Below are 110,468 nucleotides of genomic sequence, written 5' to 3' on the forward strand. Positions count from 1 at the left end.
TGCCCAGGGCTGAAACCAAAGGAGGGCTTGGAAACTTCATTTCACCCTGTCTTTCTCTGGAAAACCAGCATTTGGCAGAACAACCCTTGCCCCCCGCCCCCCAGGATGCACATGGCACCGAGGGGCTCCTTTTCCATATTACTAGGATGACAATGATGACAAGTCTGTGACTTTGCACGGAGGAAAATGTGCAGGAGGCTCGGTTGTGAATCTCTTCCTGTCCTTGGAGGTAGCAAAGTCATCTGTGCCCTGGCGCCCGGGCCAAGCCTGACAATATCAATAATGCAACTTATTACATAATAACCCCTGATGCCAGCAAGGGCCAAACGTGTGTGTGCGTGTATGGTTGTGCGTTTTGTGTTTTTTTTTCTTTTCCCCCTTGCTGAAATTCCTGCTTTGCAACCAAATCACCCCCTCCCCAAACTGGTTTGCTGGAAAAGCCCGGCGGGGTTTGAGGTCGGGGGCCGGGGGGCGGCCGGGCGCTGCGGCAGCGCGCTCGCCGGGCTGCACAGACGTGTGCAGAGAAACGTCTCAGCAATTCTGGTGTGGAGCGGGAGGGGCGGGGGAGCAGGGGCATCTTGAAACCGCCGGCTGCCGCGCGCGGATTGGCGGAGCGCTGTCTCGGCGTTCCAGCCATGGAACGCTCCTCCCCGCTTTGTCCATCCCGGAAGGAATTTCCTTCGCCGCTGGGTCCATTGTTGTTGTCGCCGCGGCGCTGCGTGTTCGGTCCCCGCGCGTCCCCCGGCCTCGCTCCACGGCGCCCAGGGCCAAGGGGCTGGGGTCCCCCCCCAACCACCCCGCCTCCAGCCTGCTTTCAATTAACCCCACGCAGTGCAGGAGGCTGAGGGTTGGGGGGTGCATGCCCACGTGCATCCTCCTCGAGGATGAGCTGCGAAGTTCCGCCAAACTTCTCGCTTCTCGAAATGGGGCTCCGGCCCCAAAGCAGAGCGGTTTCCCCCCTCGCGCGTGTTTGATCCCGCTTCGCAGGGAGGCTCCCGACGGTCCGTTCCTTCTTGCAGCCCTGATCCGAATCCAGCCCCCGAAACCCGATGACTGTCGCGGCTGCGGAGAGGGCTGCGGCTGGGAGTCGATGTCGGCAGGGGAAGACTGTGGCTGTTCTAGCAGGGTATACAAAAATGAAACAATTAAAAATGGGAGGGGGTGAAATCAAGCGAAGGGGGTCCGCGCCGCTTGCTTTACACATCTGGGCTGCAAAAGGGAGGGAGGCAGGCAGGGGGAAACACGACTTTGCCCAAGTGGGGAAGAGATCCAGGGAGCGGCTGGGCTGGGTAATGGCCTGCCTGAGAGCCCCTGACATTTCGGTTCTGCAGTCCCGGCTGTCTCTTCCTCCCCAGGGCTTTTTGCAATGGCTAATTCCTCCTGAGGCTGACATTTGGCACTGGGGAGGGAGGAGAAAGGATGGAGAGAGCTGGAGGTGAAAAAACATCCTGCGAACAGGAGCCTTCCCCAGGCGAGGGGGGGGGACGAGCTGGGAAGCTCGGAGCAACACTGCCCCCTGCAGGCCTGCGTTGGCCACTGCAGCCCCGGCAGGTCCCTTGCCCAAAGGGAGCTCTTTCTCCTGGTTTTGGAAGGGCAGGTCGATGGGAGAGAGCCTGCAGCGCGAGGCATGATCACATCCAGCCGCCAGCCCTGACTCCAGTCTGGTTTTATGTGTAGAGGCATTTTTTAATGCATGTGGTTTTGTGTTAATTGGGCTCTCCCAGCAATCCCTTTGTCCCTCCACTGGGTTATATAAGCACCCGGGGACTGATGGGGAGGCGCATCCTGTGCTGAAGAATTTATTCTCTCTGGCACCGGGCTCTTGATGTGCGGCAGTGGTTTGAGGCCAGGGAGAGGCTCTGAGTTTGTTTAAATTTAAGAAGGGGGAGGGGTGAGACAAGGAGCCGGAGTTGCAGAAGCCCCAGGGTGGAGGGGTGGGCAGTGACTCACTGCTGCTGGGGAAGCGGTTTGCAATGTCCAGCACGACAGCGGACCGCAGAAAACCGGGGGTGGGGGCAAGAGGCCGCCGGCGGGGCTGGCATCCAAGTGTGAGGGGCTGGGAGGGCAGGTGGGGAGGCTCTCCAGGAAGCTAGCTGGAATGCAGATGCAGACGCGGAGTTTCCTCTTGGTTTTATTTTTAGTCTTCTCTCGTTTGTGTGAAACCAGCCCTTGGGCAGAGGCGATGCTGTTGCAGGAGCGGTGGCTTTGCAAACTCACCCAGTGCTGGGCCTCAGTCCAGACCTGGCTAGGGATAAGAGGCAATTTCGGGCTCGCCCGCCTGCCCCTGCTCCAGGGTCTGTGAGACAGCCCTGGAGACTGAGCTTTTCTTGTGCTCTCCAAAGAGCAGCACAACACGGGCACCCACGTTCTCTGGCTTCCCCTGTGATTCTCTCTCTGGGGTGGCTGCACTTTTTCCCAGAGGAAAGGATCGTCTTAGCTGCTCAGTCCCTGGTCCCCTTACTGGGACTCCTGAGAAATATGCCATGGTAGGGAAACTCATCCTCTAGGCAATGGGCTGTGGGCAGCCTACCCTGCCATGACTGCAGTTCATGTGGTCCTTCTTGTGGGGCTGTTTTCAGTGAGCTTGCTTAACCGCTGTTAGCTGTGTAGCCACAGCAGCATGGAGCTTGCTGTGAGCAAAACCCCCTGACCATCGACGCAGCATCTCAACAGCAGGCTCTGTTCATCTCTGCCCTGCTGTGGCCATGCTGTTAGCAGGAGCTAGAGCTAGCTGGCTTAAAGCCAGCATGGCTTTAGACCAACTCTAAGACTGCAAAATCATTTCCTATGTGCCATGAAACATCTATAGCACAGCCGCCTCCAGTCCCTATTAACATGAACTGCTCTGTGCCTGGAGGACTATGGTGGAAAACCCTCTTAAGATAATTAAGAAGATCTAGCTTTCCCTCAGGGCCCTTGTGGAGGTGGTCTCCCTTGCTTGGGACCTAGATGTTGCTGTTCATGTCATGGAGATCATCTTTTTCATATTCCAAGTGAAGTCCCAGGTGGTGAAAGATGCTATGTGAAAAGCCTTGCCTTATCACAGGACATGTCCTCTGCCAAAATGTCTCAACTTGATTGTCAGCCAAGCTCTGCTCAGCCCTGATTTTTGGAGTGGGGACTAGTAGGAGTAGAGGATCTCTTTTTCCCACCCATCTGGTTTTTAAACAGTCTTGCCAGATGTCTCTGGGATGGTGGGGTGGGCATTATACTTTTGCCTTGGACTGGATTTCTGTAGGATTATCCAAGTAACTTGCCCAGTATAATCTGAAGGCTTCCAGCCTGATCCTGAGGGGAAGTGGGACACCCACATCTGGCTGTGAAAGGAGGCAGAGCCTTTTGGAGTGGCGTGGAAACAGCACCTACCTTCAGAGAGCCTTCGTATCATGCCCAGAGCTCTCAGGGTGCCTGAGGTATTGCTGTGACCTCAGCGGCAGAAAAGCTCATGAGGCAGAAAAGCCTTCTAGGTACTATTCAAACAAACCTATTGCATGACCTCAGCATTTTCTCCCCCCACCACAAGAAGCAGCTTTGTAGCTGGAGGAGGGTTTCTTTAGCCTGGGGTGCGTCCAGTCCCAATGCTGGGCACAGATCTGCATGAACAGTCATTTCCTCCGCTTGCATTGGAGCCGTGGAAATACGTATCTCTTCTTCCCTTGTTTGGATTCGCCCAACCTTTTGCACCAGCTCATGCCATACGGTATCCTCTGTGTGTGAGAAGGGTCATGCATGCATCTCTCTCCAGGGAGGCTGGAGCATGGAGAGGCTTAACAGTTGTCCTGGAGCCAGCATAAGATGCTGACTTAAATTGGAAATTGGCCCCCCGATTTCCTAGTTGTCTCTCAGGTCCCTGCGGCGAGACCACTGGATATCCTGATTGAAAGCCATGGGCCCCCAGTTCCTGAGCTAGAGGAGAGTTTCTACCAGGGTTGGCAGTGTAGGACCTATGACATGCAGCCGAGCAGTTGTGGTCACACTCGAAAGGCAGTGCTAGGCAGCCCCTGGGTGATAACAAGAGTCATTCCCTCATCTTCCTTAAGAAGATGCCACCCCCCCGTTACTTTTCTATCCGAGCTCCTTTCAGAACTGCATCCTGGGAAGATGCAGAAGTGACAGGAACAGCTTTCCAAACGCTCTCGCAGTTCCTGACGCTTGTTTTAACTTGGTGGCAATGTTTAACCACAGGAAGCTTTGCTGCAGTTTCCTTGCCTGGCCTGCCCCCAGCCAGTGCAGCCCAGCTGTGGTGCTGGGGGCGAGGGAGGGGAAAACATTGCCTCCTTGGGCTGTGTGAGATCAGTCATCAACCACAAATAAGAAGGTGGAACTATCTTCAATACAGAAAGTTCTGTCTTGTCTCAAGCGTGCCTCCTTTCCCTCCGCACAAGAAAGGAGCCTGGATATTTATTCAATTTGGTGATGGAGAATGGCCCGCTGTTTTGATCCACGCTGCCCTGTGTTTTTATTCTAGGGCTGCAAACTGGGTTTTTGGTTTGTCACGGATGAAATGTCATTCGCTGATGTGTGTGTTCGAGCCAACCATGCTTTCCTCTGGTTTTTATTATATATGAACATATCCAAGCTCTGACTGCATGTTCAATGAATAGTTCCTCCCCACCACCCTTCCTCCTCACTACTTACTCCCCTTTTTGCAGGGCATGGTTTCTGGATTAGTAAATTAAGTAAATACCAATGGAGGAGTTGAAAAATAGGTTACCTTGTAATTGAATTTTTTCCCCTGCAGCTAAAGAAAAATTAGCCCCGCTGCTATCTTGTGCAGTCTGTGTTTTGAGAACTTATCCGTGTGTATAATAGCTTAAAGGGTAGCATGACAGTTATTTGGCCCAGACTTTTCAAGTTGTTCACTTTTTATTCCCCCCTGCGCCTTTCTTCCTCTGACACGTATATAGTGCCAAAAAACCCTCCAGGATTGACAGCCCCGTGGAGCCGGCTCCATCCTGAGAACAGGCCTTGCCAACAGTAATGCGCGGTGGCTTCAGCTCGTCAGCAAGGGGATCCTGACCCCACTGGAGGGATACTTGAGTCTTTCCAGCCAGGCTGAGTAAGGGATCTAATGGATCTTATTCTGCGTGCTGGGATTGCCCACGGTGGGGCAGATACAAGCGGGGGCCATTGTCAGTATGGGCCAGGTTCCAGTGCATGTGACATGCCCTTGTTTCCTGCTACAGAGGGGATGCGGGAGGATCTGAGGTCTGGGCTGCAAAGCCCTGACTGAGGAACCCTGGAGGCAGTGCATTCAAGCTGCAGGATGGATATCGATGTAGGACTGCTCCCTGCTTAAGACGGCCTGTTCTCTAAACTCTGTCTAGGCAAGGGCAATTTTTATTCTATAAGTGGTCGCTGCCCATACAGGGGCCATACACACTCACATCCCTTGTGAAGGTACTACTTTTTCCCCCCGTTCTCAGCCTTCCCTTTCCTAGAATACAGATTTTGCAGCCTGCAGGTGTACCACTTGTGCTTGACAGACCCACCTTCAAAATCCCCCCTTAATCCTCAGAGTCCAGTCCCAAGTGTTTGAAATCCTGAGCAAAATGGACAAAGATGTCTATTTGAGGGTGCAGTGCTCTGCGGTTACTGTTTTTTTCTTTTCTTTTCTCTTTTTTTGCTGCACAGGAAGGTAATGAGTTCTGTTGGGGCTTCTTGGCTGTCACTAGACGCAGACAGGTTGTGATGCACGGTGTCCCACCCATTGACCATCTTTCCAGCCTCCAAGAATTTTGGCCTGCATCACTGAATTAGCTGTAAAAAAACCCCAAAAAATGAAAAAACCCATTATGCTCATGCATTTTCCAGTGTCCAGTTTAGGTGTGCAAATACTGCTACCCAATCAGAAAGTGTGTATTCGTGCTTCCTTGTGGGTACCTGGGCAATTAGCTGGCTATTGCAACTGCTTGATTTGCATACAGAGTGACTACATGCAGGTAAGTCAGGCGTGAAAGTGTATGCGTGCGCGTGCACGGTTACATATGCAACGTGGCCAGTCTTGTTATGGAGAGGGGAGTAGCTGTCTCTTAAAATGTAACGGTTGCTTCATGCTGCCTGTGCTCTATAGCAAAAAGCAGCGGACTGTTTCTTAACAGCTCGGAACCCAAGATTGTATGGATGGAAATGAATGCATGCTTCTTGTCAGCAACGAAACGACAGTGTGAAGTGCAACCCGGGGAAGAATGGGCTCGTGTCTAATGCAGACCTGGCCGGCTGCTTGGCTGTGGAATCTTTCTGGGGCGCTCGGAGACACTTGAAGGATGGATCCGCTGAAATAGGGGTGGTTAAGAGTGGGCAGGTAGTGAAGGGCCCTGGCAAAAGAGGGCTGGACCCTTGTGTTTAGGGTTCTCACCTCCATCAGATTGGGAGCTGTCCCAGAAGCAAGCTACTGCAACAGAAAACACACCCTTTTGATTTATTTGTCTTGCATTTTTACGTTCCATAATGAGGGTTTTCCACTGAAAATGCCTGCTTTGAGCTATTCTGATTTTTTTTTTATGGTACATAGATGAAGTTGAAAGCTTGCAGGTGATCAAACTATGGTATTTTTCTGGGACAGGTGGGTTGAAGACTTTTCTTTAGAGACCATTTTTGCAGCTTGTGAGGGATGCTCATAAGCTTAAGGGAGATCAGGGGGATCTCTGGTGTCTGGGCTTGGCTCTGTATTTAATGCCACGTGATTGTTACCTTTTTAAAAACTCATGGTGATTGGGAAAGGTGCTGGATAACTGGAAAAGGGCAAATATAGTGCCCATCTTCAAGAAAGAGAAGAAGGAAGATCTGGGGAACTATAGACTGGTCAGCCTTACCTCAGTTCCTATAAAAATCATGGAGCAGGTTCTCAAGAAATCCACTTCTAAGCGCTCGGAGAAGGTGATTAGGAGCAGCCAGCATGGATTCACCAAGAGCAAGTCATGCCTGACCAACCTGATTCCTTCTATGGCGAGATGACTGGCTCTATGAATGTGGGGAGAGAAAAGGCGTGTTATACCTTGACTTGAGCAAGTCTTTTGATGCTATCTCCCACAACATTTTTGCAAGCAAGCTAAGGAAGTACAGGTTGGATGAATGGACTGTAAGGTGGATAGAAAACTGGCTTAGAGGATAGTAGTCAATGACTCAATGTCTAGATGGCAGCTGGTGTCAAGTGGAGTACCCAGGGGTCAGTCCTGGGGCTGGTTTTGTTCAATGTCTTCATCAGCAAGTTTGCAGATGGTGCCAAGCTCGGGGGAGTACTAGATACAGGTAGGCCTAGGATTCAGAGAGACCTCAACAATTGGAGGATTGGACCAAAAGAAATCTCGTGAATAGGGACTTACTTAAGTTGTGGTTTCATGGACTTTGCAGAAACTGTGAAATCTGGGATAGTCCGCAAAATCAACACAAAAAAACCCCACAGTAAAAATAAAATGTTGGCTCTCCAGAAGGGAAGGTCCTGGCTGGCAGATTGGCACAAAGAGCAGCAGACAAGATGGTAGCTGCCCCCTTGTCCCTCTTCCCCTGCTTGGGGCCCCTGCCAAACAGTGCCGGGGCAGCGGGGCACATGAAGGGCAGCCAGCAACCAAGGTGGCGGCTGCCTTCTTGTTCCTCTTCCCCTCCAGAGCCTCTCTGCCAACCAGTGCCAAGGGGTGGGGCCACTGTAACATGACCATGAAATTATAATTTTATGCGGTGAACAACCCACAAAAATTGGTAAGTCCTCCTACAATTTAGGTAGACCCCTATTCATGAAGTTCAGTAAGGACAAGTTCAAAGCTCTGCACTTAGGACAGAGCAATCCCATGCACTGGGACAGGCTGGGGCTGGCTGGCTGGGCAGCAGCTCTGCAGAAAAGGACCTGGGGGTGACAGGGGACAATAAGCTGAATATGGGCCAACAGTGTGCCCTTGTTGCTAAGAAGGCTAATGGCACACTGGGCTGCATTGGTAGAAGCGTTGCCAGCAGATTGAGGGAAGTGATGATTTCCCCTCTATTCTGCGCTGGTGAGGCCACATCTGGAGTCCTGTGTCCAATTTTGGGTCCCCATTACAGAAAGGATGTGGACAAATTGGGGAGAGCCCAGTGGAGAGCAGTGAAAATGGTGAGGGGGCTGGGGGACGTGACTTATAAGGAGAGGCTAAGGGAACTGGGCTTATTTAGTCTGGAGAAGAGAAGACTGAGGAGGGATTGAATTAGCAGCCTTCAACTACCTTCAGGGGGGTCCAAAGAGGATGGAGCTGAACTCTTCTCAGTGGTGGCAGATGACAGAACAAGGAGCAATGGGCTCAAATTGCTGCAAGGGAAGTTTAGGTTAGATATTAGGAAAAACTTTCTCACTAGGAGGGTAATAAAGCCTGGAACACATTACCCAGAGAGGTGGGGGAATCTACATCTTTGGAGATTTTTAAGACCCGGTAGACAAAGCCTTGCCTGGGATGATCTAGTTGGGGCTGGTCCTGCTTTGAGCAGGGGGTTAGAATAGACGTGACCTCCTGAGGTCCCTTCCAACCCTAATTTTCTATGATTCAATGATGAATTCAAAGGCAAGTATAATGGTGGAAGCCCTGCTACTTGAGGGATCTAAAACTAGACTTGGCAACACTGAGCTAAATGCCCATTTGGGAACCACCCTGAACTGAGAAATCAGTTGGATGACCAATAACGTCTCTTGGAGTTCCACCTCTTCTATGAGTTTCAAGACTGGGACACAATGTTATAGCGTCAGAACAGAAAGAGATCAGTCAGATGAGTATTGTTTGCATTGCAGTTGTACCTAGGAAGAGGGGTGTAACTAGCAGCTTTGGGATCCTCGGAAGAGATGTTGAGCACTGGAGCGAGAGCGGGAGTGCGTGTAGTGGGGACTGGTGGAGTAGCAGAGAACAAGTGTATGGAGTGCTGCTGGTGCCCTGCTCACTCCTCCCTAATCATTTAGGAGAGCCACTCTCAGACCAAACTCTCACTGAGTAAAGAGATGGTCCATGCTGCAGAAATATGATGGGGCAATTGAGGTATTAATACTTCCTCCACACATGAGTGACTTCACCTAGGAAAGCAACGTGGCTCAGTGGATTGGGCACTTGTCTGGGAGCTCTGCTTTCTACTCCAAATTCTGCATTAGGGATACCGTAAACTAAAGGGAAGTTACCCGCAGTGTGGCTTGGTTTTCCCTGTCTGTAAAATAGCTTTTCCTGGCTGTTGTTTGCATGTAATTCATGGAGCCTGGAGGATGTTAAAAAAAGTGACTGTTGCAGGAATCCTTCCTGTCCCTAGAGAAAGAGGGCAATGGCATGGCAAAACAACGAAGAGCACCAGAGGGCTCAAGGACTGCTGCAAGGGAGGTTGGGGGACCTTGGAGATGCAGTCATAGAAGGAGGATACTGCTTGAAAGATGGATTCTGCCCAAGTTCAGCCTTCTGGGACTGAGGCTGGCTGATGAGAAGAGTTTCAAACTGAGAAAAGAGGGAGTAGATTGAAAGGTGTGTGCAGACTTCACATGGGCGACTGGTGCTGCCTTAGGGGGGCCACATACCTGCCACATCTGACCAGTCCCATTGGCGGGGGGTGGTCCTCCTACAGCCTATCTCACTGCCCGGGCCGATTGTCCATCGGCAGCGATTGGCCTATTGCTGTGGCCGATTGCTGCAGCAGCTTCTGGGAGTGGCTGCAGCCGCTTTTGGGAGCAGCTGCAGCGATCGACCAGCGCTCCCACCTGTTCCCCCGCCCATCGCCTAAGCGGTGAGGGTGGCCAGTCAGGGGGTGCACCGGTGCTCTCAGGGGGTGCACGTGCACCCCCTATGCGTCACCACTGAGACTCCATGCCTGGCTTTTACTTGGTTATCCTCCTCCTGTGTACTGAGGAAATGGCAATGGGGTAAATAAATCGGTAGATAGAAGAACGAGTAGCAAGGAAAAGGAAGGTACGAGTATTTCTGAGAACAGTAGCCAGGTGGGTGATCCAGGTAATGACAGGACTCTGCCTGATCCAGGGGTGGGCAAAATGTGGCCCACGGGCCGGATGCGGCCTGCCAGGCCATTCTATCCAGCCCACGGGGCCCCTAAAAATTTAGAAAATTAATATTTATGTGCCCCTGGCTGCCTGTCATGCAGCCCTTGATGGCTTGCCAAAACTCAATAAGCAGCCCTCTGCCCAAAATAATTGACTGCCCCTGGCCTAATCCCATTAGATTTGGGGTGTGGGCAGAAAGTGACAGCTGAGATACTGGTGTACAAATGTTAAGAGTCTGGGCAAAAAAATAGAAGAATTCAAACTATAGGTGCAGGAGGTGAAACTAGGTATTGTATAGATGAACACAACATGACAGAAGAGCAATCATGGCTGGAAAGCATGTATTGGAGGCAAGTGGTGTTCAGGAATGATTAAAAATAGAGATAAAAATGGCTGATAGTGGGGTGTGCCAGGAAGTGTCCTGCGGGCCCACATTCCTGAGTTATGAGAGTTTCTCTATAACAAATTCTTCATTAGTAGTTCATGTGATTGTACACAGCAAGTTTTTTTTGCATTGGCTGTGATGCAGAACAGGCTAGTTGTAAAGATCAGACATGAACTCAGTATTTTGTGGCTACAGGAATAATCTGAATTGCCTGCAAATTCTGAAAGGAGAAGAACCCAGACCACAAACTTTTAGAAGCAGGCGTCGACAAGTTAAGCACCTAATGAAGGCCTTGTGTTCACAGGCAGGAGAAAGATGTGTTGAAACTCAAAGCAAAAATTGAAAAAAGACCAGACGGTTTACCTTGAAACGAGTCAGCCGGTCAGAGTTTAAGGTGAAGCTTCCTGAGTCTTTCAGTCTTAAACTTTGTCCTACAAACTTGTCTGAAGATTTCATAGACGTTAGGGCTGGAAGGGACCTCGTGAGATCATCCAGCCCCAGGGGCAGGAAGTCCGCTGGGGTCAGGTCAGCCCAGCAAGATAAGCCTCCAAGCATTTCTTACAGGTATCCAGAGTAGGTGCTTGCACCACTTCTGGGGTGGAGCCTGTTCCTGACTCTGCAATATGACGGACTGCTTTGTGTTCCCTTGCATTTTGCCTAAAGCGAGTTAGCTTGTGGTTGTGCTTTTTTTTGTTTGTTTTTTTGGCAAAGGATGAGCCCAGTGATGCCTGCTCTGCTCTCATTTTCCGGTGGAGTGTTTTGAACTTGAAGCAGCCAGGGTAGCTCTTGAACTGATGGGTTCCCTGCAAGATGAACACTTGCCATCTCCTGCAGATGTGGCCACTCAGGTGCCTAAATATGGAGCGAGTTCCCAGATCTCGGTATCCAAATGTGAATCTTTCTGGCCTGTGTTTGTCTGCGTGCTGCAATTCAGGAAAATCAGCTTTAAGTAACGAAGTAGAGTCCTTCTAGCCAATGCAGATTTTCTTTGATTCTAACTTTTATGCTGCCTCTCTCTATTAGCCCCATAGAATTGGATCTGCTGCTTCTAAACAATTGAGATGGGACTGGACGCGTGACTACTAGTGTCAGTGCTGGTGGACATCTGTTTTGTGCCCCCGTATAAATTACACAGGGGACTGAAGTGGTTAGATAACCAGCTAGCTTAGGCAGCTGCCTCAGTACTACAACACCTTGCCACTAGGTTGCAGGGCAGTCGTTAATAGCCTGTTTGCACTGAACAAAGACTACACCACAAGAACTGCAGCCATGCAATATGTGCCCCCATGTATTTTTTTGCTGGCTTTCCTGGGGTGACTCTTCAGCAGGTTCTAGGCACTTACGCCATTGTAGGGCTGTAAGTTGTGTATCTGGTCCCTATTTATCCTGGTGTACAGGCAGACTGCAGCAGGGTAAACACTGTGTGTGCCCTTAGCAGTTTAGCTTAAATAGAAACCAACACTTTTGGACTATGTTCCAGCCCTGGACTTGGCCCTGGTGGCTCAGGTTATGTATGCAAGTAAGTGGGGTGGTGTCTTTCATCAGTGGTCATTGTGGTTCTTGGCTAAGCAGAGTATGGAGAACGGGGAGAGAAACTCTACTTAATAGCTGAAAAATCTCAAATAACCTTCAGCTAAGATCCAAATGGCTGTACAACTATTTTCTCCTCTTCAAGTCATGTTCATTGGCTCAATATAAAAAAAGTTCTTGTTCAACATACTCCAAAAAGGGATGAAACTGCTAATAGGTCAGAGTCTTTGCTCAAAAGTAATTAACAATTTTAATCACTACTGTCATGACATCATTAAATTTCGATTTCTTTGCACGAGAAACCCACTGACGAATGATACCATGAAAAACCCAGCACATCTGGGAAGTAATGATCATTTTTCACCACGAGCGCAAAATCCAATAACTTGCTCTGTAGTTGCCTTGGCTCCATCTCTTGTGATGGAAGTTAATTTATGCATAATTATCAGCTTTAGTCATAAGTGACTTGGGAGTGCTGGGAGATCTTAACCTCTACTGGTATCCTTTAAATACAGCTGTTCAGCTGCCTCTTCCCTCTATGCAACAAGAGAGAAAGACAAGCTGTCTGCTATCATTAGTGTCCAGGCTCACGCCCATGGCCAGAGTGATGATGCCTTACCAGGTGCTTCAGACAAGGATGTGACATCTTTTTGAGGTGCTTCTCTAAGGATAATACTCCAGGAGTATTTGTGCCTGGCTGAAGCCGAAGTGTTCTGGGCAGAACCTTTGTTTTGTTGAGTACTTTATTTTGGGGCTGTCAAACTCCCTCTGGGCCCCAAGGCTGATCTGGATCACGGGCTCATCTGGGGCTGGATTTGTGGGTCCAGCAGCAATTGCATTGGGCCTGGGGTGGGGTGGGGTGGCAGCATGGAGCCATGTTCGGGTGGCAGCATGGGTCCAGGCAGTGCAGGGCGGTGGTGCAGGGTTGTGGCTGGGTAGCAGTGCAGGGGCTGCTGCTGATGGCTGGCCATCAAGATCCAGATATCCTGAATTCTGTGGCGGGCCAGATCACTTACCAGACTACCCGCGGGCTGGATGCTACTGTTCCATGGGCCACGTCCAGTCCACAGGCTGCATGTCTGACACCCCTGGTTTATCTTATTTGTCTTGCAAAGTGCCAGGAGCTTCTTGGTTTGTATTCCACTAGAAGGTAAGGGCTCTGGCTGAGATGAGGAGCTAGGTGCTTTCCATGCCGTTGTAATCGGAAGCTGGAACCGTTCACTAGCTAAAGAAGCAAAGGGGGAGAGGAAGGGATGCAGGATCACACAGCAGGTGAACTGGGAATATGACCTAGAACATCTTGACCAGGATTCTGTGCCAATTCCATGATGCTACACAGTCTTTCCCCCTTAACAGGCAGAAGAGAGACAGCAGTATGCATTTTCCCCAAATTACACCTTTTTATATAACTCGGGTCAATCCTATCGTCTGTGCCCTTTTCTCAGTGGTGACCACTATTTTGGTCTCTCTCGACTCCCAAAAGCTCCAGGGGCTGCTGGTTTGAGGAGCTGGCCTTGAGTATCTCATTTCAAGTCTGCCAGCTGATGGCAATAACCTTTGTTCTTGACTTTGACTCAGTCCAGTAGCTTTGTTGGAGAAGGCATTGCCCTGTCCTGAAGCCACCCATTCTCATAGTTTCATAGTTTGTAGGGTCAGAAGGGACCTGAGCAGATCATCAAGTCCAATCGCCTGCCATGGGCAGGAGAGAATACTGGGGTCAAATGACCCTGGCAAGGTGATTATCCAGCCTCCTTTTGAAGACCCCCAGGGTAGGAGCCAGCACCACTTCCCTTGAAAGTTGGTTCCAGATCCTAGCCGCCCTGACAGTGAAGTAGCGCCTCCTGATATCTAGCCTGAACCTACTGTCTGTCAACTTGTGGCCGCTATTCCTTGTTACTCCCAGTAGTGCTCAGGGGAGCAGGGACTCTCCCATTGCCTGCTGGTCCCCTGTGGCCAGTTTGTAGACGGCCACCAGATCCCCTCTCAGCCTTCGTTTGTGGAGGCTGAACAGGTTCAGGTCCCATAGCCTCCTCTCGTAGGGCCTGCCCTGCTGCCCCCTGATCGTGCGGGTGGCCCTTCTCTGGACCCTCTCGGTGCTGTCCATATCCCTCCTGAAGTGCGGTGCCCAGAACTGGACACAGTACTCCAACTGTGGCCTGAGCAGTGTTGCATAGAGGGGGAGGATCACCTCCATGGACCTGCTCGAGATGCATCTGTGGATGCATGACAAGGTACGGTTAGCCTTGCTGACCATGTCCCCACATTGGCCCATGTTCATTTTGAAGTCTATAATGACACTAAGATCCTTTTCTGCCTCTGCACTGATGAGAAGGGAGTTCCCCAGCCTGTAGGTCTGCTGCTGGTTCTTCCCCCCCAGGTGCAGCACCTTGCACTTGTCAGTGTTGAAACCCATCCTGTTCTCATCTGCCCACCCCTGTAACCTGTCTAGATCTAGTTGTAGCCTGTCCCTCTCTTCTAGCACGCCCACCTCCCCCCACATCTTAGTGTCATCTGTGAATTTGAACAAGGTGTTTTTCACCCCTTGGTCCAAGTTGCTGATGAAGATGTTTAGCAGTGCAGGCCCGAGGAACGAGCCCCGGGTGACCCCACTGCCCACTTCCCTCTAGGTCAAAAAAGACCCGTCCGCCACCACTCTCTGGGTGCGGCCCTAAAGCCAATTTGCAACCCATCTATCTGACTGTGTAGGCATCGACGCCACAGTCACCTAATTTTTTAATGAGACTGGGGTGAGAGACAGTGTTGAAGGCTGGTTCAACAAAGCTCTCTAAAATGGAGTACTTTGAGGGCTTCTCCAGCCTCATTGAACTGTGGCAATAAAAAGCTGATGCTGTCCACATCTGCCTTTCCCAACAGTGATTTGACAAAACCTGCTCAACAAGTGAAATGAGAAGCCACTTGTCAGCACTATTCTGGTGTCTAGCAAAGACATTAGCATTTAAGAAACCCCCAAATCAGCTTGTTTTCTATCAGAAGTATCCTGTCTCCCTCTCTTCTTTCCTGAGGGGCATGACATTTCCAGCATATGTCATGGCCTACTCTCTCATTTGGGGGCCTACAGAGCTGGTGTCCCGTTTTGCCTCCTGTGATGTTATGACCTTGACCATGGTCAAAGTCCCAGAGGCTGGGCCAGATGTAAGAAACCACCAGGCACTTTGTTAAAAAGGCAAACCACTCAGATTTCATCCTTGCAGATCCTAGAGGAATAGTAAAGAGCTTGTGCAAAAACTCTTTCTTTACAGGTCATATTTCCTGTCCCCTTCCCCACCTATTCTGCGGAAAGATCCTTTGGTGCATGAGATCCATCCCACTAGAGACAACGTTCCTGATTTTAGTCATTGATTAGAGACCATAATGCCTTTGGAAAGTGCCTCTCGTCTTTGCTCCACTGCCATGGATTAGGCACATGCCTTCCCATTGACAATGCAATGGAATCACAGTTTTCTAGCTTGGGAAGCCCGCAATCAAAGCAAGTTCTCATTACATCAAATAAATGTGGAATAAAATCCTGTCTTGGAATGGAGCGCCATCAGGTGAAGTCTGGAACACCTTCCCAAAGCAAATGGCTTTATTCTACATTTATCTGGCTTGGGACCAAGGACGATTTGGCCCATTTATGCCCTTGTGACTTCAACAACTTACAGATCATACAAGGGAATTTTTTACCATCTCATGTCCCAACCCTCCACGCGTAGCGATTCTGTCTGGAGTGCTCTGTGGAGTCCTGTTTGCTTTAATGCTTAGGAGCGTTCGGAGGAAGGAAAAGACAGCATTACTGTATGTGATTTATCTGAACATCATATTAGAGACTCCCTGTGGAAGAACATTATTGTCCTGGTCTAATAGAAAAACTTTAACCTTGTTGAGCATTAGCTGATCGGGTTTAGTATAAAATTTGTAATTCTTTGTTCCTTGTCTTTCAGGGCAAAGGAGGAAAAATCAATATTTTTTGATCTCCTAACGCATCCCCTTTAATGCATTAGAGTTAATTTTTCATACCAAGATGTGATTAACTTGTCCTGATACTTTCAAAAGGGGAATTTTTTTTACACTTTTCTCATGTCATCTTGAGCAGCAAATAGGCTTATTTCCTGATGAGCTGCTTCTCCTAGTGGCATGTTTCATGCTCTTGCCTTTAATTATGTAGACCTGCTGTGTTAAAACAAAGCACAACTTCAGCTTGTACCCTGCACGAGATGCTGCTACCTTCCCCAGTCCCCCTTCCTGCCTCTTCCTCCTCTACCTAACTTTACATTTCACTGGAATTAAGCTTTTCTGAGGGACTTATTTTCCCTTGTTAGGCTGTTTTTGTTTCTGAGCGACAAGTGATTATTTTCAAGAGGTTTGCTAAATGCAAAGGAAAATAATCTTTTTCCCTCTGTGTTGAAGGGAGCAGCACAATTAGAAACACTTTAGATGCTTGACCTATGCTGAAGTCTCCAAACAAAAGTTGCAAAGATAGGTTTGATGTTTTTCAGGCACAATTAGCATAATGCTGTAATTATGGTTTATAGCGGTTGTATTCCCCCAGCTATTACATTGACTAAATCCATTCATCTGGGGTGTTCTGGCATGCTAACTGAACATACACATGTCCCCCCAGCCTACTGAATGAATACACACACACACACACACATACACGCGCACTATATTCTTGTTTCCAATCTATCACCATATGCCTGTCTTTTACAGTTCTTTGGTGCATGATGCTCATAGAGTGGATAATTAGCTAAATGAATTAATTGACATTCATACTTGTAATTAGCAAATGGTTACAAGCAGCTATTCTCCTTGGGACAACTAAAATTTCTCAGGGACTAATGTTAAAATACTGTAAAATCATTAAGAGTAAATAATGAGGGCTGATTGTAATGCATGATTATGGAGCCTATTTTCTTTCCCCAGTCATAAAAGCTTCCACATTGTAAACAAGCCTGTGCAAAAGAAAAGCACGCTATAAAATGTTCTGGAAACGCCACCTCTCAGGAGATGCAGCGAGTCTGAAGGAGCTGCACTCCAGATACAATCGAAGCCAGATGGATGGCACGCAATAAATAGCATGTTGATAGCTGCTGCGAGCGCTTGTCTTCCTCTATTCTATGACAAAATAAGGGTAGTGCCAGCTCTTCCTAGCAGTCTTTTTTTTTCCCCCCTCAATATTTACTATAGAGCTCCAACAAATAAGAAACATGAAACAAGGCTAATCTCTGGGTGGCTGAAACCCCGGCTGGTGTGACTGCATTGAGGCTTGTTCCAAAAATTATATGCCAGGGATCGGGGGGACCTCTCTTGGTAGGGATCGACTTGCCTCCCGGGTATAACACACTGCATGAAGCAGATGCACTGTACAAGTGACACTTTGCCAGTTCCTCTCTGAGACGCTGCCCAAAGCCATGGTTACAATAAGGGGTTCTTGCAAAGATGTTGCACAGCACCACTTTCTGATGCTCTTTGCCTACTAGGAGATGGACTCAGCGCCTCTGGGGGCATTTGGGTTGAGGGAGGGTTCATCCCAGAGAAGGAAAGGGTGTTTGCACAGATTCTCTGGCCACCTCTCAGAGCCTCACTAGCAGAGATTGCTCAGTGCCTCTGGTATGCATCGCACCCATGGCTCCTTGCTTTGTGCTTGCCATGTGGCCTCTCGGACAAACTGGGTCTGCAAGGACCTGGGGCTGAGAGACCCTCTTCTAGGTGGGCTTGTGTGGCTGGAAACCCAGCCCAGCCTCCTGTACCTGTGTGAAAGGGTGCAACTCAGGACTTCTATCAAATAGAGGAAAGAACCACTACTCAAAAACAAAGGGCTCAATCATGGAGGAAGGGTGGAGTGGATGGCTACCTCTCTTGGACTGCAACTAGAAATGGTTTGAAAAACAGCCCAGAAAGCAAAGAAAAGAGCAGTCTGTATTTTTTTTTCTTCAACTTCTCCTAGCCTGCTTGGTGGTATTGAGTGGGGCTGCCTCTTGTGGTGGGGGAGGTGATAAATGGCTCTTGAGGCATGATTTGAGTCAGTTCAGTCCTGTAGGCACCAAGGCTGCCCTGGCAGATGGACAGCGGGGCTGACCTGCTGGACTCCCTGCCTGCTCCTTGCCAAGCTCTGCCTTGAACTTGTCTTCTTCCACACACTCATAAATGAGTGTTGCTTTGCCCTTGGTCTGCTGTGAGCATACAGTGTGCTAGGGAAGTACCAGAGCTGGGTCAGGGGTGAAGCTGAGGCAGTGCCGCATGAAAGGTTAGCTGCAAGGATTACTGGGATGAGCTGGGCATGGCCACCCCACCTCTGTGCTAGCCACTTAGGCAGTGGGCAGATTGTGGAAATACCCCTGGGCATTGCACAGAGGCAATGCAGGCCTGCCTGTTGTGTGCAGCACCACGTCAGAAGCTGTGCTTAGATTGTTCCTTGCTAGATAGCCCTAGTCTGCTGTAAGGGAACCCTATTTACACAGCCAAGGTTGACATGACTGACTGTGATGCTTACTCATGTCGGTAGCACGTACATGACTAATATTTTGGAGATCAATGGGGTGAGGCTGGCATGTGAGTAAGTGCTAATCCACATAAGAGATTCAGAATAATCCTCCGTGTGGCTTTAGAACTGGTTGGTGGGTGTCTGCAGAGGAGGTTTTTGAGAGTTGGTGGCTTCTTTGTGGTTTGAGAGTTCATAGGTGATGAGCGATCTAATGCATATTCCCTTCTCCCCCTTCGAGTCTCCCCTCTCCCCCTTTGAACTTGTCTGGAAATTCATATAAATAATGTCCTACCCTGCAAGCCGGTCTAGACTCTGACCCTCCCTAGGTCTGAAATGGAATAAAGGTGTGGCAAACAAACTTTATTTCTTTAATTGACCTCACCTCACCTGATTGCAGGCAAGGACTATCCTATTCTCCAGTCCGTTTCAAGGAGCGGAGCTCAGTTCTTCATTTCAGTGTCTGTAGCTAAAATTGGATTGGTAGACTGAGTCGTTATGTGAAAGATCTGCCCAAGTCGTATGGCCCTTGAGTTAGCCTGGTAAACGCTTGCTAGTCTCTGTAGCTGTTAGCCCACCTGCAGCACCTTTGTCTCCCTATACCAGTCATCCATTTTCAGGTTTTGGGTTGGTTTTTTTTTAAAGTCTGCTCAGAGGCATTGGGTGTTGACTGCACCCAAGGCTGGGGATTTTGACAGTGATCCTGCTGGGACTTAAACCCAAAGGTTCCTGGGTAGAGGTCTTGCCCCTCCACTCAGGGTCAGCCTGATGCCCGTGTTTGGGTCAGGAAGGAATTTTACCCTATGGTCAGATTGGTGCAGACTGTGGGTTGTTTGTCTTTCTCTGTAGTTGGGGGCCTGGCCCTCTACCTGGGGTCTCTTGAGAGTATTTTAACAACTTTTGCAGCAGGAGGACATTGGCTGCCATGGTGCCCTTGCTTTACCGGTGGCAGGTCAGGGTGTTATTTTATGTCTTGGGTGTTGTGTCATTGACTCTGTAGTTTTGCTAAGCGGTTAGACAGGGGGGTTGTATGGCATGGTGTGGATAAAGATGATCCTGCCTCAGGCAGGGGTGTTGGACTAGTTGACCTCTCGCGGTCCCTTCCAGCCCTGCTTCTCTAGGATTCGGATTTGCAGCTGCAGTCACGGGGAGCAGCCTTTGTCACTAGTCTGGAGCAAGACTTGAACTGTACCTTTTGGAGCCATAACAAGATGTCTTAACTGCTCTTTCGTTATGGGCTTGTTAGGCCTTAAGCCTAACCTTAAGCAACAGTCTGTGCCCTGAGCTACCTCCGCTCCTGAAGGAGTGCCATGTGAATACCACGTTACAGCCAAACATTGGTTTGGTCTGCGTTATTTTAAGGACGGGCTGCAGAAAGGGGACCATTCAGCATTGGCGACACGTAGGGGGTGCACACGGGTGCACGTGCACCCCCTGAGATGGGTGGTGCACCCCATGCAAAAGTGCCGCTGACACTGCCAGCAGTGCCTGCGGGCGGTTGTCGCTCGCCACCCCTCCTCCCCTACCACTGACACCACCACCGGTGGCATCGACAGGCAGTCCCCGATTGCTGTTGGCTGCCACCGATGCTGCTGGCAGCGTCTGCAGGTGGTCACGGACCGCTGGTCGGCGCTTGCCGCCCCTCACCCCCCACCACCGCTGACACTGTTGTGGCAGCCTGCGGGAGCTCCCTACTCACTGCCACCATGGCTCCGCCGCCAACACCACCGCTGCTGCTTGCAGGCAGTCGCCATGCCCCTCCAGCCTCCGGGGGTACACGTCATTCATGCCATTCAGCGTGGTGCTTAGTTCTCTGAATTACATGAAGATGACCTGCTAAGATGGCAGGCACTATGGACTGGGGCACTAAGTGGTTTCACCGAAGCAGTGCCCTTGGTGTCCACTCTGATGGAAGAGGGAGACAATCAGGCCTGATTCTCCATTCGTTTCTACCTTGTCTCATCACTGCTGTTATAATTTAGCAGTGGCTTCTTTGTGCCCATTTGGCACAGATACGCTACAAGGCGTGCGGTGGAGAACAGGGCCTGCAGTGAGACCGATCCAAATCACCTGCCGTCCTGGCCCTCCAGTAGAGCCAGGCCAGTGTTGCAAAGTGACACTGATTAGAATCAGTGCATCGATCCCGGGTGATGGATGCTTCTTATTTTGTTTCAAACATGGATTTTATTGAGTGTGTCTCTAATGGATACAGACATGCGGCAGCCTCTGCAAATAATGGCTTGTTCGGTAGGAGATTTCTTGTTGGCCAATGAATCAATGATACAAGCAGTCAAGAAGAGAAAACGGTGCCTCCCTGCTCCTTTCCCATGTTTGAGTGAACCAACTATCCAGTGAGACCTGTTGCCTCCTGTGATCTTACCTATGTGCTGTTTGCTGCCCAAGTTGCCTTTGCAGATTGCCAATAAAAGGGGGAAACAAGGGAAGGCCCCTCCCCTGCAAGTGAATCTTTGCAAGCAGAGACAACACCCGAGTTCATTGTTGTACCAGAAGATCGTGACACTGGGACTAGCTCAGAGCAAGGTTAGATGCTGTAGCGGGTTATTTCTTGTGACGTTGGTAAAATAACTGGTTGCTTTCTGCTAACGCTGAACAAAGAACTTTCATGTAGGCAGGATAACTAAAAACCATCTCTGCTCCTCTTCAGCTTGGGATCTGACTCTGCTCCATTCCTCCTTGGCTTGAAGAAACTGTGTACCTCCGCAGGGCAAAGTCTAGAAAACAATGTGGTAAAAGCTCTGGCAGGTGGTTCGGCACTTCAGTACTTCCAGTGCCTGCACGGAGCAGCAGAGATGCAGTGGCAGTGAGACCTGGCGGGGCTCTAGATAGCGACATTTTGTGCACCCGTTATTACCTTTTTGTTCCAACTAGGAATAGGAAGAACTGAGCCTGGCCTGCTGAAACCAGATCAGAGCACGTGATTTTTGTCTGAAGAAGCTAAGCCAGAGCACCTTGATAGCTACCACAGTGCTATAACCGGGTTGCCCAAGATGTGCTTAACCCCAGAAGGGTCAAAGTCTGATACAAAGCCAGTCCAAGTCAACTGGAGTCTCCAGCAGCTCCTGGATCAGGTGCTCACAGATTACAAAAGGTAAACAGCTTTCCAGTGTACTCTGTGCACGTAGCAGCACTTTAAATAGTTGCTTTTGTTATAGGCTTTTTTCCTTTAATCTTTCCTTTACAGACACCCAAAGAGTTAATTCTAAAAATAGCAGATTTAGCAAAAAATAAAATAAAATAACAAAATAACCCCCCAAAAGGTGGGAGCTGCTTGTTCTCTCTTTAAGAAGGGATAGCAGGGAAATGGCAAACAATGAACAATCGCCGTGGAGATTCTGCGGTTCTTGCTCACATTTCTTTGTAGAACTTTGTTTCGGTTTTTAAAGAGGTATCGGAGCATTTTCTTTAAGTCCTGGTAAAACGTGTGCAGTCAGGCAACACCCAGCAAAAGTCCCCAGGGCTCCAGAGTAAACAGCCAAGGTTAAAGGAAAGCCAACTCCAAACTGGTTTAAAAGTAACCATGCTGACAATGAAGACAAGTGAAACATCAGGGTTATTGCTCTGTTCAGCCTCCTTGGCCATGGAGAGAGCAGTCGTGAATTTTTAGCTGGGCACACCTCCCTCCCAAAGGTTGGAAAGGACCATTTAGATCATCTGGTCTTGTCCCTGGCATAACCCAAGCCACCAGCTCAACCAGTCCATGCAAGAACATCATATTTAGCCTCAAATCCTGCAAGCCTGTCATAGGTACTTTGTTATTACTGAGTTGTCCCAGTATTCACAGTAGGGTATTGTGGCATGCGTATAAGTGCATGCATGGCTATAGCTTTAAAGACATTCACTCTTGATTTAAAGCTTCCAAGTGACGGTGATTCCACCCTGGGAAGCTGGTCCGATGGGTAACTGCCTTTGCTGTTTTATGAACATGCATTTTCATTCCCAATTTGGCTTTGTCTACTGGTTGTTGGAGATGAAACAGTAGAACTGAAGCAGCAGACGTGTATAAATACATAGATCATAATTCTTTCCCTATGATTGCCTGGATTCCTTAAAAGATGAATAATACACAGAGCCCATGATCCCATGTAGAGCATGTTTTGACTCTTGGGGAGACTCTATAATGTATTAGAAGGGAAAGAGAGGAGACTGTTTTGTAGTTTTGTAGATTCTCTCTGTCTTGCAAGGAAATGCTGACAATAGCATTTCCTTTATCATTTTGCTTTCTATAATAATCAATACTGCATTGGGTTCAACAGTGGCTTGACCAGATCCTTTGCGGGTATAAACTGGACTAGCCCCAGTGCCATCAATGAGGCAGTGCTGATTTAAGACCTGAGGATCTGCCCCTTTGGGGGTGTCTGTGCATCAGTGATAACCTGGTCTGGCCAGTAAGCCTGTACTACGGCATCTTTCTGCTTGCATGCTCCATACCTGGAAATTCCCCCATGAACCACTCCAGGGCATCCCTTTGCAGTAGATCTCAGGTAAACCAGAGACCAGGATCCCAAGAGCAAACACAGAGTGACATCCCTGATCCAAGTTTGAAGCCTGTGAGTGGGACCAGGTAAGGGCGGGGGACAGCAGGGGTTGAGCTCTGCGGCATCCCAGCTGGGAAACACTGCTGCCACAGTGCTGGCACAAGAGTCCTGAAGCAAACATAAAATAGCTCAAAGCAAATTATGTGCAGGGTGCTTGCTCAAATCTGCCCCCATGCAAGCTCCCCACCTAAGGCGGAAGCATAAACTGCTGTTGTCTGATTGCCAGCCTTGAAGCAGGGCCATTGTTGGAAAAGCAGCTTCAAGAAGGGGCGAATAATGAACAACCTCACTGTATTTTTAAAGAATGAAGAGTTCACCAGAACCTGCTGGGGATGGAAGAAATAAACAGGGGTGAAAAATGAGCTGTATGGCAGATTTCCCATGCTGCGTGTCGATTGGTCTTGTACGCCTTAAACGGAGGGGAAAGAACACCCAGCAGAATTTGCAAATTAGCTGCTTTCTGGGAAAGATGAAGGTAAAATCAATGTCTGACATCCTGCTCAACCTTCTGTCTTACTGATTGTCCTCCTGTCACACGAAACGTGGCTGCATTAGATCTCTGAGACTCTGTCGTGCCTTCAGAGCTTCGGGTAGCATGTGGCACACTTCCCTTAATTTCCAACTGGTTTTTTTTTTTTGTTCCTTTTTTTTGCACCCGGTGCCAGTTTCTCCTGAACGCTGAGCTAAAAGAAGGTGAAGAGGAAGACAAAAGGTTGTGATAACTCATGATGCATGGCTGAGCTGGGCAGCAGAGATGTGCAGTCCAAGCATTGGCACATAAATGGGAAGGAAAGTGGTGACCGGCAAAGTAAAGATTTGTTTGGTGCCACCTTAAGAAAACTTAGTTGAGCATTTTTAAGGAAGTAAAGGGGTTTGCCGCTCCCTGTGCTCCTAAGGACAGTTCTGGCAGCCGATCTCTTTTTCCTCTCCGGGCCTTTCAGGCAGAACGGGAGAGAGCATGGGGGTGAAAAGTATAAGCAGGTGGTCTGCTATTTCTCCTTCACGGCAGGTCACTGCCTGAGCCTGTCCCGGCTGCTCTGGTCTCGCAGAGAACGCTGTTCTGGACAGTTCAGCAAGTGCACAACTCCTGCTGGCTAAGGTGAGATTAGGCGGATGAAAACCTCAAAGCAGCTGGTCGAGAAGCAAGGAACCCATGTAAAAAGTCGGGGGTGACGTGGGAAAGCAGCTGTTGGTCATGGAGGACATCTGGCTTGGGTGAGGCTGGTGCGGGAGGGCTGGCTGTGCAATGCATAAGTGTGCAGTGCTAAGCCCCTGCACTTGGGTGCAGCTGCCTTTTGCATTGAACTTTAGACAGTCGTCTCTCTCTCTTTTATTTGGATTGACTCTGTTTGTACAACTCTTCTCTGGGACAGAGGAAGGGAAGAGATTTCCTAAGCACAGAAGCGTTTTCAGGTGGTTTTTAACTCTGCTGAAAAGGAATAACTTTAGGGCACAGGCAGCGTCTGCGGGAGGGATGTGGAAGGGGACCTGCGGGATGCATCCCAGCACCTTTAGGACGGTGTGGATTGATAGATACTGTGCAGATCCACAGCAGGCTGCAGGAGGAGGCGTTGCCGTTTGGTCACGTTCATTTACCAGCGTCTGGCTGATTTGCGTGGGCATGAGATGCTGCTGCGAGACCCAGATGTTTGGCATTAGCTATTCAAGCAGGGTGTGTTGTGGCCTTGCTGAAGTGAATCAAATGAATGCGTCAGTGGGTGGAAATCTGGCCTGAATCTTAATCTTTTCCTTAACTGAGAACTGGATTTCTCTCCTCCATGTGATAGTCCCAGTGGGAGCTACTGGGTGCCGAATGCTATCCAAACCCTGGCCTTTACTGTGATGCCACAGTGAGAGTTGGGTTCTTCTGAAAATTTGGTCCCCAGTCGTAGGAGCTGAGCACTTGAGGCTATGGTCCTTACTTTCAGCCTGGTAGTTTCCTGGGGGCTATGAATGACCAAACCCTCCTAGTGAGCTTGGTGTCTGACAGCCTGGGAGTGTTTGCCATCAAAGACTCTGCTGCCTTTTGACCTCTGTAGAAAAGTTTTAATCGACTCCCATCTTAGGTACACCCCCTACCATATATATTATAGAGGAAGTATGAGGAATGGGATAGAGACCGGCTGTGTCGTGGTGTTGAGTAGGTATGGCCCATGTTCCATAATTCTTCCAGGCTCTCTTGAAAATAACCCTTTGCAGAAAGGACCTGACTTTTGGGAGAAGCGGGGTCTGGTGTGCTGCCTTTTATTCCAGGAGCAGTTTGGGTTCAGTTTTCATGAAAAATTGCCTAAAAACCCTCAGACTAATGGAGGTGTCAAGCATTAGCTTCCTGCTGTATAGCAGTCGTGCAGAGGGGTAGTATGAACCCTTGCTTTGCCTGGCCCAAGCAGTGATTGTGTGTCAGTCAAGCTGATAGAAGAGGTCACCCCAATACTTTGGACTCTTTGCGGACAAAGCAGAGACAGTATACTTCATAATACCACTGAGACTTTTTCAGGCCTCGTACAGAGTGCCTGAACCGCAACGTGCTCAGTAGGGACTTTGAGCTTCTCGGCAGGATGTTGTATAAGGCGCACCCTTTGATCTTTCCAACTCTGCATTACTTTTATCATTCTGAGGCTTTGCAAATTTCTGTAACATGCCTTGATGTATTGACTTTCATGGGGGTGTGGGGGTGGTATCCTTTTTGTTGCATTGTTTTAGGAAGTTTACTGAGCAGGACTGTATAGTGACAGTAATCAGGTGGAAACAAGTAAGTCACTTGATGGGCACTCTTAGGAGAAAGTGACGGTCATATACACATGCACAAGGCTACAGCTCCTGAAAGACACTGTGCACTGTTGACCCGATTTAAAGGTATTTGGTAGATTTAAAGTGGGTACCTGTGGGCTGTGTAGAAGGGACAGAGTGGGCTGGGACATGATGCTGAGACTAAGGTTAACTGGTGGCTAGGGCTCTCAATTTTAAATCGGCCATTCATTTCACCGTGTCACTCGAGTGTTCAGCCCAACTATAATAAGGCACTGTACACGGTCCCATGAAGAGCACATTCAAAATCCAGCCTGTCCAGAGCCAGATTGGATGCGTTGTTCCAGTCTCATGGCTTTTTTGTGTCTGTTTGGTTTGCATCCTCCTGATTACGTGGTTTAGCTTGTCTCTGTTAGCGGCTCCTGTGCCGCAGATTGATTGGGTCAGCATGCGATGCCTGGGCGAGCTGATCCTGGTAAAGCCTCCAGACAAAGCTCTGTCATCAGCATGGCGTTAAACAAGCACTGGAGTGTGGGGAAAGAAAAATGTGCTTGGGCGGGGGGAGGAGAGTCCGCAGAGAGTGAGCAAACCCAGCGCCTTTCTGAATTCTTCAGAACAAACCGTGCTGACTTAAGGGTCTGTTTCTTCTCTGCATGTGGCTGAAGCCACCGAAGATGCTGAAAATCCCCCAGATGTTCGACTGGGCTAATGCACTCAGCAGAGAGGTCCTCGAGAAAGAGGCAGAGGAAGGGTGTGGGGCTGCCTGCTGGGAGTCCCCTGCCAGGGTACAGCCTTCTGTGGCCCTCATGGGAGGGGGATAAGTCTGGGGTGGAGGACCATTCAGAGGGTGATGGGTCTTGGCGGGGACCTGGGACGACTTGCTTTCTTCTCAGGTAGGATGTCCTAGTGGCTAGCTATGGAACCCAGCACTTCACCATCGAGAGGGACCTGTTTCGCTCAGAGGACAGAAACCAGTAGATTTCTATCGCCTGGCCTCAACCTGTTAAGTGTGTTGTTATTCTCTTCTGCCTGTTTCCTCCTGGGATCTTTTGCGTGCTCTCGCATGCTCTTTTGTAGTCCAGGAATTACCTTTTTATTTTTACAGATCTAAACAAATCCTATCCCTCTTTCATGGGAAGGCTTCCTCAAATGATTGTGAATTGATTTAAAGCGGCGTGAACTGACGGCTGAGGTTCATCTGGAGTCACGAGCAATGCTTGCCCCCCTCCGCCACGCCGAGATGTTCGAGAACGGGCATGAAAACCCACAGCCGCCAGCCATGTGGTCCAAATCTGTGGAGTTTTTCATTTCTGCGGTAACCCCAGGCCACCAGTTCCCAATTTGTTTGAGAGCCATGACCCAGTTTCCAGCTGGCTGAGGCTGCTTGTAGCCACAAATCCAGATGGAGCCCATCTTTGGTCACTGAATTCGGTGGGGCCCACCGCATAAGTGTCATGTCCCCAACTAGGGCTGTGACTCCAATTTTGGGAACTGATGTTTCAGACAAGCTATGACTCAGCTTTCCTGCCCTTCCTTGTGGCTAGACATTACAATAACGATGTGACAGGAGAGAGATGCTCTCAGGCGTTTTTCTTCCTCCTGCAGTCCAGTTGCCCAACATCGGTGACCTCATTTTACCCAAATGTGTTGCAGTAAATTGGGCAGTTCCTTGGATAATGTCTGCGGAGCTGAAATGCACTGGAAAGAGCATTCATCCCTTCGGTGCTTGGGGCTCCTCCTAGGGTTTATTGGGATAATTTGTTCTTTGAAAAGCTCTTCTAAAATGTCGGTCCCTGTGCTTGGCTTTTGGGTCAAGCTGCCGGAGTGTGGTTGTACCGCAGGAGCTGGTGATGCCACAGCTCTCAATCCCCGGCCTGTGTGTAGAGCATCTGTTGATCTTGGTAGCGCCCTAGGGAGTTGTCTCCAAAAAGCTGTCCTGTGGTCATAGGGTGGCCGGGAGGGAGGTGATGTGCTTGGTAGGGGGAGAGGAAAGAAAGGAGAGAGACTTTTGGGGACCCATGCCTTTGGGGTGTATACACTTCTACCTTGTTCCGCTGTTACACAACTTACAGCTGTTGCACAACTCCTGCGTTTCATCCAATCTCATGTTGTGTTAGTGGCTTCATGACAGCATTGTACACTGCTTAATTTCTTTTTTATTGGCCGCACTCTAATCTGTACAAAGACAAACACTTATTAGGAGTCCTGACTTCTATTTGATACGATTTATTTACAGTGACTAATGCCCATTCCTTAAAACAGGGGTGGGCAAAATGTGGCCCAGGGGCCGGATGCAGCCCACCGGGCCATTCTATCCGGCCCACAGGGCCTCTAAAAAATTTAGAGAATTTATATTAATTTGCCTTTGGCTGCCTGTCATGCGGCCCTCGATGGCTTGTAGAAACTCAGTAAGCAGCCCTCTGCCCAAAATAATTACCTGCCCCTGCCTTAAAGGGTAGCTCCACCAGTTAAGTAAAACACAAGTTTGAAGGGATCAAGTAAGAAAACTCTTTGGGATGAGGTAGCCAGTGCACACTTGAAGTGTTGACACAGCATCCAGCACTTGGGGAGCCCAGCCTGGTTGATTTGTGAGATACTTCTGCTATCTACTTGTCCAACACCACCAAGGGATTATCAAACATGTGTTGTGACATGAAGTCTGAGAGTATGACGCCCCTGTGAATGTTATGATTGCTATTTGGCACAGAAGGAGTGTGGATACTAGAGAGACAGGTGCATGTAAAACCATAAGGCCACATCAAGAGTAGCATCTCTCAACCACTATAGGAGGCCAGTAAGCTGTATTGGCTGAGCAGTCCTTGCATGGGTGCAAGTTTAAGCTAGGTTACAGGCATTCAAAAAGCCCGAGGTGGAATTTGAGCGATGTGATTTTCTGCAAGCAGCATAGTTGAGATTGGTAGTGACCACAACACACATTTGCCCGGGGGGACAAGTCTGAGACTGGATTCTGCCATTTTTAAACCAGTTTGTGCACCGAACTTCTGTGCTGTTACAAGCACAGACCAGTTTTGTGTATCAAACTCCTGTTCTGTTACAGGTGTAGACCAATTTCCTATCACTTACCACACTTTTACCAGCATGTCTGTACCTGGCCTTAATGCTCAGCTACATTTTGCCCCGATGGAGTAAAACCACATCCTACAAGAGAATTGAGCTAGACCTGCAAGAGCCCCGTTTTGGTCTTAGAGCTGCTGGCTTCTGCTGGCAAAAACCATGTCACTCTACTTGCATTCTGGGTCTGTGATGTAGATGTGATGTGGTTTAAGACCGAGCCCTCGTTCTGTCTAGAGGAGTGGCCCCTTTAGGAAGGGAGAGACGTTTTGAAAGCTCTGAACGGCTGTGTGTCTCCTGACCTTGGATGCTACGTCAGCGGGATATGAAATGGTTTTCAGGTTTCCCATAGTGACACAGCCTTCAAACTTTTGCAATTTCATCTGCCTCGTGGCAAGGCTTCCTGAACCAGTCCTGAGTGTGTCCTTTGTTCTTGCAAGAAAACTGGCTGTTCTGTTTCTCTTCCCTCTGAGGAACCTCGTGATGTGACGGGCAAAATGTCAGGGATAATTAGGTGAACAAGACTCATGGAGCCACCACGATCCACTCCTCTTGCTGCCACTCTGCCATTGCCACAGAGAATTATTTATGGGTTTCTCTTCCTCAAAAGTGGCCCCTCGTTGGCATGGGTGAATTTCTGGTGAAACACGGTGCTTTGTTGTCCTGTCGAGACGGGAGCATCTCTCAAAGTAGGTCAAGTAATTTTTTTTTTTTTTTTTTAACACATGCAGATTTGCTTGTTACCATGGATATTGCTTAATTATACACCAATAATCCCCCACGAGAACTTCATTGTCGCTGCTCATTTTTCTGGTTTTAAATATTCCCAGGAACTGGTAGGGATGCTTCAAGGAAGCGGCACTAGGAATGACAGGCTGAGGCTGAGAGAAGGAAAATGTAGGTTAGACATCAGGGAAAAGGTGCAGATTTTGTAAGACGGTGGGAGAGGTCCCCAGTGGTAGCACCACACCCACACCATTGCCTGTCATTTAAAACCACGTTGCACCAAGTACTGGTGCCAGTTCTCCTGGTACCTCATTGTTCTCCTGGTACCAGGGCTTGACCGATGCTGGAAGAATAGGAAAGACGATTGTGAAGGTCTTTAATGCTTCCAATTTCCGTTTGTTTGGAGACTACAAGAGCAGAGCTTGTAGCCTATGTCTTTGGGTGCAGTTTTGCAATTTTCCTACTCTTCGACAAGGTCTGGGTGTAGCACCCCGTATCTACCAACCACTTGTTCCCAGGCAGACCCGACTAAATACTGCATCTCTTCCCTTCAGGAGCCTGCGACCAGTTTGCTAATAAGCAGCCGCCTTCTTAGATCAAGTAGGTTTAGGAGTAAATTGAACAAAACTTTGGACAAATTGACTTGCTAACTAACTGTCCACGTTCGTGCTTTACCTTGTGTAATCTCAAGCTTCGTTACAAACCAAGTTAGATGGGTTTCTGCATTGCGTTACAGGCAGAGAACTGACCCCATTCACATTCTCTTGGCAAGCCAGGGTACTTTTAGCCCTGAGCCTTGTCCCAGCTTCTTGGAGAGTTTTTGCCTCATCTTTGCCAAAAAATCAAACAAAAAATACATCTTTTTTGTAGTAATGACCAGGCTTGTGCATCTCTATTCTTCCCACTTCCTTTTCTCAGTGCCCCACCCTCTCCGTGTGCGTCTGAGCCAAACACCACACAATAGGTTTTGTAACAGGGCTTTTGTGTGAAGGATTACTTGTTTCTAGATAACTGGAAAAGGCCACCCATCTTCTTGAGAAAAAGGTCCACATGGGAAGATGCTAAAGGGTAACTACAGAGTAGGGCATCTCCACATAGCAAATTTACCAGGAAAATGACCCCACGTTGCTCCACTGTTTAGCAGTTGGATATTCAGGCTTCATTGCTTGTAATGCCAGGTTTTGTTTGGGAGTTGGGGTAGAGAAGAGCATGCCAAAATAGTCTGGCTTTCCAATATCCCACTTCAGAAACCACAGGATCTGGAGATGTCTGGAAATAGCCTTTCCTGCCACCTCCTTTTGATTTTAGGCGGTCTGTAGTAGTGCAACATCACCCCTGGTCTTCCCCCTTTTGGTCTTTGCCAGAAGCATTTAAAAGCCTACCTCTACCCTCTTCCTGAACTTCAGAGCAGCGCCTCCTCCCTTTTCTCCTGGCCTGCCTTTCTTGGCCAAGCCTGTACCCTTCTAGACTGGTATTGCCACCCTACGATGTGCCCCTCCAAGTGCCTTCCTGTGGAACAGCCGATTACTGCTTTCTCCTCCAGTGCTGCCATATGTCTTTCACAGCTCCTTCCATCCCAGGTGTCTCTAAACGAACCCTGTTGTTGAAGTCCTCGTGTTCCTGGACATTATGCATTCAACCCATCTCCTGTAGCAGACATCTGTTGCAGTGGGTGCTATCCCCAATCGTCTTTGGCAGAGGCGTGCAAATGATGTTCCTAGAAAGTCAAGACCAGGGGTTGGCAATCCCTGGCATGCATGCCAGAGCATGGCATGTGAAGCTATTTTGCTTGGCATGCCACAGCCCTGGGCAGGCCCCTGCCACTGGACACGGAGCCTGACCTGCTCTGAGCAGGTGGTGGGGAGGCTGCAAGCCCTGCTGCGAGCATCTTGGGCTCCGTGGTGGGTGGCAGGGGCCTGCCCAGAGCCCGGACTGCTTGTAGCAGGCGGTCGCAAGCGGCTGCACCAGGGTCTGGAGCTCCAGCCTGCCTTGTGGTCAGCAGCGTGCCTCAAGGAGCATGGCGGGGAAGGGGCCAGGGCTGCATTGTCACAAGGATTGGGCCCCTTGTGGGTCTCCTGCCGTCTACCCCTGGCATGCCAACATCTTTAAAGGGGGGCAGGGAGGGATTGGCACTCTGCCCAAAAGCATTACCAACCCCTGGTCAAGACCGTGACCGAATCCTATACATGAACTATGTTCTTGGGCCAACATTCATCACTGAATGCCCTGAAATGTGCCACATTTTATTTCTCTGTTCCCAACCTGCAGGTACCCCTTTCCAAGCAGGGACTTGACGAAGGTCATTACTTTGAACTGGGGTGCATGGAAAATGGGAAGGAGTGGACAGCCTCAAAATACATAGGGCAGTTTTTAGAAAACTCCCCACTTCTATACTGAACGCCCGCTATGGGGTAAGCTGGACAGTGGAGGGGCTGTGGCACTGCGAGTGTTGAAAAGGCGGTGGTGTTTTCAGATTCAAAGAAGCCACTCCTGCCCATTCAGCTCAGCCACCTTCTTGAACTGGAGAGGAGCCTCCAGGATAACTTGGCGTACAGCTGAGTGCTCAGCAAAGAGAGGCTCTCTGTTTTCTGGCCACATCCAACCCACCTGGCCTCCCGCTAACTCAAGGTATGAAATGAATCTGGCACTCACCCCTTGCAGAGAGATGCTGAGCCCCAGCCTTGTGGTATAGAAAGCAGGAATCTCAGTGACTTGTGCTATTTGACTACACCAGGGGTTAGCAGCTTTTTTGGGCAGGGTGCCAAGCCCCCCCTCGCAACTTCGACTTGTATGATGTTGCTGTACCGGGGTGGATGGTGGGGAAAGGCCTGGGGCTGCATTGCCGTGAGGATCAGCTGTCTGTCATCCGCTCCGAGGCATATGTACCAAGCAAAATGTCTTTGGATGTCGTACTCTGTCACGCATGTCGTGGGTTGCCTAGCCCTGGTTACCCCCTGGGGCGAAGCAGTAGCAGGCTGGTGATCTTCTGGTGAACCAGCCACAAGACTGGTGATAAAGGACTGCTCCCACCTGGGGTAGGAGACCCATCCAGCTGAGAATGTCCTCGAGCAGCGGTCCCCAGCCCTTGCTGGCCCAGAGACTCCAGTCCTGAGCGAGTCCGGTGCTAAGGGCAACACGCGGCTCTCCCTGTTAACCGGAAGAAAAAGGCATCTGTGGCCACAAGCAACATTGGAAGGTCTCTCAGGTAAGCTGCTGACTACCAACCAGCCCCTACTTGCACGCAGTCCCTACCAGCCAGCCCTTCCTTGCACGCAGTTCCTACCAGCCAGCCCTTCCTTGCACGCAGTCCCCACCAACCAGCCCCTACTTGCACACAGTCAACCCAGTTTTCTAAGCTCCCTATATATTCCAAGCATTAAACATGGGGTTTCTACCCTACCTCGGGGTTCGACTCAGGAGGATCAATGCAATCCCACCTCCCCTGCTAGAACCAGAGCGCCCCACTCTACCCCTCCAGGGCCAGTAGGTTGTCAAAGCAAACAGCTCACCATCTGACTTCTTTCTGAGGCCTGAGCTCACGTGATATTGTGTCTGCTTCCTGATTTGGACAACAGCCTTTTTCAAACAGAAAAATAATGAGCCAACATCTGCAGTGGATTTTCAGATGATTAATTGCTCAAGATTAAGCAGCTGGATTGGCAAATATCTTTGTGGATGTCCAACCTCCTGACTGATGGTCACAACTGATTTGATGCCTCACCCAGCTTCACTCTTATTTCTGAAAATATTCCTGTCTCTCTCTCTCTCTCTCCTCTTGTGGTTTGATCTTCCTGGCACTGTGTAGGCACCCTAGCTACTCATTTTGCCTTCAGCAGCACAGGAAATGAATATGGCAGGAGGCAAGAAAAATATTCCACTTGAAGGGTTTTTTGTTTTTTTTTTAAATGCAAACTTTTTTTTTTTTTGGTAGAACTGGGTCACTCAAGGGGTGACAGTGTAAGAGCATCATCACCTAGGTAATGTATCTTGTTGCTATGGTGACCTAAAGGCTGCATCAGTCAACAGCTTTAAAAATTTGACAGTTGAGTGAGACTGAAGATTTTAATGAGGACAGACACTTACTTGCTTGGTTTCAGTAACTGAATAGTCTAAAAATACCCTTCCAGCTTAATATTTCCGGGTCTCTAGAGTGTAAATTAATGCATATAACCTAGGCACTTCCCTTGCCAATTTTGACACCCTGGAATATTTTGTCAAAGCTGAATGCAACACCGCTGTTGAGATGGCAATGGTGCTGGACAGTTTTACCTTTGGATACAGCTGTTCTCAGTGGCCAAGAGATCCTTGAGGTCATAACTTATTTCCTTCCTTCATAGGGGAAACAGTCAGTGTTCACTTTTCCCATCCTTTTTAGTCCAGGACTATCAGAGCAAATAGGAACTTGCCCAAAGATCTCCATTGGCTCCATGCCTAATGGATCGCTCCATACCACTAGAGTATTTGCAACCACGAAAGCGAAGTAATTTGATATTGTGTGATTTCAGCTGTGGACCCATCCTCTTTTCCATTGCCCCGTGGCACTATTTATATTTTACAGTAGCCTCAAGAGGCCACTATTTAAAATCAGTGCCCTCTTGTGCTAGATGCTGTAAATATGGATGCAAAGAGCTCCCACCCCCAAAAGTTACTGATCTAAATAGACCATACAAAAAGCATAGGGGAAGAGGCATTGCCTGACCACCCGTTTTGCAAAAGGGGATCTGAGGCTCAGAGAAATGCAGTGGTTGCCCCGTGGTCATGCACAGGAGTGAAATGAGTATCTCCCAAGGCCCAGGCCCATTCATGCCACCATTTAAGCCCCGAGGTGAGGTTTTGGAGGGAGCTGTGTATTTAATGCAAGTGGATATAACTTGCTTACTGATGTAGGTGCAAGCGAATAGGAGAGGAGCCACTGAACAGGAAAGCATTGCCTTTTCTGCTACAGCCCTCTCTCTTCTAGCTCCTTGGGTATTTGAGTAGCTGTCCTGTGTTTGACCTCCGCGCTTCCAGGGCCAACTGCTCCCGGTGCCCGAGCTGCAGCATACCAATACCTTCACTGATGCGTAACTCGCTGCCCCTCGGGCACCCCCTCTGGATTCAGTCCAGAGCCTTTGTCTAGGATAAAACCAACTACAGGAGAAAACAGAACTCCCTTTCTAAAGAGCAGATTAACTCCTAACACTGGGCTCTTGTCTGCGTGCGTGTGTGCAAGATGCCGCGACTGAATTACAAGCCCCTAAAAGCAGAGAGCCTTAAACAAGGCACGGAGCTGATGGAGTGCCTGGGGTTTTAATAAGCCCGCTCAGGAGAGGAGCTTTGCAAAGCTGGGTGGGTATAGCTGGGGTTTGTTTGCGGACGGGGCGTGAAGCACCCCAGCTTAGCCTGCGCGCACGGCACAGCAACGCCGGCTTTGGGGATCGCTGACGGTCCACGAGGTGAAACTTCTGTTTCTACATAGTGGTTTTTCAGCCAGTGCCAAAATCTGGCAGCCGCTGGCTTTGAGGAAGAAGCAGAGAAACAGCTCACAGCAGCTGTTCCTGGCAAGGGTGGCACTCCTTCCCCTCCCTGCAGACATGCCAGTTTGCTAGTGCCCCCCCCCCCCCTTTTTTTTTTTGCATTGCTCCCAGTCCATGGTGGCTGGCCGCCCGAGGGGAGTTTCTGCGGTTGGGATTTGATAGGGGGTCCATACAAGCTGATGTCAGCTGTGCTCAGGGATGTGCATACTGTCTTTTGTGTCCCGCTGCCCCCCTTGCCCTGGTGCCTCCGTCAGGAGTCTCGGGGTTGACGGGGCTCAGAGTTCCTGCTGCCGGCTGACGTGGCAAACTGCTTGAAACTGGAGCAAGGAGGCACTTGTCTGGTTCCCCCTCGGACCCTGTCGTCTTTCTTCGCTCCCTCCCACCCACTTGGGTGCTTTCCAAAAGGTTAAACCCACTTTCTTCACGGAGTCTGCTCAGGAGACAGTAGAGCCACAGGTTGCATTCGCTTTTGAGCCCCCTCTTTTGTGGGACCGCCTCTGAAATGGGGCTCCCAAAGAAGGTGGAGCTGTGTGGAAAGTGGGCTGAGACTTCTGGTAGGGTCCCAAACCCACTGGTCCTGGGAGGGGAAGCTCCAATGCAAGACTGAAACATCTGGGATACCTGTGTCCCGTTGCAGTCAGCACCGCAGACTTGTGCCATAGCTGCTGCGCTCTCGCCCTGGGAGTTGCAGCTCCCTGTACAGGCCTTGATAGTAATGCTTCTGGCATCACTGGTGTCAGTGCTTTTTCCAGGGACTGAGCAGGCTGGCTCGGCCAGGCTGGAGACTGGTGAGTGAGCCGGTGGCAGTGCAGCTTGTTACCCAAGGCACATTGTAAAACGGTGACAATCCCTGCAGTGACACAGCTGTGCAGTGACTGTGCCGAGTGTGCATGGTGAATATTAAATTGGTCCCTCACGTGCCTGGGGCTGCTGGCCTGAAGCAGCACATGCTAGAAATTAGAGATGGAAAAGACCCTGTAGGTTAGTCCCTCCTCTCCTCTGCTACCGACACACAGCTCTTCCCTGCAGTCTTTGTCCGCTGGCTTTAAACGGTTCCTGGGCTGAGACATGCAGAACCTGTGCAAGGAGACTGCCACGGAGCCGGCCTGTATGTCAGTGTGTCCTTGGTCAAAAACTTCTGCTTCTTCTGATGAGACCTGCTGGTCCCCAACTGGATTGGGAAATTTTGGGAGCAAGGAAGTGCTGAAAGGCAGCGGACATATGTTATCTTTTAAGAATCAAACCCTTTCTAAAGCACGATCCCTGTAGGAGAAACCAACCCCAGTTCTCTTTTATGTGGCTAAATACATGAGGGAGAGGGCAATTTAGTAAGACTGCTGAGGGATGTCAAGTTTCTGTCTTCATTGCATTCAAAATATACTTTATTTTTCAGACTCGATTTCCAGTACTTAGACATTTTTGCTGTAGCTCTGGATTCCTTATTGCCTGAGGGTGGGGGGAGAAAATTAAGCCCACGCTACAGGCTGGGCCTTAATTATAGGGCTGGTCTAGTTAACTGCTTGTCACTTTTTCTTTCTCTTATTGTTCATATTGAATAGTCATTTATTAGTGTCATTAACTTTCCCTTCCTCAAGGGCAAGTAAACAAAAGGCTGTCTCTTGAAAACCAATCCAAACCTTGGCTGAAATTTAATTCTTAAATGGTGGGAAATGTGTGCGTGTATCTGTGTTTCTCCTAGGCTCTTTCTTTTGCTCAGAAGTGGCTTCATCCCTCCCCAAATTGCCTTGCCCGGCGGTTGCTTGCATAACCCGCCAACTACAATTTTCAGACAGCGAGGAGTGGTTTTGTGAGTGCCCCGTTGAACACCTACTGGAATCTGAGCTGGTGGGATATACGCTCGACTGGGATGGTTTGAACAGGGATGATCCTGCCTCTTGAGCAATGGGTTGACTCCTCTAATGCCCTGCGGTCCCTTCCAGGCCTGCATTTCTCTGGTTCCAAAAGGATCCGGTTTGTGCTCTTTCCCTTCCAGATGGCGTTGAGCACCTGCGCTCCCAACACCTGGCCCTTTGAAGGTGTTGGTTACCGCGCTATAGATTTTCTGGCTGAACTTACGTTCTGTCGGCAATACGGTGACCCGCGTCTGCACTCCTGGCTCCCTTGGGATGCCCCAGCCCACAGACAGCTGGTGCTTTCCAGGGTGTGCCCTCCCAGCACAGCTGCTATAGTGGAGTTGTGTGAGTTGGGATGCGTGTGAGAGGCATCCCTGGGGACGTCTGCTTGTAGAGCCTGTCCTAGGAGAGGGCTGGGAATGTAGACAAGCCCTACACATCAGTCATTTATGAAAATGTTGGCCCTTACTCCGATGGGTGAACTCCATTGAGAGAAGAAGGCAAACCATATTCCCCCACCCCCAAACTGCCTGGTAGAGAATCTGCTTCAAAGAAGATTAAACCAAACTCAGAAATGAAGCATCAAATGCCCCTTCCCTCAAGCCTCCCAAATCTACCAGGATGGGGACATTGGCCACATGGATACGTTTAAAGCCGGAGATGCCATTTTGCTAAATGAGAGGTGGTTTGAATTTGAGCCTCACAACCAGCTGGTTTTTGCCCCAGGCTGGTTTCCTTTCATAGATTCATAGATGTTAGGGTCGGAAGGGACCTCAAAAGATCATCGAGTCCGACCCCCTGCATAGGCAGGAAAGAGTGCTGGGTCTAGATGACCCCAGCTAGAGATGCCTAATGCTTTCCTGTTTGTACAGCACTCAACACAGTCTGGGTCAGGGTCAAGGTCTCTATCTGCTACTGCAGCACGCATACCTTAGTTTTAAATCCACCCCTAAAAGAATGAAGGTTGATGAGAAAAGGAGGTGAGGGCTAGATATGGCTCCTCCTTTCGCTCAAGCCAACCCATTTATTTAATTTGTAGGCTTCTTGGGGCAGGAACATTGCCATAGTTATTAGTAAACCTCTGAGCCATTCCAAGCATGCTGCCGATCTCGCCACGCTTCCTTTGGGGAAGGCTGAAAGGCCTGTTGTTATGTGCCCCTGAGGCTCAAGGTCAGACTTTTTTTTTCCCCACGTGTGATGTGGCTTTTATGTTTCTTGCCTAAATACTCTGACAAGGGGCGCTGGATACCTAGGTAGTGGAAATGCCTATTGCTGCCAGCTCTGCTTGGCTCAGGGCTCAGGCACCTTTGCAGGTCATATTTAGGACATGGGCTAAGAGGAGACTCTCTTTCATTTTGCTCCCAAAGAAAACAGTGCAGCACTCCTAGTTTTTCCTGCAGTTGGGCACAGGCAAGGGCTGATCCCTCTGAAGGCTCCTTTCATGCTGGGTTATTTCCACTTCCTTAGGATGCTCAGCAGACCGCAAACAGGCCTCTGAGTTTTTTCTGCCGTGATTCGGATCATGCCCTTCCTGGTAGACGCTGGCCCCAGGAGGTCAGCTCTCCGAGTTGGCCTAATGCTTGCATCATTCAGGAGCTCCGAGAAAGCTTGGATATTAGCTGAGGACTGGTGGTCTGGATTCCTCTAGTTCAAGGCCAGGCAATTACAGTCCTGCCTCCTGGGTCTCTTGTAGGTCAGAGGTGATGGAGAGGATGAAAATGTGTGAGCATAGACCCTGATGGACAATCAGTCTCTCTAATTGCTGTGCAGACTGGTAAGCCCCAGTGGCACCAGAACAGCCTTTGGAGAGTCCCAGCTTTGATTTCCCACCAAAAATAATGGGGCATTTTATGTGACTTTTCTTGCCTTTGAAGAAGTCCTATATTCTGTCCAATCATGTCCCCAGACAAGGATGAAATTCTTTGGTTTTGTTAAAAAAAATACTTCTGAAGGGCAAATATTTTGTGTTCTGGAGTGCATGAAATACCAAGCGCTTAAATGTTTCCCAGGGGAGATTTCCCCTCCCAGTCATCTTTACAAGGTCTTTGCCCCCTTTTGTTACACAGACGGGATGCGGTAAAACTAAGAATTCAGATTCTTCAGGCACGAAGAGCAAACCTTGCCAGTGAAATGCAGCTGAATGCAAATGAGTCCGGTAGTTTGGCCTTGTTCCTTGGTTACAGTTAGGAGAGAGCATTTCTGTTTTAAAGGAAACTATTCAGTAGATTGCTCCCCTCCCCACACCCTGAACTTCTGGAAACGGTCCAGGTATAATAAAGGTGTGGCGTGCACATACAGCACTGCTGTTTAAAGAGTTTGAACCCAGTTGCTTGCTATAGTGCAGCATTGTCAATGATTAAGCCCTTTGTCACGTGAGGTAGCGGATTTGGGGGGCACCTGAGTTTGAGTCTTTTCTCCAGGGGGTGGGGAGAGGTGATGCGAATATACAGGGGGGGAAGCAGCAATCTGTCTGACCTGTTAAAGAACAATATTGGCAATTTCTGATACGCCTGTCAAGGTCCTACATGCCATTAGAATTTCTCATGTCCTGAAATTATCTATTTTATTCCCCCTAGATTGATTTTAGGTAACTTTTTTAGTCGATCTGTGCAGGGGGTCTTAAAGTTGCCGTTCAGTGCCACCTGTGCTGTGGCCCAGTTTCACATCCACGGAACGGGATGCTGGTTCTTGATCAGGATCATCTCACAAAACCAGTTTGGGGTTATACTGTATAGCAGACAGGGGTCCAGCAGTTCCCCTGCTATTGTGGTTTAACTGGTATTTATCCGATCTCTGTTTACTTTCCTTCTAATCTCCATGGCTTTAGGGAGATTGCTCAGCCAATGCTTCACTTATGATTCATACAATGGTTTGCACATACTCTGCTTCATGTCTTTTACCACGGTTGCAGAGCAAGTTAAGACACATGGCCTGAGGATTTCCAGATTCGCTGCAGAAATGTTTGTGATTTGCAGCCAGACCATGGCCAGAATGGAACGAACATCCTCTCCCGAGTATTTTTGTGGCTGCAGAAGCTCGTTCTGGATTGCTGGCTAGGAGATCTTCAGCTCGGCTGAAGAAAAACAAATGAGCTGTAGGTGATATTTTTACTCAAATCGCCACGTCCCCTTTGTTTGCTTCCTGTTACAAACGTGAATGTTTTGGGGTGTAGTTCCACTTTTGGGGGGCATTGGTGGGTGCCTTTGGGGCTGCGAGGAACTCTGATATCCCATGGGAGAATGATACAATCTTTTCCCTTGTGCAAGTAATGCTGTCCTGATGAGCAGAAGACCCATAGTCTTACCATACAACTCTCGTGTTCAGTCCTTTGTCACGATGCTATTACTGTCGTGTTACGGGCTGGCTCTTCAGGTTGAACGACCGGCCGTTTTATAGTGGATTGTGTTGTGCTGTCAGTCCACTATCCGCTGGTCAGCGGGGCTCTTTCTGTTGGCTTTCATGGGATTTGCATCGGACGCAATCAGAAAAATAAAGCAGACGTGCCCTTGCATTGCGCTATTTTTTTTGTGGGGGTTGAATTTCTGGGTTGGTCAAGAGCTGTTGTAAAGAGCAGCCTGAGGGGAGGTAAAGCCCTAACTGCAGGGCTTTCTGGTGGCTCCTGTGCCCCGGACATCTGGTCAAGCTGGGTGAGGGCTGGAGGAATCCTTTTCCTTGCACTACAGCGCAGTCTATTAAGGCGGCATCCTGGTCAAGCTGGTGCCAAGTTGGTGGGGTGGCGGGCCAAGTAACTTCCCTGCACGTCCTCCTGTCTCCGTTTGTCATCACTTGTACAAAAAAAGTTGATGTTTTTTCTTGTTCTCTGCCAGTGGCCCACAATTTGATCTCCTAAAGATTAAAGTACTTTAGTTTAACTAAGTCTTTGGGCTCAGTGCTGGGGTCCCAGGTGAAAACGAGCAGTCTGCATTAGAGAAGCGGTCAGACTCTGTGCCCTAATGGTTGCTTCTGGCTTTAAGGTCAATGAAAAGATGTAATCGGCTCTCCGATTTCATTTTTGGCCACTCTCTCAGCCCTAATAAACCTTCCTTTTGGGGGAGAGAACACCACTATTTTATACAAAGGGAGGATTTTTTTTTTACTATTTTCTGGCTTTGTGTTAATAGTGTTTGTGTCGATGCTAGGGATGTTGGGGCCTGTGGGGGATGTGTTTGTGGGTTGTGTCTAATCAATGTAGTTGTGAATTGTAAAATAGGTTAAATGAAGGGACTATAGCAGGGGCGGGCAATTATTTCGGGCGGAGGGCCGCTTACTGAGTTTTGGCAAGCTATTGAAGGCCACGTGACAGCCATCCAGGGGCAGATAAATATTAATTTTCTAAATTTTTTTAGGGATCCCACAGGCCAGATAGAATGGCCTGGAGGGCTGCATCCAGCCTGTGAGCTGCATTTTGCCCGCCCATGGACTATAGGAAGGGTGTTGAGATAAATAGGCAGAAAGTGACCCTGATAGTCAGAAATCTCATTGCAAGCCATGGTGCAGGTGATATGCCTTGAATGATGCGTTCTGGGATATTTTCAGTGACACAGTAAAGAGGGAGGAAATGTGTATTTAAAAGCAAGCTATGCTGAATGTGCCCTGTGGATGGGCTGGTAGGATAATAATAGCACATGGAAATCTAGACTTGGCATAATGCCCTGCTGTGCTGTGCTGTGCATGTGTTGCTTATCCTATTTGGATACCCAGGTGGGCAAACTCTTTTGATCAAAGGGTCTCAGAAGTCATGCTCTGGAGCCAGGCAAAGTGTGGGTTATTTTGTGCCTGTTTTCCCCATTGTTTCACCGTGTCACTCCGGGCTTAGCTGAAGCTTGACTATCCTTCTACTAATGGACCTTCTCACCTGGTGAGACCTGATACCTGTGGGGCGGGCAGCGCACATCACATCTGCCCACTGTACTGCCCTTGTATGCAGAGGTACAGCTGGTGCAAATTTGTCCAAGGTGAAGGACTAATTCACTGGCCTGTCGTGCTAGCTCCTGCTACCCCTCCCCAGAACAGTTTCTTTCACTTGAGATGCAGAGCTTTCAGGTGATGGGTGATATTCATGGGCCTGCTTTTTCCTTCTGTTGTTCTAGCCAAATTTGACTCCCATTTTCCCTTGCCCATGGACTGCAGAGATTCTGCTGGAGGCTTTAGAAATATCAAGGCTTATCATGCAAGTCACAACTCCAGGCCTCTTGCATCCAAGGCTAAGACAACTCTTCTTTTTGCTCTCCTTGGCATAGCCAAAGCAGGGAGCCCTACTACGGAAAGTGCATCTCTCTTTCCAGGCACAGAGCTGGCAGAGGCTATGAAGTAAGAGGATGATGGAAAGCATCGGGAGGAGCTATGCATCTGACACAGGGGAGGACCCGGGGGACAGGAAAATGTTAAAAATGGGAGTAGATTAGAAACCATCATTGGTCACACGAACTTCTTTTTGGCTGGCAGAAGCTGAGTTGAGGTGAAAGGCTAAGGCAGGAGACTTTCATCTCCTGGGAACTCAACGTACGCTGCAGCAGTCACCTACTCGAAAGGCGGTGACACATGAGCCTGCTGATACAGAGGATTTTAAAAGGCAACTCCTGAGAGCTGGGGTAAGGGTTTGCTCCTTCTGTATGCTTCACCAGCAGGGATGTGCTCTGGTACGCCCTCTGACACTTTACTGCTCTTTCCCAGACCTGTTTTCTCATTCTCCCTCTGTCCTTCTTTGCTTGGCTCTCCCTAGTATGCTCGTGTCCTGTTCCGTCATGCACTTTTTATATCCCATGTGTCGGAGGTGAGTACGAGTGACAGACCAGTTGCATGCATCCTTCCTAGTGGAGTATGAATATGACACTGGGTCCTAGTCCAGCCATCTTTGCTGTGGTCTGGTGCCGCTGTTCCCTCCAAAACCTCTTCAGACTCCTTACTCCTGGAAGGAGCTGCTGCTGTGTAGTCATTTTGCTGCAATTCTTTTGCATCTACAGTTGCATGTTATAAATTAGGAATGTGCTGGTCTTGTGTGTTTGGCAATACATCTTGCAGGTTAGCTTCTTTAATTGGAGAGCAGCTTCATTCTTTAAATGGAAAACCTGGCTGGACAGGAGTTCTCATCTAGCACAGGGGAGATTATGGGAAGGTTTCCAGGTTCAGTGAAAGGTTAGCTAGGGTTTCAGTAGCTGGGAGGAGTATCCAGCCTCTAAATGAACAGAGCAGATCCCACTGGATCCATGTTAGTCTGAAAGGGCTCTGAAGTATGAAATAATCTTGCAGGAGATTTGTAGGAAAGAGGGGATTCTGGCTGCGTGTATGAATGTGTATGTATGTAGGCAAGGATTTCTTGGGGTGATGTCTTAGATCACATAGCTGGTCCGATAAAAGATATCACCCTAAGAAATCCCTGCCTCTCACATAATTCTTGAATCATCCTGTACAACATCACTCTTATAGATGTAACTACCGTATATATGTAGGGGAAGGGGAAGATTTCATAGGCATTAGGGCTAGAAGGGACTTCGCAAGAGGTCCAGGTGCTATATAATTATAGAATGAAGGTAGTTATTTTGAAAATCCTTATGCATCAGATGCTTAGAAAGGCTAGAAAACCACTCCTGGGCATAGCTTGCTTAAAGAATATCTTTTTGCTTAAGTCTAAGGCTGAGCATATCCAACCCCCCCACCCAAAATGCATCAGTAAATTAGCTAAAGCAGCAAACTGAATCCTACTTAAAGATCCTGGTCACCATATTGGAGCAAATGCAATTAGTGGGTGAACATAACAAGCATCAGTTCACTGATGAACCTACACATTAGCACCCCAAATCTTTGGTGTTGGGTAGCTACAGCTCAGGACCGGACTCTGTGTTTGGGCATGAATACGCATGCATTCAAGCTTTCAAGCTCAGGTCCCAAACTGCAATACAAGAGTAAGTGGCTTGATTTCTTTAGAAACACTGGGCAACTGCAACTTGCACTGATTTCAAGTGGAGCTGCAGGTGTTCAGTATCTCTGCAAATCAGGCCACTTATTCCAGGGCCTAACTTGAGGCACCTGAGTTAGAATAGCCTGACCTAGATTCTTTTCAAAAAAGCTCTTGGGTTTGGAGATATCATGTGATCAGTCTGGGTTGAGAGTCCCTGTGCTTCCTGCTTTCAGAAGGGCTAGAAAGAAAACAAGAACAGCCTTTCTCATGCTTTTTTGTGCCACTCTAGCTTCTTGGCACTGGGTGGCCTGCAAAAGTAGAGAACGATGGATGTGAGCTGGGGAGGGGGGAGCAGGGAGTTTATCTGGTGTCTCTCAAACCTTAGAGTTTGGTTTTGAGCATCCTTTTTTAATCCAGACAATTTTGCCTGTGCCCCGGTGTCATCAAAAAGTGGTGGATAAATACTGCAGCCACTGAGTTGATCTCCCACTCGGCTGGCAGTGGCATCCAGCTTCCTTTTTGCTGGACTCTGCTGCTTTGGTGTCTGCTAATAAGCCTTTGCCTGCGCAGTAAACATCACGCTGTAATTTAATCACTGGGATTCCTCTCTCCTGGCACAGCAGATAAATGCCATGTGATTGTAGATGGCTTATTTAAAATATCAGGATCATGGGCGTTGTTGAACAGAAGCAGACCATTGGCTCAAATCCTGGGTCCTGCCTCTGGCTATAACCAATACCAACAGTACAGACTTCCCCATCGTGCACCTGGCCAGTCCAATGCTGGATTGGGGTCCTGCAGATTAGGATACTTAATTCTTGGTCCCGATGGGCAATCAGCCTAGCTGAGTCCCTGAAGCCAGATACAGAAAACCAGAGACCCAACAGGGAGAGGCGCAGTGCAGACACACGCCGCTTGCTTTCCAGCAGAAGTCTTGGAGGATGATTGATTTGCCGGTTTGCAGCTATGACAGAGACAGACAGCTTCTAAAAATAGCTCTCCCCTTGCATACTGGGGATATTGGAAAACCATCAAGTGGGCTAGCAGGCTTCTGAAAAAAAGCTTCTGCCAAGAGTTGAAAGGCTGAAGTCTTCATGCCATCACACGTGTGGCTGGTGCCTTGTTGAGAGTGGTTCCCGTGCAGTTCTCTTGGGCTAATGCATGACCTGGATGCCATTTCACTGGGCGATGGGGTGATTTTAATATGATTTACTTGACACATGCATTGTAGTCGCTGCTAACCTGAGGTTCGTACCATTTCTGGAATGTCGTGTAACAGTAGCTATGGAAACGCAGCTCTCCTGTTAGCAAAGCGAGAGCAAAATGCTCTTCTGAGAAGCTGAGCAGAATTTGGCTGTGCTGAGCCGGGGACTGGGACATTTTCAACAGATTCAGTTTAATTTGGAGACTAAAACCATTTAAAATGCTGTTAGCTGACCAAAGGGAAGAGAAGTGGCTGCCATAAGGACCCTGCCATGAGTGTTATAAACAGGGATCCTGGTTTTCTCTGATTAAAAAAAAAAAATCCTCAATTTTTGGATTCAAGAAAGTAACCCCAAATCCACAGTTTTCCGTGTCAGTTTTCCATGAAAATGAAACGCCACTAAAACATACACATGCACGCACACGCGGGCACGCACATACACGCGTGCACTTTTTAATCTGAAATTTGTTTTTTTTCTTAAATCTGCTAAAACCAGGATCCCTGGTTATAAATAGGAGACACTGCTAGGTCAGAGAGGGTGTGTCTACACATGTATTAATGCCCAGTAGTTACTGTACATTTAGTTTAGTATTTGCTTAATGAAGTACTAACTAAATGCACAGTAAGTGCAGTTACTATGCAGCCGCGTATTAGCATGCTTTTTGACCGGCATGCAAATGTGCAGTATTAGGCTACAAGCAGTCCTCAGACTTACGACACAATTGGTTCCTGAAAACAGCATCTTAAGTCAAAACGTTGCAACTCGGAACCAATTTTCTCATAAGAAACAATGTTATAAATGGGGGATTGGTTCCTATTTTCACCAAAAATGGCCCAGAATTTTGTACTCGATCAATTATAGATGAGTAATATAGCTACATTAATATATGTATATTGTAAATAGCAATCATATTGGTTTGGAAAGACTTCCTTGCGGTGACTTTGCTGGACTTTTTGAAGGGCTCTTGGCTGGAGTCTTCCCAGGAGTCTTGGCTGCAGGTTTTTCTGGAGTCTCTTCACTTTCTTAAAGAAAGTGTCCAAGGAAGTTTGGACAGATGTTCTCCAGGGAGATGGGCAACGCAGCCAACTTGTTCGCTGGCGTGGCGTCACATCGGATCAAGCGTTGTAAGGGTGAAACTGGTGTCAGAAAGTTGAAACGGTGTCAATTTATAAACGTTGTAAGTGAAAACGTTGTAACTCGAAACGGTGTAAGTTGAGGACTGTCTATACTGCATAGTAAGTGTCTCGTGTAGATGCGCCTAGAGAGGAAGAAAGATTAGGAACCAAACGCAGATTAGAGTCCAGTGCTTGGTCGGGTACTTATTGGGGTCAGGTTCATCCCTGGTTGTAACTCTGCTGTCTAAAAGGGGCCTGGTCAACTTGAAATCTAACCAGCTTCAAAAAATGACTGACCCTGCTCCTAGCGTGTGCATGTGTCCACAGTCTCAATTGCCTATCTCTCTTTTTTTTTCACCAAACAGAACAGAGGGCAGGAAGCCTCAGGAAGAACTGGCTAGATGCATAAAGTACACTTAAAATGAGGCTTTTCCTCCCCCCGCCCTTACTAGAAAACTTCAGTGTCACCTGTAACAGGTAAATCGCTTTTAGAGAAATGGCCCATTTTTTAAAGGTTAGTATCCTTTAATTGGAATTACACCCAGGAACAAATTTGGCTTCAGAAGTCAAAAGCCTTTCAGTTTTCATAAAGTCAGTGCATACAGACAGGCAGGGAAAACAGGAAGGACTTTTATCTGTGGATAATTGAGCCAGTAAAATACCGAATTCTGAAAAGTGGGAGAATCGGAGAGAATAGCAACGCACTAATATTTACCAAAGGTGTGGAGTGTGCCACGCTTCAAAGAGTGGAGGGGGCTCGAGTACCGTACAGAGCAAGCATAAATATGTTTAATTCTTGGGCTGTGGCTGTCGCTGTCTAAATTTGGTTGGAGACAAGGAAGAGGCAACGTAGTGTCCTTATTTAATCCCTGACTGCTCTATCAGACTATCCTGCAAGCTGCCCAAGATCTGGAAAGCATGCCCTGCTCTTGCGGCCTTTCAGGTAGAGCGGCTCAAATATTCCCTATCAAAATATTTGTCCATTGAATTATTTTTGGACAAAAAAACAAACTTTATTTTTTTTGAGAAGTGTCTTCTTCCTGGAGGAAACATCCCTATGCTGGAAACCAAAATATGTTGGTCAAGCCGGGAGAGCAGTTCAGAGTGGTGCTGCGGTGCCTCGGAGCGGAGGACTTGTGGGATTCTGCCACAGTGTTTGCAGGGGCCATGGGGAGTGGGGACATATCTCATTGAGTCCATTCCCTGCCGTTTCTCATGGTCGTGGGCTGCAGTGACACATTGGCCTTTCTGGCCTCCCTGTAGCACACGGCAGTTTAGTCCCACAAAGAATAAAATGCAGTAGCTTAACCCACGCTACTGGGCTTAGCATGGGTGAAGTCTGTCTCGCAGGGCGTTATCAGATCAGATTGGAGGATCTAATGGCCCTTTAAGCCTGTGAAGCTGGTTGTGGGTGCTTTCCCCTTCCAGTGGCATTTGTGGACTGGGCTCCGAGGTGGGACCACAGCTGCCCTGAAGTGCCACTTGCTCTGCCCTTGGTGAGGAGAGGAGGAAAGCCACTGGAGTCCCTTGCTGTGCAGCGTCATGAAACGACTGCTGCCATGGGGCATCGGTGCCATTTTGAATAGAGGCATTTGGTGTTTTGTTTTGTCAAAATTCCCCCTGGGAGAAATGAAACGGTGTTTCTGGGCTGCTCTTCTGACTGGTAGCGACAGCTGGGCCAGGATCAACTCTCCCCTGGGCATCGCCTATTCCCAAACTCTGAGGATGCTGGAGTTCAGACCAAGCGATGCCTTCTGACTTTGACTCATCTCTAGGAGCCCTGAGGATCTGATGTGTGGGACTCGCCGGCGCCTGTCGGCTTGGACCCTGACAGCTTTGGGGTTGAGAACGGTTCAGTGCTGGACTCGGTTCTGTGCTGGGCGCTGTCCCCTTTCCTCGCTCGCCCAGACCTGCCCCTAAGCTGCTGTGCTTAGCCCCTGAAGTGGGGCTTTGCCCCAAACAGCCAGGGCACGAGGAGGATCCAGACATGGGCATGAAGGTCTCTACAGGGGCTGGGTGGCTGCACTGTGGGCGACTCCTCTTCAGTGGGACATGGGTGTCGGATGCCCTGAGTCTCCCCAAATCCCCCCTTTCTTCCCCCGTCTACTCTAGCTCAGCAGAGAGCTGCTTTATTCCCCCGCCAGGGGAATTTTCTTCTGCCCCAAGACTTGAGCAGGGGCAGAGCAGTGTCAGGGGTGTCCCCTGCCCAGCCCTGAGAGGAGGAAAGGAGAGGCTGCCCCTGGGCAGGGATTGTGTATGTTGTGGGAGGGGGAACAGCACATCCAAGGAGTTCAGCGCCTGGTCCCTAGTGCGAGGCTCATCCCTTCACTGTCCCGCCAGGCTGCTGTGCTGCGTTGCGGCCCGGACGGAGCAGGACCCCAGCGCATCATGCAGCGTGGGACGGAGACGCGCAACCCCACGGAGGTGCAGATGAGCCAGATGGTGCTGCCCTGCCACACCAACCACTGTGGCCATCTTGGTGTTGGGCAGCTGCTCAAGTGGATCGACACCGCAGCCTGCCTGTCTGGTAAGCCGGGCCAGGGGGAGAGGGTGAGGTGGGGTGTGAACATAGGCGACATGTAGGGAGGGCATGGGGGGGGCATGTGCCCCCCCTGAGAGTGTTGGTGCCCCGGTTATGCCCTGCTGGTGGCCCCCTAGACTCAGGAGGCACCAGTCGCCCATGGGCGTGAGGCTTTGAACCATAGCACCAGGGCTGGGATCACCGTGGGCCTTGGCTGCTGCTTTCCTGGGCTTTCCAAAAGCATCTGGCAAAAATGAGTCCCCTGCATCCCAGGTTTCATGATGCACCCTAATGCCCTGGGATGGGTTGGTGCAGAGGTGAAGCAGAGGCATGCTGCGGAGGGGCTATGTGTCTGCTTCCTTATTCTGGTTTTCCTGCACCCAGGGTTGTCCTTTGCTCTGTGCAAACCAGCTCCGCTGCTGCTTAGTGGGTTGGTGCTGTGACAGCACCTCCCGTGAGGGGCCTTGTGCCTACTCAGGTGACTGCAAGGTGTGTCTGCACCCTGAGATGCTTCAGTATTGTCTGTCCAGTGCCATGGGGCAGCCCTGTGCTATCCTACCTCTTGCCATGTGGGTCCCTAAACTGCAAGATCTTTCTCTGCCATTCTCCTCCTCCTTCCTGCCTATCTAATTCAAGTCAGCTCAACCCTTTCTGCAGTGAACCCAGGGTGTGACAGAGAAGGCACCGCTGAGAAGAGACATCCTTAACGATAGTCATGAAAGGCTAGTCCTTGTTAATACTTCAATAGATAAAACTCCTATAGCAGGGAGAGCTTCACCTGCGAAGGGAATCTGCAGACAGCGCTTGCAGAAACGAGCTGTCAGATTCATCCCTGCTATTAGAAAGCTCCAGTCCATCTCCTGGCTCGTACGGAGTCTTGCCGTACAGCGTGTCTTGCAGTACATGGTATAATCCAGCTCTAAACATTGCTAAGCTCTTGCGGAGGTCTCCGCGTAGGCGTTTCTGTTCTGTGTGGTTTTGATAGCATGTGGGGTAGCAGTTCCCAGGAAGAACTGATCTCAGCTCATTCTTTGCTCCCATCACTTAAATTTTTATGGGTCCTTTGTAAGCAGCCTACTCCACAAGTGCACTCCATGTGTGAAGGAAACTGTTCCTTAATTATTTAGAGATGTTGTCTGACATGTCTCTGTTTTTGTTTCCCAACATTTTGCGCACTTTAACAAATTCTAGCGTCTCCCGGCACCTGAGAAGCAGGGAAGCAGCAATCCCTGTTTACGAAGGGAGGTGAGGCACAGGAGAAAGGAAGCAACTTGCCCGTAGTTGTAGACACAGAGGGTCAGTGGCAGCTGGGGAACTTGGATCTGTCAGCCATTTAAGCTATGCTACAAGATTGCAGGTTGCTGTCTTTGGAAGAATCTCTCCATTGTCTACAAAATGAAGCCCCCTCCCCCAAATTCCCCCTTTTATAGCAGGGTCAATGATCCTAGAAAGCAGCAGAGCCGAGAACTGGCCTTTACTACCTGAGGGGAGAGGTTTTGCATCATCATAATAAAAAGTTCTTATAAAAAGCAAAAGGTGATAGAGAAGGGACTGTGGTTGCAAGTGGCGGGGGGGGGGGGGAGGGGGGAGGGAGAGGGAGAGGCTGAGGCTATCTTAAACGATGACCTTTTCTATACCAGATTTCAAAAGTTTTCCTGAGACAGCTGTGCCCTTTCAAGTGAATACCTAGAAAATGAATAGCACCTGGGTGTAATGATCAGGCTGGGACTAGGGTGGAATAGCTAATCAAAGACAGACCAGCACTTAACAGATAGCGGCTAGTGCTAGGGCTCTAGTGTCGAGCTGTTTTTCCTGAGCTGTAGCACACCGGGCAGGGGGACACCTTAATTTGCTGCATTGACACTCTGTATTGGAGTGGAAGTCCTTGTGCTGCAGATATTGATGGTTTGGGAGGTGGGTCTATGGAAAGGATCTGTCCTATAAAGTGCTCCCCATCATGGAAAAAATTGAATAAGGCCTGCCATAGAAAACTGGTAGGATCCAAGCGAAGTCACTGCCGCCTTGTGCTTACGAGAGGTAGATGTGGTAGTTCAGGAGGTTGCTATTTGTCTACAGGGTCCGGCTGTCATAGCACAGTGTTCGCGCGGCCCTTGCAGTGGCTGTGTCAGCACTCTTCTTTCAATCCTCTTTTTCGGGCTTGGTCCGTTGTGTGCAATTTCGTTCCTAGCGAAAACCTGGCACTGGGGGGTCTGCCCATAGTCACGCTTCATCAAATGAAGCATTCAGTCTACAAAGCGCTGCTTTGATTTTTAAATAGCTTTTTGGGTGATAAGCAGCATCGTGCCACTGGCTTTCCCTTTTGTGAGATCATGCTTCGAAAAAAACGGAGCTCATAGAACTGGTATACTGGGAGATCTTCTTGCCACAAGAAACAACTGTGCAATTTCCAATATGCATAGCAAAGGCATCGCCAAAAAGGCCGTAACAGTGGTGCAGGGGGTGAATACGCATTCTAGTGACAGATGGAAGTGTAGAGAAATGAGGACACCCTTCGAGGACAGTTTTTAAATAGCTGATATAAATGGTATCGCTCTTTATCTGTACCAATGTTCATTTCTGACGGGGGAGGGAGGGGAATGTAACACCGATGTCTGCTCCTTTAATTTTGATCCTGTTCAAGTGAACTGGGTTCACATTATGTGACTGGAGAGATCAGACTGATAGTCTGTGTGCTGGGTGATGTTAGACGCACGCAGTCTTTGGCTGAGGAAAGAAGGAACAAGCATCTTCTCCGAGTAACCCGTGGTGACCCTCCGCACAGAGGGAGCTCTGTGTGCTGGACGTGGTGAGTCGATAGGATTGAGCACTAAACAGAGCCCAGTGCAGAGACCCAGGCTACTCGTGCCCAGCCAGGACCTGCCGAGACACAAGCAGCCCAGTTGTCTGGTGCATTGCTGTAGGCACTGACGCGGTTTGTTTTTCCTTTCTAGCCGAGAGACACGCTGGCTGCCCCTGCGTCACAGCTTCCGTGGACGATATCTATTTTGAGCACGCGATTAGGTAAATGCCTTACTTCCCTCTCTGGCTGTTTTGCTAGTTTAGGGGGGGGGAAATCTTTTCTTCTGCTTTGCACGCAGCAAATATTAAAGACTTGGAGTCTGGGTGCTGCAAATTCATCCCTTCTTCTCTATAGAGATGAAACCTCATCCCAGTCCAGCACACAAGAGCAAGGGAGGAGCAGGGCCACAGAGGCTTGAATCTGGACATTTGTAGAAGACCTTGTAACCCACCCAACAATTGGGGACCACATTCCTTCTGAGACCTGCCAATGGATAACTCTCTGCTGTTTATGTAATAGTGCCACTTGCTTTATTTTCCTGCTTTTCCCTCATAATCCATCTCCTCCCTCTTTTTTTATCTTTACAAGGAATCTGTTCCAGTTACTGGTCCAGAAAAATCAGTCTTATAAATGACACAGCTGTAGCATTTCTTATTTATGGGTCTCCAACCCCTTTGTGCCTCTTAACTTTACCCAGCACCTTCCCTAGGGATGGGGAGTAAGCCTAACCAGGGATTATCGCTTCAGCCGCAACTGAGATGCAGCCACCTCTGGGAAGGAATACAACAGCTGTCTTGCATACAGCAGTTTAATGTTATAGCTTACATGAAGTTGTGAAAAATGCCTTTTTTCTCAAATGCTTGTCTCCATAAGTCATATTGAATGGAAGGGTGAACTTTTGCCTTTGTAATCCTAATGGCCTGTGCCTAATTCATTCTCCAGGGGAGAGCCGGTAGCCCTCTTATGTCGTTCTGTACAGCACTGAGCATGCAACACTGGGTCTGGTTAAGAGGATAATGGTAGGAAGTCGGCACTCCTTTTTAAGGGGTTCGCTAAACCACTTCCAATGAAGTTTCTGCATATTGGGTGTGAGCAATTGGAGATGCTTCTTCCCTGTGAATGTTGGTAGCTCTGAATTTTTAGTGCTCTCTGATTTAAAGGTTGGTTTTGGAGTGAGGTGGTTAAGCCAGCTTTGGCAATCAGTAGATTCTAGGTATAGAGAAGACTTTCCATATTGGATGCTCTCTCTGTGCTTGCCAAACCCAACTCACAGTGTCCATGAGTTCACCATATAGCTTCTGTCTCTGTTGCAGGGCATGCTTCGCAGCTATTATCACCAGTGTTGTAAAAAAAGACAGCTGAATGCAGCATGTGCCTTTAGACACCCAGGTGCACAGAGCTATTAAGTACTGCAGATGGTTAGTAGTTTGTTGAGGATACTTATAAACCAGGCTCAGTGCACGCCTGCTCCTGAAGGCACCAATCATATGCAGCAGCTTTATACGTTCTGGGCAGTCCAGCCTACTAGGGAAAACCTGGTGCTAATTAATTTAATGGTAATGAATGAATTAGCTGAGAAAGGCTTGATAGACAAAGTGGTGCAGGCAGCAGAGGTGACCTGAAACTTACCTTGGTCTTGACTTAGTTGGAGGCTCAGTTTGTTCCAGCAATGAAGCTATTGTCTCTGTACTTCTGATCTCAGGCCAAGTCTCAACCAAGAATTCATAGGAGAGGTAATACTTACGTTTCCCACTGAAGTTGAACTAGAAAGTACAGCACTAGGAACTGTGCTCATCTGTTCTCATCAGCTGCTTAGGTCAATTATGTAGCTTTGAGATCTTTGGAAGAACACCCTCCACCTATGTGGGCGTCTAAAGACATCATTGAAATCTTTGGGCATCTCATTACAAGCCTGCGGTTGCTGAAACAGGTTATTCTGTGGCAAAATCTAACCAAGCAGCAATGAGCTATATCAAACCACTCCACTATACCCAAGAGATTCAGAAGGGGGTACCACTCCTGTCCTGATGAAACTTTAGACCAAAGGCTTTCCCACAGTCACTATTGAATTGCTACTATGGGCCTGTCTACACTAGGAAAGTCTCTGCTGCAGAAGTGAGGTTGGCAGAGCCCCCTGAACATGCAGGATACACCAGCACTGTGCCACCACTTCCCAGAACAGCAAAGCTGGCAAAGTAGGAGGGCTGGGGTGTTCTGTAGTGTAACTTGGGGTAGGTGAGCAGGGACCAGCCCTGGGTGCAAACGGAGTAGGTGCAACAGAGATGTGCCCCCACCCCACAAGTGTCCATGGCAGAAGCAGCTCCACAGTGTTGCTTTTGCAGCAGCTGGGTGCACGGACACCACGTTGCTGCTGTAGGAGTGACAGCCAGAGTGGGCAGGCCATGTCATGGACTGATTTTTAAATTTTTTTTTGAGTCCCCAACGCAGGTAAGACTCTTGCTCCACCTGCTCCTCTGGCACCGAGCGCAGCACCTTCCTGCCACTCTTCCCTCCCCGCTCGCATCCGGCAGGGTATGCCCAGGGCGCCAACCCACCTTGTTACGCCTCTGGACGTGTTGCTATATACAGTTGGTCCAATAAAGGAGATCCCTGCAGAAAACAAAGCCAACAGAAGCACTTTTCTATCCTCAGTGTGTGTGTGTGCACATGTGTCTGTCTCCTTTTTTTTTTTCTTTCTCTTTTCTTTTTCCCTACGCTCCTAGCTGGGAAGCTGCGTGCCAGCGCTTTGTAGCGTACACCTGGCCAGGGTTGCAGATGGAACATTAACACTTGCACACTTTTGCAGCTATGCCAGTAAGTAAAATGTAGACAAATGATGTCTAGACAGCTCAGGGAATAAGAGTGGCTATGGGGCCGTGTCCCTCCCTGGGGACAGGGCTTTCTCTCCGTCCTAGGCAGACAGAGACAAAAGTTACTCCTTTGACAGCTGGTTGGTGGCCTGCGTGAAAAGAATTGGGGAGTGCGGTTCGTTACCTAGGTTATCCTTGTTCTGGTCACAGCAGAGAAACCAAGGATTAGTGAGATGAGAAACAAAGGCCCTGCTACTCCCAGAGACACGCGCTGCCTCTGCTCAGGCTGCTAGCGCTTTAAGTAGATAAATGGGAGACATCTGTCTTGAGAGCTATCGTTTTGACACCTCTCACCGGTCCTATGCTCACATTAAGCCCTGAGCAAAAACACAAATTGAATCCGTGATTGTAACTAGCGGGATTTAAAAAAAATTGAGTTATTAAAGGCTTGTGAGAGATTTTGAAAGATGAGGGTTGGGGTTTTTTTGGAATCTTCTGCTAATCTTTTGCTAATTGTGTTAATGACCCTCTATTTATCTGATAGGCTAAAGGGATAAATGGGCGGGTGATCAAGTTAAAATAATTTCATTGAAATGACTCTGTGTTTTCTCTGTGCTGTGCAGGGTCCGACGTAATCGTTTTAAGGTCGGCTGTGTCCGTAGGTTAGGAAGGACTCTTGTCTCTTCGTTGTGTAGATGGCTAGTAAATAGGACGCAGTAGGAACATGCAGCCCTGCTGAGATACGGTAGTTTGGGGCTTGTCTACTGGGGGACGCTTGGGACAGTTAAAGATGAAGCAGGTATTGGGGTGGGGATTGTGGTCGTAAGTTAAAGTACATTCAGCTCGAGGGTGGAGGTTCTCACTAAGGAAAGAAGTGGGCTTGGATCGGTGCAATCTAGTTGTGCTTAACAGGGTGAGGACAAGTGCGTTCCTGTGGATGTTACACTGTTAGTGCAAGCACAAGCAACTTAATGTGCAGTGAAAGCTTGTGGGGATTTACTGACTACCCATTCTTACCCTGGGGTAAATGGAAGGTAACCAACCCATGATAGTTGAACCCTCAATGAAAGGGGATATGTTCCTGTGGGTTAAGCTTTCATTTACTATGGGGCAAAAAAATGCGCAGAACCTGCAAAGGCCAGCAGCTCTAGTTGTGAATGAATTTGGGGGCTCTCTCTTGTTGCCCAGAAGGATGATGCTTTGATATCTAGGGTAGCAAGTGTGGGAACATGAGATTCGCTCTTTGCCTTGACGGGGTAGATTGGAAACGAGCCCTTTCTGGAAGAGCACTTCATTTTCTGGAGGCATTTGCAGTAGCGAGGGAAGGAGATGTTCCCTCAGAGGGTCACTGAAGTTAATCCTCGCTTGTTCCTCCATTCAAACATGAGCAAGGTGGAAAAGCACAGGCTGGGACAGTGTCGCTAGGTTGCTGGGCAAATGCCTTCAATTCATGCTCTACCCATCTGTGGAAAACCTTTTGAGAGCTGTAATGACATGCTTGATGCAAACAAGGGTTGATTACAATTAAAACGTGCAACAGGAGCAAATCTGCTCGGGGGGCAACTTTTGACTGAAAACTACACTCCCTAAAAAGGCGCAACCAGTTGCCTTATTAGAAGCTTCCTTCATCCTGTTTCTTTAAGCTGGGAAGAATGAGGTGCTGCTGCTTTTGGCAGGCCAGTGGGAGACCATCAGTTCACCCACCCTATAGTTTCGGATGTGGTGGCGCGCTCTCTGACTTCATATTCCTTTCCTTAGTCTGTGTGTACGACCCCCTGAGTCAAGAGAGGTGAGCAGTTGCTTTCCAGGATGGCTGGTCACAAGTGTCACGTGTGTCTGCTGGGAGAAAGCCAGAATTCTCCTTTTGCAAAGTAATGCTCGTGTTGCTGCCAGCTTGTCTTGGCCTGGGAGCTGGAAAATCTGACTTGCTTGCTGTGAGCCTTCCTCTACTAGGAAACTTGAATTTGAGATTCCTATTTTAAAAGAGCAGGACAAGTGACATGATTCTGACTGGTCAGTCCAGACGAGGACAAGTCTTCCTCGTGTGTGGTTTCATGTCATTAGTTATGACGTAAAGGCTATGCTTTATGCATGCCGATGGAGGACAGGGCTGAGCACAACTTGTCCTCTTTGACACTTGGCCAGGATTGTGTCTTCAAACTCACTGTGAAGAAGGGTGTTTAAGCAGGATTCCCTCTAGTGAAGACAAGACCCAGTTAAATTCCCCAGTGGTGAGGGTATGTTGAAAAATTGAGAGAAAGCAGCTAGTTAAAGAGCTTAACACCTTCTTATAAAGCTCTTCTTAGCCAGAGAGGGAGGGGTGTGTGTGTGCATGCATCTTCCTATAAAACTCTTCTCAGCCAAAGAAGGGTGTGTGTGTGTGTGTGTGTGTGTGTGTGTACATGTGCATGCATGCATCTTCCTATAAAGCTCTTCTCAGCCAAAGAGGTGTGTGTGTGTGTGTGTGTGTGTGTGTGTGTGTGTGTGTGTGTGTGTGTCCATGAGTGCACCTTCCTATAAAGCTCTTTTCAGCCAAAGAGGAGAGTGTGTGTGTATGTGTGTGTGTGTCCATGCGTGCACCTTCCTATAAAGCTCTTCTCAGCCAAAGAGGGGTGTGTGTGTGTGTGTGTGCATGCATGCGTGCACCTTCCTATAAAGCTCTTCTCAGCCAAAGAGGGGGTGGGTGTGTGTGTGTGTGTGTGTGTGTGTCCATGCGTGCACCTTCCTATAAAGCTCTTTTCAGCCAAAGAGGAGAGTGTGTGTGTATGTGTGTGGTGTGTGCATGTGTGCACCTTCCTATAAAGCTCTTCTCAGCCAGAGGGGTGTGTGTGTGTCCATGCGTGCACCTTCCTATAAAGCTCTTCTCAGCCAAAGAGGGGTGTGTGTGTGTGTGTGTGTGTGCATGCATGCGTGCACCTTCCTATAAAGCTCTTCTCAGCCAAAGAGGAGTGTGTGTGTGTGTGTGTGCGCGTGTGTCTGTCCATCCATGCGTGCACCTTCCTATAAAGCTCTTCTCAGCCAAAGAGGAGTGTGTGTGTGTGTGTGTGTGTGTGTGCGCGTGTGTCTGTCCATCCATGCGTGCACCTTCCTATAAAGCTCTTCTCAGCCAAAGAGGGGTGTGTGTGTAATCCAGAACTCAGTAACACTTATGACTTGTCTGACCTACTTAAAAACTCTGGTAGACAGAAAAGCTAAAACCACCTCCAGTCTTTTCTGCTGCATTTCCACTCTGGAGCAGTAGCACAGGGGATAGGGAGGGAATGATGATGCTCTGATTTTCAGTAGCTGATTTTGATGCAAGCAGAGTCCTCCTACAGCACTTGGAACTCCTGGCAGAGAAATCCAGCCTACTGGGAATCCATGCCAAGCCAGGGGAGGAAGGACAGAGCTGTGATCTCATACACAATCACTGTATGCAATGCTGCTAGTCGCAGTGGCCTAGGCTTCTGTCTGGGAACGCTGCAGAGGAGATGCTGCCTCTGTCTGAGGGTTGAGGTCCATTCTGGTCTAACAGGCTGGGTAAGCAAGTGAAATCTGCCATGTCAGCCTCAGTGGAGAGGCTGAGGTCATCCTGCTGTGCATGGGGGTGGGAGTAAACCATTTGAAGCTCTCACACAGTGATAAAGACTGTCTAATTGTATGCGTGGTCCCTGCTTTTTGGGCATGGGGTCCACTTGACGCATGTAGGGAGCCTGTAGTTCCAGGCAAACGCTCCTTGGTTGGTGGTGGGACTTAAACCCAGAGCCATGAGCGCTAGAGCAAGGCCCCTTCCTGCCTGAGCCCAAGCAGAGGTGGTGGAGAGGAAACAATGTGTGCCAAACCCTGCAGCCAGTTCTGAGTTAGGACCCCTGATGGGTTTTTTTGCCAGCACTTGCATAGACCAGGTGTTCTCCATTCTTAGAGCAGATCCTCAGGGTGGGAACAGGAGGGGATACAATATTATGGGCTGAGTTGGAATATAGCTGTGCAGCTCCTGGCTTGTAGCACACTCTTCATGTAGTTGTGGATGAATCTACCCGAAGCAAGACACTCCTTCAAGAACCTCATCAACTTTGATCTCACTGATGCTTCAGACCTGGGGAGGCAGAATCGAGCTCTGCGGACATTTGTATTATACTGGTCCTACCTTCAGCAGGTGCTTCTGCAGGGCTGTTGGCATTATTGATCCCTGATATGCTGACGGAAGCTATCAGACCCTTCTGGGTCAATAGTCTGACCCCCTAGAAAGCTGCATCTGTCCACAGCTGCAGCTGGTTCAGCGGGCTGGAGGGCCCCCCTGCAAGCATTGCTTAAGGAGGTCCTGGGGAGAACTTGAATCTTAACTGGCCTGAGTCTTCCTAGTCTTATATTTTAACTAGGCTCCCAGGGGAGAGCTTGCTTCAAAGTCCACAGAAGCCAGAGGAGCCTTTGCATTATTTTCACTGAGCCTTGGATCAGGTCCAGAGCTGGTTGGCTTCTTTGTGTGCATTTCATTTCCCTTCCCATACACCCATGAAGGGAGAGAGACCCACGTTTTAAAAGCCAGGAAAATGTGATTGTAAAACCGCAGAGCTCAACAAAGGAAGTTGGGGGAAGGGGAGGGGGGATGGCATCAGGTGCAGGACCTGAAATGACTCTTCTTTTATCTTTTAGCAAATAACTGACTAGATTGCAAATGGACAAAACCCCTTGGTGTATGCCCCGGTGTGTAGGTGTGTAAGGGGCTTGTCTTTGGATCTGTCTCAAGAAGAGAACTACAGGAGCTATTTCATGCACCCTTAACCAGCCTGCAACTTTTACAGCAGAGGGCTATATCAGTCGATAAGAAGCAATAAGTGGAAAGATAAAGTTTTATTGGGTGTAATGGGGTTAGGTGCCTTCGGAGTCCCTGACCCTTCAGATCTGTACATGAAGCAATCAACAGCAAAAATCAGAATGCAAACTGCCTTGTGAACGTTGATTAAACACTGTACATCGAGTGAAGCATGTGGTCAACTGCATTCCTGGTTGTCGGGCAAGCTCCTCTTCCTGGCATCCTCCCACCCGCACACCCTTTGAATGTACATTCAACTCCTGCACCTGACTATAAAGGTGGCCTTTGAGCCCCTGGGACCAAAACCCTTGTCTTGTTATACTGTACAGCTCCCGCAAGGGCCTTGATCCTGGCTATAGCCTGCAGGAATGATAGTCACTCTACACAAACCCAGTTACAAAGCAAAAAGAGGTGCAGTTCCTACAAAGTGATCAAAGTAGTTCTGCATGTGTGCAACGTACTGTCATGGAGCTCTCTCTCTATGTGTATATATTTTTACCCAAACATTGCTTTTCTTTTGTATCAGACAGATGCATATAATATCTCCTTGGCAACACCATGGGAAGGACGATTTCTGGTAGGAACAACTGCAAAAGTGAAAGCAGTAGACTTAGACTTGTTGCTAGCCCTAACCTAGTGACATTGCGAATAGTCGCATTAACCTGACTGACATGAGCACTCAATACCTACCAGCTTTTACATGCACCGAGGCAGTTCTCTTAATCTTTTAATGTTTCAGTAATCCTCAGATTAACTTGGCGTTGGCATAAAAGTTGTTTTCACTGGCGTCTAAGGGAGCTGGTGTTCCTAAGGGGATGTGATTGATTGAGAGAGCTGTGCATGTAAACTGTAGGGTGAGCTGGCTGTTCACTGCTCTGGCTTGCTGAGAAAATGGATGACTGGAGATTCCTGCTCCCAGACTTAAGGACTCACTTTTGTGAGCGGCTGATAGTTTCCAGTCTCCCAAAACCAGTAGAAATGGAGGCCACTTTGTCCCTGACAGTTGGCACCCCTTGGTTGTTTCAAGTCATAGGGAGATGGCTTTGGGCCAGTGCTTCTCAACTGGGTGCTACAGCACCCTGTGTGCCACGAGACGCCCTCAGAGGTGCCATAGCGTGGGTCCCACCGCTGTGGCAACCAGAGAAAAGTGCCTCACACCCCTCTTGTAGAGCCAGACCAGAAAGGGCGATGGCAGACGCATGCTTTCTTGCCTCGTTAGGGTTCTCTGATCAGCCTGAAACAGGCAGGAGTGCCTGCTTGCCCTGGGCACTTCTGTTTGCAGGAGACACTATGTAGGGTCAGACCAGCAAGGGTTATGGCACAAGCTGGCTCTCCCACCTGCTGTACACTGATCAGAGGACCCTAATGGGGCAGGAGACCTTCCCACGTGTCCTTTCTCGCATGCAGTCCTTCCTCGCCTGGAAGGAAGGTAAGAAAAATGACTGAGAAACAAGGAAAGTGGGGTTGTAAATCCCCAAAATACAAGCAGAGGCAATCGAGGAAGGGGTTGGATCTGAACCCGGTTTGAACGCCAGATTTGAAAAACTGGACTAGATTTCAAGCCTAGTCTTGAGGGGTGGGGGATGTATGAAAATCAGTTGTTCGGGTTGTTTGCATCTCAGCTTTGGTAGCTGAAATAAGTGGAGCTGAATGAAGTAGTCTTAACTGTTGTGCACCGGGGCATGGGAAAAACTAAGGTTGTGTATTCAAACCTACCTGAGCACTTACTAGGGCATGAACTGACTGTGGCATTAACAACGTTTTCTAGCATCTTTCTTTTTATTTCCTTCCAAAATAGGGAAGGAATATTCCTGTTTTCATCAAGCAGTTGGCAAAGACTAGCCCACTTTGATCAATGATGTTGGTTAATCGCATTTATTGATTTAATAACCACTGATTTGTTAGCCTGAAAGGGTCGGTGTGCGCGTGAGTGTGCGCGCGCACGTGAGTGTGTGCATGCATAGCTGTCTGCGGATACTTAAACTAGACTGAAAACCTTGCTAGAGAAGCTATTGCATTTGTTATTGCCTTGGAGAAAGGGGCCACTTTGTCTAAAAGGACCGCTGGTTTCCAGCTTTTGTGGTCTCTTTCTCTAGCAAGGACAACTGGCATCCAAAGTATTCGAGAACAGGCCTTGTTAATAAATACACTCCTGCTGGGTAGACGGGAGAATTCCAGATGTGGAAGCTAAATTGGCTTCGTCTCGGTGAAATCTGACCTGTCTCCTCTCCCACCTTTCCTGATGCGGCCTATGCCATTCCTCCCTGGGACTCCTGTGACTGCATATTAAATGGCGGGATGTGGCTGTGTCCCCTGCACGCTTGCATTAATCACAGCAGGTACCTTTCAGGCTGTGCAGAGAAGCCAGCTGTTATGTTCCTACCCAGAGTCGCAGCCCAAGACCTGGATACCATTTAAATGTAAAATTCCTCAAGCATGAAATCTCATCTGCGAGCCCTCTCTGTTGTACTGGAAAAGGACATGAGGACTGGGCCCAGTCGCCTCTCTGTGCTGGGGCCCACGGAAGAGCCTTTACCTCTCATAAATCCCTAGGATACCTATGGTTCCCTACCCCCTCCACGAACTGTCCTGGTGACCCTCATATGCAGTCCCCAGGAAGTACGAGTAGCTGCTAATAGGACATCCACTATTGTTTTCAGGAAGCAAGCTATTTTGCCCTACAGACCTTAACTGCAGCACTATCGGGGACTGGTTGCCAGGGAGGCAGAACTGCTTTTTAGGTGAAAGTGTGTTTTGTACATGTGGGCTGTTTTCCCTCTGATCCCACAGTAACACCTTTTCCAATTTTTTTTTTAATTTGTGTGTTTTTTGTTTTTTCCAGCGTTGGGCAAGTTGTGAACATCAAAGCAAAAGTAAACCGAGCCTTTAACTCTAGCATGGAGGTTTGTATGCCTTACCCTGTTACCTGCATCTTCTGCTGCTTCTCTGTCCTCACAATGAACACTTGTATTAGTGGTACTACCGACCCAACCTCCCTTCCTTTCCATCCATCATCGTGGCAGTGACAATGGGGCTGAGTGATGTCTCGCTGCCCATTTGATTTCTACAGTCCAGTTTTCTGTGATCCAGGTGCTCTGGACACACCTCCCTTGGCCTGGATCTACAGTGCCTGGGTTTGCAAAGTGGTGTCCCATCCAAGTGCTAGCAAGTCCAAGGCTGCTTAGCATCCAAGATCAGGTGCATTCAGCCGATGTGGCTGCATATACACCTATTTAGAGGTCATTCTCTTGTTCTTTTATCTGTTTATACTTTTAATGCTGTTGTAAGAATCCCCGAAGAGTCATTGTTCTCCTGCTGCCCCAGAAGTCCCCTGACTCCCAGTCTTTGGCTTGTTTCAGTTACTTTGCTTGGGAGGAAACAGTCTGATCTGGAGTATATGGCTTGCCTTGCTCTCCAAGGAATTAGTTCTATGATCCAGTCACTATAAAGCAGCAAGACTCTTTAAGCAATAGTTGCCCTTGCTGTTCCCCATCTCAAATGAATTGCTGACCCTCAGTATGGGAACAGAGGTCCTGTGTCAGTGCATCCTTTTCATATCCTGCATTATTTGGGGAAGGAAGCTTGTGGCACTTCCCAGGTTCATTTATTCCACCTGCTTTTATTCCATAGGAGTAGTTGAAGCCATTTTGAATTGACTGGTCCTGTGTAGTTCACTGTCTCTTTTGGAATCCGTTCCAGGTTGGGATCCAAGTCAGCTATGAAGATCTCTGCAGTGGCGAGCAGTGGAATGTGTGCAAAGCTTATGCCACTTTTGTTGCACAACGCACATCAAACACTAAGGTAAGAGAAGACCCCCTCCCAAGCTAGAGCTGCTGTAACTTCTAGTTCTGGGTCGTGGGGAAGAAATCAAGTTGCTGGCATTTGTGTGGAACTGCTTCCAGGGTCTGCCTTGAGATCTCTTGCAAAGATTTCCACTATTGTCATCAGGTGTTGGGTGACTCACTGTTGTCATCAGGTATTGGGTGACTCAGTATTTTGATCTTGACTTTGAATATACCTAATGTGGCACCTTGAATGGTACACACCTGGCGTGACACTTGCAACACTGCATTTGAATTGTTGGCTCCAACAGAATAAGTTTCTTGCTTGTATTTTTGTAGCATTTATTACAGTCCTTTGGCATGGAGATATGTAAGAGGATCCACTAGGTTGTCTTCTATTGAGTGTGCGTGTAATAACTGTAAGCCTGGGTCTGACTGGCCTTTAGGTGTTACCCTACTGCAAATGTGAAATAATAATACTGCAGGATTTGTTGGACATCTGTATAAACACTTTTTTTGACAGGCTGGGCCCTGTTTATAGCGAGGCCTAGATTCTCAAAGGGTTGTTAAGTCTCTCTATAAATATTAACAAACAAATGGCATTCCTGTGCTTTTCCTGAAGCACTCAGGATTCAAATATTCTTGTAATAACTACACTTACTTCCTGACCCCTGGTGGTTATTAAAACCCTACAGCGCAGGTGCCTGGAGGAGAGCCGCAGTGTCCTAGCCAAATTGCTATTTGGGGAAATGTTTTTTTAACCAAACTCCTCCAGCCAGTTGAAGCAACCTCCGCTTCCCGTCCCAGGTCAGTGTGTGGTAGTCAGCCAGCTGCCATGTAGCACACAGATTTCCAAATTCACATCAGCAGCTGAAGGAGGGGTTCCTTTAAGAGGAGGATGCCTGAGACTCTGGAGATCCAGATTGTAATCCTGGGTTTGCTTCAAGTCTCTTGTCACCTGTAGGCGAGTCACTTCATGCCACCCCAGTGCCTCCTTGAAATCAGGTTGGCCTTTCCCTACCTCATACACAGTTGTTTTGTGGCTTATCGGATTATTATAGTATGGTATAGACTGGTATGGAGGCAATGTGGCCTAACAGAGCAGGGCACTAGCTGCAAACTTGAATGCCCAATTTGATGCATAGCTTTCTCTCTAACTTATTGAGTGACGGCTAGTCTCTATGCTTTTGTTTTCATCCTTTGTCTCCTTTATTTGACCATAAGATCTTCAGGCCAGGGGTTGTCTCTTGCTGTGTGTCTCTACGAAGCCTGGCACAAATAGGGCCTTGGCCACAGCTGAGGTCCGTACATGCTACAATAATACAAGTCATCATTTGTATTGGTAAAGAGCATCATGATCCTCTGATGAAACAGGCTTTGGATACAAAGAACTTATTGATGCTGCAAATACTGTGCGTCTTTTGGAAGACGGTGTCATGGAGGAGCTGCCTCTTACAGAAAGGTTTTCCGGTTCACCCAGGACATTGGGGACCCAGGACTAGAAGTATTATCCCAAACATCTTGAACCAAGGCAGTGGACCACTGTGCACTCTTACTGATGTGTGACATGGCAAACGGGGAAGCTCTGCAATCAGCTACACATGCCCTGTGTTTTTACACTCTTCCTACAAAGCAGCTTCTGCTTGCCACGGCTGGAGACCAAACTCTGGGCTACGTGGACCTTTGGTCTGACTTGGCATGACCCAAGTTTGCCACCTGCAGTGGTGCATTCATGGTTTGGGAACCACTGAGATGCATGAGCTCTCTAGATCAGAGCTGTCCATCTTTTATTGCCACATACCCTGTGGGCCACACCAACAGGGGCCACATGCTACACGGGTCATGCCAGCATGACCCATGGGCCCTCCAGGCTGCACCCTGCATGGTCCGTCCTTCTCCCACTGTACCCGGTACACACCGGCACCCTAGTCTTACTCTCAGGTCCCTGCTTTGCAGGCACCATGGGCTACCCTGCATTGCACTGCACTGTCTGTTGTGTAGGGACAGCAAGTAGGAGCTGCAGGAAGGAGGGGGGCAGAAACCCTGGCTGCTACTGCAGCTGGAGCAGTGGGGAATCAGCAGCTGGGTGGGAATCTGGGGGGCGCAGATTAACCCTTTACAGGCCACCAGTTGGACAGCCCTGCTCTAGATAAAGCCTGGTAGTGATGTCTTACATGCTCCTCAGGGTTCCTGTTGAAGTGCTTCCCTGGGAAACAGCCCAGGTAGGAGCAAAGCTGAATACAGACTCTGCCAATCCCTCTGAGGCTCTACTGTCCTGTCCCTTTGTGCCTAGATTAAACTGAAGCCAGTGATTCCTCAGACAGAAGAGGAGAAGACCGAATACAGCATTGCAGCCGAGCGCCGCCGCATGAGGCTGGCCCACACTGATACCATCAAGGATCTTCTTAGCAACAACTCCCTCCAAGCTGGTAACTTATCCTGTGGGTCTGTCATCCCTCTGTCCCATGGGAGTCTGTGCCAGGCATTGGCCCGACTGCCTTGAGCTGGGGACAGAGAACAGTCTGGGCACATCTGTCTGCAGCAAAGCAGTTTCACATCTGGCATTTGATTATAAAACCCTAGAGTTTGGAGGTGGTCTTCCATGCATGGCAGACCACCTGTCTCTCACAGTGTCCCTGTGAAGCGGGGCACTAAGTATTGTCCACAGGCAAACACATAAAGTGAACTTGCCATTGCTGCGCAGCTACTCGCTGGTAGAGACGGGGCGAAAATGTGCACCTTCCTAACTGTCAGCTCTGTACGCTGTTCTCCAGCCTTTGATCTCTGTCAAGTGTCTAACAAGTCTGGCCTGTACCCCAATCCTGTGAAGTGCTAATTGTCTCAAACGTGCTTATTGAGGTATTGTTACATTTTTGGCTTGGCTTATTACTTTCACCAAAAGGCTTATTGGTGCCACCCCGTCCTGGCAGGCTCCTGAGAGGATATTCTACAGCACAAGGTGGTACAGAAGGGCGTTGTTACAGGCTTTACCACTGAACTTCTGTTGCCTTCTTTTCTTATTCAGTGGGGATAATACCTGTTTCACAGCTGTGTTCAAGGCCATTTGCTAACATTAGCAATGGGCTTGCAGTCTCTTGGGTGGGACATGCCATTAGGACCAAGTGACGTTTGGCGGGGATGTTAGGCCAGGCTGCAGAGGCTAGCCAGGCCTGATCCCTGGGCCAAGGGTGCATGTGAACCAGTCATTTGGAGCCGTGGAGAACGTTTCCAAGGATCGTGCCCTACCCATCATGTGCTCGTGCTCTGCTCACGCCAAGCTCATAAATGAGGCAGTGAAGCTGCCCTGAAGGGCTGGTCCACCCCCCCCACTTGCACGCATGCACGCACACGCATGCACACACACGCATGCACACACTGCTTTTGAGCCCCCTGTCTGTGTGCTTGAGATTTACAACAGGTAGGAGGAGGAGATTTTCCTCATTGCCAGGTTTGGCCCAGGTAGAGTGGGTTGGCAGGACCTGCTTCTTTGTGGCCCTCTCGAGAGCTCTGTGAAAGGTGCATAGACATGTTTTACTCCACAGGTTCGGTGGGTACAAGGTCTCCAGGCCCCATGAAGGCAGAGTAGGTGTGTTAAGGAAACATGGTGTTTTCTTTGAGTGGGGGAAAGCTTCATAGGTAGCCCTCACCTGACTGCATAGTACCTGTTACATAGGTGAAACAGGGAGTTGTTCTGGATTCAGTGCGGTTGTGGGCTGGGAAACGCTCAGGCATTGCAGGAGAAGAGGGGACATGAGGTTTTTGTAGATAATGGTCAAGCAATGACTGACACCACTAACCCTTTTGTCAGCCAAGCAGGCCCCTTTTTTCATGCTGCTGTGATAAGCCAGTATGTTTTTTCCATCCCAGAGCGTGAGACCAGAGACTGCAAGACTATGGTGCCTGCTGGACAGACCAGGGTGGAGAGTGTGGAACTAGTGCTGCCCCCTCATGCCAATCATCAGGGAAACACCTTTGGTGGGCAGATCATGGCCTGGATGGAAAACGTCGCCACGATAGCAGCAAGGTGAGGTTCGGGGCTCCTCCATTACAGGGCGACTGTCACCAGGATCTTTTACCTGGGACAAGGGTCCAGCTGCATATGCTCTGTGCACCTTTCATTCCTGTGGTAAGTATTACTGGATAAGACATAGTACTATAGCAGGGCACAGCCACCCCATACAGCAGTTTGGGAGGCCATTGCAGGGTGTCCTGCGATTGGAATGATATAGGGAGTTTCAGGTGGGTGCAAAATAATGACCCAAACAGGATTCGGGCCCCAGGTTGCAAGGTGCTAATTCCTTTCTACTTGTCAAAAACCTTCATGTGCTGTTTCCTGACTTGAAGTGGCCTGGACCTCAGGTTTCAGTTTCATCCAAAGACACAGAGTCTACAACTGGACAATAACTCAACAGCTCATTTAGACATGGGGTGTTATTAACTCTGAGAGAGGAGAGCCACCACTTTGTCACCAGCAGTCCTTTGTAGTGACCTCAACTTGTGGATCTTGTATCTCCTGCTAGGTAGGTCCAACCCTTGCACTGTGAGATGGGGCAGGCTCCACCTGCCTTCTCCAAGCTACTGGTTCTGCAGCCACCCAAATCTTGAACAAGTTCACTGGCTAAGGGTTGCCAAATTTAAATTTTGCCTGCTTCTGTTGGATATGAGAAGGAACTTTTTAATGATGAGGATGTTTAAGACATTGGTAGGAGAGATTATGGAATTGCCATTGCTGGGAATTGTTAAGGGCAGGTTAGTCAAACATTGGTTTGGTATGGTATAGACAGGGATTATCTTGCCCTGAGAAGGGGGTTGGACTAGTTTTGACATCTTAAACCCTCCCATCCTTCTTTTTCTATGATTCCACAAAGTCTTGTCATGATGCCATCCTCATTTTGGAACCAGAGGCTGTAACCTGTTGCTATCTGAGGTCCAAAACACATCTGGGATCTCACAATGCTCAATAGGCCTCGCTCAGGTTGCATTGTTGGAACAGGTCATATATATCCGGGAAGGATGGAAACACTTGGCTGCCTCAGATTGAGTCAGTTGGCTGTTGTTATACTTCCTTCTGTCAAGGCTGTTCAACATATGGGAAGCATAATCCGCATGGGTTGGCTGTAGCAGTATGTCTCCCACAAGGGACTCTTGCCATGTGCGTTGAAAAGCACTTGTGGCGTGGTGCTGAGCAGCGTTTCTGTACTCTGCCCCAATAAGCAACCTTGTGCTGTCTCTTGATCAGGGGAAGATTTTTAGTGGGTGCTGTTGTGATCTTGGAAACATTTCTTCCTAAACCTAGAGGAGGTCCGAGACTAACGCTATTTGTCTTGGACCAGTCAACATCTGTTTAGTACGTGGCACCATAGAGGCAGTAGTTATAGCTTGTGGATGGTCCCTTGTGTATTATTCTTTGGGAAGGGAAGCAGTGAGGGAGTTAAGTGCTTTATCCCAGTTTTCACTATCTACCCTTGCACATGGATTTTGAACTTCAGATGCTAACTCTGAATTTTCTAGCTAGCAGTCACTGAAGAGCGAGTAGTTGCTATTCCGAATTGATGGTGGAGCATGAGCTGTGGTCCCGGAACAGCTATACTTGAAGGATTTGAGTTCAGATTTTAAGCATGCTTTTCCGCATCTACTTAATTTATAAAATGTATTTAATGTATCCAAAGTTCCAGGCACATTCTGATAGACTAGACGGTGTGATGATACCATCAGCCAGACTGTTACATTCTCACTTCTGTGCCAGAATAAATGTGGGCCCAAGTCCACGTCTTCACTTGGGCTCCTACCAAGTGCTAATGCTGCAGTGCGGTACCCAGAGGAAGCTATGCTGTAAAGATGTGTTGTGGACAATACGTTTTAAACCAAGTTCCTTTCCCTCCCTGACTCTGATGAAGGGAGGATTAAGGCTTCTCTGGCCTTTGAGAGGAATGGGATGGTTTGAGTGTGCCCTTCTCCTCTTGTCAGAGAATGGCTTGGAAAGACCTGTCTTGATGGCCTACTGGGAGAACTGTGCCAGGATTCCATCCCAGTTGCGCCCACCCTAGACTGGATGGTAAAATGATGCTTTTCCATTGCACGAAATGATGATTAGCCATGATGTTGGATGGGAGGGACAAGAGATTTAAGGCTTAACCAAGAGGGAGGCTCAGACGGACCAAAACGGAGGGGTAGATGAACCTCAACTGCAGTCTTTGTGAGCAGATAGGAGCAGAAAATTGGTTGAAATATCTAAAGCTTGCTGGGTACTGCTAGTGAAGGTATAACGGAAAAAGCTGGCCCAGCATTAAAACATACTTTTGGTTTGTCCTTTGGCGGATAACACTTGACTGCATTCGCTGTTTCATCCACTACAGGCCGGCAGGCCACAGCTGTCCGTATGGTGTCATTAAGTAAATGTTTTTCTCCTTTTTGATACCTTTTGCAATCTGATCTTGTTCCCGTCCTCCAGCCGGCTGTGCCATGCCCACCCAACTCTGAAGGCCATAGAAATGTTCCATTTCAGGGGACCGTCTCAAGTCGGGGACCGCCTCCTGCTAAAAGCTATTGTTAATAATGTATTCAAAAACAGGTATGAACCTAGCTGGCTTTGATGTGGGCTTTGAATAGATTGTGGGGGGAAAAAAAGTCAGAAGTTGGCTTTCTTTGTATTTGAAGATTAAACTGTTGGCTGATTGATTTTTGCATGAGGGAAAAATGACTGAAAAGGGAGGTGGTGGTGATGTCATGTGCCCGTTCTGCTGAGTTTTGGTGCCTGCGCCTACACAAGGAGACTAGGTCTGAATAAAGAGACAATGTTCCCCACTAAATTAATGAACAAATTACTGACTCAGAAATCGGCTTGATACAGAACTTAAGGCCAGGTTCCAAGACTGAATTTGAATCGGCCTGGTTTAAAATCTAAAAACCTTGAAATGGGTTCAGGGAAAACCAAAGTCAACTGGATAAATCTGTAGAAACAAGAGGTCAAAAGACCTATTTGAACCATCTTGTGTGTCATGACCAGTGACTGTGCATCTTTGTTTTACTTCTGATGTGGGTCTCATTTAAACATCAGAGGGATGAAAAATAGATTTTGCTGGGAGTGTTTTAAACCAGACGCCATAGGGTCTTTATTTCCTCTTGGAAAACATGCGTGTATCCAGTCCTACTTTTCCATGATTCTGTGAACTCCTTTTAAAATCCCTGGGAGTCTGTGATGAAATTTGCTGGTATCTAAACTTTGTGAGCAGAAAAGGTCTCTCCCACATGCCAAAAAGCAACAACAAAAGCCAAGGGGAGAAAAATCCATAAATTCCACTGTTTTTAACCAAAGTGTCAAATTTTGATGAAAATTTCATCAAGTTTCAACAAATTGAACTCCCCCTGCTCAACTTTTCTTTCTGTTCACATCTCTTTGACCAAGCAGCTCTAATCCAGGGAGGCCTTTTTCAGGCTCCTGGGCAGACAGTGGTAAATAAGTAATGTATGGAAGGCTGGATTCCTTTAGCTAAGTCAGGGGTGCAGGCTGTAGCCGTGTTGGTCTAAGGACATGGGCAGATGAGGGTCTTTGGGTAAATCTGATATAGTCAGTGGTTCTCAAATGTTTTTTAGACTTGAGGCACCCCTCGTTAGACTTGAGATTCCCTTGGAAAATCCCAGCTTTTAGTTTCACTCATTTTTTTACTATAGAAAAATAATAGAGTGATTCTGCTACGCCAAAGAACTTGGAAAGGCCACAGCAATTCAAAATGCTTTTAATGCTTTGGATTCCTATTTGAAACCTCAAGCAGACAGGGTTCGTTGGGTAAATCCAGTATCTTTTCTTAGACCAACTAAAATAGTTGGGGAAAATTCTTTTTTGCAAGCTTTTGGGTACAAACGCCCTTCTTTAGGCTAAGGAAACCGCTGAGTTTTTATCCTGCACCCCTAACAGTGCTAACATTGTGTAGCACCCCACAGCACCCTCGAAAGGCACCCCAGGGTCCTACGACACTCTGGTTGAGAATCGCAGACCTAAGTAGTAGTGTTTCTTTGCAGCAGACACAGCATTTTATTTGCTTCTGTTCTTGTTTTATATTCCCAGCATGGAGGTTGGGGTATGTGTAGAAGCCTACGGACAAGAAATGGAAGTGAGTCGAAGACATATCAACAGTGCCTTCATGACCTTTGTAGTCCTAGATGAAGAGGGTCAGCCCCGTACCCTTCCAGTGGTTGTGCCAGAACCTGGGGTAAGACTGGAAAGCATAGCTGAGGCAGCCGGAAAAGGGCCTGGCTACATCGGAGTCCCTTGTGTGGTGGTGATGCATGGCTCCTGAGAAGCAGAATGCAGCTGAGCCTTGTTTTGTCCCAAGCTTTGAAAGGCTCTGATTTTATTGCCTTATCTGATTTTGTGCAAGACAAATGCAGTTTATGATGATGGAAATCAAATTGTTCAATAGCGAGGGAATTAAATTGATTGCTTTGTATAAATAATAATAGTAATAATAGTAATAATAATAAAAATAAACCAGAGATTGAAATGTATTAGCCATGCAGGACTTAATAGAATATTGCTTACTCTTTTGATCTCATCTTTCTTGCCATTTACTGGAAAGAATGAAAATCTATTAGGCTGTTTAGTTTTCAGAGCCTCTTAAACCATATTTTACTTGCATGCCATTATGCTGAAGGACATGTCATATAAACAGGTTTAGAACAAGCAGGTGTATATCTCAGGGTAAATCCCCAAAGAAGAGAGCAGCAAAGATATCCTCTGCTAATTTAATCTGGGGCTGCATGGGCTTCAGTCATCAGGTATGCTGTGTTCATTAGCTGTATAAATATCATTGTGACCAGGGAGTACAGCAGGACTCAAGACCTTCCACTTTTGATACTTTACCTTGTTTAATTTTGATGGGTGGAACCAGAAGCTTATTACAATATAGGTGGCACATGGCAGACTTTTATTTTTGACTGGGTAAGAAGCCTTGGGCTCGGGCACACAACTACTTGCACACCTCGGGACAGGTGCATAAAGGTCATTGGGTGTCTAAAGATGCACACCTGTGCCCAGCCAGCCTTGTAAAAGTCCTGAGCTCCCATTGAAATCTGCTGGGCTTAAGAACCTAGGAGCCCACTATGCAACTGCAACCGCACCTTGAGTTTGCCCCCTTGCACCTGACTCTGCTCTCTTCAAAGTCAATGGGAGCTTCACTATTGGCTTCAGTCATGACAGAGTCATAGTCATGGAGTCCTATGGCCCAAGGGGATAAGGGGACCTCAAGGGTCTTCTTTATTCCTAAACCATCCCAGACAAATACCAATCCAACCTCTTCTTGAAAACCTCCAATAAAGGAGACTCCACAACCTCCCTAGGCCGCTTGTTGCATTGCCCTATGGCTCTTTAATCTAAATCTGCCTTGTTGCCATTTAAACCCGTTGCCTTGTATCCTGACCTCTGCAGCAAAGGAAGAACAGTTATTCACCCTCCCCTTTATGGCAGCCTTTCAAATATTTGGAAGCTGCTGTCATGTCACCACCTTAATCTCCTCTTCTTCAGTCAAGCCCTTATCTCTTCAATGGAGCTATTCATGTGTTTGGTGAGTGCAGGATTCTGGCCTTGGCTAGCTAACTCCATGTGTAGTCAAGTATGCAAAAGAGCATTCAGCTGTTAGCAAAGTACCAGAAACCATTTATTTACCAGCCCTCCAAGGCTTGTGTGACCCTAGAGAGAAATGCTTTAAATTAAGTCATCAGTCCTTTGTTACCAGAAGCCCAAAGCAACAGAGCACAGGCTTGTATACTTCTTTCTAATAAGTGCTTAATATTCTCTCCTTTGTTTTGGAACCGGAGAACTCCCTACTTCTCTGCATTCGGTTTCTGGCAGAGTTCAAAGCTACATGGTTCTACTTTGTGCCATCTATCAACTGCATTCATATCACCAAGGAACTGGCTTTCTTAATTGGCACTCTCTCACCCCCTGGCGGCTGGCTGGCTGGCAGGTCCTAAATGCTGTTGCAGCAATCGGCTCTAGATTGACGTGACTTCCATGCCTCTACCGCTGCTAGGGACAAGTTCACTAAAAGATGCTAATGACTAAGTAGAGGCGGTTGAATGGTGTAACCTGCTTCCAGTCCCTTTCGGGTCACAGATGAATATTATGATGCCTATTGTTTAGTTACTAAAGAAAATTTGAATGCAGGACAATTAACTCTTAATTTATAACGTGTTTGGAAAACTCATTACATCTATTTTAAAGCATTCTGTTAGGGCTCTAATTTCAGGAGGTTGACTGACTTTTTCAGTTGAAAAAATGGCTATGAATTCACTGGGATAATCTGAATTTTAATGCAAATGACAGCAGAACTGGAAACAGTCCCTGTAAATCAGCTGTATCTGCAGATCTGGAAAATCAGCAGAAATTAATACTCATTGTTTACAGTAACTGGCAAGCAGAGGCAGGTCCTAGCAGAGTCTGGCAAGGGGGCATGGGAGTCATGCAACACGGGGCTGTGGCCAGCATCCTTTGCACTCATATAGCTGTACAGGGCTATTGGCCCTGCTCTGATTGTGAACCATAGCATGCTGCTTCATCCCAGCCACGACGGACACAATTGGGCTGTGTCCATGCAGCAGCCTTTTTTTTCATAACACAAATGTGTTGGTACCATCTGTGCTCCTGCAGTGTTGCTTAGCTGGGAAAACCTTGAACCTATCCTATTCTGCCTTCACTGGGGATATAAACTTCAGATATGTGATGTTAGTGCCATGATATATGGAAGGCAGAGCACTCTGGGATGGGCTGCTGGAGAGCTGGGTGAAAGGACACAGCAGGGAGTTTGCATCTATATTGCAAAAACAAATCCTTTTAAGAGCACTGTTTCATGAACTGGTTCTAGGAGGGCAAGCCTTTTCCAAGCTGTCGGCAGAGCCAAGATGCTGTTTGTTGTTCCAGTTGCCTGCCATGCTTTACACTTCTATTGTGCGAGGGCAAAAGATTTCAGAGCTAATCTTGAGCAAACTTAAGTTGTAAGATGGATAAGGTCACATTTCCATTCATGCACCGTGCATGTCTCCTGCCATTGCTGTTCCATAGATAGTGGAGAGCACAGGGCTATTAATTCATACTTTTCTTGGAATTTTTTTTCTTATTGAATGCTGTTGGTTATTTCAACACACACACACACACACACACACACACACACACACACACACACACGGCTTAACCTAATAAACCTGCTTCTGTTTGACAGGATGGAGAAAGAAGGTACAGAGAAGCTAGTGCTAGGAAGAAAATTAGACTGGACAGGTGAGTGGAAAAGAACAACCTCGAATTAAAAACAGCCCCACACACTGGGAAATATGGTGCTCTATAGAGAACAGTGTGGTCCAGCCCTAGTTCTGCTCTGAATGAACGTATGCAGACAACTCCATAGGAGCTGAAACCCAAGGCTTTATATACTGGGGAAAGGGAGGAAGGAGGGTCACACAATGTGGTTCTAATATACTAAAAAAAAAAAGTCAGAGGTCAATCCTGAGCTAGCAGCCTGTCAAACTAGTGTACCTTAGGGACAGTGGTCCAGTGCCACACCTAGGAGTGATATGACTAGCATCACCTCTGGCCATATTTGACTCCCTAACCAGAATGACCAAGCAATCCACCTACAGGTAGATCAACAAGGGATAAGTCCAGAGCAAGGCCGACACTTTTGCCTCTACATCTGTAGCCACACGCTCTCACAAAGCACCCTTTAATGATAACAGATATGTAACACCTCTTGTGTGTGGATCTGGAACATTGGGGTGTGACATTGGGAACGCTTCACTGTCCAGCCTCCTCCATGAGGTGGGTATGAGAAAATAGATCAGCGTTCAGCAAACTTCCTAAATGCCACAGGGCAGGCTGCCTTCCTTGGCCAGCTTATTGTCTGAAGCAGGGGCTTATGGAAAGGGACCTGTGGGGAGCTCTAATTTGGACGTGGCCCCGTGACGATTTATTTTGCAAATAGATTCTCTGTTTGTTTTGCTTTGGCTTCTGGCTTTGGGTCCCATCAGAAACCTCTGCTGCCTCCTGTTAGGTCACTGGGAACAATCGGAGCATTCATATCTGTGTTATCCAGTTGTCTCTATTGTATTAGAGTATCTAGACTGGGACCAGGGTGAGGAAGCAAGGCTAGGCTTCCCAAGACAACAGTGCTGCATTAAAGCCATCTTGAGAAGGAACAGTATGAACATTCAGCCTTTGCTAGGGAAGGGAGAGCAACATCCAGAGCACAAGGGTGTACTCACTGCATCACCCCTAGTGCACGGGTGTACATCCAGAGTACGTGTGATGCACACGCTGCATCAGATGTAAAGTTGAATACATGGTAATGTCTAGAGATCATGATAAGTAATGCACCATCTCTCTAAGTAAATAACTCAGAATAGTAATGGAAATGAGGAGTATGTTGTAGCACTGCTCATCTTGGAGATGCTTCATAGGCATTCACTTTTACCTCCCTCCTGTGAGCCAAGGAGGCTCATTTATTTATTATCCTCACTCATCATCTTGAGGAAGCTGAGGCAAAGATAAGGGGCTTGCTCAGGAGCTTGGACAGTCTGCATCCAGGTTAGAATTACTGCCCGTGACTTTCTTGGAGCAAAAAACAAAGCAGTGAGATCTAGTGGGTAAAAGATGGTAGAAATAAATGTGTGGAGCCAATGGGTCCATGTTGGGATGCTGCGGTGCTTACTCTTACCAACCTTGCCAAGGCTTGGCGCTTGCTCCTGACTCTGTCATGCAGCTTGGGCCAGTCATTGTCCTTCTGTGCCTTCATTTCCCATCAGTTAAACAGGTGATTGTGGTACTTTCCTCCCCTTTTAAAGCTCTTCTAGAATTAAGGTTGAAAAGCGTTGCTGCAGTTCGTGCCAAGATGTCTTTAAGGCAACATCTTTGGGCTGTTGCTTCTGAACAAGGCCTTGTAGTCAAAACTTGATAGCCGCTCTTTCTCTCCCCAGTCTCTAGCTAAGAGAAGAACGTTTCCTTGCTGAAGGTCGGAGTGGCAGTAACCGATACTGTTCTCTTTGCTTTCCATAGGAAATATGTCATTTCCTGCAAACAGACCGAAGTCCCGCTGTCTGTGCCCTGGGACCAAAGCAACAAGGTAACATAAATGTCTGTGGTTGTTGGCTCTGTCCTCCCCAGTAAGCCCCATGCAGTACAGTAAGGCCCGGGGGCTACCTGGAACTTATGTCAAGGCTTAGGTTTGTGCAAACTTGGGAAGGTGCAGTGGCCACTAACCAGCACCTAAAGATCCTTTGCAGCCCATTTTAAAGGACCCTGTAACAGTGACAGGACTGAATAAGAAGTTTTATCAATGATAAACCGCTGTCTGTAGAAACTAGGCAGACAGAAACTTCTATGGGTCAATGCAATGTGCATTGTAATGATCGCTGTGAAGAATTTACTTGGAAAGCTGAATTCCTTTTTAACCTCTGACTTCCCTTTTAACTAACTCAGCGTTCAAGTAGCTGTAAGTCATACTGTCATGTGGGCTGGGTTTGGTTGTAGGAAAAGAACAGAGGTTCAAAGTGGCTCCTATTGTGTTTCCTTGTGTTCTTCATATAGGTTTATCTGAGCTACAACAACGTGTCTGCACTAAAGACTCTTGTAGCGAAAACGAACTGGGTACTCGCCACAGAGATAGACAAGGTACTGACGCCAGCTTTGCCCCCCACCCACAGGTCAGGGACTTTCTGCTGTTGTATGGAGAACGCCCCTTCCTTCTCTGCCCCGGGGGTTGGTTCAGTCATTCCTTCTTCCATCCCAGCACTTCAATCCTCATGTATCCAAACATGCTTGATTGAGTGGGATTGTGCATAAAAAGCTTGTGTTCATGGAGCATGTGGTTAGGTACTAGCAAGAGCAAATGCGTTTGAACTTGCACCCCATCCACACGTTCCTATGTGTGACAGCAGTGCAAATGTAAAGCACGTGGCTTTCCGGGATGCCCTTGGAAAGGTATCCAAAGGTACCTGCTGTCGTTCCTGAAATAAAGCCAGCTCCTCCTTAGCTGTTAGTAAAATCTAACTGATCCGCCCCTGCTGCTCTGAACACAGACCACGGATGTCATCCTGGAAACTTCTCGCAGACCCCTGCTTGTGTTTTACTCCCATGACTCGATGTCACTAGTGCCAGCTCAATTAAAAGGCAGGTTTTGCACATGGTCAGCCAGGAGGTCCCTTCCAGCTCTATTTTTCTATGAGCCTATGATGTCCCGTGATAATTAGCTGGAACTTCATGCTGATGTAATTAAAGCTCCATGTTGGGGCGGGGAGGGAAGGAGGGGAGGAAAGAGAGAGAGAGATCAAAACTGTTTGGCAATGCTGTGCTAAGGTGAAAATTATTAGTCGAACAGGATGTGCCTCTCATCGGGTCTCTGTGCATTCTCCAAGGTTAAGATGTACACGCTGGAGGAAGACAAATTCCTCTCCTTCCGGATAGAGATGACCGTGTCTATGGCTGCCTGGCAGGCCTTCTTGCTTCTCTCTGACTTGAGGCGGAGGTGTGAATGGGATGGTCACTATGCGTAAGTACTGTGAAGCTGGCTAGAAGATTGTGGTCAGTGGACTCTGTTTATTTGGGGACAGGGTAGGGGAGGAGTCTGACTAGACTGGACTCCCCAACTTCCTTCCTTTTGGCTTCCCCGCCTCAAAGTGGCTCTTCCAGCTGAGAAGGACTTTTCACTCCAGCCAGGCAGAATGCACGTCCCTTTTGTCTGCAACCCACTCCCAAACCCGGATCCCATAGTGTGGCTAGGATCTGCGGCTGCACGCACCCAGACATCAGAGCTGTTGGTGACACTGCTCCTCTGTGGCCTCGTGGAGTGCAAGCCAGGACTCAACTCATGTTTCTATTAGATGAGCTCGAGGACAATCTCCTTTAGCTGTCTGCTTCTGCCTCCTCTAGACCAACGACTTGTGCAAGCCAATTGAGGGCCCTTCTTGCCTGCTGGTGGCACTTCTGCTGGCTCGGGACCTTTATTTGAGAACCCTACTTAGCAGTGGGCTGTACCTACAGGGGTGCGTCTTCAAATAGTACGTGTTGCTTTCCCACGTGGGGTGATTATGATCATAGCTTTCCATCACCTAAGCTCCAAAATAGAAGGCTATACTCCATCTCCCCGCTCAGTGGCTGTGCCCACTGGGTCACGCTGTAGCTGTCTACTTGCATGACTGGAATCAGCTCTTCGCTCCTCCTGTCCTTGGAGGTTGGCTAGAATTTATTTTACTGAGAAGAGGAATGGTGTCAAGGGCACCCACATGCAGGCAGCATGTCTTTATTTGGAGGTGCAATGGTGGGCTTTTGGGTTTTTTTTACCTTTTACCTGAACAGAAACTGGACAGGAAAAGGGCACAGTTTTAAACACTCTTTGAAGGATGGCACTTGCTCTCTCAGGACCACCCTCTACTTTACTGTCATTGAATGCAGGATGTAACTGGTCAAAGGAGCAGCCAGCAAAGTTTTCCTTCATCTTACATTGCCTTGGGGCCATAATTCCCTTTCTGCTGGGTGTATGGTCACATCGGCCCTGCTCTGGACAAGCTGCCACTGAAACCAGAAGCAGTGTCGCTGCATCTGCACAGCACCTCCAGTGAGCTAATTAGCACTGAGGGATGCTGCCATGTAGCCAGTTCCCATGCTAATGAGCTTGCGTTGGCACCACAAGGACTTAGCTATGCTGCTTCTGATTTGGGAGGAAGCATGCCCAGAGCAGTGCGGTGTGTCCAAGGGTGCTGCCACCAGGTGCAGTAAGGTAACCAGTGAAGCAACTGGGCTTTTTTCACCCAGTTTTACAGCTGGTTTCCTGACCTATAAGGTGCTTCAAAATGACTTCTCCTCAGATCTCGCTGGGAGCCTATGAACTCCTTGGCTCTAATCTTGGCTATCGAACCATGCTTCTTCCTTGCATCTTTCATCAAAACCAAAGTATCCCATCTGATCCCATCCCCCAAATACGACAGGTGTTAAACCACACCAGACCGGAAGAGGCACTGCATGAAAATGGTGTGGAGCCTACTCCACAATACTATTGCAATGCATAAAGTCAAAAGCTTTTACCCAGAATCTGGTCCAGAGCCCAGGGATTTTAGTTCAGACTCTTTGCTTGCCTCTTATGGGGCAAAATCCTCACCAAAGTCAACACACGCTCAGCTTAATGAAGGGCTTCAGGATTTGACCAGAAAGAATCATTTGGGATGCTTAATATTTGTGTTAGGGAAATGATGCTGCACACCGTTCTCATAGCACATTGCAAAGGTCACTAAAGACACAGTGGGAATCAGGTGCTTGTGGGCCTTTTTGCATCTGCAGGCACTTAAATGTGTTTAAAAATACTGCCCCATAGTCCTTGGGAGAGCTGACCTATTTATTTAAATCAGCCATGGTGGTTGCACTTCAGTGAAGAAAGCTTTTCTCCAGACCTCGCTGACCATCAAGAGCTTGGTTGGGGGGAATTTTTATTTTGCGGGTTCTTCTCTGGCTTTGAGCTACTTCCAGTCCGAGACTGCCATGTGCCGCTGTATGATGAGACAGAGCCATGAGTAATGTCAGAGCTCCTGGGGGAAGGTCCCCCCACAATTGTGGGAAAATAAAATGACCTTTATGGCTTCAGACTGAGTCCTTTCTAGAATGCCCTTGCGGTCCTTTCCAGGAGTGCGGAACTGGTCCAGCAGGTTGACAGCGATGACGTGATCTACCATGTGCTCAGTCAGACCAACAGCCTAGAAAACAAACCTCAAGACTTCATCATCTTGGCTTCGCGAAGAAAGCCTTGCGACAAGGGGTAAGTGACTGGGCCCTGCTTCCTAAGATCGCACCTCAGACATCTCGGTGGTGCCTGCTTTATTATGAACTGTGCCCTGCCCATCAGTCCTCGCTTACCGGCTGTCAGTGCACGTAACAGGGATGACCGTGTTGGTGTTCATTCTGCCAGCATTATTATTTAGTATTCAGTGTTGAGGGTTCCTGCAAAGTGGGCACCTGATTTTAATTAGAGTGGGTTGAGACTGTTACAGCTGAGATCTGTTAATTGGACAAAGGTGATCCACAGAAATCCAAACGATCCCCAGAAACATTCAGGCTGCTTCTGACAAGGATCCAAGCTTCTGCTCAACACAAGAGCAAGAGCCTGGTCTCTCCCCACCCCAGTATTCGCACGAAACATGGGGACTGATGTCCAAGACCCTGATCTGCTAGATTCAGGCTGAAATCCCTCCTGTGCTTGGAGAGATGCCTAACCATGGGACTGGACAATCTCTGTGCACCCTTCCATATTGGCCAAGCGGTCCTGAGGCCATGCTCCTGGCCTGAACAGCGGGCCTGGTTAATTTGAAAGCTGATATAAAAACCTGTGTTTTCTCACCTTTCAAAATGCACTTGTAACCAGTTTGTAACTGGGTTTCCTTCCTTTCCAGTGACCCATATGTTGTTGCGTTCCGGTCAGTCACGCTGCCCACCTGCCCAGCAAACCCCAAGTATACCCGAGGGGAGACGCTGTGCTCAGGCTTTTGCATTTGGCAAGAGACAGAGGAGCTGACCAAGGTGAGACTTTGAGCCCTTTGATTACTCTCTGATCCCAGATAACGAGTGCAGTGAACTTTGCCTGAGCGCTAGACTCTGGAGCCTCCCACTCGCTGGCCTTCGGTTTTAGTACAAGTGCTTGATTCAGCTTCCCACTGTGCTTCGTAAGAGGAAAAAAAGGAGGGAATGGAGCTTGGGCATTTCACCCCCTGGCTTTGTGGTGACAGTGCTGGAAGCAGGGGAAATCTCTACAATCCTTCTATTTCTCCCCTTCCCTTGTTTAAAAAGCAGAACCTGCTCAGTCGCAATGATCCTCCCGTGGCAAATAACGAAGTTCCCAGAGAACCTGGGTTCCCTGTCAGGCAGTCTGCAGCCTGCAACTGCAGCTGCACAGCTCCTGCCTCATGCCAGATGCATGTGGCAGGTCTGTGCCAAGGCTGAGGCCCTTGGCAGCCCCCTGCAGCTCACAAGTGAAATTGACATCCTTGTCGATTTCACAGCTAGGTTAGCGGGGAAATTTGCATTTCAATGATACATACCAAAACCAAATTCCAAGACGGCAACATCTCTGTGAGCCAAGCCGCGTTAGCCACATTAAAGCTCCTTTTGTAAATGACTGGCTGTCCCATCTTCTCCCCTTCTTGTTAATGGGTGCAGCATCTTAGCCAACGTGAATACAAATTGATCGTGAAAAGAGGAAATTGAGATGTTCAGGTAGTTTATGCCCAATATTCAAGCAGTTTAAGTCCAGCTTTTCCCACCTTCCCCCCCCCAGCTGGCTTTGCTTTTAGTGTTCACCCTCCCCAACACCAAAGAAGTGCCCTGCGCCAGACTTTTGTGTGGACGACTAAACAGTGAAGGGACATTTTATTCCTCAATGCTGCAGAGCAGCTTTGCCACAGCTGCTGTTCCATGCTGTTGACTGGGGCAATGGGTGCTGTTCCTCTGCTCCCAGAGGTATATAGAAACTTACAGCCATTGGATCAGAGTAGGTGGTGTTTTTGTGGCCTGCCCATACTAGACCCTCTCTTTGAGTGGCTTCTGGTAAATAGTAGATGGAGGAACGTAGTGTTGCTGTGCTGCTGGGGGATGCCAGGGATGCATCACGAGAGTTGGTAACCACTGTGTGCTGTGGATTTCAGGTGGCCTATTACAACCAAGCTACTCCAGGATACCTGAACTACGTCACTGCTAACATCGCAGGACTATCATCAAATTTCTACTCCACCTTTGAAGCCTGTGAGAGATTCCTGATGAAGAACAAAGATGATATCACAGTCGGGCTCCAGAATCTGTAATTGTCCACACTGTTCCACAATGCCTTTGGGATTGTCTTATGCACATACTGAAGCTAATGATCTAGGTGAAAGAGGAAATTGGCCTTCTATAAAGGAGTGATTAGTTAGATACAGCTGGTGGCACTGCTGGTAAAGAACAGTAGTTTTAAATCCACCTGCTGCAGTATGACTAACATGAGCTCAGACTCCAACATGCTTGATGGTGGTAATCAGAAAAGAGAAGAGAGATGAACACTTATAAGAAGACTGGGGTCAACCTCTGTGTCAGTTGTAAGGTCTCTGGTGGGTCTGGCGTGTTCATCTGAGTGCAAAATTTGGCCCTCCAAGAAACTGAAGCAAATAAGGTTGGCCAAAGGGCCCCCGTGTTGGCCAGTACTGTCATCCAGCCATTGGCCTTGCACTGAAAGAGGAAAGTGTAATCTATTGAACTGAAAAGGATTTTTTAAAATGCTGTAACCTCATGTACAGGAATTAACTTTTCTAGCAACATCTGTCAAACGTGAACCTTTCAATGAAAATAATCACTATTTAGAGGATTTCCAGCAGTTCTTGTAATCCATTGGGGGAGTGTGTCCATCTTTACTGCAGTATAGTAAATGAAGACAGGCATGTTGTGGGGTGCGGGTGGGGGGTGGGATCCAGCCTGCTTTATGCTGACATGGTACTCATGTTCAACACACTAGGCATTATGATGTAGGATACCTCATTTGTGTGCTGCAATCTCATGTCCTGTCTCCCCCCAGAATATAATGGGGACAGTAGTAAAACAACCCATTCCCTTTATGACCTCATCATAGTTCTTTTCCGTGGGTCTTCCTTGAATGGTGGCTGCATATTTTCCTTGATCAGCCTAAGGCTGAGGGAGATGAAACTATCAGTGGTGGAAAATTGATTCCTTTTGTTTCAGACTCTTCTTGCAGCAGCAGTGCAGTTTTAAGGAAATGTTTCCTTACTTGTCAGTAACTAGGGAACAAAGGGCTAAATTTCCAGAGTGCCTCTGCTTTGAAAACCATTTTCCTGTGATGTCTAATAAGCTACTTGAGCTGAACAATAAATATTAGACTCTCCATCCAGATTTCTCCAGGCTAAATTCTAGATCCCCTCAAGGCAGCTCAAGACGTTTTGCTGCTGACCATGACTGTAGGTGGGTATGGAAGAAGTACAATAAATGCACATCATAAATACAGTGTGTGTGTGTGTGTGTGTGTGTGTGTGTGTGTGAATGTGTTTTTTAATGTGAATGTTTGGCCAGCTCTTCTTGGGGAAGGGGATCCCCTTTGGCTCCATGCCCACATCTAGCTGAGGTTGGTCTCCTAACCACACAATGCCCATGGAACTGGGGTGGAGGTAGGGAGGAGCAGGGTGGTTTGTGGTATATGAGCACATTTCCTGGAGGTGAACTGAAGCAAACCGATCTGAATGACCCTTCTCTAAGGAGAGGGGAACTGGGAAAATGGGGCAATGTGGAGAGTTGTGCCTTAGCCGCGAGTGTCCATTCACGAAACCCCAACACCGCTGCATCCAGCAGAATGGTTCCACGTCTCAAGTGAGCAAATAATGATAATTAGTATTAATTTAGTAATAGAGGCTCTAGATGTCCTTGGCTGCTTCCATTATTTTCATATAGTGTTTAAAATAGACTGATGTGTGTTCCAGTCGATCTACTGTGCAGAAATTCAGTCTCCAAAGAGATGGTCCTTACCCTGCCCCAAAGAGTGTGCAATCCACTAAGAGGGAGGAAGGCAGTGGTAGGCAGGACCCTTGTTCACGTTGTGTGCTTAAAGGGCACGTACTCAGCCACGTCACTGCAGTGTTAGCACGTGTGCCCTGTGGTAAAATAGACCTGCCCTGCACACTGGGGAGCAGGGGCGTGCTTACCTGCTTTAGATCAGCTGCACAGTGGTTCTAGGTCCCTGCCTCAAGAAGGGGTTTGCACCCACATCCTAGTTAATGATGACTGGAGGGTAGGCATTATTCACTCCCTTCTGTTGCCCTCCCACCTTCTCTGTACTAGTCCTTGAACAAAATGGACAGAGCCCATTGTGCAAGTTTCTGCTCCGTTGGAAGCAAGGGCCCAAGCTCGAACCCAGGGCTTCCCCCCCACCTCTGGCAACAGCCAGCTCCCTGAGCCGCACCACAGAGCTCGCTCTTTCTCCCCTCTTCCCCCCCGGTATCTCCCTGTCTTGGCTTCCCAGAGCACCCGCTTCAAGGGGACAGCTGAAGTTGGGGTTGCATAAAGTCTGACCTGGGTCTGGTGGTTAGGGCAGCGTGTTAGGCAGTCAGAGAGATGTAGACCCACCCCTGGATGACGGGGCTTTAAACCTCCTCATGGGGAGGCTAAATGGAAGCAGATTTGGGGGTCCTGTTTGGAGGTCCTTTTTCAAGCAAAATAAAATGAAATTCTACCTGAAAAATCATTCCAAGTCATTGCCTTTCATCCGCAGCGTTTCCTTAGGGCACAGACACACAACATATTAACACCAGTGCAAGGTTTTGTGCGCTGCTGGGACTTACAGTGGGATCTAGAGCTGACAGATGGCCGGTTACTCTGGTGCAGCAAGCTGCCCTAGGTGGTGCCACTGTGTGGCACTGGAGTAGGTCCTAGCCTGGTTCCACTGAACAAAGTGCTACCCCAGGCTCATTATGGGCACACGTGGTGCGATGAACACCATTATAGTTTTGCTGTTGTTTTTCCCCAGGATAAATCTATCCTGAATGTTCACAAGTTAGGCTACATGCTGTTTGTCCACTCTTTTTGTTTTAATGCCAACATAAAGGCAAGTTACATTGTTACAAAAATGGTGTGGATCCAATCTCAACAGATGTTTGACCAACAATGGAGCTTGGGAAAAACCTTACCAAATCACGTACCAAACTTTCAGGGAAATTCTAAGTTGTTAGACATCTGCCATGAAAGCATTTCTGTATTGCCTTGGTATAATAGACCCTTTTCTGTGCTTGAGTACTGATAGACTGAAGTCCTGGAAAGCCATCCCAGTTGCTACCCGCTGAAGAGCTGTGTTGCACTGTGACAGTGTAGCTGGGCGATGCCTCCAGGAGCTTTGCAGTAGGTAGCCAGGACTTACTGAGTAGTACTGCCTCCAGCTGAAATGACACGTGTTGCCAGAGCCCCTTACAGAGTGTGAGCATATCTTCTATCAGTAGGTCAGTGTAGCCATCAGTCAGCACTTCCCTGGGCCAGCAAGGGGCTATGGTGACATGAGGGAAAATGGTGTTGATGGCACGCAGGAAGTCTTCCCCGTGCATGTAGCCTGGCGTGTCGAAGCTCCTGTAGGACACGGCCAGGCTCACCCATACGGGGCTCCATAAGAGATTCTTGGCATAGACCGTACTAAGGAGCTCCAGCGTGGGGTGAAGTGCATCTGGCTCTGTTACATTCAGGAATATGCCCCACGGGTTTTGGCTCCTGTATATTGTCTCTAGACACTGTTCCAAGGGGGTGCCTGTTGATGCAACTGGGATGAGATTTCCACTGGTGCCGTTTTGTACAGTGACGTCCAGTACGATCATGCCGCTCCTGTCTAGAAAAGAAACCAAAGAAGAGATTTCTCTTTACAAACTTGAGCACAAGTGGCCTCTTGGATGCAGCAAACTTACTGGTAGGTGTAATTTAGGACTAGGAATTCGAGTCATGTAATGTCTCCATTGTATCTGGGTTTGGGTAAAATTAATTTGACAGCTAATTCCCACTGGGCTATAAACGATGGCATGTCTTATTGTCTTGACTGTTTTAACCGAACTCACTGATCCAGCTGTGGGGTTAAAACTACTGGAGGATGCACTGGAGGAGGCAAGAGCTTCCCTTAGTCCGTGCGATGTCTTGCAGTCCTGGCTGGTAGAGCAGTGCCATGCTGCTGGAGGCCTAGTTGCTGCTATACCTCCTCTAGACTATTGGCCGTTAGCCCGGGATCGCTGGGCCATCTGAATCCCATTTCTAACCTAGGATTGTTGCTCATGATGGATCCTCAACTGCTTGAAACGGCTCGGGTTTGAATCATGCACCATTAGGGCTTCCTGCAACTTGCACAGACTATTCTACAGCTGTTGTTGCTGCTGGGCCAGGTTCTCCCAGTAGTCGGCCTATAGATCTTACTTTGTGGTAATTCATCCCACTAAGCCCATTTATATCCCACCCTTCTGCCCCCAGTGCCACTGGTTTATCTATTGACATTACTGGTGTAGAGCTCGCAACTCAGCATCTCACAGATCCCTCCTCCTTCCTGTTCCTAACTTCTCATTTCCTTGCCTTTTCCACGGCTCTGTCTGTAACCAGCCCATTTGAACATCTGCTGCGATCCTAGCCTCCCTGCCACAGTGCACTGCAACACTTGGGACGTGCCAATTATTCTCCCTCTTATAAACTCATGCTGCCAAGATTGTTTGTTTTTTTTAGACGGCTACAGGAGGAAATGTGTGACAGTCACCTGTAAGCATGGACGATGTCGATGTCTTGCTTTCATTGTGCTCCATCGCATACCACTCTATGGAAAGGCCATCCCCGTTTGATGGGTGAAAATACTCGAGTAAGTCACCCCCAGGGTAGTAGACTCTCTTCCTGGTCGACTTCACTGTGAGGTTGAGAGGAAAACAAGCAGACACCATCAGTCCCTGCAGTGTATTACTTGTGCTTCTGTCTCTCAGGCTCTGCCTGTAGGAAGAAGCCAACACCAATCTGTGAGTTACCATCACTGCTGCTTTACCGGAGGTGGTAAGTTAGGCCTGTAACACAGCCAGGTCTGTGAGTTGTTAAATGTGCCATGACTCTGCTCAGGGGAGGGAACGACCTAGAACTGCACATAGGATTAAATAGCCAGGACCCCTGCTCACAGACTGAATGTGGCCTCTGTAGCCAGCAATTTAGCTAACTGTGTCCCGATCAAGCAGCACTTGTTACCGTTTAAACTGAACCTGGGATCATGGGCAGATGAAGAGTGAAAGCACTTTACAGCTGATCAGCTGTAAATTAAAAGCTCAGCATCCAGTGCTGCCAGTCCCAGCTGTCATGCATACATGGCTGCGAGCACAACTTGGGCTCAGCGCTTCCTAAGTGCATGTTAACTGCTGCTGCTGTCACTGACTGGCGAAAGACAGGGGAGAGCGATGCCTCTCTGCTTGTTTGTGGTGCGATGGGGTGTTGCTGTAAGTTCTGCTACTTGACTTTTATTACTTCCGAAATTTAGGCCTTGTCTATGCTGGAAGGCAACCAGTGATCTAATGAACCAGACATCACAAGGGACAATGTTCGAAGCAATTCAATGACAAGATTTTTAAACTACCGCTTAAAACTCTGGGAGGACCTGATGCTTTTTTTACCACCTGCTTACGTCTCATCTTACAAACAAAGATCCTTTTCCCTAAGCATCTAGGGAGCACTAGGCACCACTGCTTCTCCAATTAAAGTGCGAGAGGTTACAAGATCCCCCCCGCAAAAATGCCCTGGCAAAATCAAGGCAGACCAGACTTGGCAAACCTGACTGCTCCCAAATAATCTAAGTCGTTTTAAAATGCACCGTGATCAGATTATGAATGAGACCGAGACACAGTTGCCTGTGATCACAGGGGCCTGAACTCGGACTCGAGAGGTCTCTGCGAGTCCTATGTTCCTCCACAACCCCCCGGGCATGGGGAGGGGGAACCTTTTTCATGTCGGAGCAGCACAAGAGAGCATGAGCGCTCCTTTATCCCCGTGTCACTCGTCAGCCCAGATGGCAGAGCAATGCATTTCTCGGCAATAGTTTCTGCCCCCCATTTCCAGGTCAAACCTCCCTCAACAGTAGCTGAGCAGAGGTAGCTAAGCACAGGATGCGATGATCTCTGGGTATGAGAGGAAAAGCCTGCCTTGGTGGGTAGGGAGACTGGCTGGTCTAGGAAGCCTTTTCTCCCCTTTGGATCCATGAGAAGAAGGTGTCATAGCCTGTCACCCTCTGCCTATTGATTTCGACAGGCAAGGACTGTGTCCTTCCTAGTCACTCTGCTGATTTAAACCTGGCGTTGAGCTGAGAGGGCTCTGGCACAATTTCTGGTTATATATCTGCTTTAGGACAAGGGACAACTCACTGTATTGCCCCCCTGTGCATATACCACAGGTGTCAAGGCACAGAGGAGTGGGCTCCAGTGAACTGTCTGCATAGGCAGTGGCGTAGCCCTCCCCACCCATGAGACTGGAGCAGAGCCGGGAGGCGGTGTGGGTTTGTACGAAGGGCACAGGAGACCGCTGCTCTGTTCTCAGCTCTGCCACTGACCTGTTGGGTGACCTCGAGCAAGTCATCTAATCGCTCAGTGCCCCGCTGCCCCCACTCCCAGCCTTAGCCCTATTTATTTAGGGTGCAGGTTCACAGCAATGCAGTCTGCCTTTATATCAGTGTTACTGGGGAGGGGACACGATGTACAGCCCTACGCTGCCCTAAAGCGCTCCCCCATGAGGTACAGTTACCCCTTGGAAATCAGGAGTGTGGGTTACGTGGGTGGTGGGAGTGTGTGCCCATAGCTCTAGTTAGCTCAAGCAAACAGGCTGTTCCTCACTCCTCTCCTGCCTAGCCTGTAACACTGCCTATTGCAGGCAGCTGCCTTGGGATTGCTGCTCACTCGCCTCCTCCAGCTACTAGTGTAAGTATTCTGTGTCTCCACCCTATGCAAGCTGTGCGTGCGTGCAAAGCCATTGGTGCACTAGGTTTAGAAACAGATATTGCCAAATGAGGCAGATCAGCTGTGCTAGGACATGTCCCGGGAAATGCACATTGCCTGTTGTCCCACTTGTTGGTCTTGCGGGACATTGGGCGACGTGTTGTCCAAGGGGCCAGGTCCTGTGCACCCTGGGAGTCCCTGTGCAGGTCAAGCTCTGGCAGCACCTAGCTTTCTCCACTTCTTGAGACGTGTCCCCAGGGTCTCCAAGGAAAGCCAGATAAGGATCTGGGGGCTTTAGGGGCTGGATCCTGTATGGGAACTCCTAGGGCATGCAGGCTCGGGCCATTCAAATCCCCAGAGCACGTGCTTGAGGGTGGATGGAGAGCACGGGGAGCCCGCACTCTCCCACCATAAAGTAAACAGACATCCGCGGCTAAATCCCAGCCCAAACTGATACTCTCCAAGTCAAGGCCACTATTTGTGGTGTGACAAGGGGCACGGGTGTCTGTTTATTTAGCCTTTGTGCTGCCATACCAATTTGAACGGCAGCACCACGGTGGTGAAACGTGATGCGTTTCCTCCCTAGGCTCCCAAGCCGACACGGGGCTGCTGGGCAATACCGTCATCCAAACATACAGGCCATTTCCTTGAACTGCGACAAGACGGGATCATAAATGTCGTAGTAGATCTGCTCAGCACGGCTGTTATCCCGGATGAAGAGGAGGTCCTCCACCGTCACTGGGTCCGTCTTCCCCTGCCACAGGGTCAGGCTGTACCTATGGAGAAAAGATGCAGCTGGGTTGGCGGGGCTTCCTGCAGGCTCCTGGGCTGCCTCTATGTGACTTGGAGGTGCAGCTGGCTACTTAGCCACAATTTGTTTGTGGTCTTTCAAAGGGAAAAGCACCCTGGGGCTTAAGTGTTTGGCAGCTTCGGGAATCTGGAAAGCCAATATTGCCCAGGGCACTAGGCAGTTCTCTTTTAACTAGTCACATGGCCAGGTTTGTTCATGCTCAAGTGTCTGACTACAGCAAGATTCCTGCAATGTGGGTATAACGCATGCTTAGAGGCCCCACCTGCTTGAGCTGTAGTGTAGATAAGGCTCTGCCGGCCATTACTGTTCTCTAGCTGCCAAGTTAAACCCCTTGACAAATTGAAGACAAGCTGGTGCTGTGGATTGCTTACCTCTCTGACTGGTTCAACAGCCAGCTGAAATGAGGCCAGGCCAGTCTTACCATGATGGCTCGGACAGGGAAGGTGACCCTCTGGGGCAGCTCCCCGATGAGGTCGTGCATCTTTTGAATCATTGCCCTGGTGTAGGTTTGCTTTGGGAACAGCGGTGAATAGAGGGTCGTCCACCCTGGAGACAGAGTGCAGTTCGGGTACTTCTCCTGGATGAGCGAGAGGAACCTAGAGCAACCACATTTAAGGCAGGGTTTACTGCTAAGAAGCAACTCCAGGAAGCCACCGGCCAAGCAAAACCACATTGTTAAACCCACAAATCTTTGAACTGTGTAACAGATGCCACTAGATGGGGATCTTGATGTATAAACGCACATGCACACAGGCGCTGCTACTGGCACACAAAAGCGAGTTTGCCTTTTCTCCCCCGAGAGGACAGGTGAGGATGAGCTGTGCCACTGATCTGCACCCACCGCTCTCTCGTGGTTCTCCCTCGGCTCTGAGCTAACCCTTCGATAGGTCTACTGCGGCCCAGAGCCGGCCTGTTTGGATTCACAGCAGGCTGCAGCAATGTGGGGGACATGGTCTGTCTAAGGCCTGAGTTCAGTGTAAAAAAGACGGATGTTTACAATGGTATAAATAGGGACAATACTTATAAAAGAAACCTACCCTCCCACTCGGTGCCCTGCACTTTCAGCCGTGCAGCACATGATGTGGCAACCTGGAAAAACCTGTGTATCCCGCATAGCGCGAGGAGGCTGGCATACCTCCAGCTTGGCCAGCAGGCTGGGACAGAGCTTCAAGAGTTATTCATTAAACTGTGATGCTATACAGAAAACTGCAAACGCCTCTTAAAACACAGCAAATTGCTTTAACTGCTGTATAGAAAGATCGTTCCCGGAAATGCTGTAGGGTTTTAGTGTGATTAACTTAGGACCCTGTTGATTTGAGCCTCATTGAACCTATAGATGTCTGTCCCTGGAAGAGGGAAGAGCTTCCAGAGCTGAGTCTAACTCCTCTCTGCCGCTGTTTGTTTCTCCTAAGGAAAGGAAAGGTAAACTGCGGTGGGGGTGGATAACACATTTCCAAAATGAATGCTGCAATTCCTGGCCATGTTGTGGATTTAAGTATGGCCTCAAAACTCCCGTCAGCCACATAATGTGCTCACTGGTGTGTAAGGGGCATCCGAAATCAATAGGGACCTCGGGTCATGGGAAAGCAGGCTCCTTTGAGTTTAAAAACTCTATTTTCTGTCCAAAAGGTTCATGTTGCCAACCTGGGTTGGTTACTAGTGTTGTGCATTGCTATACAGACAGTAGGGTTGATTAAACTCATGTCCCTACAAAGGCGCCCAGGGGGAGAAGGGACGTTTAGAAATTCCTCGGGCTTGTTCTCCCCACCCCTGTATTTTTGGACATACAACGCGCTGCTGAATATAATACCTGGCTTATTTTGGAAAGGCAGAATGAAGGGGGAAAAAAAGCTTTTTCTTCTTGTAGTAAGTGACTGAGTAGCAGTAGCGAAGGAGCTGCCCCCGCTCTGTGCATTGTGCAGACTTTACTGTAGTTTTTGCCTGGTGAGCGGCGGAAACTGCTCTTACTGTATTTCCTGGCATGTAATGAGCACTCCAAATGCCAACCGCTGGCTTTTGGGGGCAAACAAGGATTGCATTTGATGCAAGAAAATACACCACCTACTGCAGCTAGTAGCATGAAGGCTCAGGGGTAAGCAGGCCCCTCGGTATTTCTGTGGAGCTGGTCCTGTGTGACCGGCAATGCTAAGGGGTGATGTTTTCCAGTGTGGTGTTCTGGAGAGCTCTCTTATCGCCTTGTATATCAGCTGAATGCCCATCTCTGGTGTCCCCGGTGGCTGTTGTAAAGGCTTTAGCGCCAGGTTGTAATCGAGTGTTTCGTCCCATGTCTATTGTGTCGTTCTGGGAGATAAGGGCAGGGGAATATTGAATAGCTGTGCGCACCTGAGCGGTATCTGTAGGCTATGACTGCTACCTCTGCCTCTTCCTGTAGCTATACCAGCCTAGCAAAACCATTGCAAGCTTAACCCCTGCTTTAATCAGGAACTGGCAGAGGTAACAGTGACAGCAAGAGATGATGCCTGCTCCTGAGCGACCCCTCTCCCTTAGCAGTGGCTGACTGGCATGGGGTCGATTGGCGTGTGCTTGACTGGGGTGACTGGGGGGTGATGGTTCAGATCCTCCGGGGCTCGAGAAGCACAAAGCAAGTGGTCAGGAGAGCTGGGCTTACTCACGTGCTGGCATTAAGTGATACGTTGACGAGCATGTTGGGGCCCTCCAGAATATCCGCGTTCAGCCACACGGGGCGGTTGATGTCCACCTCCTGAGATTTCTTTAGTAAAATCTCCAGAGCAGGGCCAACGGCTTTGATGCTTTTGAAATCCAGCTTGATCCCTGCCAGAGAGAGTGGTGGTCTTTGCAGTCCCGGTGCCACTTGACACGAGTGGCTGATCCACTCCCAGCACCTTTAGAGAGGGGCCCTGTGTTTATCGCTGCCCTGCCGCGGGCCACCCCAAGTGCTTCTTCATTATGTAATCATGTCATAGCAAAGTAGGGCTGGAAGGAAGCTCGGGAGGTCACGTCTGAGACGGGATCATAGACTCATAGAAAATGAGGGTTGGGAGGGGACCTCAGGAAGTCACATCTAGTCCAAACCCTGCTCAAAGCAGAACCAACCCCAACTAGATCAGCCCAGCCAAGGCTTTGTCTACCCGGGTCTTAAAAAACCTCCAAGGATGGAGAGTCCACCACCTCTCTGGGTAACCTGTTCCAGTGTTTTACTACCCTCCTAGTGAGAAAATTCTTCCCAATAACCAACCTAAACTTCCCTTGCTGCAAATTGAGCCCGTTGCTCCTTGTTCTGTCATCTGCCCCCACTGAGAACAGGCCAGCTCTGTCCTCTTTTGAACCTCCCTTCAGGTAGTTGAAGGCTGCTGTTAAATCCCCTGTGTCTCCTCTTCTCTAGACTATATAAGTCCAGTTCCTTCAGCCTCTCCTCACAAGTCCTGTTCCCCAGCCCCCTCACCATTTTTGTCACCCTCCACTGGACTTTCTTCAATTTGTCCACATCCTTTCTGTAGTGGGGGACCAAAACTGAACACAGGACTCCAGATGTGGTCCCACCAGTGCTGAATAGAGGGGAAGGATCACTTCCCTTTACCTACTGGCAACGCACCTACCAATGCAGCCCAGGATGCTGTTAGCCTTTTTGGCAACAAGGGCACACTGCTGGCTCATAGCCATCTTACTGCCCACTGTCACCCCCAGGTCCTTTCCTGCAGAGCTGCTGCCCAGCCCGTCACCCCCAGCCTGTACCGGTGCATGGGATTGCTCTGTCCTAAGTGCAGGACTTTGCACTTGTCCTTGTTGAACTGCATGAGATTCCTTTTGGCCCAATCCTCCAATTTGTCTAGGTCACTTTGAATCCTAGCCCTACCCTCCAGTGTATCTACTCCCTCCAGCCCCGCAACTTGGTGTCATCTGCAAACTTGCTGAGGGTGTGCTCCATCTCATCCTCCCGGTCATTGCTGAAGACATTGAACAAAACCGGCCCCAGGACCGACCCCTGGGGCACTCCACTTGATACCAGCTGTCAACTAGACATTGAGCCATTGATTACTACTGCCTGATGCTGCAGCCAGTTCTCTATGCACCTTATAGTCCATGCATCCAGCCCGTACTTCCTTAGCTTGCCTGGGAGAACATGGTGGGAGACCATATCAAAAGCCTTGCTAAAATCAAGGTACACCACATCTACCAGTTTCCATATGTCAGTCCTATCTATCCTTTAGACAGGATCATCCCTATCTAAACCATGCCACAATACATCCTTGTCTAACCTCTTTCTAAAACTATCAATTCTGTCACGTAACTGCAAGGCCCAAAGTCACCAAAAGTGCCCTAACCTGCCACAAGTAAAGCAGGGGGTTGAGGGCTGGCAATGTCCGACAGGGTCATGAACAGAGCATTTAGGCATCCTTTACTTCCATAAACCACTAAGGGCAAGGGCTTGCATCAGCTGATTGAAAAGCACACCTTCCCTTACCTTTGTGTGACGAGTTCAGGACGGCATCCAGCCACTCCTGGAAAGAGTTATCACTGTAGATGGCAGGAGGATGTGCCATGATGGGCTTGGTTGTCTCATTAGGGGTCATGTTTCCTTCTATGTTGATATCTGCTTCCAGCACCATGACCTCACCTGTACAGGCGATGAAGCACAGGATGAGGCCTTGTCTGGGTGCGGCATGACGAGAGGGAGAGACTTGGTGTATAAATCACAGCCCCTACACCTCGGGGGCATTTCAGGAGGCATTTCACTCTTGCAAAGTGCTGAGCACCCTAGGTAGGATCCAGCACTGCGCTTATCTTTCAGCAGGCATGCTTATGCTAAAGCTGATAGGACTTGAGAGGAGTGCTGTACTTGCTACGCCGCCTCCCCCAGTGACAGCAGGTTTTGTCAGCAGGGGAGGGCGACCACAACCTCTGGCTGATATAGGTATGGTAGCAAAACATGGTGGCACAGACCAAGCCTCGCATACCTACGTGATGACTCCAGCCTCCTCTAGCCCAAGTAGAAATGATTCCCATATATAATATTCAGGTCCCCTCCAAGGCAGCAAACAGTGTTACCACCCCTGCCTCTACGTTAACAAGCAGCAGCCTCACTGACGGTCAGTACAATGGATGAGCATGTCTGGGTGATCAGGAAAGGCCTGATCCAAAACCCAGCAAGGTCATGGGAGGCGTTATGTGAAGTCATTTTTGGAACTGGACCAAAGGCACCAGAAAGGTGGTTCTTCTCGACTTGGCGTTTACACCCGTTCCCAAAGGGGCTTGTTACCCTGAGCCCCACTTCCAAGCGATAAGCGCTCCCTGACTCCTCCTGGGTGATGGACACAGGACGGCAAAGTTCACCGTTCTCCTTCTGGAAGGGCTCCAGACGCTCCCTGTGACAGATCTGATCTGAGAGATAAAATGGGTGATCTGCGTGGCTTCGCACAAAGCCATCAAAAGCTGATTTTTTTTGCACCGCCATGGAGCTTTCGGTCCTGTCCGCGTGCACATTATCGCCTCAAGACAGAACCGTTTCAAACTGAACGTGGCACAAAACGTTCAATTTTTATAGAACAGTCTTATCTCATGAAACTCTGAGCAATCCCTCCTTTTTATCACTGTGATGTGAACTATCCCTTTCTACTTATCATTAGAGATTGCTGCTGCTTGATTAAGTGTAGAGAATGATATATTCATCTGAACATTAAACTTTAACTGACCTCTTCTCCTCCTTAAGTATTAGACTTTTTACTACTAAGAAACCCACTGTCAGGCTGTTTTGTCTTATCTTATATCTGGGATAATCCACTCAGAAGTGTCTCGTAGGGTGGAAACCTCTCCCCAATCAGATGAATGTACAAAAGAAGCAGCTTTGCAAATGCTGAGTGGCCACTAATCCCATGTGATCACTCCAAAATCCAATATGCTCCGGGGCTGCCTGAGTTGCCCATATTGTGCTCTAAGAACTAGCAAACCCGCGGGCTGGAAGCACGGCCCCATTGACACAAAGGGGTCTGCTCACCGACTTCAATCAAACTAGGACTTGACCCCATGGCTTACCAATATCACATCATTAGGTATATAAGGGCCGAGCACGTGTTGTACCTCAGACACACAATGCCTGCCATCTTGCCTGTGGCGGCTATTTAATGCTTTAGAAAGGGGAAAACTCCCTGGTAGCTGAATGCAGTGCTGCTCGTGGAGGAAAAGAGGAGAAGAGTCCTTGCTGCCTCGTGCAGGGGTCAGCTTGGGACCTGCGGACTGAGGACTGGTTGCCCTGGCTAGGCGTGCTTTCCTAGCTCTGGAGACGATTGGGGATGGGAAGAGAAATCCATTACTCTTTAAAGCATCTTCCATCTCGCTCTTTCTGTTTGCAGCGTGGTACCAGGTGACATGCAGCCCATCCTTTCGGGGAATGCTCCCCAGCTGTAGCAGATACTCCAACAGGTCTCCAGCTGTGCTGAAGGCTGGCTTGGGCGCTGGCTCTGCAAAAAGGAGGAAGAAGCCTTATAAATAACTTTGGGAAATCAATGTCATACTCAGCCAAGCAGAAGGCAGGGTAGAGTTGCACCTTCTAGATGAACTAAATCAGAGTTGCGCGTGCGTTCAGAAGCAGCGGCTTTCTTCATCAAACTACAACAACCAAAGTCTGGACTTTTATGAGGGTTGAGCTAGGGACGCAAAGGGAGATAATGTTATAACCGCCTGACTGCGCCCAAAGATTTATGTCCTGGTAGAAGACGCTCGCTAGTATTATGGGATGCACTTGTTTCAACTCCTGCAGAGCTGAAGAGGTTAACGTCTGTTAACGAGACAGCTTTTGGCAGATGGGTGTGATGAATAGACTACCAGCTTCATCCGTGGGTGGGAAGGAGCCGTCCCAGGAATCGCCGTGCTTAGCATTTGGGATCAGATCCTGCAGCTTCCTGCGCAGGAGGAAAGACGCTCTGCCAGGACTAGCGTGCCAGGAGCTGGTGCCGCCAGTCGGTTAGAGCAGCGCTGCTCATCCTTTTTCCCCAGTGGGCCAGATGGGCGGTGGGATCCCACTGGTGGTCCCGATCTGGTACGGGGACCAGTGTGGTGGCACCATTTGGCCACGTGGCAGAGGTGTGGGGTAGCCCAGGTGTAACCTAGCCCCGTGGGGGCAAAAGGGGGCATGGCTTGGCCCTAACCTGGCCCCGCAGGGGGAAAGGAGAGTGGTCTGGCCCCGATCCAGATGCAGCACAGGGGGTGTGACCTGGCCACGATCAGCTTGGGGGTTGGGAATATGGTGGGGGATGGTGACTATTAATGGCCACCACTCCCCCCGCTGCCAAGTTTCCCACCCCGTGGGCCCGAAGCCACGGTTCCACGGGCTGTGTGTGCTTGGAGGCCAGGGATCGAGCACCCTGAGCAGACAGAGAGCCCAGCAGTCCCCTCGGACAGGCACCGGGTGCCTTTCCGAACCCCAGCGCAGACTCTCAGCCCCCAACCTCCAGCCACAAATAAGCCCTGTAAAAAAAAATATGCGCTTAAAAATCACCTTGCTCTCTGGATCCTAACAAATGACCTTAGTCCCAAACCCTCATGAACTCAAAGGAAACAAGCCAAATGATCTTTCCTGCAAGCTAATGACTTGTCTACTGAATCCACCTGAATGCACTATGGAAGGGCCAGTATCCAGCCCTGAGAAATGCATATTTACAGTCCCTCGGGGGGCTGTTTGTTGTCACTGAAGCCGGGCTTCTGGGGGAGCTGGGATTGCGAATGCTAGCTGCTGCTAGACACCGAGCCTGTTCCTCCAAAGGAGATGATGGGACAAACCAGGAGAGCCACAAACGCACACCCCCAAACCTCATGCTGCAGCATCTTTGCTTCCTCCTCCACCTGCCCCGCCAATACACACTTCCACACCCGTACGGCCCCTGCCCACGAGTTGGTTGTGCTGTGCCTCTTTGGCATAGCTGACTTCAGTCCACCGTCCGTCTCGTGCAGACAGCCGTGCATCTCTGCCACCGCCTGGGATCTCCGCTCCAGTTTGCCTCTGTACCTGAGCGCGGCTCCGTGCCGATGGTCAGACACACAGCTAGCGCGACGCAGGCAGCGACCACTGCGACAGCACAGACACCAGCAATCGCAGCTCCTTTCCTTCCCATGGAGGGGCACCTCTTCTTGCTGGAAGTCATCCCCGCCCTCTCGAGGCACTCCCTTGGGAGCGGCCGGGCTGTGCAAAAAAGCAGCTTCGTCCGACAGAAAAGCGAGGGACGGCTGGCTGTGGAGGGGAGCTGTTTAAACCGACGGCTCAAGTATCCTCAGCATTCAGGAGCTATGTACAGCCACCCAACCAGTGCTTTTAAAGGACCTCTTTGAAGAGCCCAGCCCTGCCTTGGGGGGACTTTGGCATGGAAAGGACTTTACACAACTTTCCTGGGCAGACCAGCCCCGCCTTCAGTCATTCAAAGCCCCAGTTTCCATTCTCACACTCCCTGCAGGGAAGTGGAGCGTCCCCCTCCCTCTGACGCCACGTGTGCAGTCTGCCGAGCCAGGCACCCGACAAGTGCCGGCTAAAGTTACATGCCTTCCTCCCTGAATGTGCTGGCGTGCATGGGTGCCGGGACCTGAGACCGGCTCTCGAAGCTCCAGCGGGGTTTGGAGAAACAAATACAAGGCCTAGCTGAGACCACTGCAGACCAATTCTCATTGCCAGGAGCTGTCAGTAATATTAGCCTGAGCAGCTGCTGTCTAAAACACGCAGAGATCGAGAAATGCAAATGCTTGGGTATTCAGGAGAATCTAAGTCACCCCGTGGTAGCCAATGGATCTGATTTTGCCTGCAGATACATGGGTGCAAATCTCCAGGATATTGCCAGTAGTTGGGTTTTTGTAAGAAGGGCAGGATTTTTATGGAAGTTGGGCCAAGGGATCCCACCCAAATCCATTAGGGCTGACTGTGGACTTCCTGGCCTGCAGCATATAACAAGGAACATCCCCTGCCCTGCTCCATGCAGTGGGTTGAGGCAATCCTCCCATTGCCATCCCCGTTCAAAACCAAATTGCTCCACGGTCATGTCACCCTTGCAGCTCTACCCTTTGACCTTGACCTGGAGACTTCCAACAGGCCTACCCCGGCATCACACCACGTCAGAGCAAGTGTACGTCTCCCACACCACCTCCTTTTTTCTCCCTGCCTGTCCAAGTTATACCTACCCATGAAAGTGCCCCAGTCACATGAGGTATCCCACCACACTGCCATTCTCCCAGGGAGACAGTGACCCACACAGACTTACACACAGACATGTACTCTATCAAATTCAACTTCGCTAGCAGAGGCGATGACCCGAAGGAACATATCCCCCCCCACATTTAAAGTCATCACTGAAATAGGGGAGTGGGGATTTTGCACCCAGGGTAGAAAGAAGAGACTGATTTGTCACGTAGTCATAAACCGGCTAAGGCAGTGCAGCCTGCTTCGTTGTCTGTTTTGAAGGCGATACGGCATCGACACTGCAGCCTCAGACCAGCTGTCACTGCTCAGAGCTGCCGTTGCCATTTCTAGCGCCTGAGCTGCAATTATTTCTGCCTGGGAGTGACTTAATTGCAATGAGCTCTGTTCTCACGAATGCACCTACTCCTGTGTATAGCAGTGCTTGCAGGATCTGGGCCCATGGGTGCTGGATTGTTTCAAATACCTGGCAGTGCCCTCTGGAGGTGCCTGTGATAGCAGCTGTATCAAGACCAATAATATGTTCCCCGCAGGTCCCGGAAGAGCCGTGAGGCTGGAGCAAACTCCGCCTGCTCCTGACACAAGTTCTGTGCGAGCAAGGGTGCTGTTTATCTGGTTTGTGGGCGCCCGCAAAGGGACTGAAGACACCCCATGGCCAGCTCCTTGGGGCAATGTGCTGGCCTGCATTCTCAAACCTGTGCGTGTGAATTTGCGGGTCGCACCTGAGGAAGTAAATCCCACATGTGCACGCGAATCACACCTCTGCAAGGCATGGCGTGGGCCACCCTGGCTTGCTCACGGGATGCAGGAAGCTGCACACCTGGAGGGCACTTGCTTTGGGCAATTTCCAAGGGCAGCTCAAAAGCTTTTCTAAGTCACGTTGGGCCAAAGTCCATACATGACAAGATGCTACGTGGGGACACCCAGCAGCCCAACTGTCCCTTGGCCGCTTCCACATCCCAATATGGCCTTTCCATAGTGGTTTCTCAATGCAATGAAGGACAAGACACGTCTCAAACCAGTCGGGCCCCTCCTCTGCTAAGTAAGCCCTTTGCACACTTCCGACAACTGATTTTCTTGGTTTACAGCCCGACTGCCTTGTGCACGGGGATGAAAGGCTTCCAGGGCGGGGAAGCATTAAAACAAATCAGCTCCTCTGCCCCAGGCTGGCTGAAGGTCGTGCTGCCGAGACGTTTCGGCACTTGTAGACAAGGATTCCTGCTAAACATTTGGCGATCTTACTCTCAGCATTGCCTAAGGCGCTACAGATGTTCTCCATGCCCTCGGAGCCGGTTTGATGGAGCAGGCTGACTTCATGGTGCTCTCACCGGCGATGCCCCGCCGGAGGCCTTTGAACAGTTCAAACAGATGCCGAGTATAAAACGCCCCCGCTCTGCAGAGGCACGGCTGCCTGGAAAACGGGAACGTGCTCGTTCTTTCTTCTTCAGAGGCCCCACGAATATCTCCGCAGATCATCAGCGCCGCAGCATCCCCTGGTTTTCCACAGCTCCCCGCCAGGATGCTCAGCGAGCCGCAGCGCTGTGTGCCAACCGTTTCTAAGGCGGCATCAAATTGGATCGTAATTACACCGCCCTCCTCACAATTAGCAAGCAGTGGATGCGACCACATCACTGACAGCACCGGGGCTGGAAATGGCCTTGGTGGGAGCGGGGCCGCGCAGTCTGTCTGGCTGTGGAAACGCTGACTGCTTCCATGCTAATTAACACAGCTTTCCTAAAGGCTCTTCTTGCAGAAAAGCATCTCTGTGTCACACACGCAGCGAAGCCGCTGAGCTGCAGCACGGATCCAAGGCATGTGGAAGAGTCAGTACAAGATCTCACTGCTGTCACTTGCTTTACAGGCCGAGAGCATGGCTCCGCCGTGCTAAACGCGGTGCACAATGCAAAACAGCCCCTGCCCTGGAAGCTGGCAGTCTCCATAGACAAGGCACGCGGAGGGTAGGAAGGGAAAACGCAGCTGCCTGCCCAAAGCCCCACGGCAAAGCGGTAGCAGAGTTGAAATGAAAACCCGGGTCTCCCTGCAGCAGCCAGACATTGCACTATGCTGCCTTTCTCATCTGGCCAGCTTGGCTATCAGAGGATACCTGCAGCCCAACCGGGAACCCAGACGCACTGCTCTGACTCCATGGAGTGAAGAAGGGTCATTCAATCTCAACAAGGTCCTCCAAGGGGGCAGACCCTCTCTCTGTATGGACTCAGGGGTGTCAAGCAGGCTCCGGTCCTCCACTGGCATTAATGCAGAATCAGGACCATCATTCACCAAACCAACCTGATATCAGAACAACTCACACATCCTTGAATTTGCCCTAAAGTATGATCCCCAAAGAGGGCAGGACCATGACACCCGCAGTCTGTATAACATAACAACAAAGGGGCACAAGGCAGGCAGGATTTTTTGGAGGAGCAGCTTATTTTTAGGTCCTGCTGTAAAATGCAATGTAACATGGCATGGCTGGACTGGCAGTTCTGGCAGTGGGAAGGGGAAGGTAAACTTGCCTGAAAGAGAGAACTGCTTTTGCACATCAGTTATATGGACCGTAAGCTTTTTGAGGCAGGGACGGTCTGCGTTTCCTCCTTCGTGCAGCACCCTATACAACAGGGGACACAATGGCTCCAATGCACACCACCACCATGATACTCGGAGGACTTCATGTAGCAGGGTGGGCACCAAAGCACTCAATAACGTAACACATCGGATACCAGAAAAGCAGTAACCATGCTGTCCAATGGACACTGCAGAAGGGATCGGTACAATAAATGCACAGCCACAAAATATAAATTGGATTGGGAGATGTTTAAAGGCCATCCCACTCCCCAGACGCGTGCAGAAAAGTCGGAGAGAATTTTGTCCTAAGCATAATTGCCTTGATGGGCAGGCTGGACAATGCAGGGCAGGGGTCAGACAGGGCCGACCCTGCCTTGAACAGGGGGCTGGACTACATGTGATCTCCGAGGTCCCTCCCAGCTCTGTTTCTCTGATTAACGCATCTGCTAACATTTGGATGGCCCACAGCATAGCCAGCAATGGTGATGCAACTCCTTTATATTTGGGTAGATGGTTACTGCTAGGCCGAGGAACTCCTGGACCACACCAAGGTCCATCTAATCCAGTCTCTCATCTCTGATGGCAACCAGCACCTGAAGCATCAAAAGAACAAAGCGGGATCCCAGAGGTGGAATAACTGAACTCCCAAACCAGATATTATCTTGATCTCGAACAGCTGGAGTGTTTAGTGACCAAGTCGGCCCCTGAGGTATGAAGCAATCATCGGTTTGCAATCATTGGTTATAAGTCCTCTGGACAGCTGGCCTCCCAAGCTCCCTTCCAGCCCTACTTTTCTGTGATCCCTACATAAATAACCGATCCCTGCTTGAACCTTAAATGCTCAGTCAAATGAGCCCAGGGCCACAGCTTCTTTAAATCATTAACAATGACAGCAAATACTCAGTGAAAGGCTGACCCCTGATCAGCCCGGATTGTGCGGCACCCTATAAAAGCTTTGCACAAACAAACCCTTTGGCTTGGAGGGAAGGCGAGGTATGATGGAGAGGACAGCGGGAGGATTTATGTGACAAGGATGTAGCCAGGACTCCGGCAGATTTCTCGCTTTTCTCCAGTCCGCGGCCCTCGCCGTTATGAAATGTTTTCAAGGCCCCGATAATATATTTTATTTCAGCGGTAGCAAGACATAATTAGACTGCAGCACATCTTCCTCAAGGCTGTCTCCGCTGAGGCCTCTCCTGGAATTTACGCCCCAGGAGTGTCAGGATGCGGTAAGGAAAGATGTTGTCTCCCGCAGCCCGACGCTTTCAGGTGGATGAAAATAAAGCAGCGGCAGAATTGATGTGCTGTAGCAGTAGCCATGTGGCTTTCCAGAACGCTTATTTGAATTCATTTCCAAGCTGCTGTAGTAGCAAACAGGCCACTCTCTTCTATCCGCCGCCACCTGCCGGACGTGGGCGCTCACTGCTCTGTAGGCAAGCTGCGTCCCCTCTTCCCTCTGTCTCGGAGGCGTCTGAAAGCTCGTGTTTCGCACTTGGAGCATTGTCTGTGGCTGCCCAAGCACTTGCAGGCACTAGAGCTAGGCTCCAAGAACAGATGTTGGGCCCCATCTGGCTCAGGGCGTCACCTGGTGCCTTCAGGTGGGCAGGCCTGGCGTAGCAATGAGATTTGAATCGGAATATACCCCACGTTCGAGGGTGTCTGGTTCCCGAGCTAGCATGGGAAGCCTTGCTTTAGTGGCGTTATAGATTCATAGATTGTAGGGTCGGAAGGGACCACGAAGGATCGTCGTGTCCGGCCCCCTGCCCCTGGCAGGAAAGAGGACTGAGGTCAGACGACCCCAGCCAGGTGTCTATCTAGCTTCCTCTTGAAGACCTCCAAGCTAGGTGATAGCACCACCTCCCTTGGCAGCCAGATCCTGGCCACCCTTACTGTGACAAATCTCTTCCTAATGTCTAACCTGAATCTATGCTGGATGCATATGAATTTGTGGGTAGAGGTGAACCTGGCTCTGGACACATCCAAATGCTGCCACTTGAAGCTGGTGGGAATAAAGATTACAGCTCACAGCGAACTTCTCCAGGTCAATCCAGAAGCGAACAGTCCCCCTCTCCCATTTGAAGAAAAGCAAAATTGCTCTAGTGATGAGACCCGAAGCAGATCTTAGTGTACCGTGTCGTGCTGGTTCTTCCCTTTCCCGCAACAAAAGCAGATTGTGTGCCCAAAAATGCCAGGGATCTTTTCCTACAAGTAGTTTCATAGCTTTTTTAAGATCAGTAGCAGAAGCCTGCGATGTGATGCTCAGTTTTAGTCCTTAGGTGGCAGCAACTGCACAGACGGTTGCGACGTTGCGAGTGCAGCGTCTTCCTCTCCGCGCAGACGTTTTTCCGGGTTGCAGACAAGCATGGGGCATGGGGGGTAGTAGGATTATCCCATAACTGAGGGTTAGCAGACATCAGTTATGCTCCCTGCCAAGCCACAGTCTGTTTGGGATGATCTGGGGTCATCTCAAGCAGGAGGAAGGGTAGGAAGGTGTACAGGCCCTGGCAGCCCCCTCCTCTGACCCTCGAAACCTCAGGAGCCTCCTCTGAAGCCCATGTCAAATAGCCTCTCTGTATTCAGTCTTCCCATCTGTAACCTGGGGATTATTATTATTTTTTTCTATCTCCTACCACAGTCAGGAGGGTTACATCTTTACCATATTCAAATGATTTTACGGTCCCCTAATGGAGGGCACAAGGGACGTGCAAAAATAATAAGAACAAGCCTGGCATCAGCTAAAACAGTAGGAAAGATCAATAAGAGCTTGGCACACGTAGCTATAATAACCCTGCGATGTTAACGCAATGCAGCTTTGTGTGTAGCTGCTTGTATCAGCTTAATCCTGGTTCATAGCAGTAATTTGCTGTTGCCACTTAAAAATGGCACGTGGCCTCGCACTCCCCAGCAGTAGCATCGCCATCATTTAACCTCACGCTTTCAGTAACTCAGCACGACTTTCTGTAGAGCCCACGCCTGGGCGTAGCAGGGACTAGGATTGCTGATTTGTAGCTAACAAAATACCCCTTAGCAGAGGTGGTGGCCTCTTGAAGGCTTGGATCAAGTGTAGTAGCTTCTTAACCTGGCAGGGGAAATACCACGTATCTGTGTCCACGAAGGCAGTTTTCCTGAACCGCCATGCAGCAGATCTGCTTTTCTGGCGTGGTTCAGTACCTGCCGAGGTGCAGCAGCTTTAAACCCAGTTTATGGAAATGGGAGTCTCCTCCCTCGCTTCCTCCGAGGGCCTTCTGGGTGAGGGCAAGCAAAACTCGGGGGCACCCGAACCCCAAGCCTCCGGCCTCGGACCTGCAAGTAGGAAGCCCGCCAAAGGTTTTGGAAACATCTGATGCCCCAGGTGCGGATGGAGGATGTTTGTCAGTAGTAAGGCCACTTACGGTTCGGGACTCTTAGATTTGGAGTTAGTTTGGGCCGATTTGACAAATGAAATAATTAAAAAAAGATTGCAAGGGGCACAGCGATGCAGCAGGGGTGCGGGTGCACAGGTGGGGATGGGGTAACGGGGCAAGGAACTGCACCGGTCATACGACAGGGCTGTTAAAGCAGAAGTGTGTGTGCATATATATACATTCCCCCCCCAAATAAGTTTTGTACCCTTAGAGGGCTGCACATTAGCCAAGTGCTAATGCAGGCAGGGGCATGGATCTGCAGCATCGCTCAATAGAAAGCAGAGGTCCCAGGCGGGCAGGGGCCCCTGAGCAAAGTTCATGATCAAGTCCAGGAGATCCCTGCTCCCTCGCTCCGCCCGGCTGGGGCAGGGCCTGGCTGCGCTCCGCCCCACCCCGGCAGCAGCTGGGCGCTGGCTCTGCGGAGGAGGTGAGTCCCCAAGGGCTGCACCGGGTGCCTGCCAGCCGGTCCCTGCAAGGCTGGGACTTGCACTGGGCTGTGCCCTTGCTCCAGAGGGGTCAGGGCCAGCGACTGGGGCCAGGAAGAAATCCCACCCCCCCAGCCAGATTGGTGTGGGTCCTGGGGGTTTGCCTTCCTCTGCAGCGGGGGCTCGGGACCCCGCGAGCCTGCACTGTCAGGTGTCCGGGTTGCAGCTGTATTGATCTAGAGGAAAAAGCAATCCGCACTCGTGGCAGAGGTGATCTCTTTTCTCCGGCTGGCTGGAGTTTTGCAACTTTGCAATTAAAGGCTTTTTTGTTGCTGCAAAACTCTAGTTGGTCGAAGCGATCACCTCTGCCACGAGTTCCGGTTCCCAGAGTGTAGTCAGACACGGTCCTTTGGGTGAATCTGATCTCTTTTATTAGACCGACTTAAACTAATAAAAGAGATCAGATAGTTTAAGTTGGATAGATTAGTTTAAGTTGGCCTAATAAAAGAGATCAGATGCACCCAAAGAACCGTGTCTGCACATGTCCTTGGGCCAACACGGCTACAACCTACGGTACACCCCTGGAGTGACTAGTGACATTTCACAGCAGCAGGATGTTGGCTGCCCAGGTTCCCCGGGCCGGGCAGGTTCGGGTGTTAGGTCTGGGTTGATGGTTTGATGTAGAGTTTAGCTGATGGTTTGTATGGGATGGTTTGGATAGGGATGATCCTGCCCCGGGCAGGGGTTTGGAGTAGATGGAGGCCCCCTCCAACCCTGCATCTCTATGCGTGTGTGACTCTCCCCATCATCTGTGTCACTTGTCTGAAGGGGACAATGCGAGGATGCAGCCATCTCCAGCGGGTGTCATAGTATCATAGTACGTAGGGTAGGAAGGGACCTAAACAGATCATCAGGTCCGACCCCCTGCCCCGGGCAGGAACGGGTGCAGGGATCATATCACCCCAGCCAAATGTCTGTCAAGGCTGCTCTTAACATCTGTATGACTTGCAGCTGTTCCCTGCCAGTGGATGGTACCTCCTCTGTATGGCAGGCCAGGGCTGATGGGCCGAGCTGCTGCCAGGCGGATGAGTTGTCTCCCAGGCTGTTGTGCGGCTGAACTGGCCCCACAAGGCTGCCTTGTCTGAGCCCTTTAGTGGAGGGCTTTGCGGAGCCAGGGACGTTGAGAGCTTTTGTTCCTGTACTCAGTCAGCGGGACATTTCTGCCTTGGTTCTTAATTTCTAACCACCTGCGCAGAGGAATTACAGCACAGGACTCCTCCGCACTCAAACTCCATGTGACCCAGGCCTCCGTATGGCCTGACACCGCTCTCCGCATGGTCTATCAATGTCTGGCTAGCCAGGACTAGTCCCCTGGGCCTAGAGACTGAATGCTATTTCTTTGGCTTTACCTAGCCCAACCATTACTAGTCACCATCAGACCTGGACTGTGCGCCCAGAAACAATGCGTTTATGTTGCCGCTAGACCAGGAACCTGACCTAATGATTTATCAAAATCGTTGGAACCAAGATTATCCAGGTGACAAATCTCAGCGGAGTCGGGGAGGACACCGGGAGCATCCAGCCCCAGTGCGTCTTGGGCCATCATTAGCTTATCTGGTTTATTTTAATTCTTTCAGTTATTCCAGCAGGAGTTTACAATCCTCCATATGTCTGTTGTGAATTTGAAAGACCCACCCCACTGTGAAATGCCCCATATTGTGTCAAGGAAACTAATTCATTTATAACATTCTCATATCACAGCTGCGATGAGATTTCCCTCACTTTAATAAAAGATCATATGAAACTAAGTTGCATTCCTAGGTTTCTCCTTGTCTTTGAATAGGCTGAGGACAGCAACGGCAGCTTGCTAACAAGCCGGGTGCGTCCGTGCTGGCCCTGGGACCAGAAGTTTCTGACGGGGAACATCTTTGTTTCCTGAGTACCATGCCGACAGATACGGAGCCCTCAATCTTGGTGAAAGTGCTTCACCTGATCTTCCTTTCAACCTTCTGGGGCATGCAGATCTGGGTCACTTTTGTGTCCGGTACGTTGCATTTGGTTCTCATTCATTCTCATGCTTTACGTTTGCTTGGAGACCCTCATTTAAAGTAGGGATCCGTGGTGCTGAGTATGGTACAAATACTTAACAAGAGATGGCCCTTGCTTTAAAGAGCTTATAATCTAAATAGAAAGAGTAGGGGAGGGAACGGGAGGCATAGGCAAGTGAAGTGGCTTGTGTGAGGTCCTGCAGCGGGGCAGGGGCTGAGCAGGGAACAGAATCGCTTTCTCTGGCCTCCTTGCCCGTTGCCGTCTGTACGGCATCGTGCTGCCCGGCTTCCTGGCTTTCACCCCAACTCACAAATGTGAGCATCGTGACTGAAATGGCATTTGCCATGACCGATCACCCGTGGGCTGACGGCACTATCTCGCTGCAGCGAATGGAGACAGGCACACAGGAGCCTGCTCTCATTGAAGTCAGTGGTCCAAATCCCGTTACCTGCAGTGGGAGCAAAGCCTAGGCCAGTGCTTAAATACTTCAGACTCCCGAGCCTGAAGAACTTGCATCAGCGAAGAGCTGTGTTAAGGCATCAGATCTTTACATCTACACTAGGTCACGCTATTTCATCCCAAATCCTATTATTCTGATCCTCTTATTTTCTATCACTCACTACTTCAGGGATGATGGCTGGACACTGGACTTCCTGCTGGCAAGACCTTTCATGATGGGAAAGACTAGACTTCATTTTTCTCTCTGGAACCAAAAGCTTAGATACACAAGGAGGTAGCGGTCCTGCCTCGAGCAGGGGGCTGGACCAGATGACATAGCGAGGTCCTTTCCAGCCCTATGTTTCTATCCTACTAAGTCCCAGAAAACCATTTCTCTATAATGAACTAGGAAGCTTTTATTTCTAGGTCCCCAGTCCGAATTTAGCTCAAACTTATAGTGCATAAAAGACACTGTGACTGCCTGCGCACGTGAAATGAGCTCGCCGTCTCAGTGCAGTTGAGAGTGGAAGGGAGCTGCTGTTAGGTCGTGGAGACTGAACTCCCCCGTAACTTGTAGAGGCACTGCGCGGCACATCGTGCTTGTTCTTCAGATAAGCCAGGCAGCTTTTTTTGGTGGTGCTCGGGAGCTGGTGTAGTTCAAAATGGTGCCAGAAGAAATATCTGCTACTCTCTGCTTTCTGCAGGTTTTGTGATGGGCAGTCACCTCACCCGGCACACTTTTGGCTTCATTCAGAGTCGCCTCTTCCCCTACTACCTCCACATTGGCTCTGCTTGTGCGTTCTTTAACCTTACCATCTTTGCTATGTATCATCCCAGCGAGCTCCTGAATGAAGAGGAAGCCACCCAGGTAGCCTCCTCCTTATACACCTGTTTTGTCTTCCTGTAAAACCACCATAAAACATTGCAGTCAACCTAGAATCAGCCTTATATCACTTATATAAGAATACTTATATCTGCAGTACGTTTGTGCATGCCGTAAAAAATACCAAGTCAGGAACAAATTCAATGCAGTTTTTAGTGGTTTAGTGCATTTAACCTTTTGGGTCCTGTCCTTAGTTATTTGATTCGCCTGTGGGATTCTGTAAGGGCAGTGGCAGTTCACGGTCTTTTATCTGTAGTTAGCAACCTATTTTACTTAAACTGAACTTGAAAACATAGGTCGACATAATCAGAACAACATGGCGTTGAATTAAGTTAACTAGGGTGTTAAGGCAAAACTTAACCAAATGAAGACCTACTGCTGATGCATGGGGTTATTCATTACATTTAGGAAGCCCAGACAAGGCTAATTGTCATCTGGACAACTAGTTTACAGGCTTTATAGACCTGCACAGATGGTTGGATGGAGGGTTGTAAAGGTGAAGGGAGCAGTAATCATTTGCATTAAAATGTTCACAGATGGTCTGTCTTTCCCTTGCAGATCACAGTCTTCTTTGTTTGCGTCACTGTTGCTGCTCTGAACGCCCAGTGGTTTGGGCAGATTACATCGGAGATTATGGCGGACATGCACCTCGTTGAGCAGAGCTATGGCCTAGGACAGGATATCGGCCTCTTTTCAAGAAAATCTTACTCCAAGCTGCGTGAAACAGACCCAAAATACAAGAAACTGTCTCGTCGGCTGACCCTGTACCACACCATCTCCTCACTCTGCAATCTATGCTGCATTGTATGTAATGGCTTGAGCCTCTACTATTTGGCTACTCATCTTTCCACGCTGTGAGAAGTGCAGATAAGCTGGATGAGAGTCCAAGAATTCAAGACCCAGGAAAAAGATGCGTTCACCTTTGCGTGCTCTGCCCCCTTGAAGGCAGAGTGTACCCGAGAACATTTCTGAGTTTCTAGATCATGTCAGCTAGATTCCCTCAGGTTTTACGGGCATATCTGCAAATCCTCCTTTCTGTTGGGAAGGCCAGTCTCTGGCAGATCATCTCATATGCAGCTGTTCCCATCAAAGTCACTTTTACAGTCATGTCCCATAACATCAGCTGCTACAAACTGGATCATTCTTGGGGGTTTATTAAAGGTGGCTGCCCGTGGATTATTTGAAGCTGGTCATCACTTGAGCTCTGCCCTGTTTTTGAACCACTCTACATTGTTTCTAGACATGCCTTATCATTTGACCCCTTCTGAATTTTTGCTCACATGCCTTTGTTTGGACTGCCTCTAAAGTTCAGACTCTCTTCCATCTTATTATGCCACTGAGTGCAGTTGAAAATGGTTTGCATCCCTGCAGACCTGGGAACAGAGCTTGAGAAGGGCAGCAGACCAAAAGCTCCTGAGGAGGAGAAATTTTAGAAGGTTTAGCTCTTCCCAGCTTGTGCGTGGATGCCAAGTTGCTAATTTTCCTGACTTGTGTGCACACCCTTTGGGTAAATGATTGCTTTCTGGTGCACGGAAAGGTGGTGCTTAATTGAGCTGTCCCTTTAAGAGGCTTCCAATATGTGTTCTTTCACAGGAAGTTAACCAGTATTATTTTCTACTGAGCAGGCAGTTTTACTTAAACAAGATATCATACCATGAACTTTTTAAACCATAGATATATCAGGGTATTAAAAAAGCAGGCTCTCCTACAGCGATTCTAAACCAGGGTGCCTTAAGATCTTTCTGGGGGTAGTGTAGGTGTCATGCAATATTAGCACCATTAGGTGTGCACACGTTTCACAAGGCAATCTCAGATATTTCAAATAGGAATCAATAGTGTTAAAACCATTCTGAGCTGTTGCAGTCTTTCAGAGTCCTTTACAGCCGAACTCTTCTATTATTTTTCTGTAGTCTGAAGTCACGTGAAAACTAAGACCTGGCATTGTCCAACAAGTGCCTTGAATCTAAAAAGGTTGAGAACCACTGCTCTACAGGCAGCAACTCACCGCTGGTTGACTTACAAACCTTGGCTTCTATGCATGAAGTGGGCCTGTTTTTATTTTACTTTATTTTTTTTTACTGAGAATGAAAGGACATCACTTGATTGTGCAGGCAAATTAAATTGCTGTGGAATTTAGAAGCCTTTCTGCTAAGCAGGACCCATGGCAACTACTCAGACTGATTTAGCAGCCCTTCTATTATAGCTGTTAACTGGGAGAGTTCATAAAAAGGCAGCAGTGAGCACGCAGAGAAAGCACAAGGGGTTGGATGAGGCGTGTTTTCTCCAGAATTGTTAACTTTCATCACAGATCACTTCACTCTTAATTGTGTCCCAGTTCCTGTCTTTAAAATGGACCTATTAGTTATGCATATTTAAATACCACTATATTAGTATCACGGTACAGTTACTTTTATCAATACTTAGTTTTCCTTTTGACAGCTGGTAGATTAAATCCAGTACGATTTACCAGACTGGTAAATCCGTCTTGACA

The 110,468-nt window shown here is 49.0% G+C and overlaps 3 protein-coding genes across 10 annotated transcripts; 2 read left to right on the top strand and 1 right to left on the bottom strand.

The window, feature by feature from the left end:
* The first annotated feature begins 740 nt into the window (after positions 1–740).
* ACOT11 (acyl-CoA thioesterase 11) lies at positions 741–82,672 on the top strand. 5 transcript variants are annotated; one of them, XM_019479264.2, is made up of 18 exons: positions 23,829–24,042; positions 42,304–42,449; positions 46,442–46,553; positions 48,417–48,603; positions 51,549–51,618; positions 61,842–61,902; positions 62,699–62,800; positions 65,075–65,210; positions 66,649–66,805; positions 69,233–69,352; positions 70,847–70,991; positions 73,995–74,050; positions 75,821–75,887; positions 76,352–76,435; positions 77,179–77,312; positions 79,437–79,568; positions 80,200–80,326; positions 81,448–82,672. In XM_019479264.2, the coding sequence occupies exons 4-18, from the start codon at positions 48,465–48,467 to the stop codon at positions 81,601–81,603; spliced, it is 1,686 nt and encodes a 561-aa protein (XP_019334809.1). In that variant the 5' UTR covers positions 23,829–24,042; positions 42,304–42,449; positions 46,442–46,553; positions 48,417–48,464; the 3' UTR covers positions 81,604–82,672. The 5 variants fall into 5 exon arrangements, with proteins under 5 accessions (XP_014454181.2, XP_019334809.1, XP_059583838.1 ...); XM_059727855.1 differs by lacking the exon at positions 46,442–46,553; XM_019479266.2 differs by lacking the exon at positions 42,304–42,449.
* Positions 82,673–84,342: 1,670 nt separating this feature from the next.
* Positions 84,343–97,592, bottom strand: FAM151A (family with sequence similarity 151 member A). 3 transcript variants are annotated; one of them, XM_014598707.3, is made up of 8 exons: positions 97,041–97,592; positions 95,350–95,496; positions 93,504–93,656; positions 91,693–91,852; positions 89,431–89,655; positions 88,885–89,024; positions 86,049–86,192; positions 84,343–85,145 (listed from the first exon to the last, which is right to left on the bottom strand). In XM_014598707.3, the coding sequence occupies exons 1-8, from the start codon at positions 97,174–97,176 to the stop codon at positions 84,493–84,495; spliced, it is 1,758 nt and encodes a 585-aa protein (XP_014454193.2). In that variant the 5' UTR covers positions 97,177–97,592; the 3' UTR covers positions 84,343–84,492. The 3 variants fall into 3 exon arrangements, with proteins under 3 accessions (XP_014454193.2, XP_059583844.1, XP_019334821.2); XM_059727861.1 differs by lacking the exon at positions 97,041–97,592 and having other exon boundaries at positions 95,117–95,442; XM_019479276.2 differs by lacking the exon at positions 97,041–97,592 and having other exon boundaries at positions 95,072–95,442.
* TMEM205 (transmembrane protein 205) lies at positions 90,319–109,153 on the top strand. Of its 2 annotated transcripts, none has more exons than XM_006258593.4 (4): positions 90,319–90,481; positions 106,451–106,651; positions 107,799–107,962; positions 108,536–109,153. In XM_006258593.4, exons 2-4 carry the CDS (start codon positions 106,552–106,554, stop codon positions 108,833–108,835), a joined length of 564 nt encoding a protein of 187 aa, XP_006258655.1. In that variant the 5' UTR covers positions 90,319–90,481; positions 106,451–106,551; the 3' UTR covers positions 108,836–109,153. The 2 variants fall into 2 exon arrangements, with proteins under 2 accessions (XP_006258655.1, XP_019334823.1); XM_019479278.2 differs by lacking the exon at positions 90,319–90,481 and adding an exon at positions 104,564–104,609.
* The last annotated feature ends 1,315 nt before the right edge of the window (positions 109,154–110,468 follow it).

Source organism: Alligator mississippiensis, chromosome 5, assembly GCF_030867095.1.
Source record: "Alligator mississippiensis isolate rAllMis1 chromosome 5, rAllMis1, whole genome shotgun sequence".
Classification (NCBI taxonomy): domain Eukaryota; kingdom Metazoa; phylum Chordata; order Crocodylia; family Alligatoridae; genus Alligator; species Alligator mississippiensis.

Coding starts and splice junctions, on each gene's coding strand:
- ACOT11 (XM_014598695.3), top strand. CDS start 860: ATGCCCACGTGCATCCTCCTCGAGGATGAGCTGCGAAGTTCCGCCAAA. Junction 79,569..80,199: donor AGAAAGCCTTGCGACAAGGG/GTAAGTGACTGG, acceptor CTTCCTTTCCAG/TGACCCATATGTTGTTGCGT. Junction 80,327..81,447: donor AGACAGAGGAGCTGACCAAG/GTGAGACTTTGA, acceptor TGTGGATTTCAG/GTGGCCTATTACAACCAAGC.
- FAM151A (XM_014598707.3), bottom strand. CDS start 97,176: ATGACTTCCAGCAAGAAGAGGTGCCCCTCCATGGGAAGGAAAGGAGCT. Junction 93,657..95,349: donor GATGGAAGATGCTTTAAAGA/GTAATGGATTTC, acceptor TCGCCTGTACAG/GTGAGGTCATGGTGCTGGAA. Junction 91,853..93,503: donor CCTGAACTCGTCACACAAAG/GTAAGGGAAGGT, acceptor TCTCTCTGGCAG/GGATCAAGCTGGATTTCAAA.
- TMEM205 (XM_006258593.4), top strand. CDS start 106,552: ATGCCGACAGATACGGAGCCCTCAATCTTGGTGAAAGTGCTTCACCTG. Junction 106,652..107,798: donor CTGGGTCACTTTTGTGTCCG/GTACGTTGCATT, acceptor TGCTTTCTGCAG/GTTTTGTGATGGGCAGTCAC. Junction 107,963..108,535: donor ATGAAGAGGAAGCCACCCAG/GTAGCCTCCTCC, acceptor TTTCCCTTGCAG/ATCACAGTCTTCTTTGTTTG.